Source organism: Rattus rattus, chromosome 2 (genome assembly GCF_011064425.1).
Source record: "Rattus rattus isolate New Zealand chromosome 2, Rrattus_CSIRO_v1, whole genome shotgun sequence".
NCBI classification, from domain to species: Eukaryota; Metazoa; Chordata; class Mammalia; order Rodentia; family Muridae; genus Rattus; species Rattus rattus.
The window spans coordinates 92,115,975-92,260,153 of record NC_046155.1 but is presented as its reverse complement, the minus strand read 5'-3'; the positions used below and the strand labels follow the sequence as shown (position 1 = coordinate 92,260,153).

Below are 144,179 nucleotides of genomic sequence, written 5' to 3'. Positions count from 1 at the left end.
AAACTTCAAAGAGCCCATGACAGACACTCAAAATCAAAATTAGCATTCCAATGAGGATTTAAAAAATAATAATTCTTACAGTGCTGCAAAGGAGAGGGAGAGAGGTGAAGAGAATTGGCCTGGAGGCTGAGGAGGGGATGGGGGGGAGCAGCTTTCATCTCCCATCCCAACCCACAAGCAAGTCGGGAGCTTGCGGGTCAGTCAGCTCCTGCAGGCTGAGGTACTGGAGCCCCCACACACACCAAGGGGCAAAGGCTACACCACTGGTTCTCCAAGATGGATAGGCAATGGCCAGGGTCCCCAGAGGATGAGAAGGCCAAGGCTTAGAGGGGGCCTTGGGCTTCTGTGGAAGGCTGCTATTCACCCGCAGGGTGGCTTGACTGCAGGCCACAACAGTGTACTCGGCTTCCAGGGCTCAGAGGAGTGAAGGGATGTGGACAGGTGTCCTGGGACAGCTGAGTGGCAGAGCATGGGGTCCAGTTGCCTTGGTAACACATACCCATGGCAGGGCTTCATCTGGGGACAGACTTAAGAGTTCTACTACTCCTTCAGAGACCTGCAGACTCTACCTAGAGGGTATGTAGCCTCCATCCACCCTCAGGCTTGCTCTGGCTCTTAGCTGAAGCATTTCATTCCAACCTGCTCTACAACCCATTTCCCCACCCTCTCACCAGAATCACCCAGGATTTTCATCTCTTATAGGACTCTACTCTACCGAAGCTTCCAAGGTCACTGGGAGCTGCTGGACCCCAGACAGACTCCCTTCTTGGTTTCTAGCGTCTTCCTTCCTGAAGTTGTTCAGATGAAGTTGAGCTCCCTGGCCCCTGCACCAGCTCCTCTGGTTCCTCATGCTGGGGTTGCTGGGGTGCCATGGTCCAGGATGAGGTGATCCTGAGAATGTTTCAGGATCTCACAACTTCAGGCAGGAGTTGCTAGGTGAGACAAGAGACCATCCCAACTAGTGAGCCAATGCCGTGCAGAGAGGACAGATGGGCTGCGGGGACCTATCTCAGCCCACACAGCTCTGGTGTCCCTTCTTAGCCCTAGGATTGGTTACCAAGCCTGTTCTGGAGATCAGTTGGCCCTACTTACCTGTTCTACTAACAGTATTTATGGTGGTTTCAGTGAGAGTTGTTCCTGTAAGCTCATGTATTTGAACATTTGGTGTTGTTTGGGGAGATAATGGAACCTTTAGGGGAGTGCAGCCTTTTTGGAAGAAACATGTTCCTGGAAGTGAGCTTTGAAGGTTTGTAATCTCACCTTGCTCCCTGACCCTTCTCCTAGCTTTCTATGTGTGGAGCTTCCTGCTGTTGTCACCACCATGCTTGCTATGTCTCCCCCACCATTATGAGCTCTTCCTCACAAACTGGAAGCTAAATTAAACCCTTTCTAAAAGTTGTTTTAGTTGTGGTATTTTTATCACAGCAACAGAAAAATAATCAATACATTGTTTTGTCATCACATATACAGCAGAGATAGAAGACAGACACGCCTGGAGCTTTCCTCTTCTTACTCATGGTATCCTCTGTCACCAATGGGAGAAATCCTTTAAAGGTGTTATGTCATTCACTACATTGGCCATTGGCTCCTGGTACTAGAGAAATCTGAAGGATATTTCCAAAAGGCTTATCCTCAGACTTTAACCATCCTCAGGAGGGAATGTTCTCTCTTAGCTGCCTGGATCTTCCCTGGGAAACTGGTGCTAATCCAAGTACTTTTATACCCACCACATATATCAAGGATGCTTAGGACATTCATGATCAGAGACCTTAGAGTCCATAGTCAAATTAAAAAATATCAAATCAGTTTTGATCATTTATTTAGCCTGTTATTATCATTATATTTTAAGCTCAATATTATACCATTTCAATATATAATTTGTGTTAGGTTTTTTTGTTTTTTGTTTTTGTTTTTGTTTTTTTGTCACTATGATAATCAGCTGAAAGAAAATTCAAAGGCTCACATTTTCAAAGGTTCTATCTACTTTTGGCTTGCTCCACTGCTTTTAGTCCCTTGGCAAGAGAGGGAGGGAGAACAAGAAAGAAGCCTAAGACAAGACAAATCTTTCACAGACATACCCCAGTGGCCCTTCCTACAAGAAGGTCCCACCTCCTACTTTCTATACCACAAGAACACCATTATGTCATGAAAGCATTGATGGAACATGATAAGGAACTGATTCACTGATGAAGTCAGAGGTTACACTCCAAAGGCTTCACCTCAAAACACGGCTTGCATGAGTGACAAGGCCTTCATACAAGACCTCTGGAGAGTTACTTGATATTCAAATAATAACTCGGTCCAGATATGTTCTTTTTTTTTTTTTTTTTTTTTGCCTTGCTGGGGATTGAATTCAGATACGTCCCCTTTTAATAACATATTTTACATTCTTTTTGTGTATGTGTAATTATGATGTGTGATTGTTGTGTAGATTTTACACTTTACAGCTCATCTCAATGTCAACCAGCTGGGCGTAAGTCCCACAGCTGGGCTGCCATACTGGAGAGAAAGCGGTGCAGAGGAGACTGAGAAGGAGGGTAATGGAGACAAAATGGAACCGGGCTTAGGGATAAAGTCTCCTGACTTCAGCTTCCAGTCCTACTTCTGCTCTGGAAGACCCAGAGCATTATAGGACTTTAGGCGCCGAGATAGAAGAGCTCTGAGCTAAGCTACAGCCCATATGACATGAATAGCCTTTTTCACCAGACACATCTGACCCTGGCAGATTAGGAACTACCTGACCCTAGCTGGCCTTGCCCTTGAGCCATGAGGCTAGAGAAGGAGAACCATGAAGATGGCAGTGGTAGCTACTCTGTGTGTTTGCTTCAGGCAGAGTGCCCATCCTACAGGAGCTTGCAGTTGGAGGGTTGTCAACACAGTGACAATGTTGAGAGGGCTCTGGTTGGAAAAATAACTACTGAGGATAGGGTATTTCTTTTGTAGGTGAATTTTCTTTTAAATAGGGTCTCATGTAGGTCAGGTGGGTCTCAAACTCACTATGTATCAAGGTGATCCTGAACTCCTGATCTGCACTAAGTGCTGGGGTATCCGGCAAGTGCCCCTGGCTCCCACAGGATGATGAGCACATAGACATCTGAGCAAAGTCTACGGAAAGGGCAGCGAATCTGCCCAAGGTAGCTTTTTCCTACAGTAGGGACCCACCCAGCTTCCTGAAACTGCCCCAGGACTCATTTCCTGTCAGAGTGGACAAACCAGCTGAAAGAGTCCCTTAGACAGCACCAAGCAGGTAGTCCAAAGTCTGTCTAGGCTAGGCCTTGCTGTTCCCAGTAAGTCCTGTAAGCAAAACTCAACCTAGACTTACTCTGCAGAAATCCTCGGGCGAAGGAAATGAACTGGGTCTACTCATGGGCAAGGCTTGGGTGGGAGATCCAGCCTGGGTCCTGTGGGCCCCATTCTGAGGAAGAAGCCTGCTTGCCCCCTGGGCCTTGGAATGTATGCTGTACGGCCCATTCTCTGCACTCAGGGCCCGGTTGTCTCTAAGTGCCCCTACCTGGTCACTAAGCTCTGCTGTCAGTAATGAGCATCTCCTGCTCCACAGAAGCTCAGAGGAGGCCTCCTGGCAGCCTGGCCTTGTTCTCATTGTCCCGCTTCAGGCCAAATGCACCAGGCCCAGGCCTCAATCGTGATCAATGGGCCGAGGATGTGCTGACGCGGCACTTTCATCTTTTCTCAAGGCCAGTGTTTGAACTTCTCCGAGCTAGCAGCCTTCCCAAACGGGCTTGTCTTCTAAGAAGGCGGCCAATCTCTCTTCCCTTGCTTCCTAAGCAGGCTGATCCTGAGAGTTATTGAGGCACAAAAAGGAGACGTTCAAAGGCAAATCTAAATTACCGTCCTCTTCAAACTGGGGGAAAAGTCTTATTAAGTCGCCCGCGTGTGAATCCCGGCCTATTTCTGTCTGCAGACCTTTCTTCCTTTGTGCCACATAAATGGACACATCTTATTGATTTTCTTTCAACCTGGATCACCTCCATGGCTGTGAATATAGGCGGACAAGTGCTGTTCCTTCCTTCTCTGTGAGGATGAGAAAGGCTGGGGGGAAGGACATTTAGAGGGGCCCAGCCTGCTGGGCCCTGCCTCCTCCTCAGTGCCTGCCCCGTGTCTTCTTCCCACAGGACTCCACAGTGCTGCCTGGGAGCCAGCACTTTCCTCAGAGGAGCCGGAGGAGGTCACTGTGGGCCTGTGGTGAGGCTTGGGGACCATGGAACTGCAGGGACTTGAGGGAGCATGGAGTTTAGAGAGGAACCTGGAAGTAGTCTTTCCCCTTGCCTGTTCTCACTCACTTCCTGTGTCTGCGGCATCTCTTCCCCCGTGACTCGACAGCCCTCACACTTTCTTCCCTCCACGCACGCGCACGCGCACGCGCACGCACACACACACACACACACACACACACACACACACACACACACGTGCGCAAGGGACCTAACAGAAATCTGTTTTCAGATTCGGAAAGCCCTCCCAGGCATGGTCCCTGGTCTCATCCTCTTACTTCAAGTCTTCTCTCAAATGCCAACTACTTAGTGACAGTCACCCCAGCCACCCCATTCAAATCCCCCCACATCCACTGCACCCGATAAGCGACAGCTCTGACCAGAATTGTCTGAGTAACTCTAAACACATGGCATGCTTTCTTGCTTGTGTTGTCTGTCTGTCTGACTTGGCTGGATGTGGTGGCTCATCGCTAGAATTCCGTACTTGGGAAGCTAAGGCAGGAGGATTGCTATGGGTTGTAGGCCACTTGAACTACACATTGAGCTCCAGGCAGGCCTGGACTACAGAGTGAGAGCCTGTCTGAAGAAAGGCAGAAAACACCAAAAGCCTTCCTATCCGCAGGGATTCCTAACCCCCATTGTCATCATCGGAACTTAGAGCAGTGTTCAGTACAAGCAGGGCCTCCATGGACAGTTGTTGAATGAATGAATGATGATTACAGGCCGCTGGAGGGACACTGGTCACTCCTGTGATCTGTGCACCAGCCTCCCAACAGAACGTACCATGCAGACTGTCCAGCCTGAACTCAGCCTCCTAGAGAGTAGGTCCGGGCCCTTCCCTGGGCCCGAGACTTGGCCTAGTTATTGTCATTGCTTTCCATCTAGGACAGATGGCTTCTAGGTCCAGGGCAATGTCACTGGTCACTGTGACCAGGGAGATGCCCATGGTGGTGGTGTTTCATCCCATGGGACCCACTGGGTGAACAGGGTAGCATCACATCCATGTTCTAATCCCTTAGCTGCCCTCTGTAAACCATGTCCAAGTGGGTGGAGTACCTTGTAGAGATCCGGGTACCTGTGAGTGGGGAATTAGGTATAACACAATTAGGTTAGCATATAAACAGTCCTGCTCCCCAGCTACTCCCCAATGACTCTCTCCACCTGCAGCACCTCAGTTTCCCCGTGTGCGACAGTGAAGGGCTTGGCCTGATAGCCAATGATGATTCCTCCTGCTGGGCTGAATCATCTTTTCAGAACAAGATTATGTCTGATTTTTTCTCCTGATCCATTCCCAGGCCTGGCTCTGAGAAAAACAAAAGTGCTCGTAGGTGTTTGTTAACTGAATGGATGGAGGAACGAAAGAAAGAACCCAGAAGTGTGAAGCCCAGAAAAGAATGGGCGGTTAGTCCTGGGATCAGTGTGAGGTCCCAGCCGCAGAAACCCTTTGTGGAAACCCTCCTGCAGATGTTTGCTGAAGAGAAGACAGACAGATGGAAGCAAGGCCTAGGAATCCTTAAGGGAAAAGAAGCTCATTTCCAACCGGGAAGCTATAGGCTGTGGGAAGACAAAAAAAAATTCTCAAAATTAAACCAAAGGAGGGGTTTGGGGAGCGATGGGGCTCCGCGGGATTTATTAATGCACGCCTCCGAGTGATTCTTCCTCTTGCAATCTAGCCACTGGGTTAGCACCGACTTCCAAATTATATTTAATTGGACAATTATTCAAACTGAAAAACCTGCACAGGAAACGAAGGCGGTCCTTAATAAACACCTTGTCTGCTCAGCCCCAAACAGGCAAGTCGTTTACTGACCCAAGAGGCACAATTTTGTCTTTGGTAAATTTATTTTGAAGTAATTGCCGACTCCGGGAGTAACCATTTTTCAAAGAGAAACTTGGCTCCAGCTAGCAGAATAATAAATTGTTCCCTGACCTGTGTGACGCCTTATCCCATTAGAGAGATGTGCGCTCTGAGGGCGGAGGGCGGAGGGTGGAGGGCGGAGGGCAGCGCGCAGTGGACCGGGATGGACCGGCGCGCCGCCCCCTGGTGACCATGGGAGCCTCGCGGGTTGACCCGGGAACAGTCACCAGCCAGCCAGGCTTCTCTGCAGGAGGCGCTGCAAGACCAAGGGCTGAAACTTATAGGCCTAGATTGCCCTACTCAGGGAAGATTTCTCCACCAGGTCCCCTCCCCTCTTTGTCCATCCCTGCACCTTAGTTCTTGAATAAAAAGCCCTGTCTGGACTTTCTTGGTGCTGCCTGTGTCTTTAGGCAAGGCAGACATCCCCCACAGGCAAACCTGGACAGTCAGGCCCTGGTTGGAAGCAGCAGTGAGCATTAGGGAAATTTGCTCTGAGGAATAGAAGTTTGTTTCCATATGCAAATGCGCACCTCGCATCTGCGAGGGACAGGGATGGCCTCTGGTTGCTTCCTTTCAAGCAATTGGTAAAAACTGTAGGAGTGAAAGTGAAGAAAAGAAAGTGAAGAGATTTCAAGCGGGTTTCCTCTGGAGATCAAGGTATCCTTCCATGCTCAGGAACACTCAAAGGTCCCCAAACTATGCTTAGTTGAAGTTGTCTCTGTGGGGCAGGGCACCCTATTCTGATGAAGATATATCTCAATGTCACAAGACCTGTCCTGAGGTGACAGGTAGCAGCCTTGACATAAATAAATTCCTTGAGAGCCAACCTCTGGAGAAGCCAGATGCCCCTCAGCAGATGTCCCTTCTTCAGGGAATACAGATGTTTGAGAAGCCCCTCCCCTGTCTCTGCCCACCACTTCCTTCTCCAACTGGGAAACCCAAAGTCCCTAGAAATGGAGGGACTTACTTCAACTTCAGAGCAGGTCAGAGGGCAAAGCAGGATGGGAAGCTGGGGCTCTAATTCCCAGGACTCTCTTCTCTGTCAGACACCTCACAGCGCCAGTTTGCTTCTCTCAGAATTCTGTTGGGTGAGCTATGCATAACATGTTATAGTCTGGGAAAACAAGGCTCCCAATCTGTCTTGCCTCAGGTAAACTTGGATGACTGTGTTTCAGGCATTCGCATAGTAGAGGAGCCAGGGCTGCCCACCCCCACCCCATCACCGTCTTTGGACCCTTGGAGGACCTAATACTGGGTCCCTCGGACCTTAAGGCTACTCTGAAGAACTTGGACTCCGTGGTGTATGTTGTGACTCTAATAATCCGGCCCCCAACCATCCAGGCAATCTCTGGACAAGTAGGTGGGCCTGCCCCATACCCGCCTGGTGTCTCTCTACAGCTATCTTGGGTCCTGCCTTGGGTTCCCAGATCAACTCTCTACAAGTCCAGTGACATATTCTAGCTCATGGCTTCCTTCAGGAGTCAAAGGTTCTGGCTTCCCCCGAGGTATGGGAAGAGAAGCAGCTGACACACCCTCAGTGTCCCACTACAGGGGAGCCACGGGAGGAACTGGAGCTAGGCTCTCTTAGAAGAGAGCAGACTCTGGGGGACTGTGAGCAGAGAGGGCCAAAGCGGGAGGCAGTTTATTTGGGGTAGAAAAGTCGATTCTGAAGCGAGACCTAGCTATTGCTGTCTCTTCGCTATTGCCAGAGACCATTTTCCTGCCTGGAAAATGGAATGAACATTAATTTACTAAGTTGCGCTAATGAGAGCATGGTTATTTTTAATATTTGCTAGATACCAAGTGTGACTTTAAAAACCTTTATGTCTATTCATTGAGATCTTCACTAAAAGGCTGTGAGGTAGATATGAGTTCTTCACTTAAAAAATGAGGACAAGACACAGAGAGACTAAGAGACTTGCTTAAGGTCACATAGTTAGTAAGCCCTCCTCCTATTAGATATAATGGGCCTGCCACACTGCAAGCGCTTGATAAATATTAGTATAGTTACTGTGCCACTCTGACTCGTAAGGAGGTAGGGTATGGCTCAGTGGTAGCACATTTGCCTAACATGAGTTCTATTCCAACGCTGAAGAAAAAAAGACAGAGCCAAACAAATCTAATTTTGCCTGCACCATTTAAAGAGCTGAAGAATTGCAGGTCTACAGGGGACCAAGAAGCAAGGTGTGTGTCTGGGGGAACACGATGGGGCAGTGGGGCAGCTGCCTCTGGTACCCACTTGTGAGTCATTACGTGTGCATTCACTGACCAAGACCTGAGCAGGGTACTGGGGGAAAGACCGAACTTAGGCCACAAGCCTCCAGGGCTCTGGTCAAAACCAGAGACCGGATTCTATAAAAAGATGGCTTCTCATTCTGCAACACCAGAATGGAAAGGGGAAGAGGACGGAACCGCAGCAGGTGAAGGCCATGCACCAGAGGAGGGGCAGGGCTTTGGAGAATTCTATTGGGCAAAGAGGAGAAAGGAGGGACTGACCTGAGTACCCGGATGTTCTTGTTCTAGCCAGAAGGCTGTGCTTACTTCTCATACCTGGACACCCCTACGTTCTGTAATCCCAAGGGTAGCCTCATAGGTAGCTTTATACAACTGCTCCTGCTTTCTACTTGAAAAAAATCCCCACCTGCATTTCACAGTTCTGACCGTGCCTTGACCCTGGCGTGGGCCTTCTGGACGCTTCTTAGCCACCTCAAGTGCAGTACCTCAGGTTGGTTCTCATCTCCCACAACACTACACTCCCCTTCCTCGCTGGCGCCAGTCACCTCGCACCCCTCCTCATTCCCCCAGAGGACAACCTAATTACCCGCTCAAGCTGTGGCCTCTGCTTTGAATACCCTTCTCTCTCTTCCCTTCCACGGGGAATTATATTAATCCTTCAAAGTCCCCACGCACGGCTCCTTCTTCCATGCAGCCTATTCCAATCCCCTTTCTTCTTTCGAGCGTCCAGGCAATCACGTAGAAATAAAAGGACTCATTTCTATGGCACTTCATATCTTCCAGCACCATTGGAAAAAGCTTTGTACTCCTAACTTCTCTTACCCTTACAGCTGTATGACGCAGTGGCCATATCGTCCCCCATTTTACAACTCAAGCACAGAAAGGTCATGTCGCTTGTCCAGGGCACACAGCTTCTAAGGAGCGGAGGTGACCCTCAAACCCAGAAAGCAGAACTCCAAGGCCTTAACCATAGTAGCAGCCTCTCATTTATTCACGGTTTCCCTTCCCATGGTTTCTACTACCCATGGTCAGAAAATATTACACGGAATATTCCAGAAGTACAATGTATAGATTTTATTTTTTGAAAACTTTCTGTGTTCGGGTGTGTTGCCTGCATGCAAGGCTGTGCCCCACATCCATTCGGTGCCCATAGAGGCCAGAAGAGGGCAGAAGATCCTCTGGAACAAGGGCTACACCTTGTGGGCGTGGGGAGTCAGGCCCTGGTTCTCGCACTGCTGGGCCACCTGTCCAGCGGTAATTCGTAGGCTTTAAGCTACACACCGGTTTAGGCAGCACGTGAGATCACACACTGTATTGCTTGCCTTTCCTTCGGTTGTGACAGCACTCCTGACTTAATCAAGGAACGGCTTTTATTTTGGCTCACGGTCTGAGGGTACTGTCCATCATGACAGAGAAGGCATGGCAGCTAGTGCTGCTTTATCCGCAGCAGCAGGAGCATGCGGCGTGAGGCGACTGGACATCATGGCATCCACAGTCAGGAAGCGGGTGCGTGGATGCTGCTACTAAGCTTGCTTTTCCCTTCCCACTTAGTCCAGGACCGCAGTCCATGATACAGCGCTGCTACATTCCAGGTGGGTCTCTCTCTCTCTCTCTCTCTCTCTCTCTCTCTCTCTCTCTCTCTCTCTCTCTCTCTCACACACACACACACACACACACACACACACACACACACACACACACACTTGTTGTGCCCCCATAGTGAGTCTAACCCAGTCAAGAAGCCAGGGAAGGTTACTCATCCACAACATTCTGCTGTCCTTACGAGATATGACTTATCTTTTTGTTCAGTATCTACACGGTGCACACCACCTGCTCTACACGGTGCACACTACCATATACTGGCTGTATAGGTTTCTAGATTGTCTGTTTTCAAAAGGCCTGTGCTGAAATGACTCCTGGTTCCCAAACAGTGGCCTAAAGCACAACAGTAGTGATGCAAATGAGACACCAGGGAACATGGAAGGATAGAGTAGCTCTGGGGCTGTGCAGCCCTACTGTGGGATACATGGAGAAAGTAATGATATATATATATGCTTGGTACAATTCAAGGTCTTGGGCATTTGCTAGGGAGTCTTAAAATATATCCTTCATGGATGGGGGAGCTATTTCATATTTGTAGGTTTGGATATTAACATATGGCCTTGTTTCTTTCTATGGTGTGGAAAGGAAAGGGAATTTTGCCTCAGTAGGATCAAGTATCATGGTTGACCGATGACTGGGAACAGGGGATCTGTAATGGGCTACTCCCACACTTGTGCTGCCTCACTAGAAGCATCCTCTAAGGCAAGGCCCTCCCCAGGCACCACTTCCACCTTTCTCCAAGCTCCTAGGATCTCACAGCTCTCACAGGCCCCTGGAGCTGCCTTGTCCCTGCCAGCCAAGTCTGCCTTAGGTCAGGCAGCTTCCAGATCGGTACAGGCGGAAAGGCCCAGCTAGAGACTGCCCCTGAGTCACTGTTCCCTCTTGCTCCCTTCCCATACCTCTCTTTTACGCCACCCCACCCGGTACCATACCATGCTCAACCTCAGAAAAGGATGAGGTCAGAGCCCAGGAGGCATCTCCACAGCATCTCCCAGAGGCCACATTTCTCAGGTCACTCCTCTTCTTTCAAGTGGAGATGTTTGCATCTCAGTAGGATGCAGTTTCCTTGGTGGGGCTGATGCGGGAGTTCCTATACTGGGTAGATGGACCTAAGTGGGAGAAACCTAGGCTCCCTACCTAGTACAGGAAGCCATGTGGGCTTGTTTTCTGGAACAAAATTCCCAGTGTCTGTGGATAGACTAGTATGGGAGGCTGAGAGACCCCATCTCTCGAGTCTCAGCCTACCCCTACAGTTTGAATCCCACTGCTGTCCATCTCCATCGCCAGCCTCACCACCCCTCAGCACCTAACAGCAGGCGTGAGACTGCTGCCCAGTTAGCACTATTAAAGGACAGCAGCCTCTGTAAATGGAAGACAATGTACCTAGGGCCTGGCCCAGGGGAGAGGCCGCTCCACTTTCCTCTCTCTTGCTTCCTTACACAAATATGTGCTGAACATTTATGCCGAGTCCTCTGATGAAGAAAAAAATGCTGAAAAGACATTATCGCCGACTTCTCCAGGTTAACGGCCTGTGGGAGGCGGTCAGGAAAATGAACTCTGCACTCACTCCAAGAGTATAGGCCAAGAAGAAACTCGGGGGCTCTAGCTCACAGTACCACAACAGGAGCGGTCAGGAAGGCTTGTGGAGGGGTAGGGTCAAGAGTCCGCAGGGCCTTTGGGCTAGAACAAGGAGCTCTGGCTCCCCTGGGTTCTCTGCACAGGGGGCATCTTGGGGGTTGGAGGGATGTGCGTTTTAGCACAGAGAAGGCTCATTCTGTAGAAGAGGCAGGGGTGAGAGCCTGGAGGCAGAGGACAGTGACGATGCACAGGGGAAAGACTGGAGCTCTCTCCCAGGGAGGTGGCTGCTGGGGTTAGTGTGGGGGGTAGTAACGGTGCTGGGAGCTGTCTGTGGCTGAAGTGGCGGCTGACTACAGCGCCTGCAGCTTCAGTGGCTCCTGTACCACTGACTCTCCAGTTTGAGGTAGATAACAGCATCCTTTGTAGAAATCCTTCCTGAAAGCTGGTATCTGTTCCATCCTGGCAGAGAGCAGGTGGTGTCCTCCTAGGTGCCAGGTGAGGCATTTTTGTCCCCAGACTATTTTCACAGGTGTGACCATGGTTATGCATGAGACTGATAGGTATCTTGCCCCGGGGGTTAGGAAGCGTGGGAAGTTGGGAACCAAAGAGAGAAGCAGCTACAGAGGAGGTGCGGCCCTTCTGCTCAGGACACGGTGAGCTTGGGGACCTTGTTGGGGTGGGAAGCTAAACTGGGAGAAAAGTAACAGGACAAGGTGGAGGCTGTCGATGCTTCTAGCCTCCTGAAGACTTGACATGGTGAGAAGCATGACCTGGACATTCTAGTTCTCTAGTTCCTAGTTCCCAAATGTGAGGGCTGCACATGGAAGGAGAAGTCAAGATTGACCTGGACTTCTGACATGGGAGACGGTGACAGATGATGGGGTGGTGCTCTGAGGTAGACTCCAAGAGAAAGGAGGGCGGGATGAGCAGCAAGGCCCGGGTCCGCCCTGAGGCTCTGCATGGCCCCCACTGGCTCTGTGACTCTAGAGAACTGTCTCATGTCTCCCTGTCTCTCCTTCTAGAACAAAGAACTTGCCAGTCTCATAAAAGAGTCCCCTCCTATATTTCCCACCCCTAGACCAGCTCTCATCTTTCTTGCTGTCACATTTCTGGACCAGGCACAAAATCTCTCGAGCCCCTTCCTTCATGGGCCCAGCACTTGGCAGGATATGAGCTATCTGGGGCTAGTAAGGGACAGTCAGGAATAGATGGGAGTCAGACCACCTGAGTCCAGTAGTTACCACACTGCAAGATTCTATACATCCAGTTCTGCAAAATGGTGGGCTTCTTCTATAATTCACCCCATCTTGTTCTTGGTCTTACATATGCAAGCACTCGAGAAGAAACAGAGGAACTATTTTAACTTTAAGTGGTACATGCAGCCTTTCTGAGTTCCAAACTATCTCTCTCACAGCGCGCATGCACGCTCATGTTGTCAGGTACATGTATATATGCAGGTACATGCATGTATGCAGGTATGCATGCATGAATGTGCTTGTACATGTGGAGCCCAGAGGACAATGGGATCCACTTTTTTGTTTGAGGCAATGTATAGGCTGGTTTTGTGTCAAGTTGACACAAGCCAGAGACATCAGAGAGGAAGAAGCCTCATTTGAGTAAATGCCTCCCTGAGATCCAGTGGTAAGGCATTTTCTCCATTAGTCATTAATAAGGGGGGGCCCAGCTGGTGGTCCTGGGTTTATAAGAAAACAAGCTGAGTAAGCCATGAGCAGCACCCCTCCACGGCCTCTACATCCTGCTTCCAGACTCCAACTCTGTTTGAATTCCTCTCCTGACTTTCCTCAATGATGAACAGCAATGTGGAAGTGTAAGCTGAACAAACCCTTTCCTCCCTAACTTGATTTTTGGTCATGATGTTTCATCATAGCAATAGAAATTGTAACTAAGACAGGCAGGATTTTTCACTGGCCTAGAATCTCCTAACTAGCCTTGGCTGGCTGGTCAGTGAGCCCCAGGGATCTGGGCCTCCCCCGCCCCGAGATTTAAATCATGTGCCAGCACTCGAAGCTTTAATATTTTTAGTATGGGTCTGGGATTGAACTCAGGTCTTTGTGCTTGCAAAGAAAATGCTTGCAAAGCTGAGCTATGGCCCTCTGTTTTACTTGTGTTAAGTCTTTCGTTTGAAGAAGGCAGCCATCTGCACTGGCAGCTTATGGGCCTCCTGGTACAAGGGAAAGGCTTATGTGCTACACTTTGTATTTGATTTGTGTTGCCCAGGTAGTGCCCGGCGCCCACGGAGATGCTGCCCCACAGAACACTGCCCACACCTCTGGCTGTGAAGTTGGTGACAGCCACATATAATCCAGGTCATGCTGTGATGACAAACACCTGGGTATATCATTCAGCGATTAATTTCTTGCTGGTGTTACCTGTCAGCATGAGTCAGCTTTGGACAGACTGTATTGTTGTCTTCCCCTCAGGTCTGGCTGATGAAGCCTCCCTGTTCTGCCACATCGGTGGTGGCCATGGCAAAGAGCAGTAGCAAATCTGAGATATGGAGAACTCTGGGGGATTAAATGCTCCACCGAAGAAGTGGTGCATGGAGCTTCTGCTCGTGGTGCCTTGGCCAGAGCTTATCTTTGTGGCCCCACTGTGGAATAGGAAGCTCAGTCTTGCCATAGGCTAGGAGAAGAAGTGAATCATAGCTGTCACCAACAGGCAGGGCTGGGGACACAGCTTTATGGCACATGGTGCTAGCCTGCATGAGGCTCTGGGTTCTATGCCAGGCATGGCAAAACCAAATTAAAGCAAACACAGTGGTCTAACAACCCAAGCCGCACTAACATCTGTCCTGCAGCCTCCGATACCCGACCTATGTACTGACCTCCTTGAATCCACCATCACTGTCCCCAGGGCCTCTTCAGAGCCCGTGAACACTGAGACAGCTGTGAGAATGCCCTGGGCCATTGCCTTGACCTTCTCGTCAGACATTCCTAGGCCACTGCCTGGGGAGAGATACACAGGAGCAGTGCGGGAGGGAGGCGCTTCACTGGGGATCTGGTCTCATTCTTTTATCGGAGTCTCCACCCAGGCTGATAATTAAGCAAATCTTTCCCGAATGAGGGACCGACACCTGGATACACAGCTAATCCCCAGGCTGAGCCGTCTTCTTCCCTTCCCCACTAAGCCATCTCATCAGTCCTTCTGTCCTTCCTCAGTCTTGCTCAGCCCACTTTCAGGGCAATCCGTTTTCCCTTCTCAGTTAAATCTTCCTGGAAACACCCAAACAGATATGCCCAGCAGAGTGTTTCTATAGTGACTCTAAATCAATGAAGATTAGCATCACAGCCACCCTGAGACCTGGGTCCTGATTCAAGCCTGCAATTACCAGCTGTCCAGAGCCGGGTTTCACAGCACTACCTGGCTGCTGTGAAGCCACCCTGATGGCTGTGTGGTCCCATTAGGGCTACAGCCGCTCTGAGTGGATCTGGCCCATCCCTGCATGGGTGATGAATGAGCTCCAGGGTTATCAGCACCCTGGGAGGGACTCACCAATTTCCTGGCTGTCACTTCACCATAATTTCTAGGGCACAGGAAGCTGATCTCATCTCTGGACACCATTTGACTGTTTCTGCCCCCAAAAGGCTTCTGTGTGGCCATGCTCAGAAGGGAGGGTCGGGAGTGTGAACATTTTTCCAGATGCTGACAAGCACTCTCAGCTGGCCTTCTGGACAGATAGCATACTAGGCCCGGTGGGCCCTGGCTTCAGCATATGCTCCTGACTCACCTGAGACCCTGTTGTCACCGTGAGAACCGATATCCATGAAGCTGCAGGAGGCAGGTGAGGCAAAGGCCACCAGGGCCATCATGCTGTGCAAGCTGCCCTGCAAGATGTGACAGAAGGCCTAAATCCTCCAAGGGACCAAGATTAGGGACCAGTCAGGACAGGAAGGCTTGTGTGACACATTACAGTGGTCCCAATAGACTGAGTTTGAGTCACCTCTGCTTCTGTCAAGGACAGAAGGGCAGTGGGCACAGCTGGTGGGTAGAGGCTCTGTAGGCATTGTTTGGAGGAAACATGGAGAAGCCTTCAGGTAACAAATGGTGCAGATCCACAGCTGGCAGGACCAGCCCCCAGGTAACCAAGCAGGCTGAGGCCTAGCCCTCCTGGAAGATTAAAGCACCAGGACAGCTCCGGAGTTTCAGGTCGAGGCTCAGAAGCAGAACCTTACAGGAAGAACAGAGGGGTCTCTGGGCCTAGGACATCGGTTTCTGTTGCCTCTGGGGGTGGCAGACCAAGTGCATGTTGGAAGTTAAAATCCAGGCCACCTCCTCAGGCCAATAACTGAGGAGACCAGGGGCCCCAGGCTGGCACAATGAGCAATAGGGGTGTGGGTAGGGAGGCTTCATCTCAATACAAGATAAAACTTCCAACTGTCAGAGCATCCAATTTAGCAGAGACTCTAAAAAGAAGACATCCCATCAACCCTCTGATTGTCTGCGAGTGTTGAAGACTGCCTGTAAAACCTCCTCGGTAATTAAGTAGAATGACTCCATTTTGCCACGTAAGTATGGTTATTGCTCCTTGGTGGCTGCGATTAATATAAAAGCAGATTAAGGAAGCCATCATCAAGGCATAATGAGTTTTTAAATATTAATTAATATGTTAATAACCATTCTAGGTTGAGGGCGAGGTTTGGGGGCTGTTACAGATTATTTCTGCTAGGGACCCAGGAATGCCAGCATCTGCCTCCCTCCCACTTCCCATGGGCTCCAGAGGGAGCACTAGAAGGAAGGAAATCAGGGCTCCGTTTTATTAATAGCCACGTGCATGTCCAATGTGTCCTCCTAGAGTGCTCCCCAGCTCATGGAACGTGGAGCAGTATGTGCTGAAGATCCTTGGTGCCCATCACTCCTGCACACTGAACTGTAGCCTTCATACCTCCAGTGTAGGCTGCTTAAAAACGAGAACCCCAGGAGAGGTTCCAGGCACATTTTTCCCACTGTGGCAGTTTGAATAGGTATGGCCCCCCACAGATTCATGTGCTTGAATGCTTGGCCCATAGGGAGGGGCATTATTAGGAGGTGTGGCCTTGTTGGAGTAGGTGTGGCCTTGTTGGAGTAGGTGTGGCCTTGTTGGAGTAGGTGTGGCCTTGTTGGAGGAAGTGTGTCACTGTGGAGGTGAGCTTTGAGGATATGTGTTCAAGCTAAGCCCGGTGTGAGACACAATTCCCTTCTGCTGTCTGTGAGTCAAGATGTAAACTCTCAGTTCCTTCTCCAGCACCATGTCTGCCTGAATGCTGCCATATTTCCCACCACGACAACAATGGACTAAACTTCTGAAACTAAGCCAGCCCCAATGAAATGTTTTCCTTTATAAGGATTGCCTTGATCATGGTGTATCTTCTCAACAATGAAACCCTAAGACACCCAGCAACCTGGAACAAAAGCTGTAAGCAGAGGAGAGCTGAGAACACAGTCCCTGCCCAGGTCAGAAGATGCCATGAACCCAAACTGATGTCACACAGCGATGACTGTAGTGCACACAGCACTGTGGGGTCTGACTGATGCCACACAGCAATGACTGTAGTGCACACAGCACTGTGGGGTCTGACTGATGCCACACAGCGATGACTGTAGTGCACACAGCACTGTGGGGTCTGACTGATGTCACACAGCGATGACTGTAGTGCACACAGCATTGTGGGTTCTGACTGATGTCACACAGCGATGACTGTAGTGCACACAGCACTGTGGGGTCTGACTGATGCCACACAGCGATGACTGTAGTGCACACAGCACTGTGGGGTCTGACTGATGTCACACAGCGATGACTGTAGTGCACACAGCATTGTGGGTTCTGACTGATGTCACACAGCGATGACTGTAGTGCACACAGCACTGTGGGGTCTGACTGATGCCACACAGTGATGACTGTAGTGCACACAGCACTGTGGGGTCTGACCGATGTCACACAGCAATGACTGTAGTGCACACAGCTGGGTTCTGACTGATGTCACACAGCAATGACTGTAGTGCACACAGCATCGTGGGGTCTGACTGATGTCACACAGCGATGACTGTAGTGCACACAGCTGGGGTTCTGACTGATGTCACACAGCAATGACTGTAGTGCACACAGCATCGTGGGGTCTGACTGATGTCACACAGCAATGACTGTAGTGCACACAGCACTGTGGGGTCTGACTGATGTCACACAGTGATGACTGTAGTGCACACAGCATTGTGGGGTCTGACTGATGTCACACAGCGATGACTGTAGTGCACACAGCATTGTGGGTTCTGACTGATGTCACACAGCGATGACTGTAGTGCACACAGCATTGTGGGGTCTGACTGATGTCACACAGCGATGACTGTAGTGCACACAGCATTGTGGGGTCTGACTGATGTCACACAGCGATGACTGTAGTGCACACAGCACTGTGGGTTCTGACTGATGTCACACAGTGATGACTGTTGTGTGGGGTCTGACTGATGTCACACAGCGATGACTGTAGTGCACACAGCATCGTGGGGTCTGACTGATGTCACACAGCAATGACTGTAGTGCACACAGCACTGTGGGGTCTGACTGATGTCACACAGCGATGACTGTAGTGCACACAGCATCGTGGGGTCTGACTGGCAAGACGTAGAAGCACAGCCCCCTGGGACCTGGAAGGACAGTGATCAGAGGATCTGTGACATAAGAAAAGGAATGATTTCTTCACAGGACTCTTGACTGCTTGCTTTAGGACAAGCCTGTGAGACAGTTCTGTTCCTATCTGGGTAAGGCTTTCCCTAGTACCTGAAGCCAGTGAACTTGGTTAGAACAACACTCAAAAGGCTCTCAAGAACATCTACACACTTGGACCAAGATTTCACCTCCTCCCTTCTTTTCTCTTACCTCTCTGGAGTAACAACCAGCCACACTGTCCTGGCTAGTTCATGACCCACCATGAACTCCATAGACAGCAGAAGCACAGGTGCACTCCTAGCAGTAGGGAAGGCCCCTGGAATCCGACGTCTCACCCTTAGTCCACCATTATGTTTCTACAGAGAAGCTAGAAGTAAAAAGGAATCCCTTTCCACATGTTTACTCATGTTCAAAATCTCCCTTCTCTGTTGTTCCAGGTGTTTTAGAGAGAAGCTCTTCCTTTGGGAAGGTTTGGGGGTTTGAGGGACCTCTTGCACCCTATATAGGATTCTCCTAGGGTCATTCTCAAAGCTGATTTGAGTCACTCACATTCTCTTATCTCTGTCAGTTTCTTTAAACTCCATATAAAACACAAGTCACAACCCCCAATCCAAGCCATTTGGACGCATGTGTGACTGATGTGACATTGGCCTTTCCATTGGCAGCCATGGCCTCAGCCAGTGATAATAGGCCACTCTGGAGAGTAAAGCAAAGGGGTCACATTTGGATCCTTCCTCTGTGCAGCACCCCGAGGACCAAGAGTGTGCAGCCCTGCCTACTGGCCTACCAGAGTTCCGAAGAAGAACAAGGGACTCTTTGCAAACTGTAGAGGTCATACCAAGATGAGGCACGTGCAACCATGGCTCTCCTTGCATTCTAGAGCTTGCTTCCTACCTGGGGAGCATCTCCAAGGGAGAGGCTGCTTCCAGGGTATTTCCCACCCCCATTTCAACCTCCATCCTTACCCTCAGAAGTCGCCTTTTTGGTCCCTTTCCCCCACTATCACTGTCGATCCTTGCTTCTCTGGATAAAAGGGCACTCATGTTTGGATCTGAACCCACATGCTCACCTCTGGGGCTAGAAGCACAGGTTCCCAGCAGCCTAACATTCCAGAACAGGCCTGTGAAACTTCATTTGGCACGTGACCCCTCAGATACCCACATGGCTTAGCCCAGCTTGGGTACCTATCCAGGGAGCCCTGGGGAGCGGGGAGAGCTTGTGACTCCAGCATTCTGTCCTGGCATTTTGTTCCAGGGCATGATGAAATTCTGGACACTGTGAACACAGAACCACCCTGTATCCAGAGGGGTTCAACCTTGCCAGCATATGAGACTGAGCCCCAATGGAAGAGTAGCAACTGGGTTCAGTGGAACCTGGAGGAATGCCAAGAAAGGCCTCTGCACCTATTAGAAGCTGGTCAGCAGGGAAGAGGCCAGTGGGCTTCCAACTGCACACTGCTGCTCTCAGACTGAAGCCCCCTACCACAATGGGCAGCCTTGCCTAACAGGTCTAGGCACAGGCTTCATGCAGAGAGGTACCAGGCAGGCCTAGCCTGAATGCTTGTTTCTAATCTTTTCTTGCAGCGCAGGGGCCATGTTGCTGAAAGAAATTGGCACCAATGACTGAACAGTGCTGTCCCCTGCTAATTGCAGCTTCTGATGTCCAACTGGGAGACAGGTATGAGGATGACTTTTAAGAGCACCCCTTAGCCCTCTGGGTACTGACTAAAAGATCCCTAAAGGTTTTAGACTCAAAGTTCTAACAGACATTGGGAGGCTCACACATGCTCAGTAAGAGTTGGTCTATAACCACAGAGGCATTCTGTGCATGACTATTGAATGCGGAAATGCAGCTGGTGTGAATGAGAAACCAAGCTTGCAAGTTTATTTAATTCATGTAAATACCCCAGTGTGGTCACTGGCGATGAACCAGACGGCATAGCTCTCAACAGAAGAGAGAAAAGCTGCCCAATTTCCCTTTGGGACCTATAGCTGCTGTCCAGTTGATACAGACTGCCCTCTAACCCTGTCCTCTCCACCAGCCAAACCAGACGAGGGAAGGAAGCAGTTCAAAAACACTGACTGATGAGGGAAGCTGAGCTTTGAAGGACAGAGGTTTCCCTCTCAGGTTAGGAGTGCCAACAGTTAGAGAAGCTGCTGCTGGGACAGTGCGTGTGAGGGATGGGAAAGTAGATTCAAAGCAGAAGAGTGGTGGGGCCACAGTTCCTCTAGGAGCCCTGTCCAATCTGTCTTCTACAGGGTGTAAGCATCCCAGGGTAGTCACCAGCATGCCAACACTTTGGTAGATGACGTCATGCAAGTTGCCCTATGAAAGGCCATACACCTTGAAAATGGATGGAAGGTTTAGGCGACATACCTCAGAAAATGTACAGCCCCATTAGCGTTCTTGCTAGATACCTTGTAAAAAGTTCGTGTGGGTTCTTTTGTGTCGTTCCAGAAATGCCTGGCTTAACCCACTGTGCTAGGGGAACCCTTTTGAATTGAGCAGGTGCCTGGGTTAGCAGATGAGTCAGAGGAAGCTGCCCCTGGGCGGGGAGGGGACCACACAGCTGGGAGGAACCAGTACCACAGAAAAGTGGCTCTACACTGCCCCCTAGAGGTCGGGTGCGAGCCCCAGATGCTCAGCCTCCTCCCTGCCCTGCTCTGCACAGGGCTGTCATCAGACTCATTGGTTCCCAAGTTCTGAGATGAACTCTGCTCCAAGTAATTACAGCTCTTCAAGTTTCCCGTCCTCTGTTTAAAGAATTCGTCCTCTCGCCCTCAATGCCCCATCAGTTCCCTAATTAGCAGCGCGCAGCGCGATTACACATTCTCCGCAGCTCGCTGGGTCCGGCCCCCCTAATGAGTGTTTGTGGACAGCTGGGAGCCCAGTCCGCCGCCCACGAACCAGGAGTCAGGGCCCAGGAGTGTGAGCTGTCAGCTCCGTGATGGGGCTGAAGCTGGTCGCAGCCCTGCGGGCCTCCAGGAGGAAAAGCCTTGAAATATAAATGAAGATGAATATTCATATTTGGTTCAATAAGTGCCAACTATTAATATACATGTCTGTCGGGAAGAGGAGGTAGCGCGGAGCCAATTGTGCAGGGCATAATTGGGCTCCTAATTCACAATTAGCCTCGAGCTCCAAGCCTCTGCATAGCTCAGGACCTGGGAGGGTAGGGGTTGCCTGCAGGGAAGGCCAAACACCCCAGGGCCTCCTACCCTTAAAGCTCTCTAGAGGAGAAGAGGAGGAAGAAAAGGAGGCCAAACTTCCTTTTAGGAACACTTTAGGGGTTACTGGGAATGCAGCCTGCTAGTGGCCCCTGCTTCCCGGGTCACCTTGGGCCAAATACAAGGCTCCTGAAAGCTGGGCCTGTACTTGAAGCTGTGGGCTCAGAGGTGCTGGCTCTCCATGGTAGCAGCTCACACAGGAAACTGTGTGCAGATCATGGGAACTGAAGCCAGAACACCAGTGCTGGGCTCTGACAGTCAGCCGCTCAGAAGTCTGGCTTTACAGAGCCCAGCCCGGGTAGCCAGAAGGACTCTAGTACCTCCCTATCCAGCTTCTGCTGATACTTAGCCTCTCTACCTGGCTCCGACTCAAACGTGGCTTCTCTTAGCTCCCCAGATTCTGCCCACTAACTCTCCTCCGCCCAGCCACATCTGTCTTTTACTGTCACTGCCTTCAAGTAGCCCAAGACCATGCTGAGCACCTTCCCCTGACCCCGCACTAGCAACCATCAGGGTATGAGGCAGGAGAATTACAGCCCCAGGGGAGGGTGTGTCCCACCTTGGGCATGAGCTAAAATCCTGGGTTACCCACACCTAGAGAAAGAGTGTGTGTGCACACACCGTGTTGTGTGTGTGTGTGTGTGTGTGTGTGTGTGTGTGCGCGCGCGCGCGCGCGCGGCGTGCGCTCACACCCATGTGAAGGCCTGAAGTTGATGTTGGTCACTCCCTGTGGGAAAGCATTGCTAACTAAAGACCAGAGTCTACCAATGTCCAGGTAGCCTTCTGAGCTCTGACAATGTGGAGCACTCCCTTTATTGGTGGGGCTTCCCTTTCTTTGATCTTATCTGGAGAGTCCACCCCCCCCACTCCATGCCTCTACCTTCAGAAATGTCATGTAGCCTTGGTTAAGATTACAGGTTCAACTTTCTTTCTCCCAATAATAACCTGGTCAGCTAGCAGCCGAGATTCCTGAACTGCTTCCCCATGCTAATGAGGCCTTCAGCCTATCCTGGATATCTGACCCTTGTTCCCCAAATTATATAAGCCTTGAGTCATCCCAAGTAACATTGCTCTGCCTCCCCATAGAGGGCCCCAGCATAATCATTTAACGTGCATACTCACAGGGCTCCCGAACCCCTGTCTATGCTCCCTTTGCCCTCATGGACCAATATCAGCCGATGATCTCAGGGTCCAGAAGGGTCACAACTTCTACCTTAATTTTTAGCCAGGGTCTCTCTCTAACTAGAGTTTGAAGTTCTGCCAGGTTGGCCCTCTGTCCCTGTCTCCCCAGTGCTGAGATTATAGGCACCTGCTGCTATGCCCACGGCAAGAACTTTACTGTGCTGTTCCCCTACCCCCACCCCTCACCCTGGGAGACTTTTGAGCCAAAAGCTCATGTGTTTGGGCATTTGGATACCAGCAGGTAGTGCTGTTCTGGAGGGCTGTGGAACCTTTAGGAGGTAGCCTTTTAGAGGAAGTGGGTCACTGGGGGAAGGGGGCTGGAGGGGACTACGGACATTCTATAACACAGCTTCACTTCCTGTCTGCTCTCTGCTTCCTGACTATTGATATATGTGACAGATGCCTTATTCTTCTGCCGCCAGTCTTCCCCACCAGATTAGGCTGTATCCCCTTGAACCGTAAGCCAAAGATAAACCTCTCCTCTCCATCAGTTGCCTCTTGCCAGGCAGAAACATAGTGAGCCCAGATCTTTCCTCAGACTGCAGCCACGGCCAGTCCTGCGATCAGGAGAGTAAAGACTGGTCTTGTAATGTGCACTGTGTTGCTAAGTATCAGGTTTGGAGGTCTGGCGTGCTAAATGCGTTTTTCAATGCTATCTCCACTTGACAAGTTGAGGAGCTGCTACAGATCTACCTCAGGAGACAGAACCAGCATAGGTGTAACCTGAAGTTTGGATCGGTGAGTCCGTACTGACACTCCTTAGCTGAGTCACTGATACCCCCCTTCCAAAACACATACCCTGAACTCAGAACGTCATTTCTAAATAGACATACAGACTGAAATGAGCCAGGTCCTTTTGGGGAAACGGTTGCATTCAGAACTGGGGTGGGAAAGTAGAGTGAGGGCACACATCTTGTTGCCCTGAACACAAATAAATACACAAAGAACATCAACTGTCAAAAGGACACAGGGCATAGGCGCCGGCTTGAAGGGAGGTTTGGAACCTCTCATAAAAATGAGGAACCGGGGGTTGGGGATTTAGCTCAGTGGTAGAGCGCTTGCCTAGGAAGCGCAAGGCCCTGGGTTCGGTCCCCAGCTCCGAAAAAAAGAACCAAAAAAAAAAAAAAATGAGGAACCGATTCTGTGCTGATATAGATGAGTAGTTGACAATTTAACAAGAAATGGGATGTTTACGTGGGTCTGAAGACCCCCTGCACAGTTACTAGTTGCCTAGGATGAAGAATAATTTCACAGGAGAGAAGCCAGGCAGACAGCACCTCAGTCACATGACTCAAAATGGGGCTCCAGTGAGAAGAGCCCGCTGTCAAGCTGCCCGATACAGCCCAAGTAGGATAACCAGCCACCTCAAGTGCAAAGCCACAGAAGGCCAAAGGCCTGTGGCGTGATGAGGAAGAATAAAGAGACAGGACAACCAATCAAGACACATGGTTCCTTTTACTGGAGGCCATTACTGGGACAACCAGGAAAGTCCGGGTGGGAGTCAGCATCAACCTGCAGACCTTGCAAGAGGGTGCAAGAGGGTGGCGGAGGTGACAGGGCCACAGTTCAGCCATCTTATTTTCAAGTGGCTCGGGTGCAAACAGTTATGTGTGCTGACCTGCCGCTTTAAAGTTCAGGTTACTGCAGAGGAAATTAGAGAATGTCAGGGGTTAGTCTTGGTGCACACTGAGGCCCAAAGTTAGGAAAACAAAGGCCTGGACGCCCAACTCCCAAGACAGGGACTCCAGGAGTGCCTGTCAGGAGGAACCATTCTACCTCTCAGCCACTCACCTGGACATTCGCCTCCAGCCGGTAGGGGACAAGGCCAGGGGCCATTTTATGAATGAGGGTTTCTCTGGTAAGATCTGGCCTGACGCGTCTGTCTGTCTCTTCCTTCACTCCGTCCCTCAGCCCCACGGTATGGGGAATGTTTTCCTGGCAAACAGGGTTTGTTGGTTTGTTCGTTGGTTTAAACTTTTCTTTCTTGTTTTTTTTTCTCTCTTTTCCTCCTTTTTCCATTTGGCTTTTTTTTGTTGGGTCCTGTGCTAAAGCCCAGGTTGGCCTCACACTTCTGCCACTGCTGCTGGGACAGCAAGCATATGTCATTAGGCCTACCTCAAGAGGGGGATGGGAGGATGAAGGGATGTGGCCTGGCTCCTCTGCGCACCGAATGACGTGGCCAGAACTGTGGAACTGATGGCTTGGCAGCAGAGAGAAGGAAGCTGCTACCCCAAGGGTGGGCATTAGCACAGCAGAGTTTGCCTGGGGGAGAAAAATGTGTCCCCAGAAACAAGGTGAGGACTTCACAAACCCCAGATGTCTTAAAAGAAACCCCATAAGGCTTGCAGCATGGGGAGTGACTTCAGGTGCTTAGCACAAGATGTCCCAAGAGGTTGTGAGGACAGTGACAGCTTCATGCTCTAGCGCAGGATCCCTCAGTCTTCATCTTGCTGAGGGTCTCCAAGGATCTATGGGGTCACAATCAGCTTCTCCACTGCCCCCATCTGCTTCTGACTGCTGCTTGCATGAAGGTGTCTAGAAAGGTCACTAACGGCTACAACATCACTGTGGGACAAGCCACCCTAGAATCCTTGCCTGGGAGACTGAGCACTGATTCTGCTTCCGGGGCTCTAGATCACCTGGGCAATTACTCCTCAGGACACAGAGTGGCCAGGTTTGGCTGTAGGGTTTTGCTGGGATCAAGGCCACTCCTCTAGCCCAGCAGAGAGGCCATTACTCCCTGGGTGTGAGATCCTCAGACCATCATCATATAACACAAGAGGCTATGCAAAATAGGTAGTGCCTTGACCAGAGCTCACTGTTATTGCCTCTGTCCAAAAGAAATCTCAGTGCATATTCATCTTCCATTCCCTCATAACAGCACCATCACCTTCGTGGCTTACAGCCCTGTGCACACTCTGTAGCCGCCATAGCTGTCTGCCCAGGCTGGAGTCAGGTGTATTGGCTGCATCTAATTGGGATCTGGGACTCCTCATCTAACTCCATTCTTGTGACTTTGGCCACAGAAGCATCCATGCACCTGCAAGACTGAGGTCCCCATGTACCTGCTGGCTGTCATCCAGGGGTCCTCTCAGTTTCTAGAGGCTGTCCTCATTCCTAACTCCATAGTCTCTTTGTCTTTAAGTTAATTACAGTGAAAAAAAATTCCTCTGTGTATTTTAAATCTTTCTGACTTCCTTTTTTTTTCTGCTAATCAGAGCTTTCATCTTAGAGAGCTGCACTCACCTGATGGCTCAACCCAAGAATCTCTGTATTTTAAGGCCAAATCACTTCAACTGTCATAATCCTACACAGATTAGGGTTTCACTGGCTACAAAGGCATCAGCAAACTTGAGGAGGCATGTGTGGGTAGGAAACCACAGTGCATCCCCGAGGGAAAGGGAAGTGAGTGGATGTGACCTATTACTTACCCATCCGTAGTCCCTGGGACACCTGAAAATCCATCCATCGGTCAGCAGGCCATGACTCAAGGGAAGCAGAGGACTGCAGGCTTCTGTCACGGAATCTGTCCTGGCGTGACCTCTATTCCAGCCCCAAAGACTCTTCTGAGCTTCCTTCATTGGGCTTCCGGCTTTCCTTGCTGTGCATCACAGCCCAGCCTTCACTTCAGCTCATTCTCCTGTTGCTGTTTGAATGTGAAATACCCCCTGGAGGCTGAAGTGTCTGAATAATTGTTCTCCAGCTGGTGGTGCTGTTGGGACCCATTGAGGAACCTTGAGGAGGTGGAGCCTTGCTAAAGGAAGTGAATCGCTGGGGGTGGGCCTTGAGATTTTACAGCAAGGCCTCACTTCCTGCTCACTCTGTTTCCTGAGTGTGGGTGCAATGCCTGCACTCCCGCCACCACACCTCTGTCTTAGAGTTTCTGTTGTTGCAATAAACACATGACCAAAGGCAACTGGCAGGGGAGGGTGGAGGGCGAGGGGGACTTTATTTCAAATTATACGTCCTGATCACAGTCCACCACGAAGAGAAATCGGGGCAGGAACTGAGGCAGAGACCATGGTGGAGTGCTGCTTACTAGCTTGCTCAGTTTGCTTTCCTATACACTGCAAGGACTACCCAGAATGGGCTAGGCCCTCCCATATCAACCATTAGCTGATAAATGCCCCCTAGGCTTCTCACCGGCCAATCTTTCCAGGGCATTTTCTCAATGTTCTCTTCCCAAATGACCCTAGCGTGTGTCAAATTATATAAAGGCAGCCAGCACACCTTCCCAGCCAGCCTGCTGTCATGTCCTTCTCACCGTGATGGACTGGATCTTCCTAGACTGTAAGCCCAGACAAACCATTCCCCACTTAAGTGGCTTTTCAGGATACTTTAGAACAGCAATTGGAAGACAGACTAAGACATATCTCTCCCAGGTAGCTGCTATCACCCCAGGCCAGACTACACTCTGCCTGCCCTCAGGTGTCCCAAGTCACTCTACCCAACCCTGTGCTCTTCCTCCTGCCCCCACCCCACTGCCTTCCTTCCAGCACCTCCCCTTTGCTCTGTCCATGCCCTTACCTCAAAGGCTTTCAAAGCACAGGACACCCTCTAACCCCCAGGCCTATTACACCCTGGGCTGTGGCTTTGGGGATCTTTTCTTCTATTTGTGTCTCCAGACCTCTCGTAGCTGCCGGGGTCTAGTTAGTGTGTCTCCGTCCTTCAGCCAATCTGCCACGCAGGCCCCCTGGGCCCTGACAGCCCTCTGTGGAGGAGTGGTTTGCCTCATGTCCACATGTACCGTGTGTGCCTGGCACGACTGTTTAGGTCCCCACACTGCGTATGGTGCTGCATTGGTGGGGTGTTCCCAACAATGGCTCAGAAACTGGCAGGAACATCTTTTCAGAATAGTCTGTGTCTCCCATAGCCCTGTAGCTGACTCGGTGTGAGTGAGCAGGTTGCTGGCCTCTCCAGATTCCCCTGTAGATCCTCGGGCAGCAGAGGCTGGAGCAAGGGAGGCGGCAGAGCAGCTGAGGGGCTTCAAGAACAAGGTCACATCTCAGCAACTGGAACCAGCCAAGCTCCCTCCATCAAGTTTTTAACTAGAAAAATAGTGTGCCCATTTCTCTGTAATACACCTCTGGGCTTTTTTATTATGACTTCATTTCCCCTTGTAATATTGGAACGCCTCTATAATTGTAAAAGTGTAATAGAATCTAATAGAATTTCATTTGGCGCCCGGACTGCTCCGTGCCATGGCCGCTCATTCGGAGTGAAATAATGACGTCTAATGCCCACACACGGCTCCCCGTGACCTTATTCAATCTTGGGGCTGATCGGGAAATATATTGATTCAATTATACACTGATGACAAATGAACTCAAAGAAAGAGGAAAAAAAGGTCAGCATATATTTGAAAATGTAAATCTTAGCAATGTCTTTGGGGTTCGCCCAAAAAGAAAAAAAAAAGCCATTTCAAAATGCCATTTGTGGCTAATAGTGTGGAGTTCCAGACTCCATCAGGGAAACGCAGGGTGGCTGGGAAGGCCTTAATAGGGTGTCACTTCTCTAGAGCTGGGATCAGACCTAAATCCTCTCTGAGATTCTACTGCCTCACATGACTTCTAGCCCATGCCTGGTAGTTTAGTTTGAACTTCCCCCTTCTCTTTTGCCTTCCTCTCTCCCACCTCCCTCCTTCCTCCTCTCTTCTCTTTGCCCCTCCCCTCTTTCCTACCTTCTTTCTCCCCCTTTTCCTTCATTCCCTCCCCCTTCCCATCCTCAGTCTCCCCCCTTCTTCCCACATATTTTCTCTCCTTCTCTACCTCATTTCCTACTCCCCCCAACCTTCAGCTTTTCCTTCCTTCCTGCAAACCACTGACTGAATGCAGACAGAGCCAGGCAGAACTGTAGCCCCAGAACAAGGGTATCATCAGATAAGGCAAGTTCAGGAGGGGACCAGTGAGGGGATAGAAGATAAGGAAGCCAACGTTTAGTCAAAGGATCAGCCAGTGAGACAGAAGGGGAAATAGAATGAGGCAAAGAAAAATCTAGAAGAAAGAGAATACCAACTATATCTAATGTCTATGCCATGCAAACCCTCAAGGCACTCTCAAATTTTTTCACTTTAAAAAATACTGAGGACTGGAGAGATGTCTCAGAAGAACACTGATTGCTCTCCCTGAGGACTTGAGTTTGATTCCCCGCACCTATGTGGCAGCTGATAACTGTCTGCGATTATCTGACACCAGCCCCAGATTATCTGACACCCTCTTGCTGGCTTTTGTGGGCACTAGAAATGAAAGTGGTGCACAGATTCATGTGCAGGCAAAACACCCATGCATGGAAAGTAAAAAGGGGGCTGGTGCTGTAGCTCAGTGGTAGAGCCTTGGCCTACCTCATGTGAGACTCTGGATTTTACTCTCATCAGAGAGAGAGAGAGAGAGAGAGAGAGAGAGAGAGAGAGAGAGAGAGAGAGAGAGAGAGAGAGAGAAACACTCACATGAGTTTTACTTGGGGATCATAGCTAAAGATACAGATATTATTCTGTATGTGCAATGCCTGCATGCAATATATTCTTATAAGGTTGGAAATCACCATGTGAATCAAGATCTAGAATGTCTCTTCTTATTGATCCACCAGGCAGCCACATTCTAGTTTACATGCCACAGATTGCTATTGCCTGCTTTTGAATTTATAACTGTGTACATGTGGATACCTGAATTTTTTTCTCTCCAAACTGTATCTGCTTCCTCTGTCTGTGCTGCTGTGTACCAACCATCTTGGCTTGGCATGCCATGGGTGGGGACTGTGAAATGACCACAAAGGTTGAAGCCACACAGAACAATGTTCATGATCAGTGGAGAGGGGGATATAGGATATTTTTGCAATCTTTAAAAGCTTCTGCCAAAACAGGAAAACATGTATAGTTCGTTAGAAATGAAAAATGACATTTTGAAACTGCACAACTAATATATTTAGTGCATTGCAACTTAGGGCATTAGAAACACTAAGAATTAAAGTGCTTTATTTCTTCTTAGAAGACTTGCCAAGAACAGCATGAATACCAAGTACGTAGTTTTCGTTGTGAGGGAGTTTTGCATGCTTTGGCAAACTGTCATATTGTTTTTGAAACTTTACTTCTGGAAACTATTGTTTTTAAATGTTTCTAGTATTGTGGAGAAAGGGGAGTGTATGTGGGCGTGTGCATGCGCGTTCCTGTGTGTGCAGATGTCAAGGAATGTGTGGAGGCCAGAGGTCAACCTGGAGTATCATTCCTCGGTTGCTATCCTTCAGTTTTTTTCCTTTTTAATAATTTTAAAACATTTTTTATCAATTGTGTGTGAGTATGCACACGTGAGTACAAGTGGCAAAGCACATATGTGTAAATCAGAGAACAGCTTGCAGGAGTCAGTTCTCTCTTTTAAAAACTTTTTTTTTTTGTAAAGATTTATTTATTATGTATACAGCGTTGCACCTGCATGTACACGTGCAGGCCAGAAGAGGGCACCAGATCTCATTATAGATGGTTGTGAGCCACCATGTGGTTGCTGGGAATTGAACTCAGGACCTCTGGAAGAGCAGTCGGTGCTCTTAACCACTGAGCCATCTCTCCAGCCCGTTTTTTTTTTTTTTTTTTTTTTTTTTTTCAGAGCTGGGGACCGAACCCAGGACCTTGCGCTTGCTAGGCAAGTGCTCTACTGCTGAGCTAAATCCCCAACCCCTGTTGGTGGGTTTTTTGTTTGTTTGACATGACCTCTCACTGGGCCCGGTGGCTCACTGGTCAGGCTACGCTGACTTGCCAGTGAGCGCCAGGGATTACCCATCTTTCTCTCCAGCTCTGGAATTGTAAGGTGCCGCCATACCTAACTTCAGAAAACAATACTTCTTTGTTAATGTGTGAGTATTTTACCTGCACGTGTGTCTAGACATCACATGAATGCTTTACGCCTACAGGGTTCAGTTGTTTGGACACTGAAACTGCAGTTGCAGACAGATGCGAGCTGCACATGAGAGCTGGGAACTGAACCTGGGACAGGAAGTGCTCCTGACTGTGAAGCCATTGCTCTGGCACAGCATCCGAGGTTGTTCCGTTTGTTTGTTTTTGACCTGGTTTCTGGACATCAGGCAGGGTTCTCATGCTTTCAAGACGAGCTTCTTACTTCTGCCTCCTCACCCTCTCCTGACCCCCAGCCTCTTCCTATCCTGTGTGTTTTCCATGTTGGGAAGTATTTCTGGGAGTCCAGTGTCCCCCACCCCGACCCCCGGACACTGCCTGTGTCTGTTGGAAGTTTCTTCAGACATCTCCAGTCAGATGGTGGCAGCCTCAGCCGCACACTGCCATGCCTCCCACAGTTCCACTGACTTTAACTCTTCTGCCACTTAGTGTGCCATTGCCTCCATTCCTGTGCCGTGTGTTAAGCCTTCTTTCCCCTAACCGTGTCTGTAAAGTATCACACGGGTTTCTGACTTGGAAATAAGACACCACAGTCTCACACTCTGGTGCGTGAAGCGAACAGCGAATGCCCGCTGTCCAATCACAGACTTTAGGAGAGGTGCAGCTCAGGTTCTGCACCTGCAACCTGCAAGCTGGAGAACTGGAATGGAAACGTGTGCTTTATAGTATTGTTCATGGCTAATACTATCCATGCTAGGACGGCTCAGTGAGTAAAGGGTTTGCCTAGCATGCACAAAGCCCTGAGTTCGATTCTTAACACAGCATTAAACAGGCATTGGAATGCGTTTCTATGATCTTAGCACTCAAGAGATTTAGGCAGGGAGATGAGGATACCACAGTTTCCTCATCCCATCTTGTGGTATATTGACAGCATTTCCAGTTTGACTCTGTCATGAGCGATACTACTTTGAGCTTTTTTCGACATACACACTCATTCCTGGTGGATGAAGATTTCTCCACTTGAGTTTCCCGGTTAGTTCATGGGACCTAAGTAAATTGCTACTCTCAAAGAGTTGGGGGCACTAGAGCCACCTGTGTGAAGGGAGAAGACATGATTGGTTTGAGATGGGAGGGAGAACCTAAGAGGCTATGTTCTTTCTCTAGGCCCACTTCACAGATAGGAAGACAGACTCTAGATGCAGAGGGAGTTCCACCGGGTCACAGTGGCCCTCAGCCTCTTGAGGTCACCAGCTGTGAAATTGAACCTTGCCTTGTTCTTTAAATCATGGGCTCTCATTTTTCTCCCACAGAGCTATGCTCCCCAACTCATGTGCGGACAGAGGCCAAAGCAGATGTGGACTGAGAAGCCAGGGAACTTCCTTCCCCCTGATACCCTAGATGCTTTCAGCAAAGGCTCAGCTCAGCCCATTCCTTAGCCCAGGTTGGCTGCCCTATTTAATTCTCATAATTAGCTGACAGCTCATTACCAGCTCATTAGAAGCCCTGGAAATGAGGTGACAGTAACAAATTCAGTGCATCCAGGCAGTCTGGGGGCATCCCCGGGAGGCCTGACCCAGGTTGGGCTCCAGGGGGCAGCTGGGTTGGACTTGGCTGGGGGCCACTGGCTGGATCCTCAGAGCTCAAATTCTATCTTGAAAACATCATAAAAGGACCTCCTTATCCCCACTCACCTCCCACAGTGCTTTCTAGCTTCAGGGCTCTCAGATCTCTTTCTGGAAGGACCAGATAAAATGGGGGACCCTGGTTCCAAGAAAGTCTGGGGGGACCCCAAGCTTTGAGAGGGCCAGAGAACCCAGACTCCCAAACGTGGACCCCCAACCAAGACCATCGGTAGTCCCCGTGCCCCTCGGTCATTCCCTGGTTTCTGGGCATTTGACCTGCCTGCCTTCACCTCTGTCTGTCTGTCTGTCTGCCTGCCTGCCTCAGTCTATCTACATTTATTCATTGTCTGATAGGTAATAGCACTTGTTTGTCCTGGCCTGTGTGTAAAGCAGCTACTGGGGTCAGCTAGACAAATTCTATTCACAAAGAGCTGTGTGACACAATAGGGAAGGAGGCTTTAACTCCCACAAGAAGGGCTGGGGAGGAGGCCACGCTTCAGGGATCAGAGGAGGGACAGTCTGGAAGGGAAGCGTCCCGAAGTGGGCTGCACTTGGAAGGGACAGGCGCTCACTGTCCACCTGAGGACACTTTTGCCTTCATCCTTCTCCCTGCAGGCCAGGCCCTTCACCGCATGGTCTCTCAGCCTGCTGAAAACAGAGGACAGAGACTGGGAACAGATCCAGGGGGTTGGGAGGCGAGAAGGAATTGAGTGATTCGGTTCCCTGAAGGTAAAGGGACTAGACTGGAGACCAGAGTGGGGAGAAGGAAGAGGGGAAGAGGGGAAAGGGCATGGGGACAGAGGGAAGAAGGAGAAAAAAGAAGGGGGAGGAGGAAGAAGAAGAGAAAGAAGAAGGTCAAATGGGAGGTGCTGTCCTGCTTAGCCAGTGGGATCCAGTCTCTGGCAGCCCTGTGGCTATGGGTAAGTTGCTTACTGCCCTGACTTTATATTCGTGCCCCCATCTGTGCTCCGACTGCAGAGTGGACCCTCCCTGATGTGTGCAGAGGAACCAAAGGTCAGGACGCAGCAAGGGAAGGCTGAACCCAGATCTGGAGCTCCCAGCTCTGGCCATACATCTGCCACAGGGATCGATGGAAGTCATTATCATTGCCACATGTTAATGACACCAATTAATTCTCCATCTGTGGGACCAATGCAGCCTTCAGCACTGAAGGTTAAAGAGAGGGGACTCTCTCAGGGTGAGTTTCCCCAGGGTCGACAGTTCTGGGCTTGCATGTGTGGTTCTGAGAGCTGAGAGCTGGGGCTTTGCATCAGGGCTATAGCACACCGTGTACTATCCTGCCTTACCTCTAGCATAGTTAAAAACATGTCATGTTTGTACACACATGTATTCTAAGTATGTGTGCATTGTGCATATATAGTATAAGTTCTGTATACATATGCAAACAAAATGCTGTATGTCTAGTCTGTCCCTGGCATGTGCATATACAATTTTACCTCTATTACGTATTTTTTCACAGTGGGGGGCTTATGTTAGCATGTAGCACATGTGTACAGAAGCTGTCCTGGAAGTGTGAAAGCTGATGACCAAGCCTTTGCCCTCCTACAAGTGAATGCTGCCTGGGTGTCTATCTCGTCCACATGCCTTGTTGCACAGGTGTGTGTAAGCCCGTTTTCGTGTGTTTTCCTGAACTCTGGGTCGCTGATCTCTGCTTCTTTCTATTCTCAGATCCTGCCATGGAGCCCAGGACTCTAAAAAGAAATATCTGTGTGCTGTGGCAGGGACTGGATGCTGCCCAATCTTAGATGGGCCTGGAGGGAGGTGTGAATAGGTGTTTACCAAGCAAATGGAGTCAAACAGAAGGGAAGGAAGCCCGGGATAGAGATGCTGTTCAAGCAACTAAAAACAGCAGCTATGCTAGCCGAGTCCCGAAGCGTGCCCCTGCTGCAATGCAGTGGGTCCAGTCAGTGTCCCCAGCTCACAGGAGAAAGTGTATTACAGAGACACAGTGGCTCGCCCAGCTACATCACATCCTGGAAAGGATTCTGACATCCGCGCATACTCACAGGCATGCGCTGCACACACACAATGGTCTGTGTACCACGTGAGTAGACAGTGAGCACACATGGCGCCCAGACAGAAGCTACTGTACACTCCTACTCTCAGGCTGCCTCTGGTGTCTTCGTCTGTTCAGAGCACCCTAGGACAGAACCCAAGTTCAGTCCTAGTTTCTTTGGGAGACGGAGAAAGGGAAAAGTAAACATGCACAGTGACAGAGGGAGGAATCTAGGGGAGCCAGCTCCTCCTGCAGTCAGTCCTTCCCTAGAACAGAGAAGCAAAGAGCACACTCATCTACCTGCCCCACTCAGTAAGTGGCCATCCTTGGATGCCCTTGGCTCAGCCTCTGTTTCTCCATCAACTGTGGGAGAGAACTGTTGTCCACCTCCCCTTGGACAAGTGTGTGGGGTGCTCTGGGAAATGGAAGGTGTGCAGCCTCCAGAGGGCTGGTAACTGTTACTGGACTGGGAGGCTCCCTGAGGGCCAGGTTGTCTCTGGCCTGTGCCATCAAGGTCACACAGAAGCCTGGTGCCCCCGGAAAGCTCAGGATAGGCAGCTTGCCAGTACTGCCAGTGCCAGAACGCTGGCCGGCTGCCTCCCCTGGGCTCTAGTGCTTCTTAATTAACAGAATGCCATTGTGAATACTAAAGAAGAAATTAGCACATGCCAGTCATTTCCGGGTGTTTATAGATTTCTCAATCCATCTTTAATTAACCCCTCCAGTCCTGAAAGCCTGCCGCTGCCCTCCAGGAGCTGCAGGATGGTTGATCCTGTTTTCCTGCTTGCATGTGGCTTCCCATCCATCTTAGGACCAGAGATTTCCTGACCCTAAACAGGGCCCAGCCAGCCCAAGATATAGAAAAGTCAAAGGGGATTAGATGGATCCCCACCCTTTGATCTTCAAGATTACATCCGGGAACTTATGGGGAAGAGCTATTCACACATAGGAGCAACTTGGAGAAGATCTCAGCCTGGGTGGATTATCATAGCAAAGTCATGGCCACCTATCTACATCACATAGCCCCAGATCAGTGGGACAAAACCTGTGTGTTGACACAGGAGAATGGTTTTTGTGCACTGTTTGGGTAAAACTGTAGGCTACTAATATTTAAGATGTGACATAACACAAAATCATATTCAGCAAGAGGAAAAGTGCAGGAGATGGGTGTTTTGAAGTCATCCAAACACTGTCTTTCGTGAGCTTTTCTGTGTGTGCATACTTACTGAGTGGGCATACTTAGGGACATAGCTTCAAGGGAAGGATGTAGGACTCTGATGACCTAAGGTGACCTGGGGACTTTAGGTGGCTGATGAGCTCATGGTCCCTTCTCTGAGGACCCAAATCCTCAGGAGTGTCGGAGCTCTGGTGACCTGGCTAGGTTTTTCTACACACCCTGTATCTCCTTGGGCACAGAGGGAACCACTGGACTCTGTGGCACATAATTCTCACCCCACAGAAGATGATCTGGCTTGTTCTTACTATAACAGAAGAGTGGGTCAAGAGGTCTTGGTTGGCTTAGGCGTTTGCATCCTGGCTGTCCACTGAGGCCCTCTGCTGCTGCGCTGGTACCGCTGTCAGACAATTGATGGTGTTCCAGAGCTCTGTTGGTTTCTGAGTTTCGCGGCTGGCTTTCTGGTCTGCTGTTTCACTTCATGTAAGCTTACTGAACCTCTCACCTGCATTAGGGCATTCTTAAACTGCCCTGGACCTGCCAAAGCCAACCTACCCATACCCACAATCCTTCCATGTTTTCTCCACAAATCCTTTGAACCTAGAACCTTTTATGAGGCAGTTGGTTAGATGTAGGGAACTGTCTTCCTCAGCTCAGCAGCTATGACGGAATACCATAGCAGCAGCTTAAAACATGTGTATCCATTTTCTCTCAGTTCTAGAGTCTAGAAGTCTGAGGTCAAGGACCCACAGGCTTATGTTTCTCCCGGGCTTCTTCTTCGTTGCCTGACAGCTGCCTTCTTGTGGTATAGATGGGGAACCCACAAGCACACAGGCAAGTCTTCTCTCTAGTGTCTCTTCTCTTAAAAGTGTGGGGTGTGTTGTGTGTGTGCGTGTGTGTGTGTGTGTGTGTGTGTGTGTGTGTGTATGTATGTGTTGCATGAATACCATAGTGTGAGTGTGAAGGTCAGAGGCTAGCTTGTGAGAGCTGGTTCTTTCTTCGCACTATATATATATATATATATATATATATATATATATATATATTCCAATGATTGACAGGTCATCAGGCTTCTGCCTTTACTAGCTGAGCCATCTCACTGGTCCTAGCATCAACTCTCTTACTGGATCAGGACCTCAGACTGATGACCTCACTTAAGCTTAATGACCTCTGTAATTTCTATGCTTCTGGGCAGAGTCACATTTCGGATTGAGGCTCCAACCAGGATATCTGTAGGGACACAAACATTTAAACCCTATCAGATCTTTACACAGAGGCCTCAGTCGAGGGGAGACATCAAACATATCCAGTTCCTCTCTCTTCCCTCTCTCAAAGCAGTGGATGCACTACCCCCTGCCCCATGACGGTGCCCCTCATCTCCCTCAACAGCTCTAGCCTAGAAGCCTTTAGGATTCTGAGCCCAGGAATCCATAGATGGCATTTTGCAAGAAGTATGGTTCCTTTCTACAGGATTTTTGTTGTTGTTTATGATTTTTATTTCTAATTGTTTTTTTTTAATTGTGCAGACGCCGGGTTACATGAGGACATCTTCATATAAGTGTACAACGCACTTTAAGCACATCTTCCATGCCTGCCCCCACCCTCTCCTTCATCCCCCCTTCCTCCTGTTAGTCCCCTCTGTTCCCCTACACAGTTTCCTTTCTCTGTCGTGCCATATGTACATGCATGGCTTTACATATCTATATAAAATCTAGGATCCACAAATGAGAGAAAACATGCAATATTTGTCTTTCTGAGTCTGGCTTAATTAGCTTGATATGATGGTCTCTGGTTGCATCCATTTTTCTGCAAATGATACAGCTTCATTCTCCCTTATGGCTGAGATTTCTAATATATATTTATGAATATATATTTATGTCACACTGTCTTCGCCCATGCTCCCTGTAGGTGGGCGCCTAGGTTGGTCCCACAACTCAGCAGTTGTGAATAGAGCTGCAGAAAATGCTGCAGTGCCAGGAACTCTGGGATGCGATGGAATTCTTTGCATAAATACCCAAGAGTGGTACAGCTGGATTACCTGGGAGATCTAGTGTTAGGTTTCTGTAGAATTCTAGAAAGAATTTTGACAAATAACATTTCCATCCTAGAACAGACTAGCTGTCCTGTGTTCCCAGAGCCTGTGGAGAAGTGTGATGCCAAGCCTTCCTAAGAAGTGGTAGCACTCGGGTACTGTGGGGCTCTCCATAAATGCTCACTTGTGGGGTTTGAAGGGTTACTACCCTGAGTGGTAATGGTTTTAATTAGCTGCTATTGCTATTCTGCCTTTTAATTAGAGACTACTATTAATTTAGCTTCATCTTTATCCATTTAGTTGTCAGTTAACCCTGTAACACACAGTAGTGCTTATATGCAACAAAAGGGTTCCCGGGGGTGCACTTTTGCAACCAAGAGCATTGAAAGTGGGTCCTCACATCCTAAGGTGTACAGTCCTTCCCACTCCCTTCCCAACTAAGTGTACCAAAAATCATTATGGGTGACAGACTCTGAATCTGTATCACTTAAGAAACTAACAATACATCATCAAGGTAAAAATAATAGAACTGCTAGATGATTTTCAAGTTCCCAGAAAATTGCTTTATAATGTGTTTAAGCTTCTATTCTTTAATGCAATCCAAAGAGCTCGTACCCACAGCCTGCAGCAAATTGTGCAGGCTTACTTCTTTGCAACTTCTTTGTTCTGAGAGATAGAGGTAGACGTGTGGGCCTTGGGCTGGTGGGGCCATCAACAGTAGAGCTAGGAGAACACAAACCCAAGCTGTGTACTTGAACCACTTACAGATTTCCAGATTCCAAACAGAGCCAAAGCAGTTTTTGTTTTGTCCTGAGCCAGACACCTGTGGAATATTCCAAAGTGACCCAATGGAGTGGGCTTGTGGAACAGCACATCCAATCCAGGAACTGAGTCAGTCCCAGTAGGGAAGGGCTCTTGGGAACAGAAATCCCAGAGGGGCCATGGAAACTGTATCGTGGGGAGGATAAGTGTTCTTGGATGTCAAAGCTCCAATCTGTCCCTGGTAGCAGTGATGGCCAGCAACTACACAAGTGTGTGTTCCCATAAACATTATGTAGACTGCAAATGCTAGAATCTCCAGCCAGAACTAGAAGGCAGGAGGCTGGGGGCACTTGGCAGTCCTCGGAGCTCTATGACCTTGGCAAGAGGAGGACAGTTGTCAGAAGATGGGCTCTGTTTCTGCATTTCTTTCACCTAACAAGATGGTGTCTTCTGACTGCCAGTGCCCACTTCTACCAGCCTCAGAGCCACCCGACAGTCTCAGGACAGAGAAGCCTCATTCCTGGTGGCTAAGGGTTAAGGTTTCCCTTGCTGGTTCAGAGAATGGGGTGCAGCCAGCTGCTGGGCTGTGAGAGACTAAGCCACAGGAGCCAGCCCCTGCCTTCACTGTGTAGGAGTCCAGCCCCAGGGGACAGGTTCAGTGCTGAGCCTCAAGAGACTCCCCTGGCACTCGGTCTCCCTGGTATCCCTTCCATTCTTGCTCCTTGCCTAGAACCACAAAAATACTTCTTCCCTTGAGCCTTGCTGTGTGGGGTGCAGACCACTGCCACCCATTCTCATCTCTAAACGAGCCTTTATTCCTCCCCCATAGGCTCTGTCTTTTGAAAGATTTTGCATCTTCCAAATGAGCCAGCCATCTCATTCAGATATGTATTTTCTGCCATATTCCTTGGAATTTGTGTAGAACCTATAGGTTTCTGTGCTTTGGGGCCCCAATAGGATGCATATTAGAGTTACTGGTGGACCATTGGAGACCCAGAACTAGCACGAGCAATTTCTGAGGGTCCCTCCTGCCTGTGTACTCCCAGCCCACACTGCACATCTCACGCACCTCTGCGTTCCCTCACTATCCACACACCCTGCCTCACATGGACAGTCCATGTGAGGGACTCTGTCACAAAGGATAAAAGAGTATCTGAGGGTCCAGGCTGCTTTGCCATGCCTTATTGGATGGGGCCTGGCTCTCATCACTTTGAACGTACAGCAGCTTTGAACCTTGGTTGTTATGGTTCCTGGGTCATCACAGCCTGTACAGTAGTTTGGAAAGCTGAAGCCATAGTAGTAAAAATGAGAGACAAGGACATCAGAAACCACACTTTGTTCAGAGGGTAACACTTGAGCCTCTGCCTCAGGCAAAGCCTAGCACAGCAGGTGAACAAGGCTGTGCACCATCATGTGGGAATCTCTGGACCAACCAGTGGGGTAGAGTTCAGGATCCCCCCTTACTGGACTTCCACAAGTAACAAGGGAGAGTTACCAAACTCAGGCACACACATCAAACGCCTCCCAGTGTCTACAGAAGAGACCCCACTTGTCTTGCGGAGGACCCAGGTCAGGTGCCCTTGGAGCTTGCAGGCCTTCTCTATTTCTGACCACCCTCCACAGCAGCGGGACTGCTAATGTGCTCTCTGGCAAGCCGTCCGTTAATTCTGCTTGTGCCTTCTCTCTCCATATATCTCCTCACATAATTAGCAAGACAGACACTTAAGGAAAACGAGCCTGCCTTCCTGGGTAAGCTCAGGGCTCTGTGGCTCAGATACAACCCAGGGAGGTCAACACTCACGCAGGCGCCACCTTATGCAAAGGCCCTTTAGTGGTCACAGGGAGTCTGCCACAATGACATCAATGGGAAAGGGGCATGCTTCAAGGCTGTGTCATCAATAAGCCTGGTTGCCACAGACTCGTATTGACAGGATTACAGGGTATACTCAACGGAGACATGGTGGGCAGAGTACTGGGGCCAGACACATTTGAGAAGGCAGAAAAACATCTGAGGGAGAGTCTGGAAGACTGGGCAGGAGAGGGTGCAGAACTGTTATTACTGTCTTTTGTTGGAGGTTGTACAGCAGCAGGAGAGCTGCTACGTAGCCCCAGAGGTCACGTAAGGTGAAGGAAGGGTTTTCTCACCTGTTTCCACAGTAAAATTCATCTGCTTCTGGAGAAAGGCAGCTCCCTCCCCCCAGGAAGCAAGTCCTAGAGCTGGGAATTCATAGGACAGGAGCTGGTGACATCCAGACAGTCTCTGGTGCTGCAAGTTTGAGCTTGGGAGAAAAAATAAGGTCTTCTGTCTTCTGATTTGTCTTACTTCTTGTGTATAAGTAGTGTGTTGGGTGCTCATGTTTGTGGATGTGCACATATGTGCACCTGCATGTTCAGGCCAGGGGATGACATCAGGTATCTTTCTTCTACCAGTCTAAACCTTATTGCTTGAGACAGGGTCTTTCCCTGAGCCCAGAGGCCACTGATAGGCTATGGCAGTCCAGCAAGTTCTGGTGATCCACCTGTCCTGTTTGCCCAACACTGGGGTTACAGATGCATAGCACCATGCATAGTTCTCATGTGGGTCCTCAGGATATGAACTCAGATCCTTATGCTTGCCTCCTAGCAATTAAATTTAACTTAGTAGATATTATCTGTCACTTGTGTCACTTCCACAGGGCCTGACGCTGAGTTAGGGGAGGAGGACCTCTGAGGCCGTCACCCTTTTCCCCAGGGTCTAGCTCTTATGTTTGGTACAGCTCTGGGGAGCATGGTGCCAGGGAAAGTGCCTGGGCAAAGGCACAATTCGCCTTCTTAGTCCCCCAACGCCTGCTTTGTACTGTTGTTCAAAGTGAGGCTGACCATCGAGCAGAGGTGGGAGGACCCACCACGCCTGTGCCCCTGGAAGGCTGCACTAGGTAATTTAGGGAAATGCTGACGACCGGCGTAGTGAGGTACACCCAAATGCAAGACAGCCACTCAATGTGGCTTTCCTTTGAAGAACAAAGGCAAAGAAAATTGGCTCACCAACGAGAATTAAATGGTAACAATACACGGCACGGAAATCAAAATCAGTTCAAAACTGGCTCGCTCAGAAAAATATGATTCTGAAGAGGAAAGCTGAATTATGTGAGGCCTTTGAATAGTGGTGTTTTAGTTTAAAAGGCTTTTGTAAGGAGATTTTAGTGCTCAGAGAAAGAGAGGGTGGTGAGGCCCAACCCAGGCTTCTATCTCGCTGCAAGTCCCCTGGAGTTCATTCATCTGTGCACATTGGTGAGGTCTCTCTCTCTCTCTCTCTCTCTCTCTCTCTCTCTCTCTCTCTCTCTGTGTGTGTGTGTGTGTGTGTGTGTGTGTGCATTTGTGTGAGTACATGTATGCATGTACACATAAATATGGAAGTTAGAATCTAGGTCATTTTAGACCCGAGGTTCACTGGCCTTGCTCCAACCCCAGCGACAGCACCCCTTTGTCCCTCCTCCAGCCCCTGTGGCTACCCAAGTACATCGAATTTTCAGGAAGGACTCACTGGGCTTTGTGCTTCTCACTTTCCTGTAATTTGGTAGGAGCCTGGCAACCAGGAACAAACTGTCCTAGGTTAAAACTCCTGAGGGGTGAAGGAGGGATCACAGAATGTGGTACACCAGAATGGGAAGGGCGATGCGGAGGAAGTGCTGGCCTATGATGAGGCTGAGGGAGCTGTTGTTCCCTGAAGGCACCCACCACTTGCATGCCTGTCAGAGGGTGCCATCAAAAGAGACACCCACAAAGCCCAGCAGCCCTGGGGTAGGTACCAACGTCAGGCTCTCCAATCACCCTCGGACCTCCTGTAAAATACCGCTATGGAAAGAATCCCCAGTGATCCAGGGGGCAGGGGAGCCCAACACTGCTATCCCTGAAGGTCAGCAGAGATGGCAGAGCAGGGAGGACATTTTAGAAGGGCAGGTAGAGAGCATCCAGCTCTGCTGGTGGCTTTCCTCCTTACTCAGTCAACATACCTAATAAGAAAGGGAGGGACGTTTATTCTGGCTCCCGGCTTACAGCTTGAGAAGCAGCATAGCACCACAGCAAGGGAAGGCACATGGCAGAGCTGGCGAAGGCTGGCTGGACACATCGCATCTGCAGTCAGGAAGTGGGACCGAGTTATAACACTTCAAGACCTGCCCTGAGTAACTTCCTCCCGAAAGGCCACATAACCGCTTAAAGGTGCTACAACAAACAGCGCCACCAACCGAGGACCAAATGTTCAAACACTTGTCACCTCGGGATATTTCATATTCAAACCACAGCACCAGCCTAGGGTCATTTCCCAGAGGCCACAGCTTCTTGGCCTCCAGCCAAGCACAGCCTTTATAAGACACAACTCCTCTGGCCAATTTCAAAGCCAGGCTTCCTGCTGGGAATACCTGTTTGAACAAAGCCTTTATTGTCTGTTCCAACAGCAGGGCTGGAATTTAAAAAGCTTCATTTTCAAGACTGACTAGCTTTGGTCTGTCCAACTTGGAACTTACATTTTAGAGTCAAATAGAATTATTTAAACAAAGTATTTCTATGATAAGCACACAGTGGTTTTTTTTTTTTATCTGCTTCCCCCTCCTCAACATTTCTAATAAGAAATTGAGGCCCATTCTGTGCCCAGCTCTTAAAACCCCAGTTTCCCTCAGCTTCTATTTTCCTGGTCTTCATCTCTTTGGCCTGTCTGTTTTTGCTTGTGAGCAGACTGTGGATGGGGGCTCGTCTGATGTCCCCTCACTCAGAGGACACACTGTCCTTGAGCAGTGTTCCTACCCCTGACATCTGCTTCTGGGCTTTGACACAGTCACATGTTGGCATCTGGTTTCATAGACTGCACACTTTTCCTCTTGTTTCTTGCCCCTCTCTTTCCCTTCTTAAGGTCTCATCTCCATTCTCAACTGCACCCAGCCCCAGCTCCAGGCCTGCATTCCTCTGTTTGCAATTCTTTGTCTCTTACCTGCCATTCAGGTGGGAGCGCTGGTCAGTCTTTGCTCTCCTTGGAGATCACACTTGTTCTGCACTGTCCTAGGTGGAAGCTGTCCCTCCAGGTAACAGCCAAATTCAATTCTCTATGCCATGGAGCCCAGGAGGCATCAGAGAGATTGACGTTGAACCTGAAAGGTAGCCCATTGGCCACGAAGAAACTGCTTTTCCACTCCCGTGAGATAAGTGCAGGCAGAAGAGCCTTGGAACTCAGACACTAAACAGGTGCACCCATTAGAAACAGAGATCAGAGTCCGTCTGTCCTACATGGCTTCCGTGCGAATAAATAAATAGAAAAAAATATGGCCATTCTCTCTCAAGAGTGACATAAACTCTATCTTGATGGTCTACAGGAGTCAGAGGAAGGTACATGATAGGCTATCTTCTATTGCTAGAGGGCTGACAGAATGTGTGCTATGACAGAAGGACACTAGCCTTGCCTGGTGTGTGACGAGAAAAGATGGCAAACACACCGGACAGAACCAGAGCTGCTGTCCCTACAGAGAGACCCACGGCTGGCCCTTCAGAGCTGTCCCTGACTCCCTTCTCCTTCCATCAGGGTGAAGGTATGCAGTGCCTGGAACATTACCCTCCACCTCCTGGAGTGCTTCCCCGGAAGAGAGTCCGCCCCTGAGCTGTTGAACCAGAGTCCTCCATGGATGGACAGTCTGTCCTTGCAAGGCTGCCTCACCAAACCTCTGAGGATACATCAAGCTTAGGAGATAGAATATGGGCTCCCGGATAACTGCCATAAAACCCCCAAAGCAGAAGCCCTTCAAGAGGCTGTCAACTCCCAATTTAGTTTCTTTTTTTTCTGTGTATGATATGGTGTGTGGTGCTTCTTGTCATGAATGTGCATATATGCTCATGTGTGCTGGTGTAGTTGTACATGTGTGCACGTGTAGACTCAAAGTTGACACTGGGTGTCTTTTTTCTACTGTTCTCCACCTCATTTTGTTGGTTTTAATTTTATTTTTCTGGCTTCTTTGTTTGTTTGTTTGTTTGTTTGTTTGTTTGGTTGGTTGGTTGGTTGGTTGGTTGGTTTGAGACAGGGTCTCTATATAGCTCTGACTGTCCTGGGACTCGCTATGTAGACCAGGCTGGCCTTAAACTCACAGAGATCCTGCTTCTGCCTCCTACATGCTGGGATTAAAAGCATGTACCACCATGCCAGGTCATAGTTCGACTTTTAAAATTAATTAGTGTGTGTGTGTGTGTGTGTGTGTGTGTGTGTGTGTGTGAGATACATGCCACATTGGTGAGGGACAACTTCTAGCATGTAGGATGTTAAAATCAGGTCATCAATTTTGGTGGAAATACATTTACCAACGGAGCCATCCTGCTACCCCTCTACCTTATTTCTTGAGTCAGGGTCCCTCACTAAACCTGGAACTCACCCTGCTTGACCTTCAGAAGCAGAGCTGCTGACTGAGAGGACAGAGAACCCTCCCACAGCAGCTCGTGACATGTTTCCTGTCCATCTCAGTCCTTCCCCAGAGATAACAGGCCAGCATTAGCTGTCTAGGAAGCGCTCAGAGGACTTGCTAAAGTCACCTCTCCTTAACATAAAATGGACATGCATGAAGGCATTTCGGTTTATTGAGTTAATCAATAAGATGGGAATATAGCAGCAAGCCAATGCAAGCAATTATAAAATGTCCTACTTTTCTATGTTTAAAATAAGTTGTCTTAAATGGTCTATAGCAACTAGAATCACAAGGACACATGAGGGACTGCATCACTTCTGCCACAATGCCTGTGGTCATTTTATTAGTAATCCTCTAACAGTCTCCTAGTGCAAAGGGCACATAATTATTTGGAACCTCCGTCACTGTATTTGGCCTCTTGTTTTCCCTTATAAATAATTGTGCCTAAATATAAGAATTTGAGTAGAACTGAGCAAGCCTGGCCCCAGCCTGCACTGACAGCACTTGTCCCTTAAACAGTCGTGGAACACCTTGAGTTGGTGAGAGTGGCAGCCTCTCCCAAGCATGCTGCTGCCTCCTCCAATGACCTGCTCAGGCTGTGCTGCTGGAGGTAACTAGCTTCAACTTTAAACTGGTGGAAACACAGGCAGGGCTCATCAGAGCCAATGGCTAAGCTCGGTGCGTGCTGTTCCCTCCTGCCCCTCCCTTCAGTGCTGGAAGAGTGGTCCGTTCTTGAGCTGCTCGGCACTGGGCAGAACCTTAGAGCCTTTTCTTGCCTCGAAACAAGGCAGAGGATTTCAGAGTGGTTTTAGCCACTGCTACATGGCTTACAGACCCGGAGCTTTTCTCTGGCTCTGCTTTGATTTCAGCAGAAATGAGTTTGTAGGATGTTGAGTCTGAAGGGCTCACGTCGATGCTATCTGCATCAGGCTTCTTGGCTGCATCAGTGGGCTATGAATTAAAGAAAAAGCCTAAATTAATTTTCAGGTGTAAAAAGGTATATGCATAGTAATAATTGAAGAGAGCAGGAGACAATAGCATTCCACAAGACTGTGAGGCAGGGGCATGCCCCAGAACCTGGGTACTACACATCATAGGCTCTTTCACCACTTGTTTGAGAACCAAGGTATTGAGCTTGTTATGGTGAAACCATAGGTTATTTAAAGTTCTGCCATGGGAAGTCACTAATGGCCCTTGAAGGTCTGCACAGTGACGGCCACCCAGACACAAGTGCACCATCACATTCCACCTATTCAGACTTACAGACATCTGCAACGTGATTACTCTTGCCAACATGAGTGCAAAGTGGCTGCACTGGGCCATTCTCATACCCTCAACCCTCAACCCCTCCTCTGCATTACTCCAAGGACAGGCTTCTTTTGCCAGTCAAGCAGGCAGCTTTGTGGACTTCTTTGAGTCTCAACTCCTCACTGGTGAAAGGGGTAAAACAATATTTGAATGTTCACTTCATGGGAATGAGTTGCGCTTGATGAGAGGACAGCACAGGCTTTACAGTAGCAGGAAAGCACCAGGCTGAGGTGACCTTGTTCTCTCAGGTCACCCCACTCTGTGGGACAGGAAGAAGCAGGCTAGAATCCTGTAGTCACAGGGAGACAAGGTTCGCTTTGACCTTAGGCTCATTTAAAGAGTGATCGTTTTAATTAAGTGAGGCTGAGCAGAGAGTTCTAAAGAGCAACAACTGTCCCAGGAGCCCAGCAAAGCAGGTCAGAGCAAACTTTCACCTACACAGAACGACGGGGGAAGACAGCCGGGGAAGGTTTTCAGAGTGGAAATGATCATACAAAGCACTGGACAGATTGCTCGGGTGTTTTCTTGGTCTTCCTGAGTTTTGGATATGGAAGTCTGAACTTATACATTTGTCTAAGGAACAGAAGTTTCTAGGGCGGCAGCAAAACTGGAGGACATTTTTACTCCGGTACCGTATTTCAAAAAGGAGTGCTGATGGGCGTTTACTGTAGACACTCCTCAGTAGGGCTTCCTCAGAGATCCCTCCTGCTTGACACTACAGGAGTGATCCTTGGTCAGGCAACACTCTAAGATGTCCTATGCCTTGAAAAAAATTATATAAAGTTTGAAATGTAAAAGGTTGTTTACTCTTCTCAAGAAAATATGCAAACTGCCTCCACTGAACTCTTTCGAGACACAGAGAATTGCAGAAGACCCCACCACTTGATAAGGTAGCTCCTACCTCATTGAAACCCAGGTTCACTAACACACACTGTGATGCGCTGGTGCCTGACTGGGGACCACGTGCTTTCCTGAGACATGGAATCAATCTGGAGTTTTCAATTCATAAAATCTCACTAACTTTGCACATAAACCCTATCTTACGGTGAAGCTAAATGCAGCCCTTGTCCCTTTGGAGTGCCAACGTGGATCTGAGTAGTTGAGGAAATGCTTTACAGCGTATCCACTAAAACTAGCACTCTGAGATGGGAGCCAAGGTTGTCATTGGCTTTACGTATATACTCATGTCTGGGTAGATGCTTCCATTCTTCAGTGTTCTGTGGTTTTTAAAATTACATTGGTTGGTTGGTTGGTTGGTTGTAGAGGTTGTGTGCGCATGTGCCATGGTGCATGTGTGAAAGTCAGAGACAACTTGTAGAAATCAGTTCTTTCGTTTTACCACATGAGTTCCAGAGATCAAACTCAGGTTATCATGTTTGGCAGGAAGAACTCTCACCCTCTGAGCCATCTTACCTGCCCCGCTGGCCAACTTCTAATATACTTGATTTAGAGGCTCCAGTCACCAGGAAGAAACACTATGTCTCTACATGCTTAGATAGCAATGCCAAGTTCCCCTTGAGATGCTCTAGAACTTTCTTCTCAAATATCTCAATGTAGTTCTTGGAATTTTGTGGAAAAAAATGTGGTAGGGGAAATGAAACTATCAAGATGTCTAGTTGCTACTGACATAGAAGCATGATATTTTTGTTTCCTTATGTAGCAAAATGAGGAAAATTACATCCATCAGCCACAGGTATTTATTTATAATTTTAGTGATCTTCAACAAGTTCATAGAACAGACTCATGGTTTAATAAAAGTCTCTTCCTTGCCTCCTAGTTAATTCAAGCCCAGCATCATAAAACACAACCAATGTTATGGCTACACAGTGTACACCTCCTCCAGGGGTCTTGTGCACTGACGAGAACATTTGTATGGCTGAATGAATTGCTGACACTCAATTGTCACTTCCATGGGGAGCAGGCCGAAACCTCTGATGGCTCAGCCTAATTTGTCCCCAGTGTTCTTTTACCCTACCCCATAAATGGCAGTGCACTGCAAACATTCCTCCACCCCTGATGTCTTTTTAATAAACTGATGGTTATCTTACAGACCACTCTGTCTAAATTCATACAGCTTGCCTGTTTTTTCTTCAGGTTGGGCAGTGAATCTCTGGCTTTTGAATAGGTCGTAGTCATTTGGCTAGTCCCTTCCCAGCAGCATTCCAGTTGTCGCCATTGTTTCACTGGTACTACCAGTACTGTAAAGTGTAATTCCGAGACGGCTGTGCCAAGTCACACTTCCCCTCAGCACACAGAGGCTCTGCTTTGTCAGTTTTGTGCTCATGTGTAGTAAAGTTGGTATGGACAAAGATAGAGATTTGGTCTTATTTATGTGCATATGTGTGTAAGTGTAAGCTGCGTGTGTGAGGGACTCACAGAGCTGGAAGGGGACATTGGTTTCCCTGCTACTGAAGTTACAGTGTTCTGTGAGCCATAAGGTTACTGGGAACTCAAGCAAGGTCTCTCAACTGATAAGCTGTACCTCCAGTCCCAACAGCCATATAAGTCTTTAAATAAGTCTCAGAATCTGCCAATAAGCAGGTACACTGAAATCATGGTACCTGCCCCTTCGTTCCCTGTTAGCATCAATACACTCACCTTCATGTGAATGTTTACTGCATAGAAGCCCCTGTGTCTATGGAACGGACTTTCCGTGTCCTCTCCACTTCCCTTTATACATACAGTTGCATCATGGTTAGTGGGCAACTGTTTAGGAAGCAGAATCCTAAGGTTCTCTAGAGTCTGTGCCTCTGCCCTGCTTCCTTGCTGGAACCATCTCTGATGCTAGCACATCACGTCACAGGTGCAGACCCACCTTGCTGGTGCCCCATTGGGCATATTCTCTGCACAGGAAATCAAGCCTCTTTTCTCCTTGAAGTATAAATGGCAGAGGCAAATTCTAGCTCCCAGAGTTTTTCTAGAATTGTGCCAATCTTAATCTTTGAGGGATTTCTTTGGTTAGGGTATAGGTCATGTAAGTCTGGAGTTTTCCTTTCTTCTCTCATGGCTGTTGGATTCCCTCGGGGATCTTTGTTGTCATTGATGCAATTTTACACTTTTATAAGTAATAGGACAGAGAAATGGAGAGTGAAATTGCCGGGGCTGAGATCTTACAGGTCACAGAAGGCAAACAGGAGAGGTGCTCCCGGAAGCTCGCACGGAGCAGGAGAAAAGGGCAGCTTTTCCTTTTCAATTCTAGGGGAAAGCTCCTGGATGGCCAGCATGAGGCTTCAGGCTGTCTACTTGTCAGCACATGAGAGGATGGAAAACCACTGCCGACTGTGTACTCTAAACAGTGCACAGCAAAACAATGGCCGAGAAAACTTGCTATCATGAGAAAGCACCTGCAGAATCAGGAGGTCCCCTTTTCCTTATACAAACCACCATGGTGGAGTCATACCAGCCTGCAAAGATAAGAAGGACCAGAGTCGTTTTACCAACTGGCTACTAATATGACTGCAGGAGGGATGTCTTTAACAATTCTTTAGCCTAAAAAGATATGGAGAAGACTATATAAGCAAAAAACCCTCAGGGCTGGGGAGATTGCTACACAAGCTTAAAAATCAATGTTCTGTTGTAGAAAATACTCAGTCTCAATCCAGGTGTCGACCCCGCCTTTGACCATTCAGTTCCCACAGAAATACACAAATTTTGTATTTATAATAAGCGTTAATCAGCACTACAGCTGGGCGGGTATCTACTCTCTAAGCTATTAGTTTTTACTTCCCTATCAATAGCCCCAAGTTATGACTTGCCATATTCTGCATGGGCTGCTCTTAACTCCAAGTTAGGATAAAATTTGAGTTAGGTACAAAACTTTAAATATATGAAGATAGGACAGATAATAGAAGTTTTTCTTTAATTGCCAAATACTATGAACTGGATATTATAAGTATACATCATACCTTATAGTTTTCATAATTGTTTCATAATTGTTATAACTGTTCAATTTATATTAGAAAAAAGGAGATTTTTTTATTGGACTAAAAAGTGGAATTGTAGAGAGAATATCTTGTACATTGTATGGACACATCATTTGTCAATTAAAAAGCCCCTGGGGCCTATGGCTTGGGCAGAAAATGAAGTGGGGCATCAAGGAAAGAGAAAGGATTCTGGAACAGAGCCAGGTGGAGAGATTCTCTGGGAAGATGTGAGGAGGCAGACGCAAGGTACCTGAGCGCAGGTAACCAGCCACGTGGTGGAATGTAGGTTAAAAGGATTGGGCTGTTTTAGTTAGGCTCTAGTAGGAGAAGAGCCTGGCTATATTGCCAAGGTATTTATTAATATATTTTGACTCTGAGTCTTATTTCTGGGGGCATGGGGCTGAGCGGCAGGATCAGGCACAGCTTCTACAAATGTTCAGATCTCCAGGAGCCATGTAACAGCTGAATAGCCACCTATAATCACAACACTTTGGGGATCCCTGAAGCAAGCTGGCTAGCTCAATTTGACAGGATTAGCAGGCTTTGGGCTCAATAACAGAGCTGAGCATGACCAAAGAAGGTATTTGGTATTAACTTCAGGCCCCCAATGCACCTGCACATACACATGTGCTTGCATACATGGGAGTACATACACATCACATCACATCACATTACATATACATGCAAGAATAATAATAATAAAAGAAAAACAAAACTATAGTGTGGCACAAAGAAGGGGTAGATCCAGCTCTGTGGAGCTGCGTGCCAGTTCTGTATGCCATTGGTCAGAGTAGTCATGCCAGGGCCACTCCCAGCAGCATTTTAACTGTTCATCTGTTACAGATTCTTAGCATTTGAGGTAGCTAGAGTGCAGTTGGTCTGACTGCAGACAGAGAGATGGGGAAGATGATCCCCCGAGTTCCTTTCGTTTTGCCACTTTCTAACTCAGCAGCCTTGGCCTGATTTCTGCCTCTCATATTATTGATCATGAAAGGGGTCCATGTGTACAAGGGAAGATGTGTAACAAGAGCCTGGGATGAATGCACACATCACAGTGCTCACTGGTGTAACTTCGCCCTGATGAACTTATCTGTGCTAATGGATGCAAAGCCTGTGAGCTCTCGGCACATCCTGCAAGTTAATACCGAAGTGTGATTACTAGAAACTGTTACCATTCCTCTGAATTTTGAGTAAAATACATGCTATTTAAGTAAAGTGGTTTATCACCATAGCAACCACTTCTAGAGTCACACATTCAAATTATAGGCCTGCACAAGGTCCAAATGACAAAATTCTGATACAAGTTTTCTGCTATAGTTTTGCTCACAATGGCCACCCATCTTATTTCATGTTCCTGTGGTTTTCAGAAGTCTGAAGAAAGGGAAAGGAAAGCAGGAATGAGAGAGATCGACTTGAAAATATATAGACTTTCTTTACCAGGTTAGCCACACAAAGATCCGGGTCTTGCATGGAGTTAATGAAAGTAAAATTTAACTTGCAAATTAGAGAAAGATGTAAATAGCTTTCTTTCCTTTGCAGTAAGAGTATAATTTGTATACAGTAGGATACGCGATACGCGAATGACAAGTATGCTCTGAGGAGTTCTGACAAACACACAGACCCAGGTAACCAATGCCACAGTGAAGACACAGCAACTCAGGGTGAGAGGCCTTGCTCTACAGGAGAGCACATGGGCACCCAGGGCTCTAACTTCCTCTCTAAAAATCAATCCCCGTGAAGACCCTTCATGGTCCCACTCTGTCCTCTTGTTTTATTCTGGGGCCACAAGTATTCTGATATTTTTCGACATAATTAGTTTTGAGTCTTAAAACATCATATAAACGAGAGAAGAGCACAACGTGTGAAACTATATCTGATATCTTTTGCTTAAAATGTTAGTTGAAAGTTAACGTAAAAACATGGTGTGCTAGGGGATGGCATATTGCTCTTGTTTGCACAAGAGTTTGGGTCATAGTATCCATGCCAGGTGGCTCCGGAGGACGGGATGCCTTTTTCTGGTCTCTGTGGATACCTGCACTCACAGCCACATAACACACACACACACACACACACACACACACACACACACACACACACACACAATTTTTAAAACTCTTACATTTTAAAATTGTGTATGTGGGAAAAACACTGGAGGCCATCTGGAACCCTGGTGCACGGAGGCTCCCGGAAGAGGCGGCGCAGATCTTCCCGGTTGCTGCCACCGCAGAGAGCCCGTGGGCAGCACCCCGCGAGCGAACTTGAGCCTCGGGTCCACAGGTAAGACCAACTTTTCTGCTGCAAGAAAGTGGCCTGGTGATCTCGGGACACACGGAGGCAGAATTCCTCTAGGACCGGCACGTCCTGTGTTTACCGGAAGTCCCGCACCCTCGGATCCCAGCCTGCAGCAGCTCTCTGCTCCCAAAACCCGTGGGAGAGAGCCTCACCGCCTGGTCAGGTGGGCACTCCTGAGGCTGCAGAGCGGAAGAGACCACCAACACTGCCCACCCCTGCCCACATCCCTGGCCCAAGAGGAAACTGTATAAGGCCTCTGGGCTCCCGTGGGAGAGGGCCCAGGAGCGGCAGGACCCCTGCCTGAGACACCGCCGGAACCTGAAGGAAACAGACCGGATAAACAGTTCTCTGCACCCAAATCCCGTGGGAGGGAGAGCTAAACCTTCAGAGAGGCAGACACGCCTGGGAAACCAGAAGAGACTGCTCTCTGCACACATTGCTGATTCCAGAGGAAAACACCGGAGGCCATCTGGAACCCTGGTGCACGGAGGCTCCCGGAAGAGGCGGCGCAGATCTTCCCGGTTGCTGCCACTGCAGAGAACCGTGGGCAGCACCCATGAGCTTAACTTGAGCCTCGGGACCACAGGTAAGACCAACTTTTCTGCTGCAAGTGACCTGCCTGGTGAACTCAAGACACAGGCCCACAGGAACAGCTGAAGACCTGTAGAGGGACAAAACTACACACACGAAAGCAGAACACTCTGTCCCCATAACTGGCTGAAAGAAAACAGTAAAACAGGTCTACAGCACTCCTGACACACAGGCTTATAGGACAGTCTAGCCACTGTCAGAATTAGCAGAACAAAGTAACACTAGAGATAATCTGATGGCGAGGCAAGCGCAGGAACACAAGCAACAGAAACTAAGACTACATGGCATCATCGGAGCCCAATTCTCCCATCAAAACAAACATGGAATATCCAAACACACCAGAAAAGCAAGATCTAGATTCAAAATCATATTTGACCATGATGCTGGAGGACTTCAAGAAAGACGTGAAGAACTCCATTAGAGAACAAGTAGAAGCCTACAGAGAGGAATCATAAAATGCCTGAAAGAATTCCAGGAAAACATAAATAAACAAGTAGAAGCCCATAGAGAGGAGACAAAAATCCCTGAAAGAATTCCAGGAAAACATAAATAAACAAGTAGAAGCCCATAGGAGGAGACACAAAAATCTCTGAAAGAATTCAGGAAAACACAATCAAAAAAAAGTTGAAGGAATTAAAAATGGAAATAGAAGCAATCAAGAAAGAACACATGGAAACAACCCTGGATATAGAAAACCAAAAGAAGAGACAAGGAGCTGTAGATACAAGCTTCACCAACAGAATACAAGAGATGGAAGAGAGAATCTCAGGAGCAGAAGATTCCATAGAAATCATTGACTCAACTGTCAAAGATAATGTAAAGCGGAAAAAGCTACTGGTCCAAAACATACAGGAAATCCAGGACTCAATGAGAAGATCAAACCTAAGGATAATAGGTATAGAAGAGAGTGAAGACTCCCAGCTCAAAGGACCAGTAAATATCTTCAACAAAATCATAGAAGAAAACTTCCCTAACCTAAAAAAAGAGATACCCATAGGCATACAAGAAGCCTACAGAACTCCAAATAGATTGGACCAGAAAAGAAACACCTCCTGTCACATAATAGTCAAAACACTAAACGCACAAAATAAAGAAAGAATATTAAAAGCAGTAAGGGAAAAAGGTCAAGTAACATATAAAGGCAGACCTATCAGAATCACACCAGACTTCTCGCCAGAAACTATGAAGGCCAGAAGATCCTGGACAGATGTCATACAGACCCTAAGAGAACACAAATGCCAGCCCAGTATCCTGCAAAACTCTCAATTAACATAGATGGAGAAACCAAGATATTCCATGACAAAACCAAATTTACACAATATCTTTCTACAAATCCAGCACTACAAAGGATAATAAATGGTAAAGCCCAACATAAGGAAGCAAGCTATACCCAAGAAGAGGCAAGAAACTAATCGTCTTGGCAACAAAACAAAGAGAAGAAAAGCACACAAACACAACCTCACATCCAAATATGAATATAACAGGAAGCAATAATCACTATTCCTTAATATCTCTCAACATCAATGGCCTCAACTCCCCCAAAAAAAGACATAGATTAACAAACTGGATACGCAATGAGGACCCTACACTCTGCTGCCTACAGGAAACACACCTCAGAGACAAAGACAGACACTACCTCAGAGTGAAAGGCTGGAAAACAACTTTCCAAGCAAATGGTCGGAAGAAGCAAGCTGGAGTAGCCATTCTAATATCAAATAAAATCAATTTCCAACTAAAAGTCATCAAAAAAAGATAAGGAAGGACACTTTATATTCATCAAAGGAAAAATCCACCAAGATGAACTCTCAATCCTAAATATCTATGCCCCAAATACAAGGGCACCTACATACGTAAAAATGAAACCTTACTAAAGCTCAAAACACACATTGCACCTCACACAATAATAGTAGGAGATTTCAACACCCCACTCTCATCAATGGACAGATCATGGAAACAGAAATTAAACAGAGACGTAGACAGACTAAGAGAAGTCATGAGCCAAATGGACTTAACGGATATTTATAGAACGTTCTACCCTAAAGCAAAAGGATATACCTTCTTCTCAGCTCCTCATGGTACTTTCTCCAAAATTGACCATATAATTGGTCAAAAAACGGGCCTCAACAGGTACAGAAAGATAGAAATAATCCCATGCGTGCTATCGGACCACCACGGCCTAAAGCTGGTCTTCAATAACAATAAGGGAAGAATGCCCACATATACGTGGAAATTGAACAATGCTCTACTCAATGATAACCTGGTCAAGGAAGAAATAAAGAAAGAAATTAAAAACTTTTTAGAATTTAATGAAAATGAAGGTACAACATACCCAAACTTATGGGACACAATGAAAGCTGTGCTAAGAGGAAAACTCATAGCGCTGAGTGCCTGCAGAAAGAAACAGGAAAGAGCATATGTCAGCAGCTTGACAGCACACCTAAAAGCTCTAGAACAAAAAGAAGCAAATACACCCAGGAGGAGTAGAAGGCAGGAAATAATCAAACTCAGAGCTGAAATCAACCAAGTAGAAACAAAAAGGACCATAGAAAGAATCAACAGAACCAAAAGTTGGTTCTTTGAGAAAATCAACAAGATAGATAAACCCCTAGCCAGACTAACGAGAGGACACAGAGAGTGTGTCCAAATTAACAAAATCAGAAATGAAAAGGGAGACATAACTACAGATTCAGAGGAAATTAAAAAAATCATCAGATCTTACTATAAAAGCCTATATTCAACAAAACTTGAAAATCTACAGGAAATGGACAATTTCCTAGACAGATACCAGGTACCGAAGTTAAATCAGGAACAGATAAACCAGTTAAACAACCCCATAACTCCTAAGGAAATAGAAGCAGTCATTAAAGGTCTCCCAACCAAAAAGAGCCCAGGTCCAGACGGGTTTAGTGCAGAATTTCTATCAGACCTTCATAGAAGACCTCATACCAATGCTGTCTAAACTATTCCACAAAGTAGAAACAGATGGAGCACTACTGAATTCCTTCTATGAAGCCACAATTACTCTTATACCTAAACCACACAAAGACCCAACAAAGAAAGAGAACTTCAGACCAATTTCCCTTATGAACATTGACGCAAAAATACTCAACAAAATTCTGGCAAACCGAATCCAAGAGCACATCAAAACAATCATCCACCATGATCAAGTAGGCTTCATCCCAGGCATGCAGGGATGGTTTAATATAAGGAAAACCATCAACGTGATCCATTATATAAACAAACTGAAAGAACAAAACCACATGATCATTTCATTAGATGCTGAGAAAGCATTTGACAAAATTCAACACCCCTTCATAATAAAAGTCCTGGAAAGAATAGGAATTCAAGGTCCATACCTAAACATAGTAAAAGCCATATACAGCAAACCAGTGGCTAACATTAAACTAAATGGAGAGAAACTTGAAGCAATCCCACTAAAATCAGGGACTAGACAAGGCTGCCCACTCTCTCCCTACTTATTCAATATAGTTCTTGAAGTTCTAGCCAGAGCAATCAGACAACAAAAGGAGGTCAAGGGGATACAGATTGGAAAAGAAGAAGTCAAAATATCACTATTTGCAGATGATATGATAGTATATTTAAGTGATCCCAAAAGTTCCACCAGAGAACTACTAAAGCTGATAAACAACTTCAGCAAAGTGGCTGGGTATAAAATTAACTCAAATAAATCAGTAGCCTTCCTCTACACAAAAGAGAAACAAGCGGAGAAAGAAATTAGGGAAACGACACCCTTCATAATAGACCCAAATAATATAAAATACCTCGTGTGACTTTAACCAAGCAAGTAAAAGATCTGTACAATAAGAACTTCAAGACACTGAAGAAAGAAATTGAAGAAGACCTCAGAAGGTGGAAAGATCTCCCATGCTCATGGATTGGCAGGATTAATATAGTAAAAATGGCCATTTTACCAAAAGCGATCTACAGATTCAATGCAATCCCCATCAAAATACCAATCCAATTCTTCAAAGAGTTAGACAGAACAATTTGCAAATTCATCTGGAATAACAAAAAACCCAGGATAGCTAAAACTATCCTCAACAATAAAAGGACTTCAGGGGGAATCACTATCCCTGAACTCAAGCAGTATTACAGAGCAATAGTGATAAAAACTGCATGGTATTGGTACAGAGACAGACAGATAGACCAATGGAACAGAATTGAAGACCCAGAAATGAACCCACACACCTATGGGCACTTGATTTTTGACAAAGGAGCCAAATCCATCCAATGGAAAAAAGATAGCATTTTCAGCAAATGGTGCTGGTTCAACTGGAGGTCAACATGTAGAAGAATGCAGATCGATCCATGCTTATCACCCTGTACAAAGCTTAAGTCCAAGTGGATCAAGGACCTCCACATCAAACCAGACACACTCAAACTAATAGAAGAAAAACTAGGGAAGCATCTGGAACACATGGGCACTGGAAAAATTTCCTGAACAAAACACCAAGGGCTTATGCTCTAAGATCAAGAATCGACAAATGGGATCTCATAAAACTGCAAAGCTTCTGGAAGGCAAAGGACACTGTGGTTAGGACAAAACGGCAACCAACAGATTGGGAAAAGATCTTTACCAATCCTACAACAGATAGAGGCCTTATATCCAAAATATACAAAGAACTCAAAAAGTTAGACCGCAGGGAGACAAATGACCCTATTAAAAAATGGGGTTCAGAGCTAAACAAAGAATTCACGGCTGAGGAATGCCGAATGGCTGAGAAACACCTAAAGAAATGTTCAACATCTTTAGTCATCAGGGAAATGCAAATCAAAACAACCCTGAGATTTCACCTCACACCAGTGAGAATGGCTAAGATCAAAAACTCAGGTGACAGCAAATGCTGGCGAGGATGTGGAGAAAGAGGAACACTCCTCCATTGTTGGTGGGGTTGCAGACTGGTACAACCATTCTGGAAATCAGTCTGGAGGTTCCTCAGAAAATTGGACATTGAACTGCCTGAGGATCCAGCTATACCTCTCTTGGGCATATACCCAAAAAGATGCCCCAACATAAAAAAAGACACGTGCTCCACTATGTTCATCGCAGCCTTATTTATAATAGCCAGAAGCTGAAAGAACCCAGATGCCCTTCAACAGAGGAATGGATACAGAAAATGTGGTACATCTACACAATGGAATATTACTCAGCTATCAAAACAACGACTTTTATGAAATTTGTAGGCAAATGGTTGAACTGGAAAATATCATCCTGAGTGAGCTAACCCAATCACAGAAAGACATACATGGTATGCACTCATTGATAAGTGGCTATTAGCCCAAATGCCTGAATTACCTTAGATGCCTAGAACAAATGAAACTCAAGACGGATGATCAAAATGTGAATGCTTCACTCCTTCTTTAAAAGGGGAACAAGAATACCCTTGGCAGGGAAGAGAGAGGCAAAGATTAAAACAGAGACTGAAGGAACACCCATTCAGAGCCTGCCCCACATGTGGCCCATATATATACAGCCACCCAATTAGACAAGATGGATGAAGCAAAGAAGTGCAGAAGTGTAGATCGCTCCTGAGAGACACAGCCAGAATACAGCAAATACTGAGGCGAATGTCAGCAGCAAACCACTGAACTGAGAATAGGACCCCGTTGAAGGAATCAGAGAAAGAACTGGAAGAGCTTGAAGGGGCTGAGACCCCATATGTACAACAATGCCAAGCAACCAGAGCTTCCAGGGACTAAGCCACTACCTAAAGACTATACATGGACTGACCCTGGACTCTGACCCTCATAGGTAGCAATGAATATCCTAGTAAGAGCACCAGTGGAAGGGGAAGCCCTGGGGCCTGCTAATACTGAACCCCCAGTGAACTAGACTGTTGGGGGGAGGGTGGCAATGGGGGGAGGGTGGGGATGGGAACACCCATAAGGAAGGGGAGGGGGGAGGGGGATGTTTGCCCGGAAACCGGGAAAGGGAATAACACTCGAAATGTATATAAGAAATATTCAAGTTAATAAAAAAAAATTGTGTATGTGCGTGTGCATGTTTGCGGTTTCTGCACATTTATGCAAAATTATATATATAATTTTGTGTGTATGTGTATCTTGAGTGCCTGCCCACATGTATGTGTGCCATATGTATACAGGAAACCAAGAAGGCCAGAAGAAGGCACTGGATCCCCAAGAACTGGAGTTATAGGAAATTGTGAGCTGCCATGTGGGTGCTGGGAACAACTCAGGTCCTCTGGAAGGCTGGGTTATCTCTTCAGCCCCACCTTATGTTTTGAGACAAGGTCTCTTAGCAACTGGCTAGATTTGTGGTCCAGCAATCTCCTGGGATCCTCCAGTCTCTACCACTCGGTGTGAGATTACAGGCATGTGCCACCACACTTGGTTTTCTACATATCTGTTCGGGATTGGAACTCAGGGTTTTATCCTAGCACAGTAAATACTTTCCCCAGCGAACCACCTCTCCATCCCTAGTTAAATTCTTTATCGATACATTTGCAGATTCTTGTATTATTTTAAGGCTTTAAAAATTGATCTAGGTATTGGTAACTCATCTTTCTAGCCAAGCTGTATTCTATTGAGTAACATGCTATGTTCCATTATACCAGCGTATCAGCATATGTTTACCTGTTCTTTAATTAATGCACATTCGGATTGCTCCTGCTCTTAGACTATATAAAAATTTGTTATAAATATAACTAAAACCTTTTTGGATAGTTTACAAATCTTTCTGTAAACTTAGGATTGCTGGGTGAATGACAATTGAATATTTAACTTTATAAGTAATACCAAATTGTATTTTGAAAGGATTCCTCCAATGGTGCAATCAGCAACGTAGGAAAAATATACTTGTCCATGTCCTTGTCGACATCTGGGCTGGCTAGTCTGGCTGCTCTACTCTGATACTCTGTATGCAGTGAGCACTTGTGCGGAATGTAGTTTCCTTACATCTGTGACAAGGAGCATCTGTAAGATGCTGTTGGCTCTTGGTGTAAACGCCCTGTTCGAGTCTTGTAATGTCTTTAAAAACTGAGTTGCCTTATTACTGTTTAGCAACAGCGACTTTCTTAGTTATTGCTCTATTGCTGTTAAGGGAGATCATAACTAAGGAAACTCTTACGAAAGAAAACGTTAACAGGGGCTTGCTCACAGTTTTAAAGGATTAGTACATTATCATCATGGTGGGAAGCAGACAGGCATGGTGTTGGAGCAACAGCCAAGAGCTTTAATTTACGTCCTGACCAATAAGGAGGAGGGAAGGAAAGAGGGAGGGAGAGAGAGACAGAGACAGAGAGACAGAGAGGGACAGAGGGACAGAGAAAGACAGAGAGAGACAGAGAAACAGAGAGAGACAGAGACTGGGCCAAACTGTGCTTTTGAAACCTCAAGCCCACTCCCAGAGATATACTTCCTCCAACAAGGGTACACCTAATTCTTCCCTAAACAGTGCACAGACTAGGGACTAGACACTCAAATATATGAGCCTGCAGGGACCATTTTTTTTTCAAACTGCTACAGTAACAGCAATCATATTTGGATATGAGTCCTTTATGAGATGAATTTTTGAAAATATTTTCCCTCTGCAGGTTGGTCATTGTTCTCCTCATATGCTTTCAGTGATCAGGTGTGCTTACATTTTATGAAGCCCATCCAATCAACTTTAAAAAATGTTCTCTGCATCCTAAGAAATCTTTGACTAATTGTTGGATGAAAATAATCTCTTAAAATTATCCTAGGAATTTTACAGTTACGTCTACCTATCACAAACTAATTTCATTTTCAGCTAGGAGATCAAATGTCATTTTTCATTACATAGATGGCCTAACATTCTAGCACTATTTATTAAAAGGAATATTTCTTCTCCATTGAATGTTTTTAAAACTTTTAAATCAACTGGTCATGTAAGTATGGATCTATTTCTTATGCCTACTTTCATCCATTCTTCTACCTGTCTGTCCTCAGACAATCACCTCAGGCTACTGACCACTGCAGCTACATAGTAAGTTGAAATCATGGAAAGAAGGACCATGTAAATAAGTCCTGAAAATGTAGGTTTTTTAGTTTGGTTTGGGCTGATTCAGATCTTACTGTATTTACAAATAAGTTTTATTTAGAAAATTTTATTCTAATTTTAATCAGAAAATCACGTGTTGATGTTTCAGTTGGAATTGGTTTAAAAGTATGAATCCGTTTGGGAAGAACTGACCCGGAACAGTCCTGACCACCTCAGTCCATGAACATGGTATGTCTCTGCTTTGACAGCTTTCTTCATCGTAGCTCAAGAATATTTGGATGACAAGAATTTTATGAATAGTTTGTTGCGTTTATCACTTTGTTTTGTAACAGTATTCCAAATGCATGCTGAGGTTTGTTCAGGGTTTCTGTGTCTGTGTTAATGAGAGACAACGGTTAGCAGCGTCCTTCTCTTGGAATATCCCTGACATGTGTACAGTAATATCATTCTTACTGTATAAATTTGTTGTGCAATAGTCTCAAAAGGCCATATGAGTTTCCTCATTTCTTTATTAGACACTTAAAAAAGTTAACCATTGAGTTCACAGAGAACATAACTATTTATAGGAAAGACTGTAATTTAAACATTTTACTTACAAATAAATATAAAATGATTTAGGTTTTCCATTTCTTTTTGTATATTTGTTTGGTGGTTTCTAAAGTGGTGATGGTGATTCCACTTAAATTTTCTAATCTCAGTTGTGGTGGTGGTGTGTGCCTTTATTCCCAGCACTTAGGAGGCTGAGGCAGACAGGTCTCTATGAGTTCCAGGCCAATCTGATCTACAGGGAAAGTTCCAGGACAGTCAGGGCTAGACAGAGAAACCTGTTTCAAAGCAAAACAAAAAATGTCTAACCTGGCTTGTTGATTCACATCTGTGATCTCAGCATTCAGAGGCAGAGGAGCAGAATTGTTCCAAGCTCAAGGGTAGTCTGTTCCCACAGCATGTTCCAGACCAGCCTGTCTCAATGACCTCACCTCTCCAAAACCCCTCAGAAACAAAAATTAAAAAAAATAAGACCTTTCTACTTGATGACATCATTCGTGTGTCACTAAGCCTGATGCTTACTGATGGGAGCCAGGGTAAGGGACAGATGGCAAGTGACAGCCTGAGTGGAGCCTGAGGGAGCTGTCAGAGCAATCGTAAACTGTCTGGTATGTGAGTACCTGGAACTCAGGGGGAAATGAACAAGAATGGCAAATCCTCCCCCAAACAGCTGACGATCAAATCTATACTTTCACAAAGCACAGCCAAGCCCAAGAAGGATAAGTGTGAAAAACCTGCTTAGCAATATCATAGCACTGAAGATAAAGAGACAATCTTAGGCGTCCAGAGGAAGGGGCCATAATGCACACAAAGAAAGGATATCTTGATCTACCAGACTCCTAAGAAGATCTGACAGCCAGAAGACACAGGAACACTTTACCTTTAAAGTGTGGACCAAAAAATCACCAACCAACCAAGTGCATAGATAAAAACCTGTTAGACCCAAAATTCCACAGACAAGAAATCTAAAACATTTAAGGCAAAACCAGAATTTTCCAGGTGAAAGACCATGGAGGGGACTCAGCATCAGACCGAGCAGAGGGATGCAAAGGAGCCCATGAGCTGAAGGAAATGATGGCAGATGGGAACCCAGATCCTCGGGAGGAAAGAGGAACAGCACAAATGCAAATGGCTGGGGAAATAGAAAAGACATTTTCTGCTCTTAATTTCTGGAAAATAGACATGACAGTTTAAAATTAAAGCAATACATTTTTCCATGTAGTTTATAATTGTGTAGATAAAATACATGCAATAATTATAGTATAAAGGCAGAGATGAAGAGACCAACAGAACACAGGTGGAAGGCATGCATTACTCGTTGTAGTCAGTGCTCTGTGGCATAGCCAAATAGCCACAGGCCCGGGGTGGGGTGGGGGACAGCTGAGCAAAAGGTGGGCTTTGGAGGCAAGGAAACAGGATTTGACAAGTCCTTCACCTAAGGGACTGTAGGTAAACTGGCAGTGAAGTCTTAGCCTGGTCGGAGAAGCTCCTTCGTGGGAATGGGGACCAACAGTTCCTTTGGAATATCAGATTTGCTATGAATAGGAGTCAAGTTTGCTTCCTCACAAGGCTACCAGCTATTATAGCTATTTCAGTGAAAAATGCACAGCTTCACCAGAAAAAAAAAAGGTACACCAGGCACACCTGTAACGCCCCATCACTCGGGAGGCAGAGGCAGCAGGAGCTCTGTGAGTTTGAGACCAGGCAGGGCCACATAGTGAGTCCCTCTGTCAAAAAAACAAAAGGTGGGGAAGGAAGGGAAGGGAAGGAAGGAAGGGAAGGGAAGGAAGGGAAGGGAAGGGAAGGAAGGAAGGAAGGGAAGGGAAGGGAAGGAAGGGAAGGGAAGGGAAGGGAAGGGGAAGAAGGTGCCTGGAGAAGTCTGGTGACAGAAAGCACAGGCCTCTGAGTGTCCTCTACCACTGGAGTCAATCAGTTTGCCCGCTGCCGTCTTCTGTAAGCCAGTTGTAGACATAGCCTAGGGTTTTCACTATGGGCTAGTTTCACAAATAATTTAGACACAATGGTATTGTAGAACCACCTAAAATCCAAGTTCCCAAATATCAGCTGAGAACAAACCTCAAAAGCAGGCCTTTCCAGGACACCAGTTGAAGCTAGCAATTTAACTACTACATACATGAGCCCTGGATCTGGTCTCCAGGAGCCCAAGGATATAAACAGAACATAGCCATTTGACCTGCTATATTAACTCTACTACATAACAAGCAACTGTAAAAGTGCCCGGCCCCCTAACAACAGAAATTCTTTCTTTATAAACTGCAGAGCTTGGCCTCGCTAAGCTAGACTGAAGGCTGTGGACAGAGTTCAAGTGTGTTTCAAAACCTTCCTAACTCAAGCGCCCATGGCTTCCTGTGGCAGGTGGCCGCAAACACAGAAAGCATGTTCCATCATGCAGACACCTGAGGGCCCTGCTCCCATCACACTCCTTGAGGCTTGTTCCATCAGCCAATGCACATCACGCAAGCACCTACACTAGAGAAGAGAGAACAGCCCTCCTCTGGTCCTGCAGGGACCACAACAGAGGCAAGGACATTAGTGACACAGCCTCCTGATGAGAATGGAGGAATCAGAACAATAACACAGAGCCCTGAGACTCTCACAAAACTGGGAGGTCAGAGTGTCACTCCACCCTCAAAGTTCCTGGTTTACTAGCTTATCCCCAGGTACTATCAGAGGAAATGATATAGTCAGGAAAAATGAAATTTGGATAATATTCTATGTAAAATAATAAGATCACTTCAGCAACTGTAGCTAACATTGTGCTCAGAGTGTCACATGACTGATTTCATTGCCCCGGAGCAGAGGATGGTACAAAGTCACAAATGAGAGAGTGGCAGCCTAGAGATGCCCACAGCAAAATGCTGGGGACTGTAAAGCAGGGTCTGAGTCCCCGCAGCTGCTGTGGAGCCCCTGCAGGCTTCATATTAACATACCCCAGGTTCTGTCATTGGACACATCTTACTCAGGCTTCTACTACTATGGAAAAACACCAGATCAAAGCAACCTGGGGAGGAAAGGGGCTATTTGGCTTATATATCACAGTCCACTGAGGGAAGTCAGGACAGGAACTCAAACAGTGCAGGAATCTGGAAGGCAGGAGGAGTATTGGCAGTGGCTTACTCCCATGGCTTGTTCAACCTGCTTTCCTGTAGAACCCAGGACCATCAGCCCATGGATGGCACCACCTATAATGGGCTGGGCTTTCTCCATTAATCACTAAGAGAATGCCTTATAGGCTTACACACAACCTGAGCTCATGGAGGAATTCTCCTAACTGTAGTTCCCTCTTCTCAGAAAACTTTAACATGTGTTAAGCAGACATAAAACTAGACAGTAAGACACATATGGCCTTCTGCAATGTTTTAATACTGGAATATGAAAATGAACAGAATTTTCACATTATAACTGATTCTTTTGGACTCAGAAGGCTAAAATTTAATTTTTCATGAAAGAAAATGTTAGATGCTATTCAACTAAAATTCAAAAAAACTTGATGCTTTTCATCATGAAATCATCATCAGCATATTCATATGGCTCAGTGATTTAACTTAGGTATTATTAAGTTGAAGCACTTCTGTCTTTGGAGAAACTCCATGAGAACAGCTATCATCCATCAAAATAATTTTTCAAAGTTTCTGAGCAACCTAGCTTTCTTAAAGTACCTGCTTCATCTGCAACCTTGAGGTCATATTTTCAGTCTATGTAAAAAGATCACAGAAGAAATTAATCACAAAACAACTTTAATTTTCATTAAATAAGTTCATTCAAGATTGTGTCAATTTAACAATCTAACGTGTAAGCGGTTTCTCCATTGTGGAGCAAGAGTTCAGGCTTGCGAATGCACTCTGCTCCATCTAGAGTCTGGTCATCTTTTCACTGTGTGGGAACTACACTTTAATTAAAGATGTTTGCTCATCTTCAGTCATTTTATGGGATTGTAAATAATAAAAGAATGATGCCCCATAGAAGGAATGACTAAGGGCCTACTGTTGGAAGTAACACTACTGCAGTAAACAGTGACAAGCCAAGTGTCCCTTCTGACGATGAGCAAACATTGCTGCTGGAGTGAAAGTTGAGGCCATCAGAGCCAATTAAGGCTCTGTCTCAGCAGTTAGAAGATTGCTAACAACATGGAGCCTTGTCCTGGTGTTCTCCACATAGACAAAACAACATGTACACAAGAGAACAGCACTCACTGCCCCAGAGTACCATCACGTAAAGGAGGTAGACATGAAAAAGGGGCCTTGTTGGTAGGGAGGATAAGGGGAGGAACAACTAACACTTAGGACCATTTGAGGGGCCATATGTAAACCTCTTACTGTAGAAGCTTCCTAAAATATGTAATGTAGTCACAAAATAATGGGAGAGACAGTTTCCCAACCAGACCAAACTAGCCACCAAGCGAAACACTCAATGCCAGACATGGATTACACCTACCTAGTTCAGTTATTAACCAAACGTGCACCAAGGAAACTCCGAACATCTCAGACTATTAACAAGGCTATGCTGCTCTCCACAAATTGATGGTAAGGCCCTATTACTGAAGACAGCATATAACTCATTGAACAAGGAGAATTTGAACTGGTGTCTAACTAGAGACTTCACCACTACTGAACAACATTCATGGTACTGGAAGGTACCCTGGACACTACCAGAGGAGAAATGTTAACTATCAGTGCAGTTACAAACACCACAGTATCTTTCAACCGGCCAGCAAGATATGCTGGTGCAATACAGGTATGAGCATTGGGGTGGTGACCAGCTCTCTGATTAGATCTGAGGTCTACTCCATGAGATTTAACCCACAAATGACCAGGCTTGAGAGGTCAAGAACCTGAGACTGAATAGGGCATGGTTCTAAGGGAACAAAACCAAATACTACTGCTCTGCTAAAGGCACAAAGCAATAAAACTGCCCTAATGATATCCTTTTATTCCGTAAATCTATGCCTCACTCAGCCATCACTAGGGAAGCTCCGCCTTGCAGTAGATTGGAACTAACACAAGAGACCCCAAACTGGATAATAGGCAGAAAGTTAGAGACGTTAGAGCACGCCATCCTAAACCCATTAGGGACCCCTTGATCAAACTTTCCCACCAAGAGCTCAGGGAGCTATGCTTTATGAAAGATGGGGATAGACTGCAAGAACCAAAAGGGTTGATGACTACAAGGCAACAGTGTCTTCCAGACAGGACGGGACCGGTGTACATATGAACTCAGGGAGACTGGGCATGCATGTACAGGTCAATACAGGTTCAAGCCAGATGGCATCTCAGTGCTGAGATGGGGAAGCGGACACAGGCTCCCACCCTCACCCAAGAAGCTATCTGTAAATGAATCCCACTGGCAAAAGAAAAATCCCTTTTCTCCAATGGAGTCTCACAGGGTAGATTAACCACACTCATGCCCAGCAATAAATGGCCAACACAAAATGAACTCAATGGTATTTCTAGAGACTTTTGTATCAGATTGCCTTGTTTGAGCAATTTTTTTCCTATTAGATTTTTGTTTATATATTTTCATTTCCATTTTGTGGGTTTGCACATTTTGTGTGTGTTTTGTGTTTCTTTTTGTTTTTTGTTTTGGCTTAGTTTTGCTTGTTTTTCAAAGAAAAAGAAAGGGTGTAGAGTTGGTGGGTAGGAAGGATATAGGATGAGTTTGGGGAGGGAACAGCTATGATCAGAATATATTATATTAAAAACATTTCCATAAAAATGAAATCACTGTCAAGATTCTAGATTTACTCGAAGGATATGCTAACTCAGAAGACAGTTCCTTGCTATTCCAGTGCTGGGTTGCAGATCATATTTACATGCTTTATGTAGGACTCTCTGAGTGCTACAGCCAGTTAGGGAGTAGGATTTGCTCTCCTGCTTTCTCCCCCAACCACTGCAGGCGGCAATGGGGGAGAGGGAGAAGGCATCACTCCTATACCCAAGACTCTTCACAGCAGATCAGTGGTGGTGAGGGCCAGCTCTCCAAGGCCCCTGCCCTTAGGGCTGGCTCACCTGTGCCCCCATCATCAGGGTCAACTCTGCCATGCTGTCCATGCCCACTCTCCCTGAATGCTGCATGCAGCTGGTGAGGGGCAGGGCTAGGTCTCCTGGGGTCACAACTCTGTTTGCAGATTTCCAGAGTCAGTTCTCCCACACTCACACCCTCAGGGCTGGCTCACACATACCCCTGCCACCAGGACCAGCTCCACAATTGCTGCTGGGAGTGAGAGGTGGGGCAGGCTCTCCAAAGCACCCCAGTCAGTGAGGGTGGGGCCAGTTCTGCACAGCCCCTAGACATCCACGTGATCCCCAGTGGCTGCCCTGACCATCGATGTCCCATGTTCTAGTGGTTATATGAACCTCTGACATCAACATGGACCATTATATAACCATGGACCCAGATGTGGCCCTCAGTGGCAATTTGGGCTGGAGCCTCACCATGGCCCCAAGTGACAGGGCTGGCCACTCACAATAGTCTACTCCTCTCCTTGACTCTCCAGTACTATCTCCCTATGGTGCTCAAGCTGCTCCATTTCTCTTCCCCATCTGTCCACCAAGTATTTTCACATTGTGGTGGCTCCCGCTATGGGCTGGCCACATGACTAGGTAGGTCCTGGGTGACATTTTCCATCCGTGCTGGATGATATGGTGGCAAGCGGGTACCTACAACCTGCCTATGCTGTGGTCAGAAGGGCAGGTCTGTGGGTGGCATGTCAGTCTGTAGGTCTGTCTGCATAGCAATAGGCAGGGTTCTGTGTCTACGACCTGCCTGTGCCATGGGGTAGAGAGGGCTGTGGGTGTCTTTCCCCACCACCACTGTGTGGCATGGTGAAATGCCATGTCTTCCTCCCCTGTGCCAGGCGTGCTACCTGGATTTGATTTGATTTTTATGTGGCTACCAAGCCAGCCATCAAGCTAGGATGCACAAAGGGCTGTCTTCTTCTCTGCCCCTAACTGGTGTAAGACAACCACAACAACAAGTGTCTCTGCCTGTTGTCAGGGGGGAACTTTTCTTTCTTAATAGTACACTTTTTTCCTTTTACATTATTGTTCCTGTAAATGTTCTATACAGAAGGAAAACTTAATGTGTCTTTCTGAGTTCTGCTTGTTTCACCTGATTATCTTCAGTTCAGTCTACATTTCTGAGGATCACACGATTTCATTCTTATGCCTAAATACTATTCTATTGTATCGTTTTTCCTCGTCCTCTTCCTCCTCATTCTTTCCTTCTTTTTTTCTTTTTGTTTTGTTTCACTTTGTTTTCTAGATAGGGTTTCTCTGTGTGGCTCTGGCTGTCCTTGAACTTGCTCTGTAGATCAAGCTGGTCTGGAACTCACAGAAATCTGCCTGCTTCTGCCTCCAAGGTGCTGGAATTAAAGGTGTGCACCCCCTGGATATTGTATATATCCTATACCAGATTTTCTGTATCCAATCACTCAAAAATATTTACCAGCACAGACTCTGCACTTGCCATTAGTGCTGTAGTACACACAGATGTACAGATGTGCCTACTGTGTGCTGCTCTTGATTCCCTTGTCTATGCCTGTCTTCAAGACAGTGTTTCATGCATCTCAGGCTAGTTCCAACCCTCTATGAATCCAGGGATGGCCTCGAACTAATACTGAGAATCACAGTTGTGAGCTACCATTTTGATGTGCCATGTTATGTGGTACTGGAGAAGGAAAACTGAGCTTCATGCATTCCAGGAAGGCACTACTGAGCTACATCTCAGCCCCACTTAAGCTTGTATCTTTAAGTTTTTCCCTGTTTTTCAACTACAAGTTTCAAGCCTAACATTGAATTGATTTGTACAGGATGAGACACAGATCTAGTTTTGTTTTACATGTGGATATTCAGTCTTCCCAGCCCTGTTGTCAGAGGCTGTCTTTTCTCTAGTGAAATTCTGGAGCCTTTGTTAGAAACCAGGTAGCTGTACCTGTATGGGGTTTTGTCTGGAACCTTTACTCATCGAATTTGTCTACATGCCAATTTCTGTGCTGAGAACATGCTGTTTCTGCATGGCTTTGTAGTGTAAAGAGAAACCAGGTATTATAATTCTAACATTACTCTTCTCATTTAGGATTCCTTAACTATTCTATCTTTTGGGCTTCCATGAGAATTTTAGGACTGCATTTAGTTCTGTGGAGAATGTTACTGGAATGTTGCTGGGGACTGCATTTTAACAATATTAATTTTACCAATACATGAATATGGAACATATCTTTAGTGTCTTTGATTTATTTCTTAGTGGTTGTGTACTTTTCATTGTAGAAGTCTTTCCTAGGTTTGTTCCTAGGTATTATAGATTCAGGCTATTGTGGGCAGGGAAGTATTCCTACTTCCTTTTTTAAATGTTTGTTATGGTATACAAAAAAAGCTACTGATTTTATATGCTGATTTTTATATCTTGTTGCTTTGCTGAAATTATCAAAACTAAGTCCTTTAGGATCTTTTGGTACAAGAGTGTATCAACTGCAAATAGAGATAATTTGAATCTTCCCTTTCAAATTTATATACTTTTTTGCTTTCTTTGTTTAATTGTTCTGCTAAGAGTGCAAATGTTATATTGAACAAAAGTGTTGAAAGTCAGCACTAGAGTCTTATTTTTGATTTCATATGAATGGTTTCTGTTTTTCTCTATGCAGTACAATGTTGACTATATACGTCTGTCATATACAGACTTTATTTCATTGATGTACAATCTTTCTAGTCCTAGCTTTTTCTAAGCTTTCATCATGAAAGGATGTTGAATTTTATCAAAGGTTTTTTTTTTTTTTAAAAAATCTGTTGGGATTTTTATGTGATCCTCTATTCTGTTCATGTACCGTATTTCATTTGTTGACTTTTACATTTTGAACAATCCTTATACCTCTAGAATGAGACCAAGTCCACCATGGCTATGATCCTTTTAATATACTATTAAATTTGGCTAATGAGAATTTTATAGAATGTATTTAATCTAGGATATGTATTTATCAAGGATACTTGCTTATAGGTTTCCTCATTGCCACTGTTTTTCTTACATCTTTATACAGTTTTGATATGAGAGTAACATTTGCTCCATATAATGAGTCTTCTAGCATTCTTTGCCTTCGTGTTTTATTAATAGCATGAAGAACATTGGTGTTAATTGTTTTCTAAAGGACTGGTCCAGGGCTTCTTGTTGATGGAGAACTTTATTACTTCAGTCCCATTGTTAGCTCCTGATCTTGAAGCTCCTGATTTTCCTGAAATTTGTTCAATTCATCTAGGTTTTCAACTGATTAGAATATAAGTTTTAAAGATAATTCTTAGCAGACCTTTGGGTTTCAGTGAATTTTTTCATTAAATAGTTTTTATGTGTAGGGAAGGTTTGCTTGCATGTATATCTGTGCACCATGTACATGCTTTGTATTTGCAGAGGCTAGAATATGGCATCTGAGATTCTGGAACTAGAGTTATAGACCATTGTGAGCCACCACGTCATGCAGAGAATTGAACTCTGCCCTCATGCCTTGCAAGTGTTCTTAACAACTGACCCTTGAACTCTGGTCCTCCAAAGGAATAGCAAGTGCTCTTAAACCCTGAGCCATCTTTCCAGCACCACTATCTGTTGAATCAATTCCTCTTTTATCCTAATTTTATTAACCAGGGCCTTCTTTTATTGATGAGTTTGGCTAAGGGTTTGTCCTGTGTTTCTTTTTGTTTATTGGTTCTTCGTGCTAGCCTTTTAGCTTCCAGTTTATTAGCTTCCAAATTAATCTTAAGCAATTCTTTTCTTCTACTAATTTCGGCTTTGGCTTGCTTTAATTTTTCTAAGACCTTTAGATACATCATTAGGTTATTTATTTGATATCTCTCAGACTTTTAAAAATTTAGCCACTCATATCTATAAACTTCCATTTTATAGCTGTCTTCATTTGTATCTAAAAGATGCTGGTATGATGTGTTCCTATTTTCATTTAATTCTAGGAATTTTTCATATTTTGTCCTTTGATTTCTTCAACAGCCCAATTGTCATTCCAATGTATATTGTTTAATCTTCAGATGTTTGTGTAATTCCTATAACCATTAGCATCTAGTTTCATTCAATTGTGGTCAAATAAGTAACTGATAACAATAAATTACTTTAATTTACTTGCATTTGTTCAAACTTATTTATTTTCTACAATATAATCTGTTTGGTGACAGTTCCATGAGCTTCTAAAAGGAATGTGCACTCTGCAGCCATTGGACTATATATGTTGTAGATGTCTAGCAAGTCCATTAGACCTATAACATAGGTTAGCTCTGATATCAGTTTTTTATATCCCACAAACGAATATACTGGTGAGAGTGAGTAAGGAATGTTCAACTTTTGTTGGATAAGTCTATCTCTCTCTTTAGGTCCAGTTGTGTTTGTTTTATGAAGTTTGGTACACAGATATTTAGTGTATATACACTTACAATCATCATGTTCTCTTTAGTAGATTACTCCCTTTGTCATTATGTAATGACTTTATTTGCCTCTTCTGACTGATTTTGGCCTGACATAGTTCTTTTAATGTATTTGTATAGCTATTTCTGTTTGCTTTGATTTTTAATTTGCTTGGAACATTATTTGCTCTTCTTGAACTTTCAGCCAAAACATGGAATGTCCCACAAGATGGGTTTCTTGCAGACAGCAAACAGTTGGGTTTTGTTTTTAATCTAATCAGATACTCCTTGTCTTTTAATTGGACACTTTAAATACAATTACATTTAGGGTAATTATTGTAAAGTATTTACTAGTTCTTAGCATTTTGTTGTTTTCCTAATGTTGACTTTTTCCTAATTCTTCTCATTTGCTTACCTATTACTCTAATGAAATTCATTATTGCCCATGTTCTCATAATATGTTTATCTTCCTTTTCTATATGTAAGATCCCATAAGTATCTCCTGCAATTCTGACTCAGTGGTCATGAATAACTTTTGTTTGTGCCTTGAAGGTATTTATTTTTCTTTTCATCTTGAAGGATAATTTTGCCAAATATAATAAAATAGGTTAATTTTTTGTAGAGTTTGAAGTATATATTCTATATCTTACTGACCTTTAGAGTTTCTTCTCAAATATTCTAGCATGTTTGTCTTTATAAACAACTTTGCAGTTCTCACATCTTTCTTTGTACTCTTGACATTCTAGGTATAATATGGCACAGGGAGGTTCTTTCTCTGGTCATGTCCATTTAGGTTTAATGCTTTATGTGTCTGAATATTTGTATGTTGCCCTCAACTTAGGAAATTGTATGTGATCACTTCACTGAATAGATTTTTCTATGTCATTATTCTGTATCTCTACATCTGAGTCTTTGCCAAGATTCCTAGGTTTGTATTTAATCCTATCCCACAGTTCTTTCATGTTCTGTTTATAATTTATTTTTCTTATAATACTATCTGAATGTTCTAATCCATAAATCTTCCTCCAAGCCTTTATATTCTTCCCATTGATCCAGTCATTGGTGAGGCTTTTAACTCAGCCTTTTATTTGATTTACTGAGCTTTTTATTTCCAAGATTTCTACTTGACTTTTTCCAGAACCTTTCTTTATTGAATTTTTCTTTCATATAATAAATTGCCTTATTTCATTTAACTGTCTATTCCTATTTTCTCTGTGTAAACATACATGTGAGTTCAAAGAACAGCCTTGGGTGTTATACTAGGCTGGTTGGCTGAACAGTGAGCCCCAGGGAAACATCTGTCTGTCATTCCTGATGCTAGGATTATAAGCAAAAGACACCATGCCTGGCTGGCTTCCTTTCTTTCTTTCTCTTTTTTGTCTGTCTGTCTGTCTTTCTTTCTTTCTTTCTTTTTCTTTCCTTTCCTTCTTCCTTTCTAGTTTGGGTTTGGGGAACTGAACTGGAATTCTTGTGCTTGCATGATTAGTATTTTGCAAACATATTATTAATTGAACTATCCTCCTAGCCATCTCCCCACTCCATCATATTCTCCTTGGGTTTGTTGATTTTTAAGCTCATGTTATAAATTCTTTGTGCAGTAGTGTATCCATGCAAGTATCATTAGATTCAGTTACTGTGGGTAATCAACATTGTGGGGCAGGAGAGGGCTATGTGCCTTGATTTTCATATTCCCTATATTCTACATTGATTTGCATGCCTGGGGGTAAGTCATTGTCTGAGAGTTTTAATCTTTTGTAATCTTTATATTGGAGTATTTGCCACATTTCAGGTAGGATTAAATCATAGCTGGATTGGGGTTTGTCATACCTGGGCTAGGAGAAGTTCAGCAACAAGCTCCTCTTAAAATGCTCAAGGTATTAAGCTCAATCACCATTGTATCCCAGGAAAATAAATGGCCCTAGATGGCAAGGTATCTTTGTCCCTCTGTGTCTTCTCCATCTAGCTTCCCACTACAAAGAGCTCTCAACAATTCTCACACCAAGAATTTCTCCCTTAGCCATACTGGACCTCTAGGTCATCATTCACTGGATCAGTTCATGCCTATAAGCTGAAGATGGGGAAAATAAAGAAATGTTTGACTCCCAAAGCAGTAAGTTCAGACAAGACCTTAAAATGGCATCCCAACTCTGCAGGAAGCACTTCCCCTGAGCTAGTATGTGAATCACAAGTCCTCTGAGAATTTGTTCCTTAAAAAATTAGCCTGTTCCCCAGCTCCGAAAAAAAGAACAAAAAAAAAAATTAGCCTGTTTTGGTTTTGTTTGTTTGGGGGTTTTGTTTGTTTTTAAGATTCATTTAATGTGTATGCATCTTTTGCCTGCATGTCTATATGTATACTATATTTGGGCCTAGTGCCTCCAGAGCCAGAAGAGTAGGTTGAATCTCTAAGAATAGAAGTTAAAGGTAGTTGTGAGCCATGCCACTCTATGGGTGCTAGAAACCAAACCTGGATCCTCTATAAGAGTAGCAAGTGTGCTTAACCAGTGTATCATTTTTAGACTTTCAGCCTTCATTTCTGAAGAATGAATAGGCTTGTAATAACTGTATTTTGTGAGTTTCTTTGGGGGGGTTTAATTTTTTTTACAGTCCAGTCATTCATTGCCTGGTCCCTCCTCCCACAGTTCCTCATCCCATTCTTGCCCCCAAACACCCTGTCTCCAAGAAGATGTCTACCACCACCACCACCAGGCCTCTCCATGCCCTGGGGCCTCAAGTCTCTAGCGGGTTAGGCACTTCTCCCACTGAAGCCAGACCAGGTAATTCCCTGCTATGTATGTGTCAGGGTCTTGGACCAGCTCAAGTGTGCTGCCTGATTGGTGGCTCAGTGTCTGAGAGATCTCAGGGGTCCAGGCTAGTTGAGACTGCTGGTCTTCCTATGGGGTTGTCCTCCTCAGCTTCTTCCAGCCTTTCCCTAATTCAACTACAGGGATTCTGGACTTCAGTCCAATGGTTGGATGTTATCTGCATCTGTCTTAGTCAGCTGCTTGTTAGGCTCTCAGAGGGCAGTCATGCTAGGCTCGCACACTATAGCATCTCTAATAGTGTCAGGCCTTGGAGCCTCCCCTTGAGAAGGAATCCAAGTTGGGCCAGTCACCAGAATTCCTTTCCCTCAGTCTCTTCTCCATTTTTGTCCCTGCAGTTCTTTTAGAAAGGAACAATTCTGAGTCAGAATTTTTGACTGTGGGATGGCAACCTCATCCTTCCTCTTGAGGCCCTGTCTTTCTACTGGAGATGGACTCTAAAAGTTTCCTCTCCCCACTGTTGGGCATTTCATCTAAGGTCACTCCCACTGAGTCCTGAGAGTCTCTCACCTCCCAGGGCTCTCATACTTTCTAGAGGGTCCCCCACCTCCTACCCCACCCCCAAGGTTGCATATTTCCATTCATTCTGCTGGCCCCCAGGGCTTCTCTCCTGTTTCCTCCCCTATTACTGATCATGTTCCCCTTTTCCTTCTCCCTCTCCTCTCTCACCTAGGTCCCTCCTCCCTCCCTCTGCTTCCCATGATTGTTTTCTTCTCCCTCCCGAGTGGGACTGAAGCATTATCACATTGAAGCATTATCACCTGGGCCCTTCTGCTTGTTATCCTTCTTGAGTTCTGTGTGTTGTATCCTAGGTACTCTAGTTTTTTGGCTAATATCCACTTATTAGTGAGTCTATACCAGGTATGATCTTTTGTGTCTGAGTAACCTCACTTAGGATGATATTTTCTGTTACCATTCATTTGCCTGCAAAACTCATGATGTCCTCATTCTTAATAGCTGAACAGTATTCTATTATGTAAATGAACCACATTTTCTATATCCATTCTTCTGTTGTGGGACATCTGAGCTGTTTCCAGCTTCTGACTAGTATAAAGAAGGCTGCTATGAATATAGTGGAGCATGCGTCTCCAAGGTATGGTGGGACATCTTTTGGGTACATGTCCAAGAGTGGTATAACTGGGTCTTCAGGTAGATCTCAGTGGGATGTCTGGATTGTTTTGATTTGCATTTCCCTGATGACTAAGGACTTTGAACATTTCTTTAAGTGTTTCTTGACCATTTGAGAGTCCTCTGATGAATTCTGTTTAGCTCTATACCGCTTTTTTTTTTTTTTTTGATTGGGTTGTTTAGACTTTTTGGAGGTTAGCTTCTTGAATTCTTTAAATATTTCAGATATTAGCCCTCTATCAGATGTGGAGTTAATCAAGATTTTTTCCCCATTGGTAAGGTGCTCATTAGTCTATTGACAAATAAATGTGTCCTTTTCAGTTTCGTGAGGTCCTTTGTTGATCTGAGAGTCTGAGCCACTGGTGCTCTGCTCAGCAAATGTTCCAGAGTGCCTGATGTTGGTTTTTATTTTTAGATTCATTTTGTTTTACTATTGTTGAACAAGATGCTTGGTATGATTTTGATATTTTGGACTTGCTAAGACTTTTTTTCTTTTTTTGCCTAAAGTCTAATCTAGTCCCTTGTAAAGTTAGGAAAAATCTATATTTTTTGGCTATTTGATGGTTTGCTGTGTAATGACTACTAAGTCTGTACGGTCTAGAGTAAACTTCAAAATTTGATGTTTCTTGATTGCTATTCTCTCTGGATGACTTGCTCATTGATAAAAGTGGAGCTTTAAATTCTCCTACCATTACTATACTACAGTGTCTCTCTCCCTTTCAGTCTATTGATGCCTGTACTCCCAGGTTTGTTGCGTGCATAATCATTTGCAATGACTTATCACTGTGCATTACCTTTTCCCTTTTTACAGTTTGACTTGCACTCTATTCTATCTGACAGAACTCCAGCTACTCCTGTTCTTTTGTTTCCAATGTTTCTAGACATTCAGCTGCAATTTGTGTGGGTCCTTACTGGTAAAGCAAGTCTCTTGCATATATGTAGATCCTATTCGTGTGTGTGTGTGTGTGTTTGTGTGTGTGTGTGTGTGTGTGTGTGTGTGTGTGTGTGTGTGTGTGTGTGTTTGTGTGTGTGTGTGTGTGTGTGTGAGAGAGAGAGAGAGAGAGAGAGAGAGAGAGAGAGCACCATGCATGCGTGCATATATTAGTTCAATCTTCCATAGGCCTTCTAGTTGGAGAATTTAATTTACTTACATTCATGGTAACTTGGTAAGAGAAACTTCTGCTATTTTACTATAGATTTCTACATTTTTATAGACTCTGCATTTTTCTTCCTCTATCAGCTACTTCTTTTGCAGTTGAGTGATTTTTTTTCTGTAGCACTATACTTTAGTTCTTTCTTAATTTTATATTATATTTATTTTTAGCTTGTTATTCTGTGGTTACAATGGGACTTAGCAAACACATCTGTTGTGGTTTTGTCTGAAATGTTCCCTGCAGGCTTATTTGTTTGGGGACTTACTTGATCCCTGGGTGGCTGTATGAGGACTTACTTGATCCCTGGGTGGCTGTTTGGGGACTTACTTGATCCCTGGGTGGCTGTTTGGGGACTTACTTGATCCCTGGGTGGCAGTGTTGTTCTAGGCAAGTACTGAGCCTCTAAGAGGTGGGGCCCACTGTTGAAAGAGGAGAAGCCTGGAGGGTTTTATTCTTCTCTGGTGTTGCTCCAACTCTGTCTACTCTCTAAGTGCTACCATGGTCTGACCAGGTCCCACTGCTAGCAGCAAAGTCTCCTCAGCTGCTATGCCTTCCCTGCCATGAGGAACTATTTCCCTTGATCCAGGAACCAAAATCAATCTCTCTTTACTCCTATTCTTCTTAAAGCAATGTGAAAAGTAATATACAAAACATCTGATAGTTACAATGGGTTAATTTAAACAAGTAACAACTTTAACATTGATCACAGGGAAAAAACCCTACACTTGAACTCTATTGACCGCCCCCATATTTTCCATTTCTGACGCCTCGGTTTTCATCTCTTTGATACTATTAAAAGGTTATTGTCATATGTTCTTTGTCTTCTAACAGCCCCTTCTGGAATTTAAGTGGCTCACCTTACAATCATGATACAGAGGGTTGATTGGCTGGTTGGGGTTTTCAGGTGTGGAGGTACATAGAATTTTACTTTGACCTGTGAATTTTCTATCTTCAGAAATTTTTGTACTACACATTAGTGTCCTTTTAATTTGAAGACTTCCCTTTGGCATTTTGTAAGACATCATTTAACTGATGTTAATGAACTCTCTCAGCTTTCATTTGTCTAGGAGAGTCTTTTTTTCTTTCATTTCTAAATTATAGTTTTTCCAGGTATGGCATTCTTGGCTGTCAATATACTCTGTCTCTCCTGGCCTGCAGGGTTCTGTGATTATTTGACATGACTTCTTCTCTACGCTGATCCTTTGAGGGATTTTTTCTTTGTTATGATTTTTGGTAGTATCTTCTTGTGTGATGTGGGAAGCACCTCTTTGGGTTCTATTTGAGTTCAAATATATGAACTTCCTTTGACTAGATGTTGGCTTTTTTCTCAGATTAGGATTTTTTTCTTAATACTTTATTTATTTTTGAGACAGAGACTCAATATGTAGACCAGGCTGGGCTGAAACATGATAATGTAGACCAGGCTGGCCTTGTACTCACAGAGGTCTGTAGGACAGTGAAAGACCCTGGCTCCTGGTTGAAGAGGTTTGAAACCCCAGCAACCCTGAGGAAGGGTAGGCATTGTGCCTGACTCCCAGGAAACCAGGCCTGTCACTAGCCTGCAGCCCTCCATAGACTTGTGACCATCAGTCACATAAGGGCAATGCCCCAAGCCTCTTCACAGGTAGAGGATGTGACCACAGGTCACTTAGGCTCAAGACAGATTTCTTTATAATGAGGTACCTAAAGGTCTGGAGGCTTGACCAATGAATTTCCCTTCCCAGACACTCATTCTTGCAAAAGGTATTTAATCTCAGTCCCACTCTGAGAAGTGGAGTACGGTTTTACTCATCCACTTTCCGCCATGACAATAAATGTCTTGAAACCATGGACAGCCTCTTTTATCAGAGGGAGCCCGCTGTGGGGAGCCAGAGAGAAGGCCTTGCCTACAGAGCCACTGTCTAATCTCTGAAGAAAGCCCAGTAGCCTGCCCAGTCCAGCGAAAGACTCTCCCTAGCAGGAGCAGCCAGAGAATCCCCTCCTTTTTCCCCCTCAGCCCCAGGCTAGATCCAGCCCCGCGGGTCCCCCACTCCATCCTCAGCCCTTCTGCAGCATCCCAGCAGTGCCTGGATGCCTAAGAGCCTGAGAAATGAGGGCCTGGCGTCCTTACAGGCCCGGGACCCCGAGGCAGCTCCGGCTGTGTCCTGAGCCTCAGACTGCGGCTTCCCCACCCCTGGAGTGGTGTCCTGAGGCTTCCCACAGCCTGACACCTGCCCAGTGGTGTGGGGTAAGTGCAGCCAACTTCCCATATCCTGCCTCCTCAAGCTGCCCGAGCCCTGTGGTGGAGCGGATGGGGCCATTTGTCTCTGCTTTGTGAGCGCTGAGTTAATGATGTGCAACCATCAAACATGTCCCCATCCTATATTTATTACATATGCTTTCTGGTCCTATTTATCCCTCCTCACTTTCTTTAATTCCTATTACACATAGATTAGGTCTCTTCATGGTGGTCCACAGTTCTTATAAGCTTTCTTTATAACCCACCCCTTCTCTTTGATATTAGGCTGAGCAATTTCAAATGTTCTGTCTTTAATCTCACTGCTCCCCATATATTTTTTATTGATTTATTCACTTTACACCCCCATCACAGCCCCCTCCTTCCTCTTCTTCCAGTCCCACCCCCGCACATACCTCTGCCGCTATTCGTTGTTCCCCTTCTCTGGTAAGAGAAGGTTTCCCATGGGTTCCAACTCCATGACACATCAAGTCATAGAAGGACTAGATGCATCCTCTCCCACTGAGGCCAAACAAGGCAAAGGCAGTCTGACTAGGGGGAAAAGATCCAAAGGGAGGCAGCAAAGACAGAGACAGACCCTGCTCAAATTGTTAAAAGACCCACATGGAGACCAAGTCACACATCTGATACATAAGTGTAAGGGGCCTATGTTCAGCTCCTGCATGCACTTTGGTTGGCGGCTGATTCTCTGTGAGCCCAGGTTATTTGACTCTGTAGGTCTTCCTGTGATGTCCTCCACCCCTCTGCCTCCCTCTATCCTTCCTCCCACTCTTCCATAAGACTACCAGAGCTTAATCTAATGTTTGACTGTGGGTCTCTGCATCTATCTCCATCAGTGGATGGATGAAATCTCTCAGAGGACAGTTATGCTAGGCTCCTGTCTGCAATCAGAGCAGAACATCATCAATAGTGTCAGGGTTGGCTCTCTCCCATGGACTGGGTCTCAGATTGGACAGTCATTGCTTGACCATCCCCTCAATCTCTGTTGCATCTTTATTCTTGCACATGTTGTGAGCAGGACAAAGTTTGGGTTGAAGGTTTTGTATGTGGGCTGCTGTTCCCCTACCTCCACTAGAAGTCCTGCCTGGCTACAGGAAGTTGCCACTTCACCCATTACATTACTAATCCATTGTTTAAATTCTCCCCTTCTCTCCATCCATTCCCTCTTATTCCCCGCTGTCCCTTCTTTCTTGCTTTTGCAAAACTTTTCTGTTCATGCACTGTTTTCAAATTTCACTTAATTTTTTATGTATATACATTCTTGGGATTCAGTGATTTTTAAAGAGGATTATTGTGAACTCTCTTTCTTGTTACAGCACAGTTCTCCCTTTCTTTTGTGCCTAATGTGGTTTTATTGGAGGTTGTGATAATTTACAGCCTTTTGTTTTGATTTGTTTTGGTTTTGTTCTTTTTGTTTTTTGTTTGTCTTTTGTTTTGTGTTTTGAGATAGGGCTTCTCTATGAATCCCTGACTGTCCTGAAATTCACTTGTATCCAGGCTGGCCTCTAACTCAAAGACCCTCCTACCTGCCTTTGCTTCCCAAGTACTGGGATTAAAGGCAAGTCACTTTGTAATCCTGTCATTGGGATTTGTGTTTTGTCATTGGGCTTCATATTTGCAGAAGCAGCTCCCTTGGCTTCTGAGGACACTTAGAAACAATATATTTTATATTATGATGGTAACCACCCCTGCTGGCAAAGTCACTGGTCAACCAAGCTTGTTTTCAAGATCTCTAGCAGGTTAGGCTGCTGCCTTTGTTTTGAATTTGGTTGTGGCAACCGGCTTTACTCTGCTTTCTAGCGAGACAATTGGTTATGTCCTGTAGTTAGGCTGAGCTGCTAGGTGGCCACTGCACTAATCCAGCTGGGCACAGAGTGCTTTCCTTGCAGTGGTGTTAGTCTTGCTGCCCTTGCTGAGTCTGCTTTTGGAGTGACTAACTGCCCAGTGGCAGGCATAATAACCTTTCGTGTCCATGGTGTGCTCATCTCTTCAGTGGAATTGCCTCTTTGCTAGTTCCTCCCTGGCTGCCCCTTTCCTCTAAGTTCCCCATGAACAATGGAGAGGGCACCCCTGCAGTGCTTCAGAATGTCTGGGAGTGGCTGCTTCCTGGTTCTCTCTCCCCCCTGGAGAAGCCATGGATCCTGAAAACTTCTGGGTGTTAGGGGGTGCAGAGGGTGGTATGATCCTAACAAGACCACTTTATTACCCTAACCATGAAGGGTTTGGTTTTGCTTTTTGCAGTTTTCAGTTCTGTGGACACAGAGGCCTTGATCCCATGCTTGCGGAATCCCTCCACTTCGGTCAGGATTTTCACACACTGCCTTTTATTGTTGATAAAAGTTTGAAAGACTAGAAGAAGTCTAGCATAAAGTTTGACACAATTGGGAAAATAATATATTTACATAAAAAAACCAGTGAAAAATATGTGTGAGAGATATGTCTTTTTTAAAGGTGTAACAAACTTCAGAAAAATCCCCCAGTGTTACGTTCCTCCCCAGATATCACAGACAAGCCTGAGCAAAGGAAAAGTTCCTTAGAAGACACGGAAGACAAAATGCTTCGCAGTGCGGGAACTGCTCCTGAAGCCATGGACGAGCAAGCTTTCTAAGCCCATCCCGGGAGAGGCTGCTCCCATGGCCCAGCCTGTTCATTGACGCTGTAAGCTATTCTTGCTAAAATGAAATGCTATCTCCTCAGATGTGTGACTACTGAAATTCCTAGCATTACATGACATAACTCACATTCTAGTCCTTTTCTTCCTTACACGAAATATCCAAGACCACAGTAGGTCACTTTCACCAGTGATTTGTCAGATGTCTGGGATAGAGAAGGAAAATGGCAGAGCAGTGGAAAAGGAGCCTGAGTGCACTGATCCACCGGGGAATTTTATGCCACATTGATTGATTGGTAAATACAGATACAATACAGCACTACAAAATATGTGCTGTGCATATATTTATATATGTGTACATTTAGATGTGTGTGCACATACATTATACAAACATGCATACATACTGTGTTATATATGTAACTACATGTATGTGCACGCTGCCAAGTCAGTCAACAGAAAATCTTCAAACTACGTTCAACAAGAAAAATGTAAGCATGGGTCTAGGATATTATTTTTAAAGAGAATATAAAATACACGCTGTGCTAAACAACGTAGTAGTTATCGGAGGAGACAGGAAAGGAATTCAATAAGCTTGTGTTTACATTACAGTGAGGTGGTTCTTTCACACAATCTAAGTCACAATGGTAAGCTTCTAATCCAGGATTTTACTATCCAGCCAACAGGTAACTCTCCTAGATGCCTTTTGCAGGATTCTAGCGGGAATCTTGACTATGAGTGGGGCCAGAAGTCCTGCACATTCCCAGACATGGACCAGGACTCACCCAGCCAGGCCCCTTGTGCTCTGCCCATCTGCTGCCTATGAGGACTGGAAGGCAACAGCACATGACTAGGTCTGGACTGTCCTGCACAGGGCGCAAGATTTAAATAAGAGCTAGAACATAAGACAGGAGAGCAACCCCAAACTGAAAACTTATACCGACGTGTATCAAAAACAAGAAAGGGTTGCTCAGGCAAACCTTTGGGCTATCCAGTTAATAGACCACAACTTAGAATCAAAATGCCAACATTGCTTCAGACATGAAACTGTGTTCAGGTCTAGTCAGGTAACATGGCAAACATATAGTTTAGGTTTTTATGAAACAATACACAAATAACTGGCTAATATAATAACTATCTCTTGTGTATAGTATATAAACCAATTCTAAATTCTGTAGCTGAGTAGAGTACAAAAATTATGAATTAGGAGCCACGGGTCAAATCTGGCATACCATCTGTTTCATCGAAAAGGCTGAGCCGGACGTGGTTGTGGTCACTCATTCGCTGGCTGTGCTAGTGTCTGTGCAGCAACATCAGAGCTGAGTAGCTACAACAGAGGCTAACAGACCTACAGCACTTAGTACAGTTTGAGTGTCCTTCATCTGAAGTTGCTAGCTGTTCAGGTTAGGGATGCTCAGTCTGTATGTGTTCTCTCACAGAGAAGGTCTGTCAGCTTCACTCCCGAGAGCCACTGCTCCAAAGAATGAAGCCCCAGCACTACCTCTCCTGGCTCAGAAGGTAGAAGGACCTCACCTGTTGACTAGTGCAGGCCTCTGTTACCAACTAACAGTGAGATGATGGAGCTGCAACACAGTGTCCCGAGAGAGAAAGTGCCAGGAGCCTGGTGCCCCGCTGCAGCCATTCCTCCTACCTGATTTACTGACTTTGCAGATGGACTGTGGTTGACATTCAGGGCCTTTTCCCCTATTTTGTTATGTGTCAACTTTTCCTCAGTGTTCTGCTCAGGCTCCATGTCTGCCTTGGTGTCATCATCACTTTCTGGGTTATTTTTCCATTCTTTCATCATTTCTAATACATTAGTTGGTCTCGCTGAAGAAAGCGTATTGCCCTAAGATTAAAAACAAGTGTTTGCATTATAAACAGTTCAGATAATTGGAAGATTCTTAAACCTCTTAATATATTCTCCCCAAATCAGGAACAGTCACATGGAAAAAATTATAGTGCTGGGTAAGAAGCAAAACTCTAGCCATCTATTGGAGCAGTCTCCCCACCCCACAGGGACTGACTGCCACACACCATCACTTACAATATGAACAATGTTGGTGGGAGACCATTCACAAGTCATGAAGGAGTAAATGTAGCCTGCTTGTACCAAGGACACAATATGACAATTGTATGGCAGCCAAGACCTCTTTAGCACTGTTCTTAGAAAACTGGTAAGACACTGCCCAAAAGCTAATGGGGTCAATGCTGAAGGGAAATATACACAACACCCGTGTCTAGGGAAAACATCCATACTCAGTTATTGGGAAAACAGTATGTCTATGAATGTAGACTGTTGACTTGAAGGCTCTTGCCTGGAACATGTCTATGTAATGTGGCCTGTGGCTATAACTGACTCAGTGTGCTGTTCCTATCCCTGCCATGACTGTATCACACCAATATTGGCCATTTCACTCTAACCCTACTTACCAAATATCCCCAAATGTGCTGAGACACAGACAGGCTCAAATGCCTCCTACTAGAATTAACTTTTTTTAAAATTCTAACTTTGTTTGTTAGAGAACATTTGGACAGGATATTTGGATCACTGTCAGGTTAAAATGAGACCTGTAAGTGTGAGCACAGGTATATAGAAATTCTAAGTAGTCTTTGTATGTAGGAAGATTTAAGTGTTATGCAGTAATAAAACAGAAATCCATGAAACAGGGCACATTAAGGACAGCCATCTGAATACATGGTGGAGGATTTATTGAGTTTAATATAGTTATGGTTAAAAATAGATCAGCATCAAGAACAGAATGGTAATAACAAGAGGAGATCATTAGGAGACCTAGTCCCATGGCTCTTCCTCTGCCTTCCTAGAAGGTCAGAGCCTTACTGTTTCCCTAGCACCTGAGTACTGTCTACATTGGCTATACTCATTTCTCCTCTACCCTCCAATCCATCTGACAACCATGGCCTACATTGCCTTCAAGGTCCAGTTTAAAAGTCATCTCTATTAGGTGTCTCGGAATTAGGAGCACACACAGGGCAAAGGAAGCAGTCATGGAGGGATAGAGCCATCTAAAATGCCAGATGGCCTCAGAGTTCCTCTTGGACTGAGTTACGATCTCTAAGGCTTGCAACTTCTTAGCTTCTTCCTGACTTATGTCAGAATTCACAGTATGCAGGCTCCTTGACTTTGAATATACACATATTGAGCTCAATTTGATTCTCTCATTAGCAAAGAGACAATCTGAAATATCTGTAACCTCAGTCCTGCCCAAATAAGTGTTCCTCAGGTTAATTCTTTGGATATTGTGAATTTCAATTTTCTGCCCTCCTTGATAAAGATTGTGTGACTTTATCAGAATAAACACATTGCTTTTAAGTGATACATTTTTGGAGATAGTACATAGTACATAGTTCATGATGCTCCCAGTTCCTACTAGATACCTACAAAGATCTGGAGCCTCTCTTATCCAGAGCCGACTGAGAACAAAGCAACTTAGACTCCTGCAGCAATTTGCAATGGAAGATACTAAGCACTTGGACTTAGAAGTCATTCTTTACCACAGAACATGCAGCTTGTTCTGACAGGAAGAACAAAGCAAATGCTTGCATCCTGCATGTTATCTCTAAAATGCTTTAGCAAGATGAACTTGTGTACACATGACCATGCTCAACCAAATAATAATCACAGTGGAGTTTGTACGGTATCTGCACAATATGAGAGCAGTTTATCGCAACAATCTTTGTTATGCAAAGTCTTGATCAGTGTATATTTAGACATCATAATTTAACTAACAATTTCAGTCCCTCAGGAGCACAGCTCAATCTTCATTCACCTTGACACATTAAATGTCATTTTGTAAGTTGCAAACCTTACCACTGGCTTTGCAGCCCACATCAAGCAGGTGCCCATCATGATCAGTGACCAACTGTGTCACTGCTTCCAAACTGTATTGGTTCTTGAATACCATTTATCTGCCAGTCAGTTCATCCATGTGTCTCTTTGTCTCCAGGGAATTAGTCAACAAAGATAAAAGTAAGGCAAAGAAAAGAAAATGTTCATACTAGGAGTAAAGCTTGAATCAAACAGAAGTGGAATGACAGAAAAAATAGCTTGCGACGGGGAGCATGACATCTCTGATTTTCATACAACCAAAGGAAGTAGTGGAGGCATGACAAGTGAAGGGGCTGGACCAGAATGGATGGAAATGTTGCAAGGAAGGATGCCTGCAGAGAAATCTAAGAGGCATCTCATGGCACAGAAAGCGCACCAACACAATACTGAAAGCAGATCAAAGTGTAGCAAGCAGTGGGAGGACTTTCCCGACACAACACTGACCTTCCCTCCAGGAGGCCTTCCTGCCTGCCTGCTGCCTGCCTGCCTGCCTTCCTGCCTGCCTGCTGCCTGCCTGCCTGCTGCCTGCCTGCCTGCCTTCCTGCCTGCCTGCTGCCTGCCTGCCTGCCTGCCTGCCTTCCTGTCTGCCTGCCTGTCTGCCTGCCTGCCTGCCTGCCTGCCTGCCTGCCTGTCCTGCCTGCCTGCCTGCCTTCCTGCCTGCCTGCCTGCCTGCCTGCCTTCCTGCCTGCCTGCCTGCCTGCCTGCCTGCCTTCCTGCCTTCCTGTCTTCATGCTGGCCTGCTGCTGCCTGCCTGCCTGCCTGCCTGCTGCCTGCCTGCCTCCCTGCCTCCCTGCCTGCCTGCCTGCCTGCCTGCCTGCCTGCCTGCCTGCCTGCCTGCCTGCCTGCCTGCCTGTCTGCCTTCCTGCCTGCTTGCCTGCCTGCCAGCCTGCCAGCCTGCCTGCCTGCTGCCTGCCTGCCTCCTCCCTTCCTTCCTCCCTTCTTTCCTCCCTTCCTCCCTCCTTCCTATGGCAGGCAAATGATCAGTAACCTACTTTATCGTTTGGAATTTACTCTATAGATGTTGTATTTATGAGAACATTTGTTGTGGCACTGATTGTAACAAGAAAGGTCTAAAACAATTTATATATTCCATATTCAGAGGGAGAAATTTGCAAAATAACAGAACATCCATAATTTGAGATACACTATTGCACTTTTTTCTTAATAAGGAAACCTTCCCAATACATATTAAATGAAAAAGAGCAGTTTACAGGATAGGAACCTATTCGTGTAATGTGTACACATAAAACTGCATAAAAAGCACACATAGGATACTTAATGATAATCTTCTCTACTGAAAGGGGGTAGAACATTATTCTCCTGTTTTGATCACCATTTGCATTTAAATGGCAAACCATTTACTGCGGGCAATTGCATGGACTTCATATGACTAACAAGCAGTGTAAGCAGCTGGGAAAAGCATATGTAAAAAGCATAGAGAGTCACACAAAGATGGAATGATCAATTACCCTGATGGCCCTAAGGTAAGCAGCCACTTCCCATTGATTTCTCACAAGTGTAGCTTCAAATGAGTGCATGGGGCTAAAGTCGGTACTCCTCGTCTTAAGGAGGAAGGAGCCTGAGAAATGACTATTACAGAGGCACAGCTCCAACTGCCAGTAGAGAATTTCTAGTTAGAGCTGAGGCTTCAAACTCAATATATTTAAGACCAACACTCTTCAAACCGGGTGTGCACACACCTGACTGTACAGGAGGCTTTCCAATGGGGGGGGACAGTGTGCAGAAATGGCTTGCAGAATCAGTTTCAGACCCTCAATCTGCTTGAGCATGGATTTGTAGTAATCTTCTCCATGCTTTTTCCCTTAAGTCAGCCTCTTCCACTTCACAAGAAAAGGAAGGCATAGTTTGCATCCATCTTTAATTTTATATAGATATATAATATATAGTATATAGTGTATATATATAAATCTCTGTAGTACCAAGGACAATTCAAAATTTCTGTGTTGGTGTTAAGGAATCAAATGAACCTAATTTTATTATATAATCCTAAATACCTTTCCTTGGGCTTTTTGGAACTGCATTTATATCTTTGTTGCTCAAAATGTATTTTCATCATTAATCCACCTAAAGACTTACTTCCATTGGTTCGTCATTTGCAATGCAATGCATTCTGAGGGTGTGTCTACACAAGGTGAAAATGGAGACTAAACTGCAGCCATCTACTTGGTTTTCCTCTACCCTGTCTTCCTTGTTGTCTTGATTATATTTTCACCTGCACGATATGACAGCAGATTGAATTTTAATCATGCCTGTATGTATTCAAAGTGGAATGTTTCTTTAGCTATTTTAACTTGATACAATGAGCACCAGATCTTATTTTTTTCCATTCAAAATGACATTGCTGAGACCACTGGATATCCTGTCCTAGGGATATGAATCACGAACCTTGATTCCTACATTACAATATTGTGTAAAGAACCTCATAATACAGCAAAAGTATAAATGTGAGACTAAAACTCGAAAACCTTCTGAAGGAGACTTAGGAGATCGGCTTCATGACTTTGGGGTAGGTAAAAAAAATATTAGGCAGGACGCAGAGACTATTAAGTATACAGGAAAAAAATATGTGGAATTTTTACCACCGTTGTAATTATTAACCAAAGACAGCACTAATAAATGGAAAAGATGGATTGTAGACTGGGAGAAAGTGATGTACATATATATGAATTCATGGTTGTCTGATAGATAAACAACAAAGGGCTTATATTCACAACACATAGAGAAATGCAATACAAATCTATGAGAAAATACTGTGCATTAAAGATTTACTCTTTTTTATCTATGCACGTGTTTCCCGGCTTGCACGTATGTGCACCGCATGCACACAAAGCTCCAGGAAGCCAGAAGATGGCATCATATCCCCTGGCACAAAGGGTTGTGGGCACACAGACCTACATGCAGGAAAAACTCTCAAACATAAAATAAAATAACTAAATCAACAATTTTCTTAGCATTCTATCCATTTGCTTATTCTTTAAAAGACTCTGCCAGTCTCTGCTCTGCCTTTGCGTCCTGCTTGGCTCAGCTCCACTCTCAGTCCTACTTTTCCAAATGATTTTATCTTGGTTTACTCCATTAGGGTTTTTCCTCCTGACATTTTAAGTTCAGGAAATTGAATGCATTATGTACACACATGTATGGTATAGTCAAAGAACAAATTTAATAAGAGTTTTTTTAAAAAAACAAAATGTTTGTTTTAAATAGTTAGATTTTTACTTTTTTTTTTTTTCTTCCGGAGCTGGGGATCGAACCCAGGGTCTTGTGCTTGCTAGGCAAGCGCTCTACCACTGAGCTAAATCCCCAACCCCAAAGAGCTTAGATTTTTAAATTCAATTTTATAATACATCTTTAAGTGGGGCATCTAAATCAACTTACAATTATTTCTAAATTTGGACACATTTGTACCATTTGAATAGACTATTTCAATTGTTCTAATATATATATATATATCAAAGATATATTAAATAGATAGATAGATGAAAATATATCTTTTAATCTTTCAGTACTTTCAACTCTGATATCTATTAGTCTCCTTTTTTATCTTTTCAAGAGTTCTTCCTCCCTCCCCAGAGCTCCTAATGTTCAGGTAATTATAGATTATTATGAACATATTGTCTCTTCTGGTATTGTTTCTTGTTTTGTTTAGGACACCAATACTCTTACACCAGGTATGTAAAGACTTGAGTGCACCGAGCTTCTTCTAATATTTCCATCAAGCGTGTTAAGTGTAGGCCTCTGTGCTGGACTCTGAGGTCATGTATATTTAAAAATACTTTCATTATTTCTACTCATGTAAATGACCATTTGGATGGATATAAAATTTTAGGTTTAAAGTTATTTTTCTTTTGATGAGCTTAAAATATTATATCAGTAATTCCCCGATTGCATACTACCACTGAACAACAGGATGCGTGATTCTTCCTTACAAGATCTGCCTGTGTTTTGCTTTAAATCCTTTGCTAGACTGGAGAACTCACCGGCAGAGACTGTGCCAAACGAGCCCCTGGGTCTCTCTCAGTATGTGGCAGTTATTCAATAAATGTATTTCAGTTTTGAGGATGTACCAGTTACTGAATACTGACTAAATCATAGCTCATGAAATTTTTCCTAACATAATTTTATTGAAAGATTCATTAGTTAGGGATAAAACAGCATATCCGTATATAGGTGCATATGTATGGATAAGACAATTTAAAATTCAAAAGAAACTATGTAGTAGAATGGCAGAAGGATTTTTTTTTTTTTTGGTTCTTTTTTTCGGAGCTGGGGACCGAATCCAGGGCCTTGCGCTTCCTAGGCAAGCGCTCTACCACTGAGCTAAATCCCCAACCCCCAGAAGGATTTTTTTAAATGTTTAGGCTGAAAACATACAAGAGGGAAAAATAGCCCATAATTAATTAGACAGCATAACATTTCCATCCTCTCACAGGTGTGTCTATCAAGGCTAAGGGTCAGAAGCTAACGGCTAAAACTTGGATAACAGTTTGTAAATTAATGAACAAAGGCCCTGTTTATACACTGGGAGACTCTATCCTAGAACCGGGTCCCGAACCATGCCTCTGCAGAGTGTGGCCACAGAGCAAGGTGCACAGTTCAGCTCCGGGGAAATGGCTTGTGGGAGAGATTATGTGGTTTGTCTTTGTTCCCTGGCAGTGTCTGAAGATGTAAAATCAAGTGAGACTTGTTAAGATAAGGGCCAATACACTGGAAAAAATTTCCTGAACAAAACACCAATGGCTTATGCTCTAAGATCAAGAATCAACAAATGGGATCTCATAAAACTGCAAAGCTTCTGGAAGGCAAAGGACACTGTGGTTAGGACAAAACGGCAACCAACAGATTGGGAAAAGATCTTTACCAATCCTACAACAGATAGAGGCCTTATATCCAAAATATACAAAAAACTCAAGAAGTTAGACCGCAGGGAGACAAATAACCCTATTAAAAAATGGGGTTCAGACCTAAACAAAGAATTCACAGCTGAGGAATGCCGAATGGCTGAGAAACACCTAAAGAAATGTTCAACATCTTTAGTCATAAGAGAAATGCAAATCAAAACAACCCTGAGATTTCATCTCACACCAGTGAGAATGGCTAAGATCAAAAACTCAGGTGACAGCAAATGCTGGGAGGATGGAGAAAGAGGAACACTCCTCCATTGTTGGTGGGATTGCAGACTGGTACAACCATTCTGGAAATCAGTCTGGAGGTTCCTCAGAAAATTGGACATTGAACTGCCTGAGGATCCAGCTATACCTCTCTTGGGCATATGCCCAAAAGATGCCCTAACATATAAAAAGACACGTGCTCCACTATGTTCATCGAGCCTTATTTATAATAGCCAGAAGCTGGAAAGAACCCAGATGCCCTTCAACAGAGGAATGGATACAGAAAATGTGGTACATCTACACAATGGAATATTACTCAGCTATCAAAAACAATGACTTGGCTGGGGATTTAGCTCAGCGGTAGAGCGCTTACCTAGGAAGCGCAAGGCCCTGGGTTCGGTCCCCAGCTCCGAAAAAAAGAACAACAACAACAAAAAAAAAAACAAAAAAAAAAACAATGACTTTATGAAATTCGTAGGCAAATGGTTGGAACTGGAAAATATCATCCTGGGTGAGCTAACCCAATCACAGAAAGACACACATGGTATGCACTCATTGATAAGTGGTTATTAGCCCAAATGCTTGAATTACCCTAGATGCCTAGAACAAATGAAACTCAAGACGGATGATCAAAATGTGAATGCTTCACTCCTTCTTTAAAAGGAACAAGAATACCCTTGGCAGGGGAAGAGAGAGGCAAAAGATTAAAACAGAGACTGAAGGAACACCCATTCAGAGCCTGCCCCACATGTGGGCCCATATATATATACAGCCACCCAATTAGACAAGATGGATGAAGCAAAAGAAGTGCAGAGGCCGACAGGAGCCGAATGTAGATCGATCCTGAGAGACACAGCCAGAATACAGCAAATACAGAGGCGAATGCCAGCAGCAAACCACTGAACTGAGAATAGGACCCCTGTTGAAGGAATCAGAGAAAGAACTGGAAGAGCTTGAAGGGGCTCGAGACCCCACATGTACAACAATGCCAAGCAACCAGAGCTTCCAGGGACTAAGCCACTACCTAAAGACTATACATGGACTGACCCTGGACTCTGACCTCATAGGTAGCAATGAATATCCTAGTAAGAGCACCAGTGGAAAGGGAAGCCCTGGGTCCTGCTAAGACTGAATCCCCAGTGAACTAGACTGTTGGGGGGGCGCAATGGGGGAGGGTGGGGAGGGGAACACCCATAAGGAAGGGATGGGGAGGGGATGTTTGCCCGAAACCGGAAAGGGAATAACAGTTAAATGTATATAAGAAATACTCAAGTTAATAAAAAAAAAAAAAAAAAAAAAAACAGTTATGGAACAAAAAAAAAAAAAGAAAGAGGGCCAATATTTAAATGGTATTGACTCATTTAAAATAAGCCACCTGGCAAATGGGCCTCACCCGCAATTGTTCCTCACTATGGAATGAAGGTAAAACCTTCCACCTGGGTTTAATCCCCTTCTCTTCCTTGGTTTCCTTTCCCACTCATTTCCTTCAACATCGTATTTGCCTGTCAGACTGAACTTTCTGGCTTCCTAACACCCGCCCCTTTACCTCTGATCATTTAGAAATTCCCTGTGTCTTCTTCCTTGCACTGCATATTACATACGGCCTTTTTCTTTTCTTTCTTTTTTTTTTTTATTACATTGTAAGTTCCTTATGTTAGAGACCAAGCCTTTAATGCATTTACAACATTTTATTATCTAGCACAGGCCTGGCAGATGGTGAGTATTAAGCAGTAAAGAAAGAATAGTAAGTTTGTAGTAAGGAGCTAACACATAATAAATGACCCATGAGGATAAACTTTTGTAAGAGAGAGGGCCTCACATTGACAGCCATGATCCAGTTTTGAATGGGAGATCATCAGATAAGACAGTATCAGGCCATAGGCAGCATGATGAGGCCTTGAAAACAGTCTTCTCCTCAAATTCCAAGAGGAGCTACATGAGCAGGAAAAACACCCCATGTCATGTGACAGGGTCCTGAAGAGACAGACACACCCTTCAGGACCCTTCCAAAGAACAAAAGGGGTTTCTGACTCATGGGTAGAATGGCGGACAGGCTTCATGCCACATGATCTAGGCTGGCCTGGCCCATAAGTCAAGGGCGGACACCAAGGTAGGCCTAGGTAGAACCACAAACTTATCCTGTAGCTGCAAGAGAGAGAGGTCGCAAGGCCACAGCACAGCATCCTTCTTATCAAATCTGTATTCTAGAGAAAGAGTCACAGGGGGAGTGAGCCAGGCTTAGTTTCTAGGAGAGGGAGGGGCTGCCAGAGGGTCTGTGACCTAGCAGCATGTATTAAAAACATGTTGAAGGATTTACCCATGTTTGAAAAATTCTAATAAAGCCTGGAACTGGAAGCTATCGTTTCACAAGCCACAGAAGAAAAATAATTCTATTAATTTATTCCAGGGGTTTTAAAATGTAAGCAGCCAGAAGAAATTCCTCAGACATATGTTTTTAAAATGTAAATTCCTGGTGTTAACCTGTGACCTAGGGATTTGAAGAAAATAAGAGGCCACTGACATGAGCTAGTAAGAAATGCCCATCCCTCTGACCCGATGCTGGTGGATGGGATGAAGAAGAATGAAGCAGCTCACACAGGAGATCACCACGGATTGGCAGCCAGAGGAGATCTCCAAGCCCTGCCCTGCTGGGATGGCCATCTCGGCTGCCTTTCTTCCCATCTATCATTCAGCTCTTGAAAGCAGGGTGGCACTTCAAATTTTTTGAAACTGTGCTCACTTAAATGTATAAAAACATAATTTTTTTGGAATACTTTTAAGATATAAACCATACTTCAAAATGCACAATACATAGGCTAAACTACAGACACTTTTTGTCCAATAAAGCTCTTTGAAAAGAAAATGTTACCAAGCATTAGGTATTGAGAAAATCCAGGCTCTGATATGAAGCAGTGAGGCTCTGAGGGAACCATCTTCCTCTCTTTAGACTATTTCAAACAGAGGACATGAATTGAAGGAAGACTTCAAGTGTTAGGAAGAAACGAGTCACGCCTTTCAGAAGTTTGTAAAATGCCAGCATTCTAAATTTCATACACTGAACTTATGAGAGTCCAATATAGTACACAATATCTGTCACTTTTTATCCATTTGGCAAAGACTTCAGAGAGACAAATGTTAGAGGCTTGAAAATGGAGACTTCTGGAAAAATGACCAAAGCCAGAAATAAAGCTGTACTAATTAGAAAACAAATAATTAAATGGCCAAACCCGAATGTTGTGTGATGCTGGGAGGAGATAAATTCTAAGGCATACCATCTGTTTTACAACTTTTTATTTTCCTGTACCACAAATCTACTTCATACATTTTTACAATGATCTCGCAGCTAACTCATTTGCACAATTACTTTAGGCCAGAAATAATTACAGCACAGAATCCCAGAAGAGATCAAAATAGTTACAGAAGAGGGCAGATAGAATACTCTTTTGATTGAAAACTAGGTTTTAGCCTTAAAAAAGGAACTGTTATTCAAAGAAATGACTCAAATTTGTCAAAGGAAAATTAGAGAATTTTAAAACTGATAGCACAATATATTTATACTGTCTAAACATATCTGGGCCTCTTCTGTCTTTACTCATTCCCTAACTTATCTCTTTAGCCCAGTGGTTTTACATGGCATTGATATAACTCATGGTTTTCCTGTTTATAACCCGGTTCCAGACCTTTATCTGTTTATCTACTTGACCTGTCTACTTGCCTATCATATAGCATTTCAAGGTTATCATACTTAATTCAGAGCTCCTGACTCACCACCCATATCCTACAGGATGAATCTACTCTTTCATAACTGTCCGTATCTCAGTCAATGGGGCCACCACTCCTCCAGCTATTAGAGCAAACTCTAGCTTTCATTCACTCTTCCTCCCATATCCTTATTATTTCTGTAATCCATCATCATATTTTATGGTCCATGTTTACCCAGCCCCTCTCCCTCTCCCTCTTTTTCTTCAGTGCTCAAGATCAAGCCCAGGGTTTTGGCACATTGCAAGGACCCTACTGCTGACCTACATGCACAGACCTTTCAGTCACATTTCTGAAGCCTGCTTTTTAGACTGCCACCACCTTTCAGAAATGGTTCCTCAATATTTGTCAAATTCTCTGTCTCTAAATCACTGCCAACCTCATGGCTATAATGACCTTTAAGAAGATAACTGCACAATAATTTTCAGTTCAAATATAATTGCATTTGTGTCCATGGTATCTAAAGTAGTGCCTCGCTGAATATATACTTAATTTTTAGTGACTATCGTCAATAACTATCTCATATAGCACTAGTAATTTCTATGGATCTATTGACTTAGTGACTGTTCACTCAAAAGAAATCACTCAGTATACAGTAATTTAGTGTTTATTGATAATTGTAATAAGTGGAATTAGACTTGCTTGCATATTTCAAAGTATCCTAAAATAAAAAAATTGCTTTCTCCTAAAATAGGAACTGAAGAAAAGATCATACAGAGACTGCCCCACGTAGGGATCCATCCCATATGCAGTCACCAAACCAGTCACTATTGTTGATGCCAAGAAGTGCTTGCTGACAGGAGCCAGATATGTGTATCCCCTGAGAGGCTCTGTCAGAGCCAGGGACTAAACCACCAACCAATGGATACACATGGAGGGACCCATGACTCCAGCCACATATGTAGCAGAGGATGACATTGTCTGGCATCAATAGGAGGAGAAGTCCTCGGTCCTGTGAAGGCTCCTTTCCCCAATGTAGGGGAATGCCAGGGTGTTGAGGTTGGAGTGGGTGGATGGGAGTGGGAGCATCTTCATAGAAGTAGGGGGAGGGGGAGGAGGTAAGGGAGAGGAAGGGGAGGGAATAACATTTGAAATATAAATACATAATATACCCAAGAAAAATAAAAATTAAGAAAAGTCTGGAATGAATTGTCATGGTGACTTTTTGCACTACAAGCCTTGGGGCCCAGTATTTATTGTTGTTTACCAACCCCAGTTGGTAGTTCTGCTTTGTTGTCCAGCATGGTTACTCAATCCCCAGCTATCACATTCCAAGTCACCAGGAAAGGGGAAAGGGCAGAAGAATGCCTTGCCTGGTCCATTTAGAGATGGTACACTTCCTTCACATTTCACGAGGTGACAACAGGGACTAACTCAGAAAGCTGGGAAATAAAGACATACAACTGGAAAGCAATGTTTCCAGCTAAAGATTCAAGAGCAGCCTCCCGAGCTCTGTCTATTCCCAGGTCCTGTTCTGGTACAGGAAAGCAGAGGCCAAAGTGTCCTCATTCAAGGATTGGAGTCTAATGGTGCAACATGCAAATGTGTCAGTCCAGGTAATAAACACCATTTGGAGACATGTTTCCCAAGGTCCCCCAAAGACTCTCAGTACCCAGAGAGCTGAGTGAACTCTAACTGGTTCTAGAGTTTTACACCTGGAACCTGTCCCATCTGCTTCACTCTGCATGGATTTCATAAGACATTTCTCAGCTCCGTTCTACTGGATATGAAGCATCCGTGACAAAGAACAAAGTCCATTTGGATGTCTATAAATACATACGAGCCACTGTGATGACAGTTGTAACCATTTGGAGATGTCCATTTCGGAAATGTGTCAAGACTTACTACTCCTTTTCAACTTGTCAGAAGATGGAGCTAATTGACAGTTTTAAGACTACCAGACCATGTAAAATGAGTGATGTCAGGAAAAAAGTTAAAAACAAGAGTGTCATCACTTACTGTCAACCACTGGTTATCTAGCAGTTCCTTAGCTGTGATCCTGTGAGCGGGGTCTACTTTCATGAGCTGTTTCAAAGCACTTTTTGCTGCAAATAAAGGGGAGAAAATCTTGAAATATTATTTCACTTAACCTCAGTTAATGTCACACATATCAGCAGGTCATGGTGACAAAGGCTAGTAAGTAGCCCCAGCTACTTAAGAGGCTGAGACAGGAGGATTGTTTGAATCCAAAAATTTGAGATGAGCCAAAAAAATTGAGACGACTCAGAGAGACATCCTACAACACAATTAACAAAAACAAGGCAAAACGAAAATTATACATTTTCCTATTTACTTAGGGTATGATTGCATACTACAAAGTGTGCCAAGTATCATCAACACACAGGTCTAATAAATAAGACTGAATGCCTTTTACTGCTGGATAACCTGGATTAATGATCTATAGTGAAAATTGGGTTCAAAACAGCAAGTTTCTCCTTTAATTTTTTAATTGATATTTTTAGTTCAGCTTAGTTTTATTTTGTTTTTCTGGAAGTTCTGACCATGGATAATCACAGATGAAGATTTTCACAAACAAATATTGTTTAATTCCAAAGTAGATTTATGAATAACCAGAGATTTACAACGGTTTTATTAGTGAATAATTTCTTTATATTAATTGTTTGCTTTGGTAAATAATAACAAGTCCATACTCACCAGAATCACTTACAGAATCCCAGACTGGATCTTGAAATTGTAGTTCTCCCTTCTTTATTAATTCAAAGAGCTTTTCTTCTGAATTTGCCAAAAAGGGTGGCTCTCCACACAGTCTAAACAAAGGCAGTCATTTTGTTCAATTGTATTCAATGTAAGACTATCACAAATCAACTTTCTATAGGACGTGGAAGCAGTGATGCTTTGTAGGTAAGTAACAGATGGGAAGGAGAGGATTTGCTCTCTGGCTGAAAGTAGAAGCAGTGGTGCCATCCAGGCTCAGAGCTGGTCTCCTCTCAATGCCCGAGAGAAATGACACAGTAAAAGAATGCCTATGCACTGAAGTCTCAGATCTGCAAATGCCCCAAGGCTTCTGCAGGTTGGGGAGATACTAGGATTAAGGGGTTTACAGGGCAGGAAGATGTGAGAGGATGAATGCACCATAACAGTGACATGAGAAGGAAAGTCCACACTGTACACTGGATTATGGAAGCACATGGGTTATCAGAGACTGCCAAAACTCATCAGAGTTTGATGGCCAGGCAAGAGTTTTGTCTGTGGTAAATACTAAATCAAATGTTAGTAATGGTAACAATAAAATAAAAGAACAACCCTGGAAATGTCTGTAGGTTCTGAGCCAAAGCTGAAAGTGATTAAAGCAGGCACAAGTCCTCAGTAATAGTATTCAGAAGAAGAAAGTCAGGAGGAAATCATCAGTAAGAAGAATGGATGCTGGGTAAATGCAAAGTCAACACCAGTACAGCCCAAGCACTCTGCTTGAAGCAAGCATTGGCCCATCTGCATCTGTAACACAGGATCTATTCGTTAGCTTCTTCTTAACAGAGCTTGGGGGAAAGTCAACCAAGCTGAGGCCGTGAGCTAATCTAGGCCAGAACTGTAACAGTATACTTCTGAGCCTCAGGGTCTAATCTCAGTTACCTTAATCGTCATCAACATTAAGACAACCCTGAGGACAAACAACAGCTCTGCCCAGGGACACCCCAGAAGGCAGTGACACTGCAAAGGTAATGTTGCCGGTCAAGGACTCAACTCTCAGGCACAAATGTACCTTCCACCTTCACTCAAAGCCAAAGGGCAGTCCTCCATTACACCTGCCAAGGTGTGGTCTATTCCCAATCTAAGAGCACCAGAGTCTTTTATACTTTATGTTCTCACTGACTTGATTCAGTTGTACTTCCTAAGCTTTAGTCTAAAAATCCAATTATGAACATTTTCTGACCAAGTTAAATTTCGGTATTTTTCATGACAGTGAAAATGAGGGAATTTCCCCAGCAGTGAGGGGCTTAGGCTAGAGCGGAGAGTTTCTCCTGCAAGAGCTTCTTGTTGGCAGATCAGTAGTTGTCAAGCTGTTGTACAAATTCTTACTTTTATACTTTTTATTTCTCAAGCTCATTCTGACACTTCTTTCTTCTTACTTGCTTTATTATTGCTTGGTTTTAAAATGGGATTTTAAAAGCCATAGGACACGAAAAGAAAATAGCCGGGGAAATGGCTGTGTGGACAATTACTATCTATTATAACTCGTAAGGCCAGCTGAGGCTCAGCCCATTGAGCCTGTTAGCAAGCAGTGATATGCATGCATGGCCCCCAATTTCTTAGTGGCTTCTGCACGCAACTATAGCTTAAGGGCTACATTTTAAATTTTCAACTTTTTTTCTGTCCTTTGCAATTTTATTTACGCAAAATGTATCTAATGGTTGGTCAATCAGCAGCATATGGAACTTTATGACAGCAATTTCCTAGCACACCCAGAAAAGGGAAGCCATGACATGAAAAATGCCTCTTAAGGCTTTCTATTGTCTGTTGCATTCATAGGGATCAGGACAGCAGAGGGCAGGAACCATAAAGAGTATTTATTTATGTTAATTTCACCTTGAGAACGTATGTTATCATTGTCCAATTAAGTAGAAATGAATCCAAGTTAACTGATAAACAAGGAAATAGCCCTCATGGAGAACGTAATGTGCTGTGCTCAGGGTGAAGGGAATTATCTACAGGACCACAGGGCTCAAACAGATTAATGAGTGGGCACTGGTGAGTTAAGTGAGAATCCTCTGTGAAGAAAGGAAGATGCCCTTTACTATGATGAGCGGCTATACTCTGGAACAGAAATATTCTAATTAGATATTTAAGGAAGAGGAAAAAAAGGAAAGGTATGTAATACACTTGGCTTTTCTTAACAGTAAATTCAAAAAGTAGCAAACACCATACGGATTTTGTAATGATTCATTATGCAGATTAATATGGACTTTTGTTGTGTAGACCTCTTAAAAGTATGAAAGATTTATTTAAATAGTTACATTTTAATTAAAGATGAAAACTCTGGATATCTGTACCATGATTTAATCGGCACAAAACAATGATCAAAGCTTTATGAGCCCGTTCATACTTCATGCTGTCTAAGCAATGATGCATGTGGACCAACCGTCTTCCATTTCACACAACTGTGAAAATGTTACTCCACTGATGTTAGTATTTAGACATGATATGGAAGAGGCGGTGCACAGCGAAATCTCCAACATGACCATAAAACTAATGTTGCATCGACATTAAAGTGTCTAGATTCACTCAAAGACAAGAACAGTAGTCACTAACTTTTCAGAACACCTCTTAGACAATTCACTTAATTCAATTTAACTTGTGTATTGAGCTCTGAACATGGGCTGACTGTTGCGTCAGATGTCAGAGAATGATGAATGGTAATGCCAGAAGATGAGTAATTTGAACTTCACAGAACTTAAAGAAACAGATAAGATAGAACATTATAATATTACCATGCAATTTGGTTTTTAAAAGTGTTATTTATGCATCACAATGAATGCTATCAAAGCAAACCCTACTGTTTAAATATTTCTTTATTAGTATTGCAATTGTTACACTGAGACAGGATCTCATGTAGCCCAGCCTAGCCTAGATCAAACTGTAGCCAAGGATAACCTTGAAATTCTGATCTTCCTCCTCCACTTCCCTAGTGCTGAAAGTGCAGGCATGAACCACCACACAGCGTACACAATGCTGGAGATCAAACCAGGAATTACTGTGTGTTGGGCCAGCACTTTACCAACAAAACTAACATCCCAGTCGTATTGGGGGTAGGTTTGTTGGGGGGGATGTTACTATTTTGTATGATGCCTTAAATCCTATGTGCAACACAGGAAAGTTTATATATAATAAATGAATATTGGTAAGGTGGGAGTTTGGAAAATAGAAAGTTTTAGTGTTTGATCCATCTGGGAGAGCACACAAAGAACACACACACACACACACACACACACACACACACACACCATGCAACACAGAGTGTGGGTAGCCAAAAGTCATTACAGAAAGAGGTAAGTACATAAAAACACACACGCAGCCCAAGACTGGAAAAACAAGCTAGAGTTAGTTGCAAATGATTTGCTAAGTCACACTATATTAAATATTCTGATAACTTTTTAGAGCAAGGAATAATCATTAGAGGGCTTTAGTCTAGAAAGAGAATGATGAGCCCTGAGAGCAGTGTGAACAGCAGATGAAGTGGAGGATGAACAGAAGCAGGAAAGACAGCCAGAGAGAAAGACAGACAGACAGAGAGATGAGTCAACAGGGCCGAAGAGAGGTGAAGATGTTCTCACCAGGAGTTGCTGAGGGCACTTCATAGGTGAACTCTTAGAGACTGGGATTTGACTGAATCATGGGAGTGAGAGGAAAGGACAAACAACCCCATAAGTACAAGAATACCAGTCAGAGCTCCCAGAGACTAAACCACCATGCAAAGAGTACACATGGACAGACCCATGGCTCTACCTGCACATGTAACAGAGGATGGCCTTGTTGGGCACCAATGGGAGGAGAAGCCCTTGGTCCTGCCAAGGCTGGGCCCACCCCCCAGTGTAAGAGATTGTCAGGATGGAAGGGGTAGGTGGATGGGTGGGGGACTACCCTCATAGGAGAAGGGGGAGAGGGATGGGATGAAGGGTTTATGGATGGGAAATCGGAAAAGAGGATAATATTTGAAATGTAAATAAATTTTAAAAATCCAAGAAAAAAAATTATGGAAGCTTTCACAGTGCTATGGGAACTGAGAAATGCAACACACTCTCTAAATCCTAAAGCAACCTCTACCTGCACCCAGTCCCCACTGTGCCAGCAGCACTGGGCGGCCCCACCTCCCATTCCTGATGGTTGTAGACGAAGCTCTAAGCTGCAGCAAGGGGCCAGGAAGAATAGATTTTCACTTCACTCAGATCATGTGGGACACTGTTGCATTTGTAGATTAGGGCAGTGCAAAACTAAACGATGCGAATACATAAATTAAACAAATACTTAGGAGGTGACCCTGAGACCTAGGGAGAGGGCCCTCAGGATACAGCTTGGTTGGGTTTCAAGCGACTCCTTTAAGATACATTGCTTAGATCTAATCTAAAATCTATGTCAATCTACAGCCAGAGACTTCACTTTTATTTGCACTGGTCATTCAGGAAGTTACTTACAAAATGTACATTATGACACCTATGCTCCAAATGTCACACTGCTGGCTGTAGTCATGGGCATTGATGACCTCTGGTGCTGCCAAATAAGCAGAAATAAAATATATTAATAATACAATAAATTACTTTTAAATGCTTAAACACAGAGCATGAAAAATGTGCTGATGTGTTTTGTAATTTATTCCTCTGGAGAGAAACAAGAGCCAACAGCAGATGCTGAATGAATAATGTACAGGCCTTCCGACTGATGTCACCAACTCCTCCTCACTCCTATCAATTAGCTCCTAATGGGACAGTGGCATAAGCTGCTTTACTAATGGCAGTTCTTTATTCCTATGAAATGATTGGTTTTACAAAGATAGTATAGTTATTTAAGAAGACAATAATATCTTAGACTTGCCCCAAAAATAAAAGGAAACACACAACTTTCTAAGTATTATTTAAATCAAGGCAAATATGTGCAAATCTGAACTCACAGAAAAGCTAATGTTGTGGTTATAAATCACTCCAGCAGATAATGATGATGTTTATAATTTCATAGCACTATGATACAGAATATATCTTATTTCCCACATTGTTTAAGTAAGGAAACTGAGATATAAAGCACAGTCACCTAAGACTGGGGCAATACACTAATGAATGCTAGCACAGAATGAGGTTCCAAGTACGTGTGACTCAAGTCTGTGCTCTCTGCTAACAAAGGTATTCACAACATGGCACTTGCTTTAAAGATGAAGTTTTAGGGTTTTTCTTCATAGTTGCTATGGGGAAGCCATACTTATCAAGAGAACACTCCCAGTCTTCTCCACAAACACACTGGCCATGTGCCTGCATACCTGCACACACACACACACACACACACACACACACACACACACTTTTATAACAACTACTAAAAGCAAGTGGAATTTTAATTTTCCCAGTCTCTATGATTATAAGGGATGGAAAACAACAAAAAGAAGCCAAAACATACACAGGAGAACTCTTAACACTTCACAGTTGTGCAGTTTGTCTCCAGATAATTGAAAATTATCAGTGTTCCTCTTTTAGCAATTATTGTGTGTTCTGCAGTCCTTAATGCACGTGAGGCTTTAAACACAGAACCATCAAAGTGCAGACTGTCCCATGGCTGTGTCTGTCATGAAGGCAAATTCTGAGTTCAGATGCAACGCAGGCTGCTGTCCTTTCCTGCCGCACCACAGAGCAGGGACCTGGGACTCTTGGCCTCCACTTCTCAGTCTTCTTAATTATCAGGGGCATTGCAACTTGCACTGTCATCCCAGCCCTCAGGGAGGCAGAAGCCAGAATATCTGTGCCAAGGAGCCATTTAGGAAGTCAGCAAAGCCCCACAACCATCTGTCTTCCCTCTTGCTCTCTCGCTTGTTATCAGTGCAGACAACTAATAAGCGGGCATAAAGCTCAGGGTGCTGGATATATTTTCCCCATGTAGCTACAGACCAGATGTCTTTTGCCAATGGGAGGATATGAACAGAATCTAAAGTAGCCTTTCCCTTGTAAGACAGAACAATTTAAAAACTTTATGCATCAAGTAGGCAAAAAAAGCAATGAACGAAGTATACTTTTCAGCAATAAAAACAGATAAACTACTGATACAACAACAGCATGATAAAATAGCAAAACCATTCTGTGGAACAGAAGACACAAATGAGTGCACAGCATATGATTCAGGCACAACTGAGTTTGGTGATGGCGAGCACTGGGAATGACTGGGAATTAGAGAGAAAATGGTGGAAAGAGACAGGATAGTAAAAGTGCTGTGGCCTCACTGGCATGGTGATTCTATGAATCAGAGCTCACTATGGAGCCTATGGCAATCCTCCTGTCTCCACCTGCTAGATGATGGGATGGATCACAGGCTACCACACCCTTCAGGTGTTCTGACTTCTTCGAGTCTCCTCACTTACCCATATAGATAGGAGTGCCACATGTAGTCTGCATCATGCTTTCACTCCTAGAGCCATGCTTCTGCACAGCCAAGCCAAAATCAGACACCTATGAAGAGACACACGGACTCAGTCATGCAGTGACTCCTGTCCACTTCCTGAGGACAGACTTTTCCTTCTATTACCAATAAAAGACTGCACTTGCCTTCTCTGCTCACCCTCTCTGGGTGGAGAGGAAACTTGATACAGAGAACCCATGATGTTGACTGTTCATGCCTTTTATTAACTTCCTGGTAAAGATATTTATAAGTTCTTTCATTGCAAAATACAGCCTTGGAATGTGTTCTCTATTTTTCTGATAATAGAGTTATGGTCCTTTGAAAGCACTGTTTAAATGCAAATAATTATCCTTATCAACACTCAGTAAGACTTTTAAATGTATGTATAACTAGTAAGTACTTGGTTTTCACTACTATTATTTCTTTGTGAGTTAGAGTATACTAATTAAAGCCTTACTGCACTATATAAAATTAAGCAAATTAGCAAGGAGAAAAAGGCCCACTTCAACATGGCTTGGCCAGGGATGGGCTGAAGGCCTTTGCTGCAACTTCAGTCCCCTGCTGTACTCTAAAGCTCAGTAATTACATCTTCAGTTATTAAATATTTGGCATGTACCTTTGGTTGACTTTCAAAATGGAATGCCCTTGCACCCAAAGCAGAAACACAGGCTCATTTATGTATCGTACAAGCAAAGCACAGATTCTTTGTTCACACTAAATGCAAAACTGCCAGTACCTTACAGAGTATAAGGAGTGCTCTTAATTAATATATGAGATTGCCAAATTACACTCTACCCATCTCTCTTTCTGCAGTTCAGGCTACCTAAACTCACAACGTGGCCAGGCTTGCCTTAAACTCATGGCAATCTTACTGGTTTGGCCTCTCATGTGCTGGGAATTGAATCAATTATTCCAGAGGTTTCCATAAATATCCCACTGGGCATAGAATATCTATCTTTCTCCACGCAACATCTCTACAAATACAAAGTATATCAAAGCCTTCACAATCTCGTTCCATTACTGGGAGAGCACTGAGTCACTTGTTTACCAAAGTTAACTGAGCATATTCTGTTTCAGGTGTTCCTCTAACAAAGAATAAAATGGCCCAAATTCCTGCCTGCATGGAGTTTACAGCACAAGAAAGAGCATTCTTTCTTTCCTGCCTGCATGGAGTTTACAGCACAACAAGAAAGGGCCAGGGCAGCATTGGCCCGTTTACACCGCATACAGATTTAGCCTCAGCAACAGCAGCCTACAGACACACTTGATTCTAAAGGTAACACTTGCACACATTTTGAAAGCAGCCACTATTAAAGTGCTAAGTAATAAATAATGTATTCTATCATTTATTTGACATTAAGGAACACTTAGTTTGAATAAAATCTTCAAGAATAAACACTTGGCACATTAATTGTGGTTAAGACATAAATATTAATACTCGGGAAAATTTTCAATGAGAAAGTCAGACTGCAGCATTAATTTAGTATCAAAAGCAGAGCCAAGGTGTGTTTTTCTCTAAATCTGTAACTCATTTACATCAAATTACCAGACATAATTTTGAAATTAATTAGAATTCAGAGCATCTGTTTGCTTGCTATTAACTAATGCTTTATATCTATCCAAAGGAGTATGCATTTTGAAAAACACATTGGGTAGCATTCCTTAGCTCATAAAATTATTTTCATCAGTTACAACTTCTTTTGTAAATTTTTTAACTTCTTAGCTCAAATGGCTTAGATTTAAAAGTCACCCAAATGTGTCTAAGATGTCTGCAGCTACTTTGCTGCCAGTCGTTTTCTGGAAACTATTTAGGAGTATCTCTAGGCTCTTACCTTTATGTTTAAGTTCATTTCATTGTTGTCATCTATAAAGCTGCTTTTAACCATTATGTTTTCCAGCTTTAGATCTCTGTGCACTATATCTACCAAGAAAAAAAGCAAGGTGAGCAACAGAAGGCTAGAGAGGACACAAACAGGGCAACAAGTAAAGAATGAGGGAAGGCCGTGTGTTGCTTCCCTCTTCTGATTTTACTTAATTTTCTACATCTCTATCAGAAGCCATTTTCTCTGCATGCTCCCTGTTGTGCCTACCTAGTGTCTCAGCCTGGCGAGTACAGAAAGGGATCTACCTGACTGCATATTCCCAGGAGAGTGAAGGCAATATGGGCCACACCACAGGCCCAGCACAGTTTTCTGTACCCTTAGGTCTCTAAATAGGGGGTTGTGCCTATGTATAATGTTACTATCAGCATAAATATTTTAATACATTTTACCTTGTCTACATGTACATAAACTGTATTTTTCTAAAACATCGGCATACATTTCTGACTGTTCAATTAGGTTAAAATAAAAAACGCAAATCTTGGAACACACATACCTAGTTGAACAGGTCAGAGTTAAAGTGAGATTTCTATGGGCATTAAAATAATGTATCAAACATTCTTCTGCAAATAAGTGTCAAAAACTTTCTCAAGTTGTAGAAAGTTAAGTGTAGACCATCTAGGAGAATGCAGCTGAACTAGACCTGAACTGACAATTGCAGCTAATCAGCTACAGTTCTTATATATATCCCCCAGGCTTGGTCTTGGCACTCATTGATTCTGTTACTCTACCAGTCTCTACTTACATACACCATACCGCTTTAATTAATGTATTTTTATCATATGTTTTTATCCTTGATGAGTGAAATCCTCCCACATTTCTATCTTTGTCATTGTCACCCTTTTAAGAATAATTAAAATCTCATGCCAAAAATGCTTGTTAGGATTTTATAGAACTACAGGGAAAATGTTTCGCTTGGCAAGGGAGAGCTGACCAAGGCCGGGCCTTCAACCTTAGCAAGTCTTTCCTCATCTAAATTATTCTCTTTTGTTTGAGTCTGTATCCCTCAAATCTAATCCTGACACATACTTGTGCTCCCCACACTTTACACAACACCCCATCAAGACACTGCTACACTTGATCACAAGCCATTCTCCACCCTCCACCTCCCACTGGCCTAAGACCCTGGAGATGCGAGGGCCTTCATTCTTCCATCTTTCTAACTCCAGGGCACACTGAGATCTCAGAGCACATGCTGACCTTTGTGGACGGAGTACTTTCTCATCTGTAAAGTGGGAGCATACCTGAGAGACACCTAAGCATACCTAAGTCATACCTAAGACCCCGAGAGGAACGAAGACTATGGAACAAAGTGGCAGCTGTCCTATATGATACCTTAGTGATAATGTTACTATACATTTGTCAAAACTATTGGATAAAAAAAAAAAACAAGAAAAAAATCTTTATGTAAAGTATATAATTTAGGAGACCATGAGTCCCTAAGCACATGTGGCACCAGGGTGTACACTGGAAACTTCCGTTCCTTCTATTTTGAACCCAAGCTGCTCTAAAACTAAAGCCTACTATTTTACAAGGCTAGAACATATACATTTTTAATGACATTGGTATACAAATATTTTAGGAAAATTCACTTTATCTACTTTAATTTTCTGATCATATTAGCCAATTTCGTACTTCTAAAATAAGAATGATCATGATTGCTTTTCATGGAGAGTATGATTTTATGACTCATTGTTGCTAATTAAAACATCTATAAATACAATTAAAAGGGAAAATATGGAAAACGTACTTGTTTTCCTCTTGCATTGCCAAGTTCTACCAATGTGAACCACCCCACTTAAACAACAGTGATACATTTCTGTACAGAGATGGTGAGGGCCACAGTCCTTTTCTTACCCTTGCTATGAAGATATGCGATGGCTGATGCGAGACTTTGAATTATCAGCCTTGTCTCACTCTCTGAGAAGTGTCCTCTTTGATCCAGAACTTCTTTGAGTTCTCCATCCTCACAAAGTTCCATCACAAGGTACATTTTCTGACATTACAGATTTAAAAGACAGAACAAGAGAAAGTTATCAAGTTATATGTGTTATATATCAAAAGCATGTTCACGATCTTAATTTATTAATGTAAAAATGTCTTATCTACTATATATAAGCTATTGTCATAAATACAAGAGAAACAGAGGGGCAAACAACATAGTGCTGACCTCAGGAAGCTCAGCATGGTTACAATATCCCCATGTGATATATACTAACAACAACATGCCATGGATCTTGGGAGACAGGCAGCCTCTGCATAAAGAATGCTCCCTGAGAAGAGTTCAGACTAAACAAGTGAGCAGTCATTTCTGGGCAGGGAAAGTGGGGAAAACCAGGCAGAGCTGGTGGCCAGCGTACAAAGCCCCTAAAGCCTGGAATGCAGCAGCATTAACATAGCACATAGAGCTGTGTTAACAACACTGGAAGCTGTGGAATGGAAAGAGGAATATGGTCAAGGGTGAAACTAACAGGGAAAGGTTGGAACAAGTTTGTAAAGAGCCTTGGATAACAAGCTCAAGACTGTAGACTCCCCAAGCCCTTATGAAAAAAGGCATTGGAGTCGTTTAAGTCAGAGTCTTAAGGTGGAAGTTGTATAATGCCAATTTTGAATTTCTAAGTGAACACTACAATCTGAATTTACAGCAGGACTCAGCAAAATTTTTCTCTAAAGACCAAACCTAAGAGTAAACACCCACAGTCTCTGTGGGTGACATGACCTCTTTTACAACAGTGCAGTCTGCAGCTGCCTTGACATCAGCCATAAACAGTACAATTCTGTACTTATAGATGTAGGAAGCCAAATTTGGTATAATTTTAATGTTATGAAATATTAGTACTTTAAATATTGTCATTGGTTTGAAAATGTAGAAAACTTAACTTATGGGCCCTATGGAAACAGGTAGAGGGCCAGGCTGAGCTCACAGGTTGTACATGTTAACAGGCAGTGTCTATGAAGCACAGGCTAGACACAAGAAGGGAGGTGGGTTCTCAGTTACTTTTCCTGTTGTAATAAACTATCCTGGACAAGGTAACTTAAGGAACAAAGAGTGGAATCTAGCTCACGGTTCAAGGTACAGTCTATTATGATGGGAAAGTCACCACAACAGAAGCTTGAGGTAACTGACCACATTGCATCCACAGTCAAGAAGAACAATGAGAGCTAGTACTCAGCTTGCTTCCTCTCTTTTGAAGGATTTTAAAATTGGTGTGTGTGTGTGTGTGTGTGTGTGTGTGTGTGTGTGTGTGTGTGTGTGTGTGCATGTGAGCATGTGTATGTCCCATCATACCTATAGAGATCAAAGGACAATTTTTTGGTTCTCTTCTACCATGTAGATTCAACTCATGTCATTAGTCTTGGAAGCAAGCACCCTTGCCCACCAAGCCTTCTCACAAACCCCAACTTTCTCCTTTTTATTCTGTCTGGGACTCCAGCCCATAAAATAATGCTGCTGGTAGTACATGGGTCTTCCCACTTCAATTAACCTAGTTAAGATAATCCCTCACAGGCATGACAAAGGCTCATTTACTCTAGATAATCCCTGACAAGTGTGCCTAGAGGTTTGTCTCCTGGATGACTCTGGACTCTGTCAGGTTTATAATATTAACAATTGTAACAGGGGAAAGGAAAATACATGAGAAGTGCCAAAGAAGAGACACCAGGACTCCGTGGGTACAAGTGATGAGGAAGCAAGGATGAAACGCCTCCTCTGTGTCTGTCATTCCTTTCGAGGCATAGTGAGATATCTTTAGATATGCCACAGTAAAGCCACTTACTGAGTCAAAGATTTCTACTCAACTAAAAGGCGTGCCTTTTTCATAGGCCCTGCCATCAGACACCATTACCCTCCACGTTCCATTCTAACATATATTCTAGAGTTCTGTTGCTCTGAAGATTTGGGGATCGGTTCTGTTCTTGTATCAGCTGCTAATCCAACTTCTGCATTCAGTCAGTATGCATTAAAGCAGGAAGAGAGGCCGACATCTTTCTTCCTAGACCCACAATTCTGATTCACTGAATTTCAGGCCACTTTGGGATGTTAAAGCTTCTGAAACATCTGACAAATAAGCTTTTGAGCTGGGTCATACTTTGTTTCATTGGCAGCGCCACAGGGTGGCTAGGGACGTGAAATGGTAAGTGGAGTACTTAGAAGAGAAGGTTGCATTAGCAATAGTTATGATACAAATTGACATCAATTTTAAAATGCATGAGGAGCCAGACAGATTGCTCAGTTGTTAAGAGCACTGGCTATTTTTCCAGAAGACCCAGGTACCATTTGCAACACACACATGCCAGCTCACAGGCATCTGAAACTCCAGTTCCAGGGGAATCTATCGCCCTCTTCTAGCCTCTGAGGGTTCTGCATGCAGGGAGTACACAGACACATAAAATAAAAATAAATCTTTAAAAAATGTTAAACGCATGCTGGTCAAAGTTAGTGATAAAGTGTATTACTCAAGTCTTTTATGTGCATGTTTAGAACACAGTTAGACTTACAGGAAACCACTACACAGTCGGAGTGGCTGACCAGCAGTATACAACCAGTTCTACATCCATCTCCTTAGAATAGGTTCGGTGGAAAGTCTAGACATGTGTATGTTTATGGGCAGATCTAGCTCATGTGAATCAAAATCAAGCAATATAGAAAAAGACAACTAGAGATAACCAGTTCTCTTGCCTTCAAACTCGAGTATTTGGGCTCCTGCTTGTACACATGGTAGACTAACAGACTGGTTTGCCCCTCTGTTTAAATAATTTAAATGGAAATATTTATAAAATGTAATTTTCAGATATTAGCATTTGTCAGCATAGAGTAGTGTTGTCTGAGAGAGAGAAGCCCATGAGGCAAGCACCTGATTGCCCTAGCCTCAGAAGAGTTGCCAAACCCCTGGGCAAGATGGGTTGTCAATCAGAGATGATGAGATGAGAGGGGTATCTGTGGAATGCGGTGCCATTATAGAGCCTGCAGAGCGCAGCAGCAATGCTGGGAGGGTAGGAAGCTGCTTGGAACTGCCAAGCCAAGACTGCCTACAGGAGTACACGTTGGAGAACTTGCAGACCCAGGAACCTCCGTGAATTTAGGAGATGGGTGTCCAGAAAAACCAAGACAAAGTTTCCAGGGAAGAGTATCAAAGAGAGAAAATATGTACATACAAACACACACACACACACACACACACACACACACTCATGGAGGGAGGGAGGGAGCGAGCGAGAGAGAGAGAGAGAGAGAGAGAGAGAGAGAGAGAGAGAGAGGTTCTTCCTCAAATCTTCAGCAAAGTGACAATCCGCATATGCTTTGGAAATCAGCAAAGCTGGGGAACTAACCATGTGAAAGGCCAGAGGGGTGTAGCTCAGTGGCAGAAGTAGAGCATCATGGAACATGCACAAGGACAACTGTGGCCCTGTTACCAAGCAGTTGTAGTTAATAAAGTATAATGCATAACCCAAATTGACTATTAGTAGCTACTTTTGAGTCTGGCAAAGAAAATAAAGGACAGTAGCTACCATCTGGTAAGATGACTGTATTGTATCCACAGACCCATTAATCTCTAATCCCTCAATATCCAGATGACTCAGCACTCCACAGGTGAGACAGTTACTCAGAGAGAAGTTGAATAACTTGGCCATGTTCTCGTGACTAACAAGTAACATCATCTGGATGTAAAGAAACAGATAATCTGTCCACATGCCAAACCTACCTAGTATACTGCCTCCAGGTAGTAGAAGTGATACCCAAGTTCATCAACTAAAAAAAAAAAAAAAAAAGCGTGCAGTTGATAGCCCTGGGAGGCCTGCTCTTTTCTGAAGGGAAATGGAGAAGTAGATCTGGGGGAGAAGGGGAGGGGTATGGGGTGGGAATAGGGGACTTGGAGGAGTGGGTGGAGGGGAGACTGCAGTCAGGATATATTCTATGAAAGAAAAATAAGTTTAAAAAATGAAAATAAAGAGAAAGAAAGTATTTTCTATACTATGCCAAGAAAACATTATCAATTTAATCATGAAGCTAACCTTGCAAAATCATGGCAATAATGAAATGGGGTCTAGTATATGGACTAAGACAACTGGGAAGGATGCCGTCTCTAGGAAGCTCTATTTGCTATTGGATTTGCATGACATTTTTCTAATCTTGAACATTTGTTTCTAATGTGCCACCCAGAACATGTAACTAAAGACATCAATCTAATCATTACACACCTAATTATACAATCAATAATAGAAGTCCTTCAGAATGTTCTCATCAATCTCTAGTGACAGATATTTGCCAAGGACATAAGCAACTGTGCCCCAGAGGGCTACTTTGGAATGGAATGATATTCATTTTGTAATAATAACAACCTTCCAACTGCAGCTCCTGATAGAACTTTACCTGAGGCGACTCAAACACTTGTTCCAGGTGGATGATGTGTTGATGTTTGACAGTCTTTAGGATGTTCACCTCCCGCTCAAGTAACTTCACTGCAGAACTTCCAGCCTGAACCAAGGAAGAAACAGGTTGCTGTGGGAATGCCACTGCTACTTTCCTCAGTATGAAAGTTAGCTGTTTTATACCCTTTTCTACAGCTTTGAATAGTGTCTTTATTAAAACACACTGGAAAGACAAACGTAAGAACTTGTTATGTCATGTTGAGTTGGTATCCCTTGGAGGCCTGCTCCTTTCTGAAGAAAAATGGAGAAGTAGATCTTCCATCCCAAAATCAGATTAAATTATGCCCCTCTTTTCTTGGTCCATTTTCAAGTGGAATTTCATTTGACTTTGATCAATCTCTTAAACTATGTTTAAATTCTGTAAACATAGCCTCTGACCCCTCGTTCCAGTTTGAACGTATCCTTTTGATATTTTCTTTCAATCACCATAATCCTTGTATAGGATCCTTGATCAGCCCAACAAAAACAAAATCTTCTTGGGACCTCAGTCAGAGATGGCTTTACAACAACAACAAAATCCATTGTGGTCTTGTTTAGATTTAATTTACATGTATAATGCATATGTGATATATTATATTATATTATATTATATCATATCATATACTTACAATTAACCTAGTATTTATGTTACTTCCTGGTGTCCCTGGTTAACTGAGGAGAAAAAGAGAGGCAGAGACCTTGCCTTAAGACTAACCCAAGTCCAGTGTATCTCCTAACATCTAAGCCTTACTGTGCCTGGGACAAAGGGTATAATGAAGAAATCTCCAGGGAGCACATGGATATCCTTCAGACGTAGGCAAGATTGTCTAATCATCTAGAAAATTCTAGGATTCTCTCTATCTTCTTCAACCCTGACCCAGATCATCAGTTCTCCTGATACTGAAATTGCCATTATCTAAAGATAAATATTCTTCTCTCTTATGGGTCTTTTCTCAAGATAAAAATATTCTTGAAAGAGGTAACAAAAGACCAATTTCTGAACACACCTTTAGCTCCAGTTTGGGAAAGTACATAATGATTCTTAAGGGAAGAGACTGATTATAAGGCAAACATATTCTAGTTAAAAAATTTCCCTTAGGGACATTCTTGATTCCAATTCTTTTCCTGTTCAGCCTTCACTGTCTGAGTGAGGAGGATCCTGACCGCTCTGCTAGCACCCACTCATGTATGATGGAGGCACACTTTAAGCTTAGCCTAGAGGCTCAGAGAAATAGTGACCATGAGGAGTGAAAATTTCTGCAAGGAGAAGATCTGGAAGTTAGAAATTGTTCTCCTGCCATTCATCTGTCCCTACTGCTTTTCCCAAATGTCTTGACCTGTACACACTACAATAGACTGTCAGTTCCTGTATGGAAAGGTATCGTTTATTTCTCTATTAATGTACTGTATTGCCAATATCCGTACATGAATGAGAGACTAATGCCTGAAGTTGCAGCTATAATCTCCAACCCAAACCTCTAGCCCTGTAGACAACAAAAAGCAAAGAACAGCATGCAGGTGGCCCTGTAGTGTGCTTCAGAATTGCAGATGCTAAAGGGTTCTTAATTGCTTTATTAAAGTTGGCATGTCCACCCCATTCAACTTAGGAATTTACTACAACGTAAAAGTCCATATAGGTTACTGCTTAATTTTATAGATCCAATACTTATTATCACAAATCCAAGAAGAAAACACCATGATGGTGTCATTTTGCTTCTTTATCCAGACAGAGGATTTTGTAAACGTTGATAATGTGCTGATGTAAAGTTTGAGGTCTTAGATTTTAACTTAAAGAGAAGTCCAGTCCTCTGCCAACAGCTAACACAGAGAGAGTCAGCAGATACACAGGGACAGTAGACTAGACTGGAAGGGGGATTGGCCAACAGAAAGGAAACACAATTAAATGAGAAAATAGAATAAAAGTATATCAAACAACTCAGAATGGCCAAGAGAATTTACTTCCAGCTAAGACATCCAGCTTATAGCCCTATATGTACACATACTAAGTGCTAGTTCTTACTTCAGATTTACTTGTAAAGTTTATGTATTGAATTATACTGGTTCTGCTGACGCTTTTGCATTTTGCAGACAGCTCGAATCTGCCTGAGTACAGGAACTAGTCCCTTCCCAGGAGATTAGAGTGGTCCCCACACTTCTCCAGCAGTTAGTCCAGTCCTGGCCCTCAAGGGAAGACACAAACTGGGTGAATAAGGGAAGGTGCACTGCCCACCCTACCCCACCCTGGCACTGTACCCAGGCAATGCCACACCCTGGCAATGCCACACAGAGAAGTCTTACCTTTTCTTTATTCACTTTTTTAATTGCCCACTTAGCTCCTGTTTCCTTGTCTGTAGCTTCAATGACCATTCCAAAGCTCCCCTGTCCCAATATTCTTCCAAAGGTATAGAATTCCTGGAAAAAAAACAGTTCCTCCATCTCTGTGGCATTCACTGGGCATTAAGAATGAACATACAATACTGAAAGGTATCTACCAAGGAAAGAGGAATTCTGTTCTAGGGTAAGATCAAATAGAGACACTATGCATTTGCTTGAGTAGAACCACTGATCTAAACCAAGTATCTTTCTGATTTATCACTTAGCTTTTATTTTCAAAGAGAGAATGAACTGGTTTGGCCAACAGCAGTGTTCTGGTTTGCAGTGCAAACTAAAAACCACACAACTCCTTCCCATTGCTTGAAGAGTAGCATTGTAAGTTTCTGTAATGCAGATCATCAACAGAGTACAGATGAGTTTCTGAACTGATCATGCACAGGGCCTGGGATACATGGGACAATGGCTGGGGCAGTGCCACCAGGTAAAGCCCCTGTAGGGTTAGGCAGCTGAAGCCTCCCCTCGAGACTGCACCCTGGCTGTTGGAGAGTTTGGGGGTGCAGCCACCTTCACCTGCACAATGAAACGGCTGGGCCGCAAGCTCTGTTCCCTGCTGTTTACACTCCTCCTCCTCTTCCCCAGCACTGGAGCCACAGGGGCCACTGCACCTCACTTTCTGCACAGAAGCAGGGTACCCAAATTCTGGTCCTCATACTTGCACTGAAAGCACTTTACTGAATGGGTGATCTCTGCAGTCTTTACTTCATATTTTTATATTAATTAGAACCCTGAAAAGAATGATAAGGGTATTTATCTAACTGGAAAAGTGAAGAGATCACCAGAGCAGTGAGCAGATGAGCTATGTAAAATTATTTGACCTCTCAATCATTAAAAAGTCTGAACAAAGAGTGTACCACTTACTGCCTTTAGGAAAAGATTCTTCATGCAAATACCCCCCAGTTTAGGTGAAATCCCTTGGCCCTGCATGAGCAGGAAATAGTCTGCAATTCCTTTAGTAAAAACTTCGATGTGCTTGAAATTTTTACTGTGGTCTTTACTTCCTTTCTTTAGCTTTACTTCTCAATTGCCTCTGTCACAACCCATTGGCATAGAGGAAACCAGAAAGTTCGGGTGTGTCTTTCCTTGGAGTCATCCATCACCTCTAGCTCTTACAATCTTTCTGCCTTTTCTTCTGCCTAGACCCCTGAGCCTTAAAGGGATGGATTTAATGAAGATACCACATCAGAATTAAATGCTCCAAGTATCTCAGCACATTGTGCAGTCATGGGTCTCTGTGTTGATTCCTATCTACTGCAAGAAGCCTCGCCGATGAGGGTTAAGTGAGACTCTTACCTATGGAGATGGCACCATGGCATCAGAACTCATCTTACTGCTATGCTCCTTTAGCAGAACAATAGACTTAGTTTTTCTCACAGTGCCCATGACCTCTCTAGTCTTAGGTTTACATGCGAGTTTACAGGGACTGTGATGGCACTCATAAGACCTGCACAGGCTCAGACCAGTCAGGTCCCAGCACTGAAGGGAGACATGAACATGACATCTACCTGTAACCAAGATGCTATTTGCAACTGATACTCCAAATGGGGTGTCACTGCATCTACAACCACACTGCAGGCAAGACCCCATGCCAACACATAGTGGACTCCATGCTTTATTTTTGTTTCGTTTTGGGGTGTGTGTGCGTGTGTGTGTGTGTGTGTGTGTGTGTGTGTGTGTATGTGTGTGTAAACTTTTAAAATCTTTGTCTTTTTGGTGTTTATTTTGTTTTTTGTGCTTTGTGGGAGTTTGTTTTGTTTTGAAAGACAGAGAAAGAACAAAGATAAAGTTGGTGATATGGAAAAAGAGTTGAGGAAGGGGAAAATGGTCAAAATATATTGTGAGAATTTTTAAATTAAAATAAGTAAATTTGTTAAAAAGTTGAAACAAAATGATCAAAAAGAAGAAACTGAGCCTCTCTAGCAGTTTTAGCTTGCTTCCCGAATACCTCAATACCCGCTCCATTGTCCATTCTTATGTGAGGGACTTTTCCTCCTGTGACATTGCTCCCCGCATACCTCAATACCCGCTCCATTGTCCATTCTTATGTGTGGGACTTTTCCTCCTGTGACATTGCTCCCCGCATACCTCAATGCTCGCTCCATTGTCCATTCTTATGTGTGGGACTTTTCCTCCTGTGACATTGCTCCGATTCCGCTGTGACTGAGAAGATTTTCTCTCCACATTTGAAGTTCTTGTGGACTAGGGCCAAAAGATAATTTTGAAAAACAACTCTTAAGGTGAAATATTCTTTTAATGATGTGTGATAAGCTTTGATGGGTACCATACATATCGCATTTGCTGTATACAAAATAATTGACTGTGGTTTTCAAATCCAGAGTACAGTGCAAGCCACTGGCTCATTAGGCTAAGGAAGACTTTCAAGTGAGGCTGCAAGTGTCAGAAGGTTCAGGGGAAGAATCGGAGTCTGACTTTCCCTAAACTTACTGTCCCTTGTCACCAAACTTATACTAGATGGACTACAGTCTCCATTGTGCTCTTCACATATAGATGCTTACAGCCAAACCAGTTTATTGGGAATCCACACATTGTTTGAAAATCATGTGAACCAGCCTTGTAAAATATATTTTATATTCTTAGATAATGAAGCTACAGCTTACACTTTAACCTTTGTCATAAATCTTACCCTGTATCAGTTGAAGAAAGTTATCAAAAAGTCCTATTTAGTTAAACTTGTAAAAAGAACTTTTTCCTGTGTAAACAGCTTTAAAGAGCTGGATTAATAATCTTAACTGTTTAGGATCCTGAGAAATAATGCTGACAGTGACTCAAAGTATCATAAAACATGTAACTAACCAACTTTGCTTATCTTCTGTGGGAAGCAAATGGTTCTTTAAGAACTTTAAGAAGGCAATGGATTAGCTGACAAGGGCTCATAGGATAAAGAGTGATTTAGATATGGGAATAGAGAATGAGCTGTTGATTTGTGTTGTAGAATCTTCAATATTTACCAAATCTTTTAGAGAAGATTCTCTGCTGGCATTTCTTTCTTTTTTTCTCTCTTGTGAAGTAAAAATGTCTATACTACCAATACTCGATGTCTGTGACATTTCCACCACCATCACTGGAGAATTGCCTGCTGGACACACACAAAGTAGACCAGCCTGAGGAGACGCACAGTGTGGGCACGCTGTAGGAACCTCATCCAAGTGGTGGTCAGCCATTTGCTTAACTTTGCAACAAAAATAGCTCAAAAGAAATGTGTCCACTTTTTGAAAAAGAAAACCAGATCAAAAAGGATGTGGTGAGTTGCTGGTAAAGAATACAGCTTCCTGTTGGTGAGGTCCTTGGGTTAATGAGGTACCGCACTTCACGCATGGGAGCTGTGGGCAGAAAAGAAGGCACCATTTAGCAAAATCCTACCCTATCGCCTCCTGAAAATCTCAGGAAAACCAGCAACTAGAACCGAATTACTCCACGAAGAAAAGTTCATACTTAAAACAAAACTAGACCATAACATGGTTACTACCAACAACAATAAGCCTAGCTTATTTCTTGATAAGATTATGGCTAAAAAATCTGAAAAATATTAGTGTAGAATATATTGGTTTCATAATTTAAAGCTCCAGACTACTAGCTAATGGTCTCAGCACATATCTCTAATACACTTCACTAAAAGAAAAGAATAATTTGATTTTATAAAACCATTTAGTTGTAAAAGTTCAAAGGAAATATTAAAAGTAGCCTTACTTTCAGAGGGGAATAATGGGTACAAGTTTTTCTTAAGCTTAGTATTGGTATTTACAAGACTCTACCAAGCCGGGTCCACTGCTTCCATGGAAGCAGGCAGAGAATGAGTCCCGTGATTTGGTGACTGCCTTGGGAAACTTGCAGAAGCAAAAGGAGCATACTGTTGTGGATTTGCGTCATCCTAGTTCAGATACTCCTTTAAAGTATATTCTCTAGGCAGCTTCACTTGGCTTGGGAGGTTTAAAATATACTTTTATCTTTTGAAGTGGAATAAACTTGCTAGCCTAGGAAATTAAATGTCTTAATCTACTAAAGAACTCTATTTCTAGCCTTAGATACTTAGGGCTACTTATTACTTCTTATTAGTTACGTTTGTTCTTTGACAATTTCATACAGGTATAAAATGCATGGTCACTCTAACCCCTACCTTCTTCCTCTTCCTACAACCTTCATCCCCTCACTGCTTCCTCTCCACATTTCTTTCTCATGCTCATGTGTGGTATGGTGTGTATTTTGGGGTCCAGCTGTGGTTCCACATCCTTTGTTTCTTCCCTTTCAGGTATCAGGATGCCTCTGACTGGACTAGAAGGATGAAGCAGAGTCCAGAACAGGACTCTGGTCAAGCTTTATTCAGGGTGGGCTTGAATGCATACACTTTATTTGGGGTGAACCAGGGGTAGATAAGGACCTTAGCGAGTGGGAAGGAGTTTTGAGGTAAATGAAAACAATTGGCTAGAGTTTTAAAGTTCTATAAATGCCTTGTTTGCGTGGAGAGGCATTCCAGTAATCCTAGATAGTTCCTAGGCAGGTCCTTAGGGGTCAGGGTAGGAAGAGGGAAGGGGAAAAGAAGAAGTCGAACTTGGAATCTGCTAATTACTATTCCAGCTTCCCCACTTACTGCACGTTGGAGGTCAGGATCCACAGTCAAGGTCAGAGAAGGAGAAGCCCTTCTGGTCAAGGGAAGTCATCTATTTTGTGTGGAGCTCAAGAAAGCAGTCTAGACACATTTGGGCCTATTCCTTTTGTTCCATGATCTTCTCCTTCCCCTGGGTTTACCATGGCCTCCGTGACTGTGAGTTTGGAGTTATCACTTGGAGCTGACAAGCTCGGGGTGGATATACAACTGGAGACAGTGACAAGCTCGGGGTGGCTATACAACTGAAGACAGTGACAAGCTCGGGGGTGGCTATACAACTGAAGACAGTGACAAGCTCGGGGTGGCTATACAACTGAAGACAGTGACAAGCTCGGGGTGGCTATACGACTGAAGACAGTGACAAGCTCGGGGTGGCTATACAACTGAAGACAGTGGTTCTCCCCTCCCAGAATCTCTCAACAGCCAACAGTTCAGCAGGAAGAGTGGGCTCCATTTGCCCTTCCATGACTGATAGGGCCAGTCAAGTGCAGGTTGCCTGCTGTTGTGAACTGATGATTGCAATGTTTACCCAGAGTCTAGAGAATGGCATTTCACAGCCCCTTCTCTGTCTTTCAGCTCTTCCATCCTATATCCACTCCCTGCAATGTTCCCTGAACCTGAGAGGGAGTGGCTTAGATATCTTATTTAGGGTCAACCCCTAAACTGTTGCTTATTCTCAGCACCTTGGAATAGAAAGAGACATTTCTGTGATTTGGGTTGATAGGACTTTTGTCTATGGGCATGAACAGAGGCAAGGTGATGCTATGTAAGATAATTTTTAATCAGAACCAAGTGCTGGCCTCTCTCAAGTTCTTCACTGATTTTGCTTATCATATCTTTTATTACTGGGCCTTTGCTATGTCATACTATATTTGTATTAATATTTTCATTCTCCCAATATCAAAACATTTCTGATAATATTGGTATTATACTATGGACCCTGTGATGGTCTGTACATGCTTGGGCCAGGGAGTGGCACTATTAGAAGGTATGGCCTGTTGTAGTAGGTGTGTCACTGTAGGTGCAGGTTATAAGACCTTAGTCCTAGCTGCCTGGAAGCCAGTATAGTAACAGCCTTTGGATGAAGATGTAGAACTCTCAGAGCCTCCTGCTCCATGCCTGCCTGAATGCTGCCATCCTGCCTTTATGATAATTGACTGAATCTCTGAGCCTGTAAGCCAGCCCCAATTAAATGTTGTCCCTTACAGGAGTTGCCTTGGTCATAGTATCTCTTCACAGCAGTAAAACCTTAACACAGAAGTTGGTACCAGGGGTGGGGTATTGTTGTGATAGGCCTGACTATGCTTTTCTTTGGAGGAACTTTGGAAAGCAGTGCAATGCTTTAAGTTGGGCTTAATGGTCTATCCTAGTAAAAATATAGAAGACTTTGTTGCTGTGTATGACTTGAACTGTGCAGATCTGGCCCAAGAGGTTTCCCTGAAGAAGAATTTCCAAATGTGGCTTAGAGACTGTTTTGTGGTATTTTGGTGAAGAATGCGGCTACTTTTTGCCCATATCTGTAGAGTCTGCCCATGTCTGAAGAGTCTGCCTGAGGCTAAGGTGAATTAACTCAGATTAATTGCACTGACAAAGGAAGTCTCAGAAATTCCCATCATAGGCTTTATTTTCTGGTTAAGTCTCATGCCAATGATTTTAAACAAGCATAGAAAGCTTAGAAAGAAAAAATATAAAATATATGATTCGTAATGGGGCACCAGGAAGTGAAATGGCACTGAATCCTATGTTCAAGGAGATAACAAATTAGGGGAGTGGGGCTTTGGGGCAAGATCCTACCCAGCTAAATTTAGATCCAGGCATGGCAGTGTACACTTTTAATTCAAAGAAATAAAGCTAAGCAGATTTCTGACTTCAAGACCAGCCTGAGACAGAGCAAGTTCTAGGTGAAGAAAAACTTAAATCCAAGCATGGTGGTACATACCTTTAGTCCCAGGAAACAGCCATGCAGATTTCTTAGTTCAAGGTCAATCTACAGAGCAAGTTCCAGGACAACCAATCTCAGGCAGTGGGGGAGTTGAAAATCAGAAAATTGATAATAGAATAAGGGATGGGGGCAGGGCATGTTCCAGCCCCAGCAAGCAGCAGAACATGTCAGCTTCAGCCATGCGTCTCAGGCTTTAGAGTTAAGAATAAAAGGGACTACTGGGGCAATTCATGCTGGTTAGGGGAAGCTAAGAAATTAGTGGTGATTAAGAAGAAACCAGTATCACTAAGGTGAAATCTTCTGGCAACTGTTTTCTGAGAGAACAAAGAAACTGTGTTCCAGAGACAGCCAAGGTTGTATCTCATGTTGCAGCTGTAATGCTAGACTCATCTAGGTGGTACTGCTTTTAAAGACATGAAGAGGTCCTAAAGAGCAGTTGAGGTTTGTCACTGTAAGAGGCCATGGAAGGCCACTGGTGAAGGTTCAGCCTCAGTTGCAATTGATGACCCAGGATTGAAGGGGCCATGCAAAGGAGTTGAGGCTTGGCACTATGAAGGGAGCCTATGAGAGGCTACTGGTGATGCCTAGTTGTAGCAGAAGACCCCAGTGAATTGGAGATGCCAATACCATGGATGATCATTGAAGTTGCCTTAGAGACCCCAAGATGTTCAAGATGCCAGAGTCACAGTCTATCTGCTCAGGAAAGCTGTTAACAGAGAGTGAAACCAGCCCAGGAGAAAGAAGTTTCTTACAGTCAGCAAAGAAAAAAATGAGTTGGAGATCTGAAGACCACTTTGACATCAGACGTGGAGATGCAGAGTTTAGAGTTTGCCCAGCTGCTTTCCTGTCTTGCTTTGGGGATTACAGTTAAGAGATTGGATGAATCTCTGAAAAATCTTTTAACTTTGGACTTTTAACATTGTTGAGACTACTGTAGACTTTGGGAACTTTTGAAGTCAGACTAAATATATTTTTACATTATACTATGTTTAGGTATGGCCCCCATAGACTCATGTTTGGACAAGCCTATGGGGGCCAGGGAGTGGAATGTGACGTCTGTAAATCTTGACCGAGGGAATGGCACTATTAGAAGTTGTGACCCTATTGGAGTAGGTATGTCACCCTGGGTGTGGGCTTTAAGACCCTTATCCTAGTTGCCTGGAAGCCAGTATTCTTTCTGCTAGCAGAACTCTTAGCTCCTCCTGCACCATGCCTGCCTGGATGCTGCCCTGTTCGTGCCTTGAAGATAATGGACTAGACCTCTGAACCTGTAAGTCAGCCCCAATTAAATGTTGTCCTTACAAGAATTGTCTTGGTCATGGTGCCTCTTCACAACATAAAACTCTAACTAAGACAGACCCTAAGTGACCCTGATGAATTATTCCTTTAAAATACTGGAAAGATGACATGTTTGTATTTTGAGTTTTCAGTTATATTCTTAATTTTTTTCCTTTCAGACATGTCTATTAGTTTTTAAGATGAGATGCTCATTTCATAAAATAAACTGGGAACCTTTCCATGTTGCTGTGCTTGATATAACACCATATAGCATGGGAGTCACCAGGTCTACAGGATTTTATAAAAAGGTACTGTTAGCTGTTTATCCAATATTTATTCTCCCATTCTTCCTTACTAACAGAATCCTGGTTTAGTTAGAGGTAGCAATGTGCTCCTTAACATCTTAGATACCTATTTCTTTGCCTTAAGAATGAATAGCTATGTGAATTATACAATATTGTCACCACTGCTCTCAAAAAAAGATGTATGTTTTGAAGAGTAGAGATGGCTTAGTAGGTAAAGCACTTGCCATGCAGGTGTAAATATCCAAGTTTAGAGCCCAGAACCCACATATATCCAGACCTGGTAACACATATCTGTAACCCTAGTTGTCCTACATCCAGATAGGAAGTGGAGAAAGACGAATCCAGATAAGCATGAATGCCAACTAGCCTAGCATAGGCCATGGTGAACAAGAAACCATCTCAAGTAAGTAGAAAGCTGTTGACTTCCCCACATGCACATATGTAGCACATATGTGCCTCACTAACCCCAAAAAACACAACACAGACACACAAGCATTTGAGAAAAGAAACTACATATTCTAAAACCTTCATGAAAGCCAGAAAAAAATGCTAAGCAGGCAGTCAATAGAAAACTTTGATAAAGGAACAAAATTTAAGATCTGTTGAATCAAATAAATGGCCCCATTACTACCTCTCAGGCTTGGTCTTGTAGCCCACTTTGCTGCTCCTGATTATACTCGGGGTTTTGCCTTCCGCTTCCTTGGTGAGGATATAACCTTCTCAAATTGCCATTTGCTTCACTGTGGCTTCTGTTCATTCAAAACAGAAGGTCTGTGCCCTTGATCCCCTCCCCTTCTTTAATCTCTTCAAAATATTGATTATATCACTCAGGGAGTGTCACAGCAGAGTTCATTTAGTGAGTGTGATGGTTTGAACAGGTTTGGTCCCCATAAATTCATGTGTTTGGATGCTTGGCCATAGGGAATGTGTAGCCCAATTGGAGGAGATGTGGGCTTCCTTGTTGGAGGAAATATGTTGCTGTAAACAGGTATTGTGGACGCCTCTGCTCAGACTCTGCCCAGGCCAGAAGATAGAACCTCCTCCTGGCTACCTGTGGAAGACAGTTGCTGCCTTCAGATCAACATGTACATTTGGCTTCTCCAGTACCATGTCTGCCTGCATGATGCTGTGCTTCCCACCATGATGATAATGAACTAAGTCTCTGAACTGTAAGACAGCCCCAATTAAATGTTCTCCTTTATAAGAATTACCTTGGTCATGGTTTCCCTTCACAGCAAGTAAACCCTAAGACACTGAGTGGGTGATTTTCATACAACCTTTGGAGCACAGTACTCTAGCTCCATTCTATCTAGTTCACATAACCAAAGTCTTACCATGGCAATGTCCCACACAAGAGGGAAGGGATTCTATTAGTCAATCTCATTTGTGAATGAAAGTAAACAAATTTTAAGACTATACTTGTTTTTACACAATGCAATCTGTGATACATATTCTAAAATCATTTAGAAATAATAAACACGTCAGTCCAGTAAGTGCAGCCTTTCATCAAAGCAGTGAGGAAACTACTTTTGTTGTTCAACCTGACAATGGCAAGCGTGAAGAACAGCACATGAAAAGTACCCTCCAGAGGGACAGGGAGGGCACCATGGTAAAACAATAGCTGCACAAGCCTGGAGACCTGAGTTCAATCCCAAGCACTCACAGAAAAATCCAATTCGAGCTTTGGAGAGCAGAGACAAGAGGATTCCCAGGGCTGGGTGGCCCAGACAGCCTAGTTTAATCAAAGAGCCCCAAGTCCCAGTGAGAGACCATATCTTATAAACAAACAAAAAAGTCAATGGCTCCTGAGAATAACACCCAAGGTTAACTTCTGGCACATACACATGTATGCACATTTGCCTAAAACACACACACACACACACACACACACACACACACACACACACACACACAGAGAGAGAGAGAGAGAGAGAGAGAGAGAGAGAGAGAGAGAGAACGCAGAGCAATCTTATAAATGCTTGACTTCATTTTCAAGTACATGAAGCAAGACAAAGATAATTTGGAATGCTCCTGCATACATTTTGTGAAATTATTTTACTTCAGACCTAGAAGAAAATGTTTTGCATTACAGGATAAATATAAATCCTGTAACCATCAATGACTCAGAGCAATGGAATAGATTGTCAAATAACAGCTTTTATGTTCAGGCAAATAGTGCTTTTTCTTGGCAGGTGTAGAAAAGTCCCATGTCAAATGCATAAGGCATCACTCTATGGATGTGCTAATAATGATAATGCTATGGCTTTTAGCTTTTAACAATGAGAAGCAGAAACTTTTTATAGAAGTCTATGAAATGATTTCTAATGAAAAGGCCTCCTTAAACTGTAGCTGGGCTTCTTCTCATTGAACCCTACTCCTAACAGTGTCTACAAGGGGTGAGGAGATGGCTTGGTGGGCAAGGCACTTGCTGTGCAGGCATGAGGGTCTGAGTTCAGGGCCTCAGCACCCAAAGTCAGATGCCCTTCCTGTATCTGTAACTCTGGTGCTGGGCCAGCGGGTGGCCCAACAGTCTATCGCAATGACAATGACTCACTCAGGTTCTCAAAACAAAGTGAAAAGCAACTGAGGAAAACACTCTAAGTCAAACTCTGACCTTCACATGTGCAGGCACAGGTGACCATACCCACATACTCAGGATATACCATGACCAACACACACACAGTCACATACACACACACTCACATACTCACACATAATACATACACATACACTCACTCAACACTAACACACTCAACACACAACACTCACACATACACATACACAGTACACACTCACACACAACACACAACACACTCACAACACACACACACACAAGCTTCTGCAATCATTGCTTTTTGCATTGCATTGTTGTTGTTGTTTGTTTGGTTTGGTTTGGTTTGGTTTGGTTTGGTTTGGTTTGGTTTGGTTTGGTTCTTATGGGTACTTCCAGTACTATGTTGAACAGAAACGGTGAGAGAGGGCTAGTTAGGTGGCTCAGCCAGTAAATCCTGGTGATCCGAGTTTGATTCCCAGGAACCATGTAAAGATGAAAGGACAACACATCCCGTGCCCCTCCCCACCCCATGCCTCTCTCTCTCTCGCTCTCTCACACTCAGGCACTCACACTTAGAAAATAAAACTTAATTTAAAAAGCAGTAAGAGTGAACATGCTGCCTTGTATTTCACTGTAAGGAAAAGGTGCTGCTGCTTAGCACTGCTTACATCCGTACAGTGTTTCCATGCCTTTCCTATGCTGAAAAGTCTCCTTCTATGCCTCAACTGTTGAGATTTTTTACCCAGAAAGAAATAATGATGAACTTTTGCCAAGTGCTTTCTCTATATCAAAGGAAATGATGATGTGGCTTTTAACTTTCACATGTCAATGGGGCGGGTCACAGTGATTGGTCGGAAAATGTTAAGCAAGCTTTTCATGACAAAGGGACTCCCGTGGTCAGCATGGGCATGTGTTACTGAGTTCAGTCACTACTGCTTCAGTGAATTCTTTGCATCAGTATTCAGATGCAGTGGTGTATAGTTTTCATACAGCATTTTGTCTAGCTTATGTATGAAGGTGATATTGGTGTAATAAAATCTACTTAAAGGTATGTTTCTGTTTTGTTTTGTTTTTTAAGAGTTTAAGAACTCATTGGCAATCAAAGGGGGTCCCAACACTGAAGGGGAAGTAGACACGGTGTCATCCATAATCAAGAAGCTATTTGCAATTGATACCCACGGCAAAAGGAAAATCAGTTTTCTTCAATGGAGTGTCCCTGGTGCACACTCCAGGGGAGACCCCGTGCACAGGGATAGTTGACCAACCCAAAACACACACTCTATGGTTTCTGTGGACTTTCTGTTTCATTCTGTTTGAGTTACCATATTGGTCCTTTTGCTTGTTGTTTTAATTTTCATTTTTTGTGGATTTGTGGGGTCTTTTGAAAGGGAGAAGAAAAAGACCAAAGTTGAGTTAATAGAGAAGTGAAAGAAGCTGAGGGCAAGAAACATAATCAAAATATATGAAACATATTTTTAAATAAAAAAAGAAATATTGGTGATGATTTTTCAATGTTTAGTAGAATTTAGGTAGGGAGTTATCTGGTCATAGACTTATCTTTTTGGAAGGTTTTTAATTACTTGTTCAATTTCTTTATTTTAGCCCAATTTAAAACTGAGTAAAAGGTCTGAAAAAGTATTTCTTCAAAAACAAGACATAAAAATTGCCAACAGAAATATGAAAAGATTCAACATCAGTAATTAAAAAAAGAAATAAAAACATGAGCTATCATTCTACACCTATGTGAAATGTAATTGTTTGAACATGCAATGTCTCTTACAGGCTCCTCATTTGAATACCTGGTCTCCAAATGGTACTATTTTGATAGTTTAGGAAACCTATAAGAAGAGACTGAGAGGAGGAGGTCAAAGAGAATGGGACCTGATTCATTCTCTGCTGCCTGTATGCTATGATGTACACAGCTGTCTGCCATAGTACAATGTCTTTCCCAAACACATAGAGACAAAAAAGCTATGGACCAAACCCTCTGAAGCCGTGATAGATGTTTCTCCCCCTAGATTGTCCTACCAGATATGTTGTCATAACAACACAAAGCTGACTAACACAATCCATAAAGAAATCCACTACTTTAAACAGACAGACAGACAAACAAAAAACAAAACAAACAAACCATAAAAGTTTGGTTAAGGAAATTACCCAGTTAGTAAACCTGAATTGAGGACTTGAGTTCAATCCTCGGGCCCCAAGAGAAAATACTAGGCATAGTGGTGCAGGCTTGTGATCACAGTGCTGGCGAGGCAGAGACAAGAGGATCTAGACTAACTGGTAAGTTTAAGGTCATTGAAAGTCCCTGTCTGAAAGGAAGAGGATGGTGTTCCCCAGGATGACAACTGAGAGTGTCTTCTAGCCTTTGCACTCATGCAAACACATAGCCACTAGAAAATCCCAGATGCCAGAGAAGTGAGGAGGTCTCAGGACCCAACAGCTATAACTTTAGCCAAAATACCCAACAAAGGAACGATAGAACCTGTAGAGACCACCTCCAATAGAGAGGCGCAGCCCTCAGTTGAAGGATGGGGCCACCCACCCATCTCAAAATTTTTAACCCAGAATTGTTCCTGCCCAAGGGAAAGACAAGGACAAAAAATGGAACAGAGACTAAAGGAAAGGCCACCCAGAGACCACCCCACCTAGGAATCCATCTCATCTGCAGACACCAAACCCAGACACTATTGCTAATGCCAAGAAGCATCTGCTGACAGGAGCCTAGTATGGCTGTTCCCTGAGAGGTTCTACCAGCACCTGACCAATACAGATGCAGATACAGCCTACCACTGGACTGAGCCCAGGGACCCCAATGGAAGAGCTAGGGGAAGGAGCTGAAGGGGATTGCAACCCCATAGGAAGAACAACATCAACTAACCAGACCACCATGAGCTCCCAGAGACTAAACCACCAACCAAACAGTATATGTGGAGGGCTCCAGGGCTCCAGATACATATGTAGCAGAGGATGGCCTTTTCTGACATCAATGGGAGGGGAGACCCTTGGTCCTGTAGAGGTTTGATGCCCCAGTGTTCAGGGATGCTAGAGCAGTGAGGTAGGAGTGGCTGAGTGGGTGAAGGAGCACCATCATAGAGGCAAAGAGGAGGGGGGATGGTGGGATAGGATGGGGGTGTGGAGAAGGGGGATATCATTTGAAATGTACATGAATAAAACGATTAATAAAAAGTGTGCAGTCACGTACATGAAGATGTACACACACGTATACCTACACATATTTTTGTTAAGACAAGCAGTAATAAACTCTGCTAAGGAAGGGAGCCCTAGGACACCACTGGTGTAGACTGGTGCATACAGTAGGACAGGGAGTAGGGTATGAAGTTTCTAAAGAAATTAAAAATAGAACTATCATACATGCCAACAATGTCTCCTCTGGGTACATAGAGATGAGGTCACAGCTCTTAATGATTCCTACTGACTCTGCACTTTACGATACTATAGCATTATTCACAACAGCCAATAAGTGAAAAGGCTGAAATGCCTGCTGAAGGGCAAGAGAATCATAAAGTCTGATAGGTGAATATGACTCAGCTTAGGAAGGAAATCCTTTATCTATCAAGTTTAGCATATCTGGTTTTATGTCGAGGTCTTTGATGCACTTGGACTTAAGTTTTATGTAGGGTGATAGATATGAATCTATTTGTATTCTTCTACATGGAGACATACAGTTAGACCAGGAACATGTGTTGAAGAAGTTTTCTTTTTTACCCCACTGTATAATTTTGGTTTCTTTGTAAAAAAATCAAATGTCCATAGGTGTGTGGATTTACTTTTGGGTCTTTTATTCCATTTCATTGATCAACATTTCTATTTTTATGCTAATAACATGTGTGTTGTTGTTACTATTGCTCTCTAGTACAACCTGAAATCCAGGATTGTGATACCTCAGGATGGTCTTTTATTGTTCAGGGTTGTTTTAGCTGTCCTGGGTATTTAATTTTTCCATAAGTGGTTGAGTATTGTTCTTTCAAGGTCTATAAAATATTGCATTGGAATTTTTATGGGAATTGCATTGAATCTGTAGATTGTTTTTGGTAAGATATCCATATTTACTGTTAATCCTACCAGTCCATGAGGCTGCCTTGTCTAGTCTCAATAGGAGAGGCTGCCACGTCTTATTGTAGCCTTATATGCCAAGGCTGGTTTATATCCATGGGAGATCTCCATTTTGCTGAAGAGCAAGGGAGGAGAAGCAGAAGGGGGTAGGGCTGGAAGGAGGGAGGGAAAACTGCAGTCAGGATTTAAAGTAAATTAATTAATTTTAAAAAGAAGGAAATCCTGCCATTTGCTACAATATGGATGGATCTAGAAGATGGTATTCTATATGAAGTAAGCCAAACACTAATACTTCCCATACACGTGGAGTGAAAAGCAAAAGGATCTCAAATATACAGACAGAATGAAATGTTTATCAACACAGTGTCAGGAGAGGGAAAATAGGCAAATAAAGTTAACGGATATGAAGCAGATGTGCAGAATAAACAAGTCTAGAGATCTAATGCACAGTGGGATCTAAAGATAATAAAACTGTGCTGTATTAGGAATCTGTTAAAATAAGACACTTTTAGTTGCTTCTTTCACAAAACAACTACGTAAGATAATAAATGTTAATCTGCTTCACAATGCTGTGTTACCATTGTGTCGTAATTCTCATATATATATATATATATATATATATATGTAAGCGAATAATGCTTCATCTTAAGATGGATGTGGAGCTCTAACAGCAGTAGTTCCTCTGGCTTTGTCCAGACAGCATTCCCTCCGTGTCCACCTGTCCTCAATAAGTCAGCGTCACACTGTCACCCACACTGACTCAGCTTTGCAGTCCTTGCTCCAGCTTTCTATTTGCCTGGTAACATACAGGTGCTCTGCTTCTTACCACAGTGGTTCTGAATGATAGACTGAATAGAATCAGTACAGACAGAATTTCTGGACAAGAACTAGATGTCAAAGTTAACTTTTTGGTTGGGGAAGTGGCTAAATTCAAAATGCATTAGTTTAACAAAAGCCAAAATAGGACAAATGTTTATTCATATGCATTTCTTTCCCATTTATAAACTGATCTGACAGAGTTATTAACAAAGTAAATCGTATTCTAACCAGTCCAAATGGTATTCATATTTTAGAGGCATAAAATTAATCATCGCAAACCTTTCTTTATGTAAACAAGTAGACTAGTAGATTTATCTATAGAATCATGACATTATGTTCAAGTGAACATAAATATAAAAAGATCTATTAGAAGCCAAAGATGGTTCTGATACAATGTTTCCTTGGGTCCACAAAGACCAGACTATGTAAGAATAAAATAAAGCAAGTAAAACAAGTCCAAATCCTGTCTGCATTTGACTAATGATGAGCTTCTTTTGGCTGAAGATATTCCCTTCATTTTCAGAACCAAGCCAAGTCAATGGAACATTTCTGATACTAAAAATCTCTGAGTTTTTATTCAATCATAAAAAGGTTTCTCACATATTGGCCCTAGAAAATACACTTACAGCAATTTCCGCAAGAAAATGAACACAAGAATGGTTTTATGAGATATAACTAGCTGCAATTTTCTTTGCCAAAAGCAATTTTTTAGTTTTCTTTGGTAGGACTGTGTCTACAAGAAACCTAAACAGTCGGTCAATTCAGTCAAAAATATGTCTTATTCAAACCAAGAAGAAAGGCCTTTGCGCTGCCTGATCGTATGCAGAACGACTGACTGACTGACTGCTCGTTCTTCACTCTGCACCGTCTGGCATGCTCAGAAGCCTAGGGAGGAAGGAGCTTAACCAGGACACGCTCTCACATCTACAGACACCAGCGTGACCACCATCAGACCACCTCAGTGTGAGCACTGAGGGCGTGGCTACAGAAACTGTCTTATAAAATTATTTGTAATATATTTAAACTTTGCATTGTTTTGGGGAATTTTTTTAATTAGTTAATGGAGGGTTGGAGAGAGAGCTCAAAAGCACCTGCTATTATTCCAGGGGACCTGGGTTCGGTTCCCAACACCCATATCAGGCAGCATATATAACTATAACCCTAGTTTGAGGATCCAATATCCTCTTCTGAGCTCTGCAGGCAACTGCATGTATATGGTGCACATACATGCACTGAGGCACACATAGATACACATAAGTCATTTTTAAATTGTAACTGGGGGAGGTGAGCTATTAGTTGTTGTATTGTGCTTTGTTTGTTTATTTCTATTTTGAATCACATAACACTCCCAACTGATTAAGCTACAAAATGGAGGACAGTCTCAAATGTGGTCCCTGACTGATAGGTAAAGGTGTTATTCAAGACAGCTTGGTGGGGCTGGAGTGACAGTCTATACTGCTTTTCCAGAGAATACAAGTTCAGGTTACAGCATCCATGTCAAACAACCACCAGAACTCCAGCTTCAGGAGATCTGAAACCTTCTAGATTCTGTGAACACCTGCACTCATAAATGCACATGTACATAACAGATACAATTTAAAATAAATAAATCTTAAAGTTTTTATTTAAAAAAAGAAAGCTTGGCTTAAAGAAGCTGGATAAAATCTCTCTCTCTCTCTCTCTCTCTCTCTCTCTCTCTCTCTCTCCTGTGTGTGTGTGTGTGTGTGTGTGTGTGTGTGTCCCCGCCCCCACACACTAAGCACTCAGTAAAAATCTGAGTGTTAATTTTATAAGAACGCTAGAATTACAAATCATCCATGTTGAAAACGAACAAATAGCAAAAGCCATCAGGGAAAGGAGGACATTGTATAAGGTAAGGACTTCTCAAAGTGAATGCTGAGAGCTTCCTCATGAAGCTAAAAAAGACTGGGCACAAAGGATTAGACCTCTCTAATGGAGGAAAATATGTGAGAAGCTTAAACCTAACATGGCTTCCTAACATTCACCTTTGTCAACCATGCAGGGTAGGATATCTCAGTCAACAGAACTGCTAGAGTAAAGGCAGGAAGGCCAAGTGGTTGGGAAGCCAGAAAGGAGATCTTAACATTTTGAGGTTCCCTCTCTCCCTAAAATGAATTGTCCTTTTAAGAGTCACTTGAGATGCAGCAACCAGTGAGAAGAGTGGAAAGCAGGAGAACTCGCCTCTACAGAAGTTTCAATATTCCAACGGAGATCTTACCACCCTGCCACAGACCAAAGCAGTTACAAGGCCTAATGTTTACTCAGCCAGTGTGAATTCACCTGTAGCAAAGCAGTGACTTTAGCTTTACCATGTGGGTCAGGTGGCAATAAGATGGAGAAGGGGATGAGTTGAAAGCTTGGTGTGCTAAGAGGTGACCATGCTAGAAAAGAAATGGAGAAAGATGAAGAAACTGAAAGAAAAAGAAAATCAGCCCACTTTTTCTTGACAAATCAAAGAATAATGGTTCAGTAAGTAACAGTGGCTCAGGAAGGAAAGGTACTTGCTGCCAAGCCTGAAGTTTAACCCCAGCAGCCACATCATAGAAGGCAAGAACCCATCTCTTGATCTCCACATACATGCTGTGGCATGCCCACATCTACCCACACATACATATATACACATATGTAATAATTCTAATTTTATTATATTGAAAAAGTATATAGATATTATTAATTTAAACATACAATATAATACTTTGTGGTCTCTGCCTGTCATCTGTATCTTGAATGTTCTCAGGAGCACTACAAGAGAGGAACTTCCAAAAGGCAGCAATTTTCCATGAAATTACTTTGTTGGCTAAGAAATTGCGTGATGTAAGGCCCCAACTCAGATGTGGGAAATGCATTCTGACCCTCAATATCATGATCAAATATGAAAAGCATAGCTCAGAGAGGTCAGACTACACAAATGAGCAACACCTAACTGCCTACAAGACACCAACAGATGCCACAACCACTTTTAGGGAAATAACATTAATACAATGTGACCAAAAGCAAACACTACTTCTCTGAACTATCAGCCCTTCCAAGCCAGAAACCACTTCCTCTTTAGCTTGTTATCTGATGGTCAGCAGGACACTTCCATTATATACAGATGATAGACAGTGACTCAGTGGTAGGAACTGAGTTCAGAGCTTGCAAACACAGTACACATTATGACATACATAACACCGCTTTATGACACGCAAAGTTAAAATCAATGACACCCCATCACCAAGAACACTGCACCATAACCCAGCCTGTTTCATTTTGACATTGTATTCCAAAGAAAAATGACCCAAACCCTAAGAAATCATGTTGCAATCAGGTTGAATTTCCACCTGATTCTGAGGTTTCCTCTCACACTACATTCTCACAATAACCATAAGAATTCTGCTCAAGACGTGTTTTTCAGGCATCTAGAAGAACATAAGAGATACATTTCTTGACCTTTTTTTTCTTGCTTTTTGTTTGGTTTGTTAGAAAGACAGCAAAAGAACATAAAGTTGGGCAGGGAGGTGAGGAGAATCTGAGAGGAACTGGGAGAAGAGAAAACATGATCAAAATACAGTGTATAAAAATTTGTCAATAAAAATTAAAACCCCAAGGTACAACAGTGGCATGGTTGTGGGGGCATGAGGTGGAGGATGAGGTGGGGGCATGAGGTGGGAGCATGAGGTGGAGGGGAGGTGAGGGGGTGAGGTGGGGGGAAGTGGAGGTGAGGTGGGGGAGGTGGGGTGAGGTGGAGGTGAGGTGGGGGTGAGGTGGGGGGGGTGAGGTGGAGGGTGAGGTGGGGTGAAGGTAGAGGAGGTGGGGGGGGGTGGGGGGTGGAGGTGAGGTGGAGGTGAAGTGGAGGGGTGAGGTGGAGGGTGAGGTGGGGTGAGGTGGGGGGGAAGGGAGGGTGAGGTGGAGGGTGAGGGGAGGGGGGTGAGGGTGAAGGGAGGGGTGGAGGGTGAGGGGGGTGAGGTGGAGGGGTGAAGTGGGGTGAGGTGGAGGGTGAGGTGAGGGGAAGGTGGAGGGGAGGTGGTGGGGGTGAGGTGGAGGTGAGGTGGGGGGTGAGGTGAGGGTGAGGTGGAGGGTGAGGTGGGGGTGAAGTGGAGGGTGAGGTGGAGGGTGAGGTGGAGGGTGAGGTGGGGGTGAGGTGGGGGGTGAGGTGGAGGGTGAGGGGTGAAGTGGAGGGTGAGGTGGAGGGGTGAGGGTGGAGGGGGGAGGTGGGGGGGGGTGAGGGTGAGGGGGGGTGAGGGGAGGGGTGAGGGGTGGAGGGGTGAGGGGGGAGGGGTGAGGTGGAGGGGTGAGGTGGGAGGTGAGGTGGGGTGAGGTGGAGGGTGAGGTGGGGTGAGGTGGAGGGGTGAGGGGGTGGGGTGAGGGGTGGAGGGTGAGGTGAGGGGTGGGGTGGGGGGTGAGGGTGGAGGGTGGGGTGAGGGTGAAGTGGAGGGGTGAGGTGGAGGGGTGAGGGGGTGAGGTGGAGGTGAGGGTGGAGGGTGAGGTGAGGGTGAGGTGGAGGGTGAGGTGGAGGGTGAGGTGAGGGTGAGGTGGAGGGTGAGGTGAGGGTGAGGTGGAGGGTGGGGTGAGGGTGGAGGGTGAGGTGAGGGTGAGGTGAGGGTGAGGTGGAGGGTGAGGTGGGGGTGAGGTGGGCAGATGTACTGTTTTCTGATTGGATTTCAGGTCTGCTCAACAGAAGGGAATCCATGCTTGGTACACTAAATCTGTCCAAAACCCATGGATGGCGGTATGACTTGAATGAGATGTCTCCATGTGCTCCCTGTTGATGGTACTCTTTGAGAAGTCTGTGGAACGAACCTCTAGAAGGCAGAGTCTGGGTTCTACAGCCAGGTCCCATTTCCTGTTCTCTGTTTCCTGTGTGAGAATAAAATGTGACCAGTCTGCTACCTGACTGCCAGCGGCTTCATACTCCTGCTGCCATGCTTTTCCACCATGGTGAACTATGCCCCTCTGAATTGTAAACCAAACAATGCTTTCGCTTCCTAAACTTGGTTTTTGCCAAGGTATTTTATCACAGTAACATAAAAGTGAGGAATAGAGATGCAGAGGTCATAGGCCTTAGGCAGAGAGCCTACTGCTGTCTCCTAAGCAGTTTGTCATCAGCTGCAAAGTGCACACAAACAGAAGCAAAGGGCAGTGGCTAAGAATCAACTGCTGGACTGAGAGAGACACGGTTTTGAATCCAACCTCTATCATCAGATCAGTTCTCCATTTATAGTGGAGACAATAATCCTAGCCAGCTTATGGAATTCTTCTAAGGATTAACTAAGTGACATTTGAAATGCCTCACATTTGACCATTTTCTTGTTTTAAAGATCATTATTACTTGCACTACCATAGGAGATTCCATGAGGTGCACGTGCACACACACACACACACACACACACACACACACACACACACACACACACACTTTTTTATTTTATTCATTCTTTTTATTTATTCCTCTCTCAGATACTACATCCTGACTGCAGTTTCCCATCCCTCCAAGTCTCTCCTCTCCCCTACCACCCTTTTTTCCTCAGACCCATCCACCTTATCATCTGCTCTCAGAAAAGAGCAGGCCTCCCAAGGACAACCACCAAATACAGCATAACAAGCTAAAATAAGACCAGGCACATATTATTACATCAAGGCTGAAGAAGGCAACCCAATAGAAGAAAAGAGTCCCAACGGCAGAGTTAGAGACAACCTCTGATCCCACTGTTAGGAATCTCACAAGAACACTGAGCTATACAACCACAACATATATGCAGAGGACCGAGGTCAGAGCCACACAGCCTCCTTCATCTCTGTGAGCCCACTTGAGTCTAGATCAGTTGGTTCTGTGGACCATGTTCTTGTGGTGTGTGCTTGATCCCTCTGGTTCCTCCAATCCTTCCTCCTCCCCCTCCACAGGACTCCCCAAGTTCCACCTAATGCTTGGCTGTGGAACTCTGCATCTGTTTCCATCAGTTTCTGGATGGAATCTCTCTGGTTTCTCTGAGGAGGATTATGCTAGGCTCTGGTCCCAGCACATCCTGCAGGCATGACAAACTGTAGGTTAAAAGTTTTGTGCCTGAGTTGGTATCCAATCCCCATGAGGCACATCTTAAAATCATGGGTTAGAGTTCACATGAAGAACAAATCAAGGAGAGACTCCCCAACAACAGAGCAAACAAAGGGCAGAATAGTAAAAGAAAACAGCTTTCATTTGAGAGCAAGATCAAAAGGGGGGGAAGATTTGTGTCTTGGTTGAAATAAAAAGGAAGAAGCATTTCTAAGAGCGGTTAAATAATAAATAATGGTATCTTCACAAAAATCCTACTGGGCACCAAAAGAGGGTATAATAGTGAAGCCGGCAAGCATAGCGAATAGCTTAGCAACCAGGACTCCTCTTAACTTGGGCTATCCACACACCTGTCCCCTTACAATACATTAATTAATCTAGGACCTTAGCTCTTAGTAAGTTCCTCTTTCCTCCAACAATTGTCAAAAACACCCCCTTTGTGGACAGTTTCTATTCAAATGTATTCTACATATGTCTGGGTATGAAAGTAAGGGGGCCAATACAGCCTATAGTAATTTTGGGCGCATGCACAATAAGGTAAACTGTGTCCTCTGGGTGTTTAAGGGCAATTCCCTATTTACCATCTTAAGCCTATACGTAACTGGATCTGTGTATGACTAAAATCAGACACATTATGGGAAGGATATACACAGAAAGCAAAAGTTCTTTTAACCTGTAACCCAAACCTGCCATTCAAAATACACAACTGCCCTATTATATCTCTGAACAACCAAAGCCCTCCTTCCTTTAGACCTATAAAAAACCTTTACAACAACCTCTAGCCTTTGCATAATCTCTTGCTCAAGTGGCCAGACATCACTCTTGACAACACATCTGATCAGTACTATGGCTTTGCTTTTGGAGAGTTTCTTTATTACTTTGTAATTTGTGTGCACTTTTATTTAAATTCTTTGAATAAGATGCCAAGAACCTTCAAACACACAGTCCAGGTGTCAACCACTGTTAATAGAGGAACTGGATATACGGCCCTTGTTCTGAGAGAGCTGCCATGAAGAAATGGCTGCGGGAGCCTAATCTTGAGGCAGTGTATTCATCCCTGACACTAATCAATCAGACTTGCGTGAACAGAGTGGCTACAGTAACCTTCAGCAAACAGAAGCTCAGCAGTAGAGTGCCTTCTGAAAATACAGACATTTAAAAGTTCAGAGACTAGGCGCTAGCTAGCACCATCAGTCCAAATCTACTGCCATATGAATACATTATTATTCAGTGACAAGTTCACTGAAGCCAACATTTCAGTGCCATAAAATACATGGCTTATTTCTAATTTGTGTCAAAATAACACAAAAAAATACCAAAGGAAGAATTCCCCTGTAACTTTCATGATAAAATATTAACTTCGTTGTTTTATACACATCCCTATTTCAAATTCAGCATCATTGTCAATAAAGACACATCAATCCTAAGCAATGTACTATCATTTGGGAGTAAAAACTCCACGGTTCTTAAACCAAACATGAACATTAAATACCAGAAGTTGTCAGAAGCAATAATTCCATGTCACATGTACAGAAATTGAAAAGCATTTGCTGTTGTTAAGGGAAGAAGAAACCAAGCTTCAGTACTAGACTGACCAGGACTCAGATTGCTCAAGGGCCCTTAACCCACACACTCTCAGCTGCACCTACGAGCCTGCACAGCAGAGCTGTCACAAGGGCATAATGCAGGTAAGATCCTGGCACAGTCGGTGCTCTCAGTCAATGGAGGCATTTAGTGCTCCCATGCAGCTCTACCAAAATCCAATGAATGCAGCAGCAGAAAACATTCAACCAGTTTTAGTCTCCAAACCTATGCTCTACATGGATTCTGGTATACAAACTGTCATCTAATGAACGAATAGCAAGTTTAGAATGCAACTTTAGGGACCTCTGCTCTGGCTATGTGCAGCTGAGCTGCAGAGGAAATGCTTTGTGATCTAACCCACAAGCAACTTGTCTTACGCTAAGTTAAAAATGCACAAGGCACTCAATTCTCACATTTATAAGAATTTTAAGTTTTAAATATGTAAATGTTCAATATGAAGGGTAAAATTTTAGCTTAGCTAAGACCACAGATTATTAAATAAAAACTTTTGCTAGTGTATATTGTAACTTAACCACTGATTGAGAAGGAGTACTATGCAAATGATTTGTTTTCAGGGAAAGAAGCCATCAATCCACAGATTCATTTATCTGATTAGTTTCTGAAGCCCTGCAATGGTACTGAAAACCATGTGATTGAAATCAATAGAGCACACCATTTGCAGACACTGTTGCCCAAAGAAAGCCAATAAGCCTTGGGCATGCTATTAATATGATTTTACTGACAGCTTCAAATTTTTTAAAGGCAACTGAAAATAAAGAGGCTTTCTCTTTTGGAGCCAAAGGATGTTTCTCTTCAATTAAAAAGAAACAATCATTGTCCTTTTATTGTGATGATTCAAATGTCCTCTGTAACATTTGAAGGGTAATATTGATATTACACTTCTTTTTATCCATTAATTTATTTAGTCACTTTACATCCTAACTACAGCTCCCTCCTGCCAGTCCTCCCCTCACACAGCCCCTTGCCTCCATCCTTTCTCCTCTGAGAAGTAGGAGGTACCGCCTGGGTACTAACCCACGCTGGCACCTCAAGTCACTGCAGGACTAGGCACATCCTTTCCCACAAGGCCAGATGAGGCAGCCCAGTTAGGGGAACAGAATCCACAGGCAAACAACAGAGTCAGAGTAAGTCCCTGTTCCAGTTGTCGGGGTGGGAGCACCTACATAAAGGTCAAGCTGCACATCTGCTGCACATGGGCAGGGCAGTGTAGGGCCAGCCCATGTATGCTCTGGTTGGTGGTTCAGTCTCTGGAAGCCCACAAAGGTCCAGGTTAGCTGATTTTCTTTTACTTCCTGAAATAACTGTTAGGCATATGACAACTGTCTGTATTCATTGCAGTTTGAGAGGCTGAGACAGAGGATTATTTGAGCCAGTCATTTGACACCAGTCTGGGTAACAACACAGAAAGACCCTGTCTCCAAAAAAACCAAACAAAAGCAAAACAAAACAACAACAACAAAAAACTACACACACACACACACACACACACACACACACACACACACACAAAGGATAATTCTGATTGAAATTGATTGAAATTAAAGCTGAAAGCCACTTCTGTCTGTCATATTTTTATCTAATTTCATATCCTTTTTAACAAATAAAATAATTCTTTAGGAAACAATGATTACAGATTTATTTATAAAAGACCCTTACAAATCAATATAAAAATCCAAAACTCTGAGCCCCCAGATCTCTCCTCAAAAACTAACCAAGCTCATGCTTTCCATGTGCTGATGATGGACTGATATCCTTTGGATAAGCTCTTCATCCAAAGGGTTTGTGTGAGCTGGAGGCCTACGTTTGGTAGCTTTTCCCAAATGCACAGTGGCTGTTTAAGGAAGCTGAAATGGAACGTGGGCATAGATACTTTTCTGAAAAGGAAACTATAGGGCTGGGCACAGCAGTGCACACCTTTAATACTCGGGAGACAGAGGCAGACAAATGCATCTCTGTGGATCCAATGCCAGCCTGCTCTATATAACAACTCTAGGCTGGGGTTATATAATGAGATTTTGTCTCAAAAAACCAAACCAAACAACAACTTCAGAAAAAACAAACAAAGAGAAACTACAAAATATCATCACGTTTCTTGTCCCTGATATATATATTTATTTACAGTACAATCTAGATAGCTGCCAATATACCTTTATAAGTGGAATAAATGCAAATAATTTTCTCTCTCATTTATTCTCCAGGTTCAAGACAGATCCATTGCATTTCTAAACCCTTCTCAAACCTACCAGCTGGTTATCTGGGTGTTTCGTGTTGCAGTGTGATGTGGTGCTGGTGCTGTTGTTTCTTCTACTCCATGCTGTAGCACTATCATCTTGTAGCTCTCTTGCAAGGGCTTTCTAATTAGTCATCATGACTGCACCTCAGGCCTCTCGTTCTAACCAGGGGACTCAGTGACATGCGAAGCTGATCATGTTCCTTCACTCCCACCAGACCACCTCTGTCAGTCCCAACAATGCTAAAGCACATTCCTATGAGGTGTGCCTTTCATTTTTGACACACAGAGTTGCAGAATTTAATGACTGCCCTGAGGGACTGAAGTCTTGCTTTGTTCCAATATTTTCTTGCTAGGTCCCATTTCTCCATCTTAGAATGAGAATGTTACTCTCCGTATGATGGAAGTAAGCAGTTTTCTTGTTGATTTTACAAAGGCTTATAGATAAGAATATGCCTTGACTCGACGCCCCAGTGTAGAGGAATGCCAGGGCAGGGAGGCAGGGGGGAGTGGATGGGTGGGTGGGGGAGCCCCCTCACAGAAGCAGGGGAAGGGGGATAAGGAGAACGGCCACAGGAATACCCCAAGTCACCTTCCCCACCAGGAGCAGAGATCTCTCTGAAACCATGAGCCTAAACAAACCTTCCTTCCTGAAGTTGTCTCTGTCAGGTTACTATGCCACAGCAATGAGAAAAGTAGCCAACAGATACAATAATGTATCCAAATACATGCGCCATGGGGGAGGGGTCCTAAAAGAGGAGAAAGAAACAAGGGGCACGGATAATGTTTTAAGAAATTATCAAAACTTTCAAATTTAATGGAAAAATGATGTATACATCAAGGAATCTTAACTCCAAGAAGCATAAGCTAAAATAGGCCTCTGAAGCAGGAAGATTGTAAGAGCCAGAAAACTGAGAGATCTACTGCGAAATGGTATCTTCTAGAAATAGCTACTTAAACAAAATAGAACAATAGAAATATCAATGGACATGTTTACAAGGGGCCCCATGTCCTGGAGTTCCCCCTCCCTCCAGGCAAAGAACTACAGGCAACTCTTGACTGACTGAAGAAGGAAAATTACCATCTCCAGGGGATGAGTCCCATTATCGGCTGTCCAATGCAGAGTGGTCAGCCTTTAAACTACATACTCACAAGCAACTAAATGAACTCAGTAGGTTGTGGTGCCTGTGATGTGTGTGTGTGTGTGTGTGTGTGTGTGTGTGTGTGTGTGTGTGTGTGTGTGTGTGTGTGTAACAAACATAATCAAAGAAAAAAAGGGTATCAACTTAAACATAGAAAGGAAAGGGAGGGGTTTGAGGGAGAGTTGCTGGGAGGAGTTGACGGAGGAAAGGAGGAAGTGATATAATCTATTTCAACTAAGAATATTAAAAAAAAATGAATACTCCTACATACTATAAACCAAACTGTAAAAAATTAAGACGAAAAATTTAAAATCAGCAGGAAAGAAGCAACGTATCATATACAAGGACTTCTCAGTATCCTAATAAGATTCTCAATAGCAACCACAAAGGTCAAAAGGAAGTGAACTGACAGTAAACGTTCCGAAAGGAAAAAAACAAGGAAATCTGCCAACAAAAAATTCTAAATGCAATTATCACTCAAAAGTGAAAGACAGCTAGTATACTAATAAGTCAAAAATATAATACACACACACATTCATACGTACATGTACACATCCTTTTATTAATTAAAAAAAGAAAACTCACACTGAATTGAGCATGATTTTAAAGTGATTTTATCGTGTGATGAAGTGAGGTGTACTTGGGAATACAGAGTTGATTCAACATATAAAATTCAATGTAACAACTATATTAAATGCACATGTGTAAACAAACATGGCCATATTGACACATGCAGAAAACACTTGATAAGCCAATATCCTCTTGTGACAGGAACACTCAAGACAGTGGTAACAGCAGCGTGCTTTCTCAACTGACACAGGCAGCTGTGCGCCTCTGTCAGCTGTGTGCCTCACAGCTAGCATGCTCAGTGCTGAAAGACTGGCCTCTCCCTTACGGTCAGGAATGAGACTAGCCTATCTACCCTTACCACTTCTGTTTACAACTGTGCAAAGATCTGTATCACTGGGTAACTCGTCCACAAAAGAGAAAGCATCTAGATTATAAAGGAGTAAACAAAGAGTCATCTCTATCTGTAAGAAATGGCATGATCTTGTACACATAGGAAAACCTAAGGAATATACATACACAAGCTAATAAATGGCATCAGGTTACAGGTCAGAAGATCAACATACAAAAGAGCTCATATTTCTATATACTGGCAATAAACAAGAAGAAAGTGAAGTTAAGAAAGCAATTTAATCTAACAGTATTTAAAAGCAAGAATGACCAAATAAATCTAAGTCTGGAATGCTGAAAACTATAAACTTTGCAAAGGTGTTTTTCTGCATATATTGGAAAATTTAGTATTTCCCAAATTTATCTATCAATTAAACATGATCCATTCCAAATTTTCAAATATCTTTTTATAGAAATTGATGAAATAAGCTTACAATTCATAAAAAATATAAGAAAACCCAGAATAGCCATATAAATCTTAAAAATAAACAGGATAAAATGGGCCAGGTAACTTTAAGGCTAGCCTGAACAACAAAATGATATGCTCTTTTAAAAATGAATTTGGAGAGCCATACTTTAAGATGTCAAAACTATAATAATTAAACTAGGACCAGTGATGCACACCTATAATCCCAATTACTTGGGAGGTTAAGACAAAAGAATCAATGGTGCTCACATCTTCCAAAAAAAAAGAAAGAAAGAAAGAAAGAAAGAAAGAAAGAAAGAAAGAAAGAAAAAAAGAAAGAAAGAAAGAAAGAAAAATATAACCTAGTAATTCAAACAGTAGTGTGGTACTGATCATTGGCACGGGTAGACATACCAATCAACAGAGCTAAAATTCCAGGAATATATCTATACATATGTAATGAATCTTTTCAACATGATACCAGTTCCATAAGGAAAGAACATAATTAGTACTGAGACAACTGAATATGAATCTCAACCTTAAATCACACTTACAATGCAAAACAAGTCAAAGACCTAATATAAGAACCACAACTTCAGAATAAATATGGTGATAAATCTTGTTTGTGTGTGTGCATGCTTGCATGTGCGAGAGAGAGAGAGAGAGAGAGAGAGAGAGAGAGAGAGAGAGAGAGAGAGAGAGAATGAGAGAATGAGAATGAGCATGGAGACCAAAGGCTGACACTGTATGTCTTCTACAATTGTTTATTCTGAAACTGAAACTTTCTAATTCAGCTAGACTATCTATCTGGCCATTGAACTCTAGGGATCTTCCCACCTCTACTTCCCCAGTGGTGGGATTACAGGCACACATTGCTACACTTGACGTTTGTTGTTGTTGTTGTTGTTGTTGTTGTTGTTGTTGTTGTTGTTGGTTATTGTTGTTTAACATAGGTGTTGGGCATCAAACTCAGGCCCTTGTGAGCAAGCACTTTACCAACAGAGCCATTTTCCCAGCCTCAGTAAATCTTTGTAACTTTGATTAGTCAACCATTTTTTACATCTGACACTTAAAACATAAAAGAACCAGACGGGAGAAATAGATAAATGGGGTTTATCAAAACCTAAAACATCTGTGCTCTGAAGACCACTATCTAGAAAGGGAGAAACTAATTCAAACAACTGAAGGAAATATTTGTAAATCCTACATTGAATTGGGGTCTAACATACCATGTGGCTCAGCAATGCCACGCCTGAAGCAGGGGAACTGGAAATCTTACTCACACATATCCTTAAACAGGAATGTTCACAGTGGCAGTGTTTGTGACTGCCAGAACGTTAGATCCATCTCCAGGGACGGCCAGCTGATGAACAGATCAACAAAATGTAACCTCATAGAACAGAATGATATTTAGCCACTGATATCGGTACAAACCTTTCAAACAGCCATAGACAATATGAGTACACGTATAAGTAAGCAAACCCACAAGGACAAAGAGTTGATGAAAGACTACAGGACAGCAGTGTGGCATGCCCCACTCTGCTCCCTGAAGTTACTTGTGTAAGGCACAAGGGGAGCAGTAGATATGTCAGAGGGGAAGTGACTGTTAATGGGTACAAGCCTACTTGGTTAGAACATAGTGATAGTTGTATTAATACAACCACAGAATTGCACACTTAAAAGGGTAAGGTATATGAAATGTAACTTCCACCTAAATATTTTAAATTTAAGGCATTCCTAAACATTCACCAATGTTAACATTAGCAAAGTGGTGAGGGTTGGAATAGCTCAAGGATCCTGTGGGAAATAAGTCTCAACAAGATTGATATTAAAGGAAGGAACAGAACAAGAGCCACGCCCATGCTGATGGACAGCTTCTTATGTAAGGACTCACGCATACACATAATCTGAGCACGGAACAGCAGAAATGGTAACTTCCAAGACACAAAGAAGAAGGGAGGAGAGCATGAACACAAGTGAAGAAAGGACGGAAACAAACATTTCTCTTAAGGCCAGGGTACTCCTTGGAGCTACACCCTCCTGGGCTGACTTTCTAGTGTAACTGGATACATCTTAATGGGATCAAGTTGGGTTTCTAGGCCTTCCTGAAACTGTCACTCAAACAAAATAAAGGAAATACCCAGTTTGTCAAGCCCTTGCCTATCTCAGAATTGATCACTTTGATAAGTGGATCCAGTACTCG

The 144,179-nt window shown here is 44.0% G+C and overlaps 1 protein-coding gene across 1 annotated transcript; it reads right to left on the bottom strand.

The window, feature by feature from the left end:
• Positions 1-44,693: 44,693 nt before the first annotated feature.
• Stk33 (serine/threonine kinase 33) lies at positions 44,694-117,164 on the bottom strand. The gene is made up of 13 exons (XM_032895660.1): positions 116,952-117,164; positions 116,068-116,181; positions 113,890-114,003; positions 111,554-111,658; positions 107,041-107,179; positions 105,136-105,224; positions 103,266-103,353; positions 101,344-101,419; positions 96,851-96,963; positions 96,155-96,240; positions 83,182-83,306; positions 83,109-83,133; positions 44,694-45,392 (listed from the first exon to the last, which is right to left on the bottom strand). The coding sequence occupies exons 1-13, from the start codon at positions 117,162-117,164 to the stop codon at positions 45,201-45,203; spliced, it is 1,479 nt and encodes a 492-aa protein (XP_032751551.1). The 3' UTR covers positions 44,694-45,200.
• Between the last annotated feature and the right edge of the window lie 27,015 nt (positions 117,165-144,179).

Excerpts from the sequence above, each read along its gene's own strand:
- Stk33 (XM_032895660.1), bottom strand. The coding sequence starts at position 117,164 with ATGGCTGACCACCACTTGGATGAGGTTCCTACAGCGTGCCCACACTGT. Across the intron at positions 103,354-105,135 it reads AAATGAACTTAAACATAAAG|GTGTCTGATTTTGGCTTGGC; the intron begins GTAAGAGCCTAG and ends GTCTCTTCATAG. Across the intron at positions 83,134-83,181 it reads GAGCAGAACACTGAGGAAAA|TCCATCTGCAAAGTCAGTAA; the intron begins GTTGACACATAA and ends TGTCAACCACAG.